Source organism: Meriones unguiculatus, chromosome 18, assembly GCF_030254825.1.
Source record: "Meriones unguiculatus strain TT.TT164.6M chromosome 18, Bangor_MerUng_6.1, whole genome shotgun sequence".
NCBI classification, from domain to species: Eukaryota; Metazoa; Chordata; class Mammalia; order Rodentia; family Muridae; genus Meriones; species Meriones unguiculatus.
Window position 1 is genome coordinate 10,256,512 of NC_083365.1, and position 121,298 is coordinate 10,377,809.

The 121,298-nt window shown below is 45.0% G+C and overlaps 1 protein-coding gene across 8 annotated transcripts; it reads left to right on the forward strand.

The window, feature by feature from the left end:
• Positions 1 to 17,817: 17,817 nt before the first annotated feature.
• On the forward strand, positions 17,818 to 109,521 carry Slc23a2 (solute carrier family 23 member 2). 8 transcript variants are annotated; one of them, XM_060371996.1, is made up of 17 exons: positions 18,634 to 18,725; positions 20,721 to 20,872; positions 61,160 to 61,413; positions 67,511 to 67,609; positions 70,604 to 70,720; positions 72,835 to 72,992; positions 85,372 to 85,460; positions 86,399 to 86,463; positions 87,834 to 88,015; positions 91,230 to 91,350; positions 91,765 to 91,921; positions 95,849 to 95,996; positions 97,199 to 97,304; positions 100,228 to 100,357; positions 101,476 to 101,613; positions 104,208 to 104,303; positions 105,160 to 109,521. In XM_060371996.1, exons 3-17 carry the CDS (start codon positions 61,306 to 61,308, stop codon positions 105,390 to 105,392), a joined length of 1,947 nt encoding a protein of 648 aa, XP_060227979.1. In that variant the 5' UTR covers positions 18,634 to 18,725; positions 20,721 to 20,872; positions 61,160 to 61,305; the 3' UTR covers positions 105,393 to 109,521. The 8 variants fall into 8 exon arrangements, 7 of the variants coding, with proteins under 7 accessions (XP_060227981.1, XP_060227976.1, XP_060227982.1 ...); XM_060371995.1 differs by lacking the exons at positions 18,634 to 18,725; positions 20,721 to 20,872 and adding exons at positions 35,842 to 35,931; positions 37,758 to 37,804; XM_060371998.1 differs by lacking the exons at positions 18,634 to 18,725; positions 20,721 to 20,872 and adding an exon at positions 17,818 to 18,486.
• Positions 109,522 to 121,298: the final 11,777 nt, after the last annotated feature.

Here is a 121,298-nt window from a genome sequence, read left to right on the forward strand (position 1 = left end):
CCCCCTAGAAGCAGTTTTAAAACAGAGTGTGAGTACTCACTTCAGCAGCACACATGCTAACATTCAAACAACACAAAGAAAATTAACATGTCCCCCCCCCCCAACACACACCCGGCTGGACGATGGCTCAGTTGGTAAAGTGCTTGCCTTGTAAGCAGGAGGGCCCATCTAAAAAGCTGTATGTGGTGGCCTTCACCTGTGATCTGAGCCCTGGGGAGGCAGAGAAAGGATCTTTGAAGCGCACTGATTAGCCAGCCCAATCACAAACCCCCAGGTCCTAGATGTGCGCGCACACACAAACACACACACACACACACACATACACACACACACACGTTCATACATGCATGAACACCACAGTGTGGAGGCAGGAGATGTTAGGATGAGGTGAAGCTGGGCTAGGAAAGGAGAGGAGAGATAGTGAATGCGTCCTTGATTAAAATGCTGAAGGTTGGGTGTGGCGGAGGATGGCTTTAATGTTAACACTTGGGAGGTACGAGGAGGTGGATCACTATGAGTTCAAGACTAACCTTGTCCCCTGCTCTACATAGCAAGTTCCAGGCCAGGCAAGTCTGCAGAGTGAGAAACTGTCTTTAAGTGGGGGCGGGGAGAGCACAGAGGTTTGGGGACTGCAGGGGTTTGTAGCAGCGTGACCTTGAAACAGTGACTCCCAGACTCGTAGAATGTGGGAAAGAGTCTCTGATTCTTAGCTAAGTAGTTTTGAATTCCTGTGGGTTGGCCTTGGGATGTGACCATCAGTCAGGAGGGGATGTCAAAGCTTTATTTTCAAAGCCTCCTCCTCAACTTCCGTTAGCATTTGTGTTATATCTGACTTGTGTTCTGTGCACAGGGGTGGGAGTCATGGTTCTGTGTGGGAAGCCAGAAAATGGAGTCCTGCTGAGCCCAGTGCCTGGTGGCCCCATCACTCAGGGCGCCTGGGAAGGCAGACCGAAGGTCCTAGGCGGGCTTGTGCCACATCCATTTCAAAGAGAGGACAAACAAAGCAAAAACAACAAAGAGTGGAAAGTAGCCACCATGGTTAGTCACCAATAATTGTGGTGTTTTAGACTGCAGAACTCATGCTGTGCAGAATGGACTGGGGAACAGGGAGACTGATCCTCAGTCCCAGCTTGTGCTTCCCAGAACACCAACATCACCATTACCTGGAAGGTTAGAGGGAGAAAACATCCCAAACTAGCCTCAGCTCAACTGATTCAGAACCTGGATTCTAACTGTAAGTGACTTGAAAATACTTCAAACCTGTGTCAGAAGATCCAAAGCAAAGCTTTCACATCCAGTCTCCATCTGAGAGATGGAGAAATGAGCAAGGAGGCCTATGTCTGGAGCCTGGAGAGTAGCAGAAGGATGCCCCTCCGCCCCTGGGCTCAGGGTACTTCATCTCAGCCAGAGGCAATGCCAAGACTTTGGATTCCTTTTAAAAGGAGCAAGAAATCCAGATTCCAAAGTGGAATCTTCAGACTTTTAAATCCTGGCCACCAATGTTAAAACTTACATTTTGTTTTGAGAAATTATAAACAGAGAGACACAAAGGCCTAAACATAAGACATTTACAGGCCAGTGAGATGACTCAGTGGGTTAAGGACCCACCAAGGCAGATGTCCTTTGAGTCTGATCCTTGGGATCCACATGGTGGAAGGGAGAGAGCTGATTCCAACATCTCACATGCCATGTGGCGTGTGAGTACCCGGTCCCTCACAAAAACAAGTAAGTAAATAAATAAATAGTAGAAGTTCATACTCATAATCCCAGTAGTCAGGAGGCTGAGGCAGTAGGATTGCTGCAGCTATGAAGCCCTCCTGAACTGCATAGCGAGGTCTGTGCCAGCTTGGAATACAGAGCGAGTTCCAGGACAGCCAAGGCTACGCAGAGAAACCCTGTCCTGAAAAACAAACAAACAAGCCAGGTGGTGGTGCCGCACTCTTTAATCCCAGCACTGGGGAGACAGAGGCAGGTGGATCTCTATGAGGTTGAGGCCAGCCTGGTCTACAGAGCGAGTTCAGGACAGTCAGGGCTACATAGAGAAACCCTGTCTAGAAAACAAACAAACAAGCAAAAATCAAAGAGAGAAAGAGAGAAAGGAAGGAAGGAAGGAAGGAAGGAAGGAAGGAAGGAAGGAAGGAAGAAAGAAAGAAAGAAAGAAAGAAAGAAGAAAGAAAGAAAGAATCCCTTAGTTAAACCTGGTGTGGTAGTGCACATCTTTATGGCAGCATTCCAGAGCCAGCCAGCAGAGCTCAAGGCTAGTCTTCATCTATATATTGAGACCTTGTCTCAAAAAATAAAGCAAAGCAAAAAGGATGGGTAATCTAAATCTCACTACGAAAACACACCCACAAACAGAGGGACTGAGGGACGCTCTGACAAACTGGAGACCTGGACTCTTCCAAGGTGTGAACGTCTCCAAAGGCAAAAGGAGGCAAAAACTGTTCCACAGGAAGAGATTGAGAGGTATGCCATGTGCAAGGAACATAGGAGCGCTGAGTAGATTAGAAGCAACAGAAAAAGTCCATTATTCTTTGGTGCTTCCTGCTGTACCCAAGCACACAGGGCCCCTCCCTACATTTTCCTTTTAAAGGTAAAGTGGTCCAGTCCCATCAGACCCATTCCCCTGGGCTCAGCCAACACAGCAAACCAAGTGGACTGCAAGGGAGGGGACAGTCCCTCAGCTGCCCAGGCTCTTGGCTGGCACCTGGCAGCACGCCTCAGCCAGCCTCAGGCAGCCGGGCCTGGAAGTGGAGTAATCCTCATAGATAAAGCCCAGAGCTGGAGTGTGTGCTAGGATTCCTGGAAGTGGGTCTTTTAGGGTCACTCTGCACTTAAGGGACATTATGTTGCTTCAACTTGAATTCGATCACTCATATTCAACCACCAACTTTAGCTTCCTAGTATTTCTGGAGGTTCAAATGAAAATCGGGTGGGGCGTGGTGAAACCTAGCCTGTTTGCATTGGCCAGGGTGGGAAGAGCTTCAGAGAAAGCCTTGGCAAACTGGAGGTTTTTTTTTTTTTTTTTTTTTTTTTTTTTTTGTGGGGACGCTGGGAAGAGGAAAACAATGCCATATTGTCCTTCTAAGGCAGTGGTCCCCAAACCATGGGTCGAAATCCCTTTGCAGGTTTCACAGGGGTCACTTAAGACCATAGGAAAACACAGCTATTCACATTACATTGTTCATAACAGTAACAAAATTACAGTCATAAGGTAGGAACCAAAATTATTTTATTGTTGGGGTCACCACGGCGAGAGGAACTGTATTAAAGTGTTAGGAAGTTTGAGAACCACTGGTCTAAGGCAGGGCCTGACAGGCCCTACAGGCCACCACCAGTCAGTCTCCTTACAGGGCTAAGTTTAGCTAGGTGTTCCTTCCCACCAAATGTGGTGCCAGGGGAAAGGAAGGCTCCTTGGAGAGGAGATTGGATGATGCAGAACCTCAAATTCTCAGTTTGTCCAAAAACACTCCAAGCAGAGTGGGGCCGGGGCAGACCTGTTCCTCTGAGCCACAGCCTGCCCCCTCAAGGACTAGGCAGAAGGGTTTGCTTTGAACCCTGGGGGGAAACAAGCTGCAAAAGATGTTGTTGGGACAACTGGAGCAAGCTGAGTGTAGACAGAATGTTACTGAGCAGTGTGAACTCACCGGCATTTGTCCCTACTGTGCCGCTGTGGTTTCGTGGGAGGATGCCTTTATTCTTGGGAGTTTCATAGCAAAGTGGCTAGAGGTGAAATGCCATCATGTACGTAATAATTTCCAAACGGCTCAGGAGGAAAGGAAAAGACTTGAGGGTCCTGGTGAAGGATTTGAATAAAGATGTAGAGCCCGACTTCCTTGTGAAACTGAAGCTAAGCACAAGTTCCCGCACTATCGAAATGAACAAGACCAAGTGGGTTCTCTCTGCCTCGCCGACAGTGCCCTAAATGAAACGAGCCAGTCACAAAAGGGCAAACTCTGTGCAGTTCCACTCACACGAAGCACTGGGAACAGTAAAACCATGGAAAGAGGATGCTTCAAGGGCTTGGGGCAGGGTAACTCTCGAGTGAGTGGTTTCCATTTTGCAAAATGAAGGCTTTAGCCGTTTGCTACATAATAGGTGAACACAGGTCACGCTATTGTGCACCCAAAAGAAGGGAGAAAGAAAAAGAATGGAGGAAGAGAAAAGGATGTAGGGAGTGGAGCGCTGAGTGAGGATGGCTCGGTGGGCCAAACTTCGAGGTCCGGCAGCTTCTGTCACGCTAGGCCGTAAGCTGCCGGAGTAGCCAGCCCTGGATTCAGGTCCCCCGCTCGCTGAGCAGGGGGCCTCCTCTGGGCCTTTCCCTGTCCCATCCGCAGGTGCTTCAGCAGAGAGGGAGCTTTCAGCTTTCAGCCTCTGCTGTAGAAGAGGACGCGCTGAAAAGCCAGTGCAGGACGGACCAGGGGTTCCCCCACCATTCTCTTCCTCGTAGGTACATTCCCAGCGCAGAGGTAAATCCCGAGTCCTCTGACGCACGTCCTCCGCCGCGTTGTCCCACAGCGCCCTCCCTACCGTGGCGAACTGAAACCTCCGAAGCCGTGAACAGAAATAGATCTCCCTGCAGGGGCGTGATCGTGCGCCTCCAGTCCAGCCTCACGTACACGCTTCTGTGTGGACTCACATCAAATACGGCACGGCTGTATACACACTCGCTCTCTTGCCCACACACGTACATTCTCACACACACTCACGTACAACACACTTTCATACACTCGCACACATAGGAATTTGTCGTTTGGGGGCCTGTTTAGAGGCTGGTGGTGTAGCTCAGTGGTAGAGCACTCAGATCATCTGCAGCGGCCTCCCTGACTCCTCTGAGTGCTCTGGGCTGACCAGAGGTGCCGCCATTTTTTTTTGAGACGAGATCTCACTATGTGGATGTCGATCAGGCTAGCAAGGATCTCGCAAAGATCTGCCTGCCTCTGCCCCCAGAGGGTTGGAATTAAAGGTAGGTACCACCATGCCCAATTCAGCCTTGTTTTGGACTTAGCTCTTTGAGTACTGTCATGGCACTCTGAATTTCCTTTATCATCAAACAAAAGCCTACCCACTGCTTCAGCTTATAAATATGCAATGTTCACTTTACTTAACCAGGCTCCTTTTTTGGAGTGGAGGAGTCGGGGGGCATGTTGAGATGGGGTTTCACAGTCTAGCTTTGGTTTGGTTGGTTCAGAGTTTCTCTGTGTAGCTCTGGCTGTCCTAGAACTTGCTCTGTGGACCAGGCTGGCCTCAGACTCAGAGATCTGCCTGCCCTTTGTCTCCCCAGTGCCTAAATTAAAGGTGCCTGCCACCAAGCCCAACTTTGGTTCCTATATTTTATAACCAGCCTTTGTTACAACAAAAACCAAGAATTAACAAAAATACAGGTTCTTTTTGTATGGTTTTATAAGACAGGATTTCTCTGTGTAGCCCTGGCTGTCCTGGACTCCCTTTGTAGACCAGGCTGGCCTCAACTCACAGAGATCTGCTGTCTCTGTCTTCCGGAGTGCTGGGATTAAAGGTGTGGGCCACCATACCCAGCAAAACACAGGCTCTTAATGATCTGTGTAATTTTAAAATCTGTATTTAGTTTTTTTCTGCTGTGGATTTGTCTAGTGTATGTTAAAGGCTGAGCTTTTACTTATAGTTTCTGCTTTAATAAATGAAGTAGATCCTGGGGTGGTGGCACAAACCCAGTATTACAAGATGGAAGCAGGTGAGTTTGTATGAGTTTGAGGCCAGCTTGGTCTACGTAACAACAAGTTCTAGGATATTCTGGCTGCATAGCAAGAACTTGCCTCAAAATACATGAAAAATAAGTGGAGGGTGTGACTTGGTGATGGAGCACTTACCTTCTGCTCACAGGACCTTGGGTTCAGTCCCCAGCTAAGGGGAGGTGGCAGAAAAGGGAACAAACAAGGCAGTTAGCAGCTTGGGGACAATGTTTTGAAATGTCAGACTGTGCTGGAAAAACACCAGTGAGGTACCTCAGCAGGTGGAGCCAAGAACACTGGGAGAGGAATAAACCCATTTGGACAATAGACTCTCCGGTGGCTGGCAGCATCGTCTGGCATGGAGTTCCGCTCTCCATATGCTGAACTCAAATTCTGGGATAAACCCATTATTAAAAGAAAGCCAGACTCCAAGCAAATGAAGATATTTACAGAGCCCGTCTGAATGGACAGCCTCGGGCTAAATTCCCAAGCAACTTTTCCAACCCAAAAGGAGCCACAGCCTGTACAGTCAAGAATTATCTTACCATGGCCTGGCATGGTGGTGCCAGTCTATAATCCTAGCACTTGGGATGTAGAGATAGGAGAGCCAGCATGGCCTACATGACCATGTTGGGGCACCAGATCAATTAAGGTCACAGAACCTCAAACAAAACAACTCTCTTCAAATAAAACAACAACAACAAAAAAAAGTGGCTGATTGGTGGTGGTGGTGGTGCACGCCTTTAATTCCAGCACCTGGGAAACAGAGGGAGGCAGAGCTCTGTGAGTTCTGGTCAGCCTGGTCTACAAAGAGAGCCTAGGACAGCCAGGGCGACACAGAGAAACCCTGTCTTGAAAAACCAATAAGAAAGAAAGGAAGAGAGAGAAAGAGAGAGACAGACAGAGAGAATTCAAGGCTGGCCAAGCATGGTGGTGTATACTTTTTAACCCCAGCAGTCAGGAAGCAGAGTTCAATGAGGTCGGAATGGTTTGCCTAGCAAGTTCAAGGCAACCCTGGGTTTTAAGAGCAAGGCTCTCTCTAAAAGAAGAAAAAAATCAAACTGAATCATACTGAACAAATGCAAACTAGCGAAGGGCTGTGGCTATAGCTCGCCAGCAGAGTACTTGACTTGTGCAAACAAAGACAGAGCAAAGGCAACAGCAACAAACCCATCATATCTAAGGACATAGGGTTGTCAGATTTAGCAAAGAAAAACATGGGAAACTCAATTATGTGTGGTGGTGGCACACACCTTTGATCCCTACACTGAGGAGCCAGAGGCAGACAGATATCTGTGAGTTTGAGGTCTCCCTGGTCTACAGTGTGAGTTCCAGGACACCCAGGCTCTGTTACACAGAAAAACCCTGTATTGAAAAACCAATAAATAGGAGCCAGGTGTGGTGGCACATACTTATAATTCCAGCACTCTAGAAGGCAGAGGCAGGCAGTACTCTGTGAGTTCAAGGCCAGCTTGGTCTGAAAAGAGAGTCTGGGAGAACCAAGGCTAAATAGAGAACCCCTTTCTCAAAAACAAACAAAAAAAGAAAGAAAGAAAAAAGAAAAACCAATAAATAAATAAGGAAATAATGAAAAAAAAGTAAATTTTAATTTTGGATAAGTTTTATGTATAACTATATTCTAAACAGACACAGCAACCCTGGCCAGGAACATGTATTCTTACCATCTTCTTGCTGTTTAATAATATTTGTTTGGCTGTTCTTGGACCACATGAAAGTAAGACACAATCCCTTTGCAGATGATTTGTACAAGAAAATCTGTTGCGTGTAATACTCCTCAGCTAGGAGCAAGCGAATATCCACTGAAGAGGATGGGTAAATAAGTGGTTGTCTTTCTGTGTAATGAGACTTTGTGCAGCTGTGCTGTGCAAAACCAGGAACCCAGACCACTTGTAACAATGGAGATAAACACAAACAAAATGCTGGTGGACACAGAAGAACATGGCCGCATGATTTTGCTTAGACAAAGTACAAAAAATGGACAAATCCAACCAGCAGTGACAGACCAATGATGATTCCCTGGGAGAAGTGGGTAATGGCTGGGAGAGTATCCAGGGGAGAATTTTGAGGACTCTGAATATTGTATAACCTGATCTGGGTAGTTGTTCAGAGATGTGCATGTCTGTGAAAGTTCAGACAACCCACTATTCAGTGAACTTTACATATGTTATAGCTAGGCTTAATTATTTTATAAGATTAAAAAAAACCTTTTTATTATCCAGGTGTTGGTGACACACCTTTAATCCCAGCACTTGGGAGGCAGAGGCAGGCAGATCTCCAAGTTTGATACACAGAGAAACCTGGTCTTAGAAAACCAAAAATCCAAAACTGAAACCCAAACCAACCAACCAACCAACCAAACAACCCCCCCCCACCAAACCAAACCAAACCAAACCAAACCAAACCAACCCAAACCAAACCAACTTTTTATCTCTGTGTTTGTATGCATTTCTGAGTGCATGCCAAATGAATTTAGGTTCTCATAAAGGTACCAAAAGCCTTGGAATTACAGATGGTTGTGAAGTACCAGTGTGGGTGCTGGGAACTGAACTTGGGTCTTCTGGAAAAGCCGTCTTTCTAGCCCCTATACCTAAGTTTTAAAAAGGAGAGAAAATCATTTAACTTCTTTCAGACCGTATTCTGTTGCTGGGCAATGGATCCATTTTTGTACGTGATTACTCTTTACTGCCCCTGGGCTGAGCATTAACTTCCACAGTGTGTGTTTGCGACAGAGTCCCCGTCAGTCATGGTAACAAGGATCTGTGGCGTTCCTTGTCTTGCTAGGGCCTTTCCTATTTTCCCTCTTTTCCTACACGAGCCTATTGAATCCTTGGGTGAAATCACACCTCCCTGGTGACTCCTGTGCCTCCCCCCCATCCACACGAATGAGTGCAGAGAGCCAGCTGCTGACCCACCTGATGGTCCCTTTGGGGATTTCGCAGATGGAAGCCTTCTAGCTTGTCCGCCGTCCCACCTCCTACCCCCCTATCTGTCCATGCCCCAAGCCCCAAAGCGACCCTTGCTTCCTAACCTTCTCCTCAGCATTCTGGGAACCTCAGCGTATTTTGCATCTGCCCACTCTCTTCACTGTTACTGCTTTTGGTCCAAGCCCAGCACCGCCTTCCAGAGGAGACAGTGATCTTAACATGTAATATGACCATGCTTGTGTCTTTATTTTTTGGGATTTGTTTACTTTTATTTTTGAGTGCACGAGTGCTTTGCCAACATATATGAATGTGCACCACCACGCCCGTGCCCGGTGCTCTCAGAGGCGAGCAGAGGATGTCAAACTCCCCTGGAACTGGAGTTCCTGGGAATCAAACCCTGGTCCTTTGGAAGAGCAGGCAGTGCTTGACCTAACTGCGGGGCCATCTCCAGCTCCGTGTTTGCTTATTCTATTTCTTGTAACCAGAAGCCAGCCAAGCACGACTTTCTCTTTTCTCAGTGGTGGCTCCCGGGTGCAGGTGAATATCAGGTGTCCGAAAACAGTGCCTGTCAGGCAGCGCGTAGCCAAGGAGGAGCGGGGTTTAGCTCAAGGGTAGACTGCTTAAAATGTACAAGGTCTGCCAGGTGGTGATGGCACGGACCTTTATCCCAGCACTCAGGAGGCAGAGGCAGGTAGATCTCTGAGTTCGAGGCCAGCCTGGTCTACACAGTGAGTTTCAGGACAGCCAAGGCTAGACAGAACAACCTTCCATTTGTAATAACATCTGTTGCCATCTTCTGACATGCAGGCAGAATACTGTATAAATACTAAATAAATACAGCTTGAAAAAAAAAAGTAGCAGGTCTCAGATCTCAGTGCTTTAAAAACAAACACACCTTTTCAGCCTACCTACAGTCTTTTCCTTCCTAAGGCATACATTCCGATAGCTTCACCCCCTTGGGTCTGACCCTCTTTCCGAGGTCTTGTTCTTAGAGGTGGATTATGCTGCTTTACACAGATGTAGATCTGCCAAGAGGAATTCTTCTTGCTAAGTTTAACTGCCATGTTTAATGATTTTTGCAGTATATATGCAGAAGGATGCATGTAATCCTGTGGCATCATGAAATCTCAGTGTCTAGCCCTCAGATCAACACACGGCAAGCTCCTCAGAAGACCCCTACCTGCTTCTGCTTAGTCACTATCAACCACAGAGTGACAACATTTGGAACTCCAACACCTTAGTTCTGCTATTTTCCCCCTTTGTTCTACTGCAAAATTCTAGGTAGAATTTTATACTACTGATGGGATTTTTTTTTTTTTTTTTTAATTTTTAACCCTTCTCAAGGCTGAGTGTGTTAAAGGAGCTCTAGGTTCAAAGAATTCCCCTATGGACTAAAGCCAAGTTTCCCAACCCACATCTGGTTATCAACCTTTGATTTTTGAATGATTCACTGTATGTATTCAATGCTCAGGATACAGTGTCACATAAGGAATGCTGTACACATGTGCCATTACCTCCTACCTGCTTCTTCCTCTCGCTTTCCCTTCCTGATAGTCCCCTTGACAACTTTATAAAGTCTTTCTTTACCTCAGCATTGGAGACATTTTCTGTTTTGCATCTAGCCTGTTTGTTTTTTCTCCCCCAGGCTTCTGTGTGGTTAATTTTATCAACTTGTCTGGGACAAGAGATGGTCAGATAGTATTAAAACCCTATTTCTGGGTGCGGCTAAGTCTGTGAACTTGTTTGCAGAAGAGATTAGAGTTTATATCATTGGCTCAGCCAAGAAACCTGACCTCTGTCAAGTGGGTGGGCACCATCAAATCTACACAGGTAGAAAGAAGAGTCTGAGGCAGAGACTTTGCTTGGGATGGTCATCTGCTGCTGCTCTCAGACATCAGCCTCCCCAGGCTGTTACCCACCAGCTTTTCTGAGCTGGCAGCATGCCCTCTTAGATGTCTGTATCTCTTTGTGTCTTAATGATTCGGTTTCTTTGGTGAACTTGTCCAACACGGTTTCCAGGTCTCCAGGAGCCAAAGAGGTTGACCCCTGTCTTCCTTGTAGCTCACCTTCAGCGGGCTGTTCAAAGAACAGCTCAAGCAAGCACTTGTACACGGGAGTGCTGTGTGGTGGGCTCTGTTTGAAGAATGGGCATGCAGAAGTTTATCTGCCTGGGGGACAGACAAGATCTGTGAGAGAGACATAGAAAATGATGCATTCATTGGTCAGTATGATTTCATTCTAAATGCTAAGTGTAGAGAGAATTCACTTATGTTAACTTGGAGACTTGGCATGTTTCCAGGAGGGGCTAAAGTGAGATGTAATAAAAGAAAACACTCCAGAGAAGTGGGGCCCATCAAGATCTCTTGTAAAAGTATCTTTTATTTGCCTGAAGTAATTGTCCTTGCTTACTGCTAACCTAGGCCTAGCACTGAAAGCTTCTAACTTTCATACAATCCCATCTAGGCCTACAGTGTTTTCAGTCTCTGAGACTTAATGCTGAATAAGCTCACTCTTTCTAGTTCTTTCAGAACTCTGGCTGGCTGGTTCAACTCAGCTGTTCTGGCTCAAATGCCTCTCCAAGCTGATTGATTCAATCTGGCTTCTCTTAGTTTCTCACTGAATAGCTCTGCTTGGCTTCACACTAACTCTAGCAATCTGTTCTAATCTTCTGGCTCCTTCTCATTCTCTGGCTCCTTCAGTCTTTGCCTGTGTCTCGTTTATTTTTTTTGCAACCTGTCTCTGTAAAACTTTCCTGGTAAAAACTACCCCTGAATTCCACCAACAGAACTGCTACCGACTCAACCCCACTGCACTGAATCTCAGCTCTGACTCAGCTCAACTGCCTGAACTGCACTGACTGGACTCAGAGCTCAGCCTGCCCCTGTCTCCTGACTGTTGGGATTAAAGGTGTCTACCACCATACCTGGCCCTAAGCTTTCCTTTACCTGAAACTGGTTCTATACCAGGCTGGCCTTGAGATTTGCTTCGGTCTGTCTCCAAGGATTAAAGCTGTGACTGTATTCCAGCCAGATCACACAGACCTAGAAGGTCTTTGGATGTGGTCTCTTGCCAGAGCAGCCATAGGCCGATCTAAAATTCCTCTACATCCTCCGACCTGAACGAATAAGCCCGTCTTATGTGCCTCCCCACACAATGTTTTTAAAAAAATAAAAAGAGGGGAGTTCAAGTGGGCTGGACAGCAAAGACAAAGAAAACTGACAACAAGTTTTTACTTATTTATTTACTTTTTGTGTGAGGCCAGGTCTCTCTATGTATCCCTGGAATCCCTGTTTGTCCCAGAATGCACCACGCCAGGTTGGCTGTGAGCTCGTCGAGCTCCATCTGCCTCTGCCTCCTGAATGCTGGGATTAAACGAATGTACCTCCATGCTTGGTTAAAAAGGGTTTTGAAGATGGGACCCAGATACAGTTTCTTGGTGTTAGACAGTGCCAGAGGAATAAGAGACTGGGGGAGAAATCCGCAGAAACATGGTGAAGTAGGCGAGGCAGTGGAAGCGCAGCTGCAAAGCCAAATGAGGACGTGAGCTTCCTGACAGGACACAGAGTCCACTGTGCCAAATGCCTCCAGACAGTTCCAGTAAAGAACCCCACATTGTGTAATTTGGGGAACGTGGCTAATTTGCTTGTGCAGTTTCAGAGGAGAAGCAGGGACAGGAGCCAGATTGCCAGTGGGTAATGAGAGGATGGAGCTGCACATGGTGACACGCTCTGGAAGCTGGGCTGAGCAAGGAGTTTATTGCAGGAACTCGGGGTACAGAACTTGGGCTACAAGAGCCTCCTGAGGCAGCTTAGTCAAAGGGACCTTCAGCGGGAAGTGGATTTGTGGGTAAGTGTGTGTATTCAGGTGAGGGAGCACATCTCTTACGATCTATCAGCAGAAAGCCAGAAACACTGTTCCTTGCCTGGAGTAGGAGTGGCGGAGGTGCTTAGGTAGGGAACTGGAAGTCATTTGCAGATAAAAAGGGTCTTTTGTGAAGAAATAAAGGAGCAAGGACTGCAGGATTGATTGGGGAACTCACGAGACACACCTCTTTGCTTTAGCTCAGATCTTTGTGGCTGACTCTGAGCCACAGTGGCCATCACCAGGAAGGAGAGAAGGTGTGGAAGAGACCAAAGGGAAGTAGGCTAGGCCTTAAGCTTTCTGACACAGAAATCCTGTGCCCATTAGTGAGTGCTAGTGTGTGGAAAGAGCCTTAAAACTAATGCTCTGAGTTAGACTTTGATAGACATCGCCAAATCACATTCTAATAAGCGAGTCCATTTCCCTTTTCCTCCACCAGTAATGATGCAATTAATCTCTGTCCATCTGTAGATGAAAATATTAATGACTACATTTTTGTTCCTGCTTGGGGGAGAGGGCCATCAGTCCTCAAAGATCAGTGACCAACTACTGCTCCTCTAGGTCAGCTCTTCTCTGCCTGCCCTGAGGCTGGCTCCTTACCTGCCTAGATAATTTCCCACCTATACATTCATCTCTCTGATCCACATTTTATCTTCTTTGTATGTGCACAGTTGGCTTTCATGCAGATATCTCATCCACTACCCTAGTTACGTCGGGCACTCTGAGGGCATGGGCTTCTGGCACACACAACTGTGTCCTCCTGATGGGCAACCAGGTGTGAGATGCCATTTATTTCATGGCTCACAACAATACAGTGTAATATATATATATTAGTGTAAAAAATATATATATTATATGCTTTAAAACAGAATGAAGGAAAAGGTTGTGTTGGCACATACTTGTTATCCCAGCACTTAGAAGACGGAGGCAAGGGATTGCTCCAAATTCAAGAACAGACAAAACAAAACCAAAAACCAACCTCCCCTGAACTCTCAGCCTTTAAATAAGATTCTGATATATGTTAAAACAGAGATGATTCTTCAAAATATTATCCTAGGTAAAAAAAATGTTAGAAAAGAAAGACCAGAATTATCTGATTCCACTTACAAGACACCTAGAGTAGATAAATTCATGAAGAAAGTAGAACTGTAGTAAACAGGAAATGGGGAAAGGGGGAGAGGCACTTGGCATTTAAATTGTATAGAGTTTCAATCTGTAGATGAAAATCCTGCAGATGGATGGGATGATAGCTGCAAAACAAGAGTGAACTTGAAGATAGTCAGAATTGCTAGCAATGGTCAAAGGGCAAGGCAGGGTTGTGCAAGCTGTAGCCCCCAAAATCAGTAGCAGAAGCAGGTGGATCTCTGACTTCAGAGCCAGCCAATCTAGCAAGTTCCATGCCACTGAGAGCTACGCAGCGAGACCCTGTCTCAAACAAACAACATCAGCCACAACTCCTTTGAACTTAAAACAAATTATATATGATGAGTCTATTCTATGTCTACGATAGACATATCTAAGGAGAGTGTAGATCATGTGACTATCAGGGCTAAAGGATGAGGAGGGGGATGAAACTATAGGCCTCAAAATGCTCCAAAATGAAGTAGTAACTGCTGCATCACTGAATTGTATTTTAGACGGAGAATATTATGCTATGTGAATTGTACACCAACATAAGACAAGAAAGCATGAGATAGGCAGGGAGAGGACTCTGTGACACCCAGAATTCTTACGGGATCACAGTCCTATTGGCCACTTTTCAGCCCAGAGACATGTAGATTGCTATGTAGCCCAGGCTGGGGTCTGACTCTTCATCTTGCCTCAGCCCTCTGAATTTTGAGATTACAGGCTTGTTTTCAACTTTTTACTTTGTTTGTTAATTGAAATTCTGCAACAATGAATAACATTGAACTTGGAAACAAGACAAGACAAGACAAAACAAAACAAAACAAAAAAACCAGTCACTGTCTTCATTTAGAAGGCAAAGACAGTTAATTAGGTCTTTGGGAATTGGAGGCCAGCCTGGTCTACACAGCTCAGTTTAAGCCAGTCGGAGTTATGCAATGAGACCTTGTCTGAAAACAAACAAACAAACAAACAAACAGCAACAACAAAAAGAGACAAAAGTCAGGAAGCAGTCATTTTAGGCAGGGTCTCCCAGAGCTGCCCCAGACTGTTGATGGAGCCTTTCTGGCAGGAAGCCACAGCGAGTGGTGAGCTCTTGGGTCTCTCTCAAGCACTTGCCCAGCTTTAGGTGAAGGGACCTTTCTCCTGTTGCTCACTGTTATCTCTGCAAAATTAAAAACATTGTCCCTGAATTGTCCTGAAGAGATAACTCAAAGTCAGAATTATGGCCGAGATGAGGGCCCAGCAAATGGGGGTGGGGGTGTCAACTGTTTGCTTTTGTATGAGCTAAGAATGTTTTTGAATAGGTGAATCCCAAACTAAAATCTTACCAAAATACTGCACTCTGGAGTTCAGGCTGTACTTCAGCAGTAGAGCACTTACCTAGCATATACATGGACCCGGGTTCCATACCTTGCCTCCCCAAAGAACGAGAATATACTTATTATACTTAATTATTTTGATTGTATTTTGAGTTTCATTAAAAAACAAAACTAACTCCCAAAACTATGATTATTTGTTTTTGGCCCTTGATGCACAAAATATAAAGCAGATATCTTCCTCTTTGGCCTTTTCCAGAAACAGTTTGTTTTATCTAAATGCCAGAGAAATGTTAGAAATAATATTGAAAAGTATGTAGGAAGAAGATGGACTAGCTACAAGCTAAATTACTTCTAAAAAATAACAGCCTGAGCCGGTGGCACACACCTTTAATCCCAGCATTCAGGGAGGCAGAGGTAGGTGGATCTCTGTGAGATCAAGGCCAGCCTGGTCTACAAAGTCCAGGACAGCCAAGGCTACACAGAGAAACCCTCTCTCAAAAAACCAAACCAAACCAACCAACCAACCAACCAAACAAACAAACAAACAAACAAACAAACAGAAAACCCCATGCCTGTGTCTGAGGGAAATTTCAATCAAATTAACCAGGTCTTAAAAACATTCTTCATAGATTCTGTAGATTTGAGTTTGGAGAAGTTAATGAGGTTGGGGTCCAGTATTGCTTGCAATTCTTGTACTAAGAAAGGAAAATAAAAGAGAAAGGAAGTGAAAAGGGAAATCCTAGTATCATTTTTGAATTAATGATGATGATGATAAAAATGCTCATATGTAACCAACCGTGTTGCAGTATTGAGTAAACATTTTGTATTCATTACTGCATTCAGTCCTCATTATAGCTAGGAAAGGCTGAAGTCAGGGTGGCCCTTGACATCAACTCCAGTCTGCTAGCAGTAAAATCCAGAAAGGGGAAAAAAAAAAAAAAAAAAAAGCACGAGATTAGAAAGTCAAGGGTCTTGAATGTTATGCTTTGGGAGGGACTAGATTCTGTTTATTTTTGCTGGGTCATTATTTAGACTAAGGGGCCCTGATGAATTCTCAGAAAGGATGTCAAATGGTCAGCTGTGTTCTGAGATGATAACGAAGATGGCTGTAGGAGGCAACTCTTAGGAGGCTGGAGAGCTAGAGCAAGTGAGAGTCTGTATCTGCTGCCATAGAGTACTTCCCTTGTTCAAGATGACTGCAGGTAACTGAGTGGACACGGAGTCAAAGACAACTTCAGATTTTTTTGATGGCAAAATGAGAACCCAGACAGAAAACACATTTGTGAAAGAATGATGAGTCTAGTAATAGGGATGACTCATACTCATCTCTCTGAACACAGGGGACTGATTAGTCAAGACCCTGAGGTACTAAAAGCCTCAGATACTCAAGTCTTTATGTACAATGTCATACTGTTTGCCTGTAACCTATAGAAACTTCTGTAGTCTATTGTAATTTGCAATGCAAATGCCATGTAAATAATTGTGTACTGTGTAGGAGGGAAAGGGGAAAAAAAGGGAAAGAAAAGTCTGTATATGTTCAGTACAGATGTGCCCTGAATAATCACTTTATTGTCCTGGCACTATCAAATCAGGAATCACTCCAAAGCTTGGGAAGTTTTGTTCCGCAATTGTTTGACTCTGCATACATAGACCCTGTTGTTACAGGCAGTCTATTTATTTATAGTTCTGGAGAACATTTGGGAAGTTGTCTGGTGATGTCAGTCAAAAATGTCTAAAACTTGAGAAATGACTGGCCTGGAAAGAGAGGTAATGGAAGAAGAGGACTGTGAGAAGCAGAGGGCAGGGGGAAAGACTGGGGAGCAAAGGGACATCAAGGGACTCAAGGGCTCTAGAGCCCCATGCCTGAGCATCACTGACTTGGGCAGAGGGGAAGTGTGGGGCAGTTAGAGAGGCTGGGTGGCTTTATCACATAAAAAAACCATTCCAGGAGGCTTTAGTCAATGGAATGTTACTAAGCCAGGGGAAAAAAAAAGGACTGTAAACAGGCAAAAGGATTTGGTACTTAGAAGGTCACAGATGACGTCTGAGAAAGTGGGAGACTGATGGTGCTTAAGTACTGAGTGCTGAGGGTGGGGGAAGAGGCAGGAAGGCAGGCGGGGGCGAGGGGGGGCTGGGGGTGAGGTGTTTTAGGATAGAGGAAAAACTGTAAACGGAGAGTTAGGGAGAGGAGGACAATGAAAATGAAAAAAAAAATCAATGAAATAAAAATGAGAAAAGGGAGAAACGGAAGAGATCAGGGGTTCTGTTCCAGAAGGTTCCACACTGTTTGCTAAGCTGAGCATACAATATCATTATGTTTTAAGGGTGGCTGGAAACTCTGGCATAGAAAGAGTACCTGTGTGTTTCTCTGGTGCTGGTCCCAGAATTATCTTTCATTTTCTTCCGCTTCAGTGAAGATAAAACACTCAATTGGTCTTCCAGAGTTCCTGGATTTACAATTCAACTTACTGCCTTTTAGTTTTTTTTTTAAACAGGGGTCTAAGTAGCCCAGGCTGGCTTCAAATTCCTATTCTTCCTACCTCTGCCTGCAAAATGCTGGGACTACAGGTGCGCACCACCAAGCCTCACTGGTTTTATTTTGGCGTGAGACGATCTAGAGAATTACATATTGATTCTCGAAGACTCGGCTCGTGCGCACTAGCCTACTTTATAAAAATGCCCGTCCTCGCCGGTTCCGGTGTGCCCCCCCCCCCCCATCAGTGTGCCGCCAGTCCTCAAGACTGCCAAGCATAAACAATTCAGGAATAAAATCTGCTCCTTTTTCAGGTGAGGTCAGACCGCGACCCACCGTTCTTTAAGACTCTCAGGAGTTGCCTGGTAAGGGTTTGGTCAGTAAAACAACCGAGACAGTGGCTTCAAGATGGAAGACAGAAGAAAGAGCTGATTATTAGGGGTTTTGTTTGTCTGTTTTGGTGGAGGAAAGGACATAGTTTCTGCAGTGCCTTACAAGTTAGTATCTTTCGATCACCGCCCGCACCATCACCTGGAGACGTACTGGAAACGCAGACTCTGAAGCCACGCTTCCAGTCTCCAGTTTCAGCACCTCTGGGTCTGGTACCCAGTCAGCGAGTCTTCATGACCCTCTGGGCAAGACTGCCCGGCCTACGCGCTACGGGTTTATCGACACGCGGCCTTTGGACTCCACAGCGAGCGCCCATCCAGCAGGCGTCCCCCGGGGGCACTTGAGAGAATCCAGCCTCGCGGGCTGCCCCTCCCACCCCCAGACCCGCTCTCCCGGAACGCAGCCCCAGAGACACGCAGCCCGGCGCCCTCTCCCGCGTCGGCACAGGCTCGGAGGACCTCTCCCCAGTGGGTTCGGGGGCAGACGGCCCAAGCGGACGACCCGCGAACTGCTTTAAAGCGCGTAACCCCGCTGGGCCCAGTGCACCGCACCCCGCTCGCTGTCACCCCGCGGCCGCGGCCGGGCTCGGAGTCCCGCCGGGTGGGAAGGAGGCTGTGCGGGGCAGCGCGGGCCCAGGCCCCCCGGCGGGCCGCGAGCAGGTGTGCGGGGAAGGGTCCGCGGCTCGGCGCCCCGGGGCGCGCGGGCGGAGCCGGGGGTCGGGCGGGGAGGGGCCGGCGCGCGGGGCGGGCGGCTGCGCGGCTCCCGCCCCCGGCCCGCCCCTCCGCGGCGCCATTTTGCAGGCGGCTGCCGCAGGGACCCGAGGCGGCGGCGGGCACTGCGGCGCGAGCGGCGCGAGCGGCGCGATCGGCGGGACGCGAGCCCGGCGAGCTGCAGGCAGGTGAGAGCCGGGCCGCCGCGCCCCACGCCCCGCGCCCCGCGCCGGCCCGGCGGCCGCACCTGCCGGCGGCCCGGGCCGCCCGCCGCGCCCACGAGGCCGGCCCGCGCAGCCCCCGCGCGCTGTCAGCCACCCGCGGCGCGGCCTGCGCCCCACGCCGGCTCGCGCGGCCCGGCCGCCCCGCCGCCCCGCCGCCCCGCCGGCCGCGTCAGGCCGAGCGTCCCCGGCGCTCGCCGGCCGCCGCGCCGGCCGCCCCCGGGACGGCGGCCGTGGGCTCGGGCTGCTGTGTGGCTTGCCGCGCGCCCCTCCCCAGGTGCCGCGTCCCGCATCCCCGCGCCCGGGGACTCGGGGTCATTCCGAGGGGCGGGGGATGGTGGTGCGGTCTCCAGGCTGGCGTCCTTTCCCCTCCGCGGAGGCGACACCGAGTAATTTTAGATGCTGCGGCTCCAGCCCCGCGACCTTTCCCGCTGGCCTGCCCCCCGGGGGGCCCGGGTCGCCCCGTCGCCTTCGCTCTTGACGGAGAAATTGACATTGGAGTGTGATAACTTGAAGGGGAAGAATTGTCTCCGCCGTTTGGCCGGAGACGTCCCGTTAGAGGGTAGCCTGTGGGAACTCGGCCCTCATTCAGGGTTGAGGGTCTTCCAGCGGGTCTGATGGGGAACTGCTGATTGTCAGCGCCAAGGGTAAGTGAGGGCGAGTGCCGCGGGAAGAAAGTTACCTTTTTGAGGCTTCCTGGGGCTGTGGCAGTGGCAGGAGTTGTTAGTCTGATTTTGGCAGCGCTGGGAGACGGGACGAGGAAGATGCTGTCTCTTTTGACGTTTGGGTCCTCTAGGCGAAGGCGGCCAGAGGAGTGTGAGGATCTGTGAGTTGAGTGAGTCCTGAGACAACCTGGCTTGAGCTGTCATTAACTGGCCATGTGACTTCCCTCAGGCAGTTTCCTCCTTTCTAAAGGCTAGACTAGAACCAAGGTGGCTAAAGCCTCTCTCTGTTTTGTATCTGAGTGCTCTTGGGCTCAGGCCTCACCTGTTCCATTTCTGTGCATCTGCCTCTCATCTTAACGTGTGACTTTGCCGGCCTGTTCCTTTAAGGTGTTGACTCAGGTGAAGTTTATGAGAGGCCTTTACCTCTCAGAAGTTCATGATTCTGTACTGGGTTATAGTTGACTTATCAGGGTCACTTTGGAATGCAGAACTCTTTACGCTTAACTCATTCAGAAGTTAATAGCTTTGGGCACTTGAGGCTGAGCGGTGGGTTAGCTCTCAAGACACACCTGCTAGTTATAAGGAGACCCGAGACACTGAGACGTGAGGTGTCTGCCTTCTAGACAGCAGCCTTTGCTTAACTGTTAACTGGTTCTTCCATTTTATACCAGGGCCTTCCAACCCCCACCCCACCCCCTTTTTCTTATTCAGGGAGGTAATTTTTTGTAAGGGAGTAGTTGCTTTCCTGGCGGTGTCTGCACTCTGGAGGCAGAGGCAGGTGGATCTCTTGAGTTCAAGGCCAGCCTGGTATACCAAGTGAGTTCCAGGACAGCCAGAGCTACAGAGAGAAACCCTGTCTTACCACCACCCCCCCCCAAAAAAAAAGAAAGAATGAAAGAAAATGGGTGCTTGTAGTGGCGTTTTTTTTTTTTGTTGTTGTTTTGTTTTTTTTTTTTTCTTTTTGGCCTAGCTGACCTGAAACTTGCTCCAGGCTGGCCTCAAACTCACCTAAGAGCTTCTAAGTCCCAGATTAAAGTTGTGACCCCTCCTTGTTCCAGACAATTGTCTCGTTCTTAGTTTTCTGACCGAGGCACATTCTGCTGAGATTAAACCTCTGCTGAAAACGATTAAGCTGGGTGTGTGATGTAAATGTGTATGTAATCTCAGCAACTCAGCCAAGCTGGTGGAGATGGGAAGCCGACGAGGTCTAAGCCTGCACGGGATGAAAGGCCAGACCCAGCCTTGTAGAACAACACAGAGCATGTAGTTATTTACTTATTTGCTTATTTTGAGACAGGATCTTGCTATGTAGCCTCGGCTGGCCTGGGACTCAGAGATTGCCACATCCCAGCACAGGGACTAAAGGTGTCTTCCACCATGTTCAGCAAGAAAGTAAAAAAAATGCTTATGGAAGTAGTTAACTAGAGGGCCGGAGAGATGGCACAGCAGGTAAGATCACTGCTCTTTTTTACAGGATCTGGGTTTGCGTCCCAGAGCCCACGTGTCTCACAGTCATCTTTAATGCCAGTCCCAGGGGATCTAGTGCCCTCTTCTGGCCTCTGGTATGAACATTGCACACACATGCAAACACGCTCAGAGATATCACCCACATTAAAAAAGTACATGATGGGGTTGGAGAAATGATTTGCTAAGAGGTTAAGAGCACTGGCTGCTCTTCCAGAGGTCCCGAGTTCAATTCCCAATAACCACATGGTGGCTCACAACCATCTATAATGAGCTCTGGTGCCCTCTGCTGGCCTGCAGGCAGACACTATATGTAATAAATAAATAAATCTTTGAAAAAAAGTATTTGAACCAATATGACTGTTCAAGTGTGAGCTGAAAAGGAGGACACCAACGGACACGCCAGAGTGGATGGGGAAAAGCACACAAGGCCTCAACCTACACAATGTACTATAGGCAGTGAGGAAAGCTGGGAGTGGGGGAGGCGGGCTTCCCCAGGGAAGAGTGTACCCGTTGATTGTCTAGGACCAAATGGTCAGACCTGAAAAGACACAAGTAACTGAACAGGTTGCATGTAGGAACGTGCGTGTGCGTGTGCGTGCGCAATAATAACTAGTGAGGAAAGAAGCCATTGATTTGAAGGAAATCAGGGAGGGATATATGGGAGGGCTGGGAGGGAGGAAAGGGAAAGGAGAAATACAATCTCAAAAAGGAAAAAAAAAAAAAACCTTGATTAGTGGATTGTTTAGGTAGTTTTTATGCCATGTTGCCTGCCTCATTTGTATAGCAGTCTAGTAGACTTAATATTTTAGGAATAAGTGCTGGATGATGGTGGTGCACACCTTTAATCCCAGTGCTCAGGGAGGCAGAGGCAGGGGAATCTCCGTGAGTTTGAGGCCAACCTGGTCTACGTGGTAAGTTCCATGAGAAACCCTGTCTCAGAAAAACAAAAATAATCAAACAACAACAACAACAAAACCACAACCAAACATTTTAGGAATAAGCCATATATATATATATATATATATATATATATATATATATATATACACACACATACACATACAGTGTTCTGCCTGCATGTGTACATGCACACCAGAAGAGGGCGCCAGATCTCACTTTAGATGAGTTATAAGCCACTATGTGGTTGCTGGGAATTGAACTCAGGACCTTTCTCCAGCCATTTCTCCAGCCCGGGAATAAACTTTTGTCCCAAGGGTAAGCTTGTGTAGCCTGTCCCCAATCCACTCACCCATACTTCTATTAATTAGGTGCCAGCTGCTACTGAACAAACCATTCTTAAATTAAACTAATGTACACAAGAGGTTTAAGGTTTAGTTTATTGGTTATGGGATGTACCGAGTCAGCTGTTGTCACGCTCTTTTTCTGTGTTTCTAAAGAATCCTGGGCTCCATTTGGGGTTCTGGATTTGATCCCACTGCTGGTTTAAGGAGTTTTCTCATTTTGGTTAAGAAAATTAAGTCACCACTAGTAATTTGTCTTTACACGTCACTTTGAGCATGTAAGTGTAAGCTTTGAAAACCTTATTTTACTTACTTTCATGCTTTATGTTTTTCAAGACAGGGTTTCTCTGTGTATCCTTGGCTGTCCTGGAACTCACTGTGTAGCCCAGGCTGGCCTCTGCCTTGAGTGCTAGGATTAAAGGCAAGTGCCACCACTGCCCGGCTTACTCATTTAAGCCTTCCCCAACTGTTTACAGGTCTTACTTCCCAGAGTTCTTGGTCCCTCATTAATTTTTTTTTCACCCTGCTGCTCTACTGATCTCTGCTCAGAAGGTGTGTGGGAGGGGTGGTGTCTGGGTTTCATTTAATTCTGTCATTCTTGCTCCTGGTTAAGCCTGTATTACTGCCTCTAGGTTTAAAGGAGCCCTTTGTGCACTCTCTGGTATTCTTATCATTGTCCTGGCTTCGCTATTTCCATCCTGTCGCAGGTTCTAGGTTGTTGGCGACTTGATAATTAAGGCCTGCTTTCAGCTTGTACCTTTCAAGGGCCTTCACTATTTATCTTGACGTTGAATCTTGCTGGGTTGCCCAGGCTGGCCTCAAAGTTCTAGGCTTAAAGGACTCTCCCCTCTAAGTTTCCCTTTAGCTGATCCCCAGGTAAATGGGCTTTCAGTCACTTATATTCAATAGGTTATTTGAGGGCAACACTCCCAGTGGTCAGATGCTGTAGATCCATTTTTCTGTCCAAATGGATAGTTTCATGGTACTTGGGTTTCTGAGTATGGCACTCTCTTGTGGGGGAGGCAGAAAATAGGATTTCCAAAGAATCTTACAAGGCGTGGGAAATGTGGCAGTGTGGGGACGGGAGCAGAAAGGACAGGGGGGCTGTGAGCTTGTGCTCACACTACTATCACAAAATGCCTTAGTTTGGAAGGATTTATTTCTCACAGTTCTGGAGTCCAGGAGGTCCAGGGTCAGGGTTGTGGCTAACTGAGTGCTGTCTGTCTGTCTATAGGCAGTCACTTTCTCATTGAGTGCTTACATGACCTTTTCTCAATGTCTTCTCTCTCTTCCTCCCACTCCAATTCTAAGAATTGAACCCAGGCCTGTGTGCACTGTACCTCTAAGTTACACAACAGCCCTTTTCTTATAATCTTATTAGATTAATCTCCTTTATGATAAGACCCCATTTAACCTTAATTATCAACTAAAAGCTTTCCCTCCGAATTTGAGCACATTGTATGTATGGGTTAGGACCTTGGTGTATGGATTTGGTTGGGAGAGTGAAGCAGTTCATTCCACAGAATATGAAGCACAGAATATGGATGGGTTTATCTTTAATTTTCATGCTGGGGATTGAACCTATGGCTTTGGCATGTTAAACACGTGTTCTACTACAGAGCTACCCTCCTAGCCCTGAGTCCACTCGTAACAAGGGCACTTAGTTTAGCCATTGCTGGTTGAGAATGGGTGTGGGTAGGGTAGTGCTGAGGTGCTGGGTAGGTCAAAGCATGGTTATGTACTGTGGGGAGACAGTGAGAAGTGATTGGATTCAGAGAGACGGAGGGCGTATAGGTGGAAGAGTGTCATGGAGGAAGATGGAAAGACCCAGGCTTCTCACCTGACACCTGGAATGAAAGGTGCCCGCCAGGCAGGTGTGGGTTGTGTGAAGCTGTGCACCAACCTGTCACACCCAAGTGGGCTGTGAGGCTGGTGGGATTGCCTCCTTTCTGCAAATGTAAACCTTGGTATCTTCTTAGTGCCCTTAATGTAATTCTCTCTCTCTTAGTCTAGGCAGTCTCTCTCCCTCCTGGGAGGTTGACTCCATGAAGGAGAGTAACTTTTCCTAGTGCCTGGTCAGGAACACGCCCCTCACCCACAGCTTCCTCTCAGAGTCCAGGCTTCTGTCTGTTCTCCCGTGCAGTATGTCCTCTGTGTGCGTGTGTGCATGCACGTCTGCCCATACACAAGTATGAAACAGGACAACCTTGAGTGCTGTTCCTCAGGTATTGCCCACACTTTTTACATAGTTTTTTTGAGATTGTATTTATTTTTGTTTTGGGTGGATAGGGGTCTTGCCAAGATGTATATCTACACATGCAGAGTTCATGGAGGCCAAAAGAAGGCATCAGATTCCCTGGGACTGGAGTTGCCGATGATTGAGAGCTGCCATGTGGGTGCAGGACATTGAACCTGGGTCCTCTGCAAGAACAGCCAGTTCTCTTAAGCACTGAGCCATCTTCCCCCCCACCCCGAGAGTATGTTTTGCTGGCTGAGAGTGGGATAGGAGTGTAAGTTGTTTCTTCCCTGGGTTTGGGCGTGATAGGCACTGTTTTGACCCAAGGTTCTCCTGACCGCTTCTGCTCTTAGAGACATCTCTGCCGGGGAAGGGGTTAGGAGCCATGTGAATGCTGAGAATTGAACCTTTGTCTTCTGGAAGAGCAGACCATGCCCTTAACTACCCCGCCATCTCTTCAGCCCCTATTTATTTCTTACTGGGACCAGGTCACACTGACTTGGAACTGACCTGGTAGGCTAGGATGACTGGCCATCCAGCCCCAGGAAACCACCTGCTTGTGCTGTCTCCCTAGCCTGGCCATTTTTGCTGTTGTTATAATATGCTTGTGAATCTTACATTTTTGATCCTCCCGTTTTTGCAATTGAAAGTGAAAACAGCTAAGTGAGATTCTCCTCTCCGTAGGAACCCATGTAAGCAGTAAAGGGGACCCTGGAAGGCTGAGACAGCCAGCCCATGAAGTGGGGCCAGTGGAATGATGTTCGTGCTAATAGGTGTGGATGGTGTTCTGGGCATTTGAGGTCAGTGGTGCTAGTGTGAAAACCTGCAGAATGAGTCTGATAAAGTTTGATTCATATTGCTAAGGTAACTAATAGGTTGGAATTCTTAGAGGGCCCTTAGAACTCTCGGTACCTAATGATAGAACTTCATTTCCAGATCTTGTTCCTGGTGGTATGAAGAGGGCAGAGAAGCCAGTAGCTAGTGTGTGCTGGGTGCTCTGCCCAACACTAATTGTGCCACTATTGTAATTTAGACACAGCCCGGTGGAGGTAACCTCCCATTTTGAAGTAGGCAATGCCTAGGTTTGGAGGTTTCAGCCACTTGTTCATGGTCATAGTGTCACTAGATAGCTAGTCAGTTGCCAAAAACTCAAAAATTAGACTGTAATCCTGCTGTGCCTTTTTGGTCTCAGATGTTTGTCAAGGGCTTGAGCTTGGAGGTAGGGTTTGGCTGGGGAGGGGGAACAGCACTGATAGAAAACTACCGGTGAGCAGAGAGGAAGGTGAAGAGGACTGAGGTACACAGTACAGAGGAGAGTGGCTAATTGTGTGATACAGGAAGTCAGCGTACCCTTGACTCCATCCTGGTGGAAGGTCACCAGAAGATGCCTGCAAAGGGGGCCTTGTTTAGATGTACATTCTGGAAGACTGAGTGGGCCGGGAGGGTGGAGGGGGGATCTTCTCTTGCCTCTTTAATTCTAAGGTTGCCTGTTATGTACCTCAGCTTGGACTCCTTTTGTTAGTATGGGAATTATCCATGACACTTCCCACACAAAAACCACTCCTGTTTTGTTTTTAAACTGTTTGCTCAAATAAATAATACATGATTTATTGACTTAATTAAAATTGATTAATTATTTTTTTCTTTTCTTTTGTTTTGTGTTTTGAGATAGGGTTTCTTTGTGTAGCACTGGCTGCCCTGGAACTCAGATCTCTGTAGACCAGGCTGGCCTCGAACTCACAGAGATCCACTTTGCCTCTGCTTCTCAAGTGCTGGGATTAAAGGTGTGGGCCATCACCTGGCTTTCGCTCTCTAGCTTTTCTGATATAGCTTCACAGTATATTCCACAAAAAGGTGATGTGGGGGAGTATGAGTGTGCCCAAGTCTGAGACTTTTCCTTCAAGTCTTGTTTTATCTAAAAACCAGCGTGAACTGTTTTCAGATCTTTTGTATAGTTTCTCTGCACCCAGGATCTCATAAATATTACCTCATATTTTCTCTTGGTTTTTGAAGTTTGTAATTAATCAGATATTTGTGTTGGAGTGGAAAGGACTATCTCCCCTCTAGTTTATTTTTTTTCTGTCACCATCCCATGTTCTAAGTACTTGGAGCTGCCATGAATTGCACTGTTCTATCCCTCTTTCTATTCTTTTGCCTAACTGCCTCTGTGCAATGTCTTCCTGTGCCTTCCTCCTCTGTTAAAGTCATTAAGCACTTATTTATTACTGTGTGCATGCACATTTGTCACAGGTGTATGTGTGGCCAGAGGACAGCTTGAAGGAATTGGTGCTTTCCACCATTGGGTCCTAGGGATCAGGTTCAGGTTGGCAGGCTTGCTGGCAAGTGCCTTCACAACATGCTAACCCATCTTACCAGACCTTTTCTTTTCTTCCTATAAGATTTATGTATTTATTATTTATACAGTATTCTGCCTGCATGTGTACCTGTGCACCAGATTTCACTACAGATGGTTATGAGCCACCATATTGTTGCTGGGAATTGAACTTAGGACTGTTGGGAAGAACAGCCAGTGCTCTTAACCTCTAAGCCACCTCTCCAGCCGCAGACCTCTTTTTTTGAGAAAGGGTCTTCTGTAGCCCAAGTTAGCCTGTGACGCTGAGATTGATCTATAACATCTGAGTCTGCTGCTTCTTCAGAGTGCTAGAATTGCAGGCATGGGTACCTTGCACAGGTTTTGTTTGTTTGTTTTTTTATTAATTATTTTTTTAAAAAAATCTTATTTCATGTGTATTAGTATGAAGGTATCAGATCCCTTAGAATTGGGATATTGTGAGCTGCCATGTGGGTGCTGGGAATTGAACCCAGGTCCTTTGGAAGGCAGACAGTACTCTTAACCACTGAGCCATACCTCCAGCCCTGTTTGTATTTTAAATGAGTACTTCATGGTAGGCTGAGCTACATGCCTCAAGTATGTGACTGTCCTTCCTTCCTTCCTTCCTTCCTTCCTTCCTTCCTTCCTTCCTTCCTTCCTTCCTTCCTTCTCTTGCAATCAAGTGTTTTTCAATCTAGGATTTCAAAACAGTTTAAATGTAAGCATTTAAGTTAATTTGGGGAGTTTTTTCAACTCGCGAATGCGCCTGCGTGCGTGTGTGCGTGCATGTCTAGGTATTGAACCCAAGCCTACCCCCAAGCATCTTTAATGTTGACTTCTTTTCCTGAACAGAGCATAGTTTCTTTACTTTTAATGACAAGGTGAGTAGATTACTGTTTATTGTCTTATTTAAATTTTTTTTTTTGGTCTTTTTGTTATTTTGTCTTTTTTTTTTTTTCCAGAGCTGAGGACCGAACCCAGGGCCTTGCGCTTGCTAGGCAAGCGCTCTACCACTGAGCTAAATCCCCAACCCCTATTTAAATTTTTTAAATTTAATTTTATACATATGGGTATTTTCCCTATAGGAATGTGTGCCACATGCATGCAGTACCTGTGGAGGCTGGAAGGGGGTTGTTGGATCCCCTAGAACTGGGGTTACAGTTGGGAACTGCCATGTGGGTGCTGGGAATTGAACCTGGATCCTTTTGAAGACATGCGAGTGCTCTTAGCCATTGAGACATCTCTCTAGCCCCATATTTAAATATTTTTGCTGGGAAGGATAGCCCACGCCTGTAATTCCAGTACTCGGGCGGCCGAGCCTTAGGCCTGATAATATGGTTCAAAGCCAACTTGAATTACATGGTCCTTACCTGAAAACAAAACATAACGGGCGCCTCTGCTGCTCTGCTGTGGAGCTGGCCCTGGCCCTGCAGCCCTGGGCAGAACTGGCTATGTCTGCCAGTTCTCTGCTCTCACATGGTTCTAGGATTGAGCTCAGGTTAGGGAGCTCAGCTGCAAGTGACTTCATCCCTGAGCTCCTAGTGTCTCAAAGAAAGCTGGTAGGATCTGGTCACTACAGTAGTTCTGCAAGTTCACCCTCCCTGTTGGTTTGAGGATGACCTTATATTTCTTCCCAGGAGATATTGGATGAGTTGTATTTCTCTTTCAGGTCCATCCCAGGGCTTTCCATGCCATTATATTGTATATATCTTCTTGCCCTTTTCTGTCATTCTTTGAAAATGTTCTCTTCCTCAGAGAAGTTTTACAGGTTTTGTTTTTTCCCATAAACAAAACAAAACAAAACCCCCAAACCAAAAGTGTGTCATTTCCATGTGGAGATAGACTGAGTCCGTACCCAGCACAGGCTCCCCTCTTCTCCTTTTCAACTAGGTCACCCACCTCGCTGCTGAGGCTCACTGTCCTTTCTGAATCCCTTGTGAGTTACTGCGATGTGTGTGCTCCTTCCCCACTACCTGTATCTAGGGCCCACTGTAGGTGCTCTTGCAGGGCTGCGAGTTGGTTGGGAATAGAAAGCTCTTCTAATTTCTAAGCCCTTTGCTTTTGCCTGGTCAGTGGGCTGGGCAGGGAGTCTGTTATAATAATAGCCGTGACAGTCAAATACAGGTTGAATTTACTTGCTCAGTACTGACTTAGGTGGATGTACCAAATGTTTTCAACTCTTTTTAAAATTTCTTGTCACATTTGAAATCTCACACTTTTATTTCTTTCAGTGTCCATCAACTCCTAAAATACATTTTCCAGATTGGGTTTTGACTGGCCCACTTTTCAACAATATTGTATCATTGTGCATCTCATATGAAAGTCCTACATGAGCTTGGGTTGTCTTATACTCTCTCCCCGATTGAACTATGTTAAGATTTATTTCTGGGGTCTCTTATATTCCATCTGTCTGTCTGTCTGTCTGTCTATCTATCTGTCCCTCCTTATGCTGACAGTGGGTGTGTCCTTATACCACCCTGTCTGAATCACCATTACATTCTGTTCAGTCTCGAGGCTGGAAAAAAGAAGCCTCTGGTTTTGTTCTTTTGCTATTCTTGGACCTGTTTATTTTTATGGGAGTTTTGGGCTCCGTCTGCTAGCTTTTGCCAAAAGGCAGATGGGATTTTGATAGTGATTGCATGGAATTAGTAGATCAGATTTAGTAGTAGTATCAAGAATTACTTAAAAAAATTTATTTTAAAGGGGGCTGGAGAGATGGCTCAGTGGTTAAGTGCACTGGTTGCCCTTGCAGAGGTCCTGAGTTTAATTCCCAGCAACCAGATGACGTTTATGGCAGCCGTTTATGATGTGATCTGATTCCCTTTTCTGGCATGCAATTGTACATGCAGATGGAGCACTCATATACATAAAAGTAAATTACTTTAAAAAATGCTAAACAAAAATAAAAAGTCTGAAAAATTGCTGACTCCTGCCATTGGTGTATCTCTGCCCCCTCCCCCCCCAGTCACCCTATGGATTATTTATTATCTGTTTGAAAAAAGATTCTTGAAACCAGTGGTTTCACCTTAAAAGTAAACTGAAATCACCTGGTCTCACTCTAGAATCTAAGATGTAGTTTCAGCATTCCATAGAGTATTGGAGTTTTAAAGATTTTTTTTTTTTCCAGGCAATTTTATTATGTAGCTACGGTTGAGAACCAGTGCTTTAAAACTCAGACGTGTATCACTTTTATAGCTCTAGCAGAGTTAATTCATCAGGATTGGAGGAAAGCACACGTTACTAACTCTAGAGCCCTCTTTCTTTGTGTGGATTTGATGTCTGCCTTGTTTGCTATTTCTTAATTTAGTGTGGCCCCTAACATTGCAGACTTAATTCTCCTGATAGTTTTGCAAATTGACCTCTCAAGGGTAGGTAGAGTTGTCGTTGTTGGTCTGTGTAGAGAGCAGAGATGGAGCAGCCCCTGGAGGGTATCATTTTTCAGAAATCTGACTGTCTACCTTTCCCCCTTTTTGTAATCAGAAATGGATTGAAAAAATATGCTGGCAGCTTACAGCTATTTTTAGGAATGTCATAGAGAACACTGAAGCCATTCTGGGGTCAGAATTACTGGAGAGCTCTCTGGAAGTGAGATTTTGTCCTGCTTTGTGATAATGCAATGTGAGGCTTCTGGTGAGGAAGCTCACTGCTTTTACTCACTGAATTCTCAGGGTTGTTATATATGAAAGTAAAAATTCTGTGTATGTGTATAAATGCACACATTATGTACAGCTTTCAACACAGATTAGAAGGGCTTTTAAAGCTTCTCTAGGCTCCATGGGTAAAGATGCTCGCCACCAAGCTGATGTCCTGAGTTCCACCTCTGTGGCCCTCAGGATGGAAGGAGAAGTTGTTCCTCACCTCTACATGCATGTCAAGGTGTGGGCCCCCCTCTAATAAAGAAATACAAGTGGAGTAGCAAACCATGTGACGGAGTCACTAAACATTTCTTTTTTTTTTAATAATTTTATTTACTTATTTAATTTTTTTGAGACAAGTTTTTTTTTTAAAGATTTATTTAGTTATTATTTATACAGTATGTAGTACTCTGCCTGCATGTGTGCCTGTAAGCCAGAAAGAGGGCACCAGATCACATTATAGATGGCTGTGAGCCACCATGCGGTTGCTGGGAATTGAACTCAGGACCTTTGGAAGAACAGCAAGTGCTCTTAACCTCTGAGCCATATCTCCAGCCCCCCCACTAAATATTTCTTTAAAACTTGATCTTTGGGAGCTGGAGAGATGGCTCAGAGGTTAAGAGCATTGTCTGCTCTTCCAAAGGACCTGAGTTCAATTCCTAGCACCCTCATGGCAGCTCACAACTGTTTGTAACTCCAGTTCAAAGGGATCTGACACTTTCACACTGATGCACATAAAGTTAAATAAATTATTAAAAAAAAAACTTAATCTTTAACAACTTATTTGTCTGGAATATATCACATTTTACATGAAAAATCCTTCTGTTGAGTCTTCAAGCTTCTGAGCTCCCCTCTCCCCCGCTTTTGTCTTGCTGTGGTGAATACAATGGGGATTAGACCTTTATGTAAATCTTGGTGCATTTTTCTGGTTATTTAAATTTTTGAAAGGGGCATCATTTAATTTGAATATTTATTATCCTTTGCATGTGTATTTATGTGTGCAGTGTATGCATAAATGTTTGTGAATGTACATGCACGTGCTGAGTCTGTGGTTGGATGTCTTCCTCTGTTGCTCTCCACTTCATTTACTGAGGCAGGGTTTCTTGCCAGAAGTCTTGCTACCTGCTTGCCCTAGGGATGGATCCTGTGGTGGGGTTACACTGGACCACGTGCCTGCTAGGCTTTTATGTGGGTGCTGGGAACTGAACCCATGTCCTGTGCAAGGGTAGGAGGTGCTCCAACACGTTGCCCTGTGTCCCTAGTTTCTGATGCACTTTTAATGATTTTGTTTTGCATTTATATTTTGTTTGGCTTATTCTGTTAGTATTTATTTAAAAATGATGCCACACATATACAACAAATACGATATAAAAGTTTATTGGATGGAGATGGGGAGAGGAGAGAGACAGAGAGGTAGAGGTCGGGGGGAGGAGTGCACCGACAGGGGAGAGAGCAAGAGAGAGGTAAGAGGCAGGGGTCTTTTATGCAGGACCCCTGTTGGCTGTGACCAATAATGACATCACAGGTGCCTAAGCAACCTGGGAGTGGGCTACTGCATCAAGACTATGAACTTTCATATTCATTTCCAAGGTTTTTTTTAGTATATTTTTCCTGGTGGTTTTAAAAAATTTTTATGTCAAGCATATTACTATTTTAATAAAATATTGAGTTTCTACATCTTGTAATCCTATTATACATTTGAGAAATAAGTTTTAATTGAAGACTATTTTTCCTGGGTTTAGTTTTCAAATTAGAAATGTCTGTCTTTCCTTCTCCCTCTCTCTCTCCCCCTCTCTCCTTCTTTCTATCCCATCTCCCTCACCTCCAGACAAGGTTTCTTTGTGTAGCCCAGGCTGTGCTGAAACGCTCTGTGGATCAGGCTAGCCTTGAACTCTGCCTGCCTCTTTCTCCTGGGTGCTGAGATTAAAGGCATATGCCACCACTGCCTGGCAGAAATGTTTTTTTTTTTTTTCAAATAGTAAAGTTTAGCAAGGTTTGGTAGCTTTGGGGAGGCAGGTGGATCTTTAATCCTGTTTCAAAACAAACAAACAACTCCTCCCCTCAAAAAACCTTGTTTGTTTTGTTTTGTTTGTTTGTTTTTTGGGACAGGGTTTCTCTGTTTAGCCCTGTCTGTCCTGTACTTGCTTTGTAGATCGACTGGCCTTGAATTCACAGTGATCCACCAACCTCGGCCTCTGAGTGCTGGGACCAAAGGTGTGTGACACCAGGCCAGACTTTTTTGTTTTTGTTTTTTTAAAGGATGAGGAAAACTGTTTCAGACCATGAAAGTACATTTTAGATTTCAAATTAATTGTCTACCAAAATATACATGGAAAAACCAGCTGCCACCTTGAATTTAGAAATGTAAAGACATTTATTTTAGATTTATTTTATTTATGTGTTTGAGTGTTTTGCGTGCATATGTTTATGTATGTGCAGCACAGGCATGTCTGGTGCCTATTGAGGTCAGAAGAGGACATGAGATTACATGGAGCTCTGGAGCATGGCTGTGAGTTACCTGTGGGGTGGGGAGACACCAGGTACCAAACCTGGGTCCTCTGGAAGAGCAGGCAGTGTTCTTAGCTACTGAGCCATGACTCTTCCCCACCCCCAATTTTTTCAGTGTTATTTTTCAGTGAAAGTAAAGTAGACTAGAGGCTGTGTTGTTACCCCCAAAGAGCAAGAGAGGGTGCTAGCTGTGATTTCCAGATTTCAGTTCAAGTTCTAAGTTTGGGTTCCCTTCGGCCCTAAGACATGTAATGTCTGTCTGGGGTTGAATTTTTCTTATTTTTTTAGCTCTAGTAGAATGACAAAATAAAATTTAAGACTGTCCTTATTATGCTTAGATAATAGCCCCAGAAGACTCTGATGCTGTCTTTTGGGTTTTATTTGAACTGAACCTCCTTTCAAATTCATGTTTTCTGGAGCCATGTTTTCTGGAGCCATGTCTTTAACAGGATGAGGACTTGGAGGTCTCCCTGACTCTGAGGCCCTGTTTGTGGTTTTCAGGTGTCCAGCAGGACGCCGTGTCCTGGTGAGGGCCTGCGAGTGCACCTTGGCACTTCTCACGACTGAGGAAGGACACAGACAGGTCTGTTTCTGTTTCCTGAGCAGCTGCTGAGCTGCCGCCAGCAGGGTGAGAGTCCAACCCCTCTGTGTCCTCCTCTGCCCCGTGGAGGGGGTGGGGCTGCAGCAATTTTAAGTGCTCCGTGATTGGTTGCCCTTTCACTTGCCCTGGCGTGGGCAGAACCGTTTCCAGGTCTCTGGTTTTGGGCCCTGATGTCACTGTAATGTGCTTATCACCTAATTGTGATCACTCTAAGACATTTTGGGAAGGCTTTAGGAAATTTTGGTTGGTGCACATACAATGGCCTTTTCAGTGTGATTGAGGGTTTACTGTTCCCATGGAAGGGAGAGCAGGATCACTGTGCTTTCAGCTTTGACTTTGGTAATTGCCATTGGGCTTTTGAACTTTGCCATTTTGCCAAGAATACAAATTGTATTTTTAGTACTTCAATCTTCATAATTAGGATGGTGAAGCCCTAATTTTCTATCTCCATTTTTCTTTAGATGAGAATATATTATTCTTTATGCAATATGAGATTAAACATGCTGTCCTGGCTAATCTTATGTCAGCTTGACACAAGCATCATCTGAGAGGAGGGAACCGCAGTTGAGAAAATGCCTCCACAAGATCTAGCTGTAAGGCATTTGCCTTATTTAGGGTCTTAGTGCTGTGAAGAGACAGGGCGGCCAAGGCAGCTCTTAAATCAGTTAGGTGGGACTGGCTTATGGCTTCAGAGGTTCAGTCCATTATCATCATGGGTAGAAGCAGACATGGTGCTGTAGGAGCCAAGAGTTCTATCTGCATCTTGATCCAAAGTCAGTCAGGAGGAATCTGATTCCGCGTTCCGAGGACCCTGAGCATAGGAGCCCTCAAAGCCCGTCCCCACAGTGACACGCTTCCTCCAACAAGGTCACACCTCCTAATAAATAGTGTCACTCCCTATGGCCAGGCCTTCACACACATGAATCTGTGGTGACCAAGTCTATTCAAACCACCACAGCATTTTCTTAATTAGTGGTTGTTGAGGCCCAGCCAGTGATGGGTGCTGCTTTTCTTGGCCTGGTGAACCTGAGCTCTATAAGAAAGCAGGCTGAGCAAAGCCTTGGAAGCAAGCCAGCTAGCAGCACCTTTCCATGGTCTCTGCCTTGCCTTTAGGTTCCAGACCTGCTTGGGTTTCTGCCTGACTTCCTTCAGTGATGGACATGAAAGCATAAGCCAAGGAAGCCCTTTCCTCCTCAACTCTCTTTTGGTCGTGGTGTTTCCTCACAGCAGTAGTACCGCTAACTACAGATATACACATTAAGAAGAAAAATCTAAAAAAATGAAGCTCAAGCTCGCACATTTCAGGGCTTGTGTGGGGAGCTCCTAAGGCCCTGCCTATAGTTGAACAGCTCTTGCTAATTGTTTGGGGATGTGAAGTTGGGAGGAAGAGGGTTGGTAGGTTCATGGAGGAGTTGGAGATAGGTGGTGTGTGTGTGTATGGATAAGATCAGCATACACTGGATAAAGTGTATAAAGTATACGTTGTATAAAGTATGAAGGTTTCAAAGTAAAATAAAAAAAATGGTTTTTTCCTCTCCTGTTTATCAAGACAGGGTTTCTCTGTGTAAAATAGCCTTGGCTGTCCTGGACTCACTTTGTAGGGTAGCCTGGCCTCGAAGTCACAGAGATCCACCAGCTCCTGCCTCCTGAGAGCTGGGATCAGAGACATGGGACACCACACATGGTTAAAAAGGATTCCTATCACCTGCAGTCTGACATCTTGAGAGTCTCATAGTTTATACTTAGGACAATAGCCTACCATCTGAGGGCTTGCATGAAGGTGATATAGGTTTGGTTTCAGAAATACTTTTAAATGATCTTTACTCCAAGTGTTTGAATAGAGATGCTCAGAGTTAAAAGCAGTGGCTGCTCTGTGGAGGTCCTGAGTTCAATTCCCAGCAACCACATGGTGGCTCACATCATCTATAATGAGATCTGCTGCCCTCTTCTGGTGTTCAGGTGTACATGCAGACAGAACATTGTATACATAATAAATAAATAAATCTTAAAAAAAGAAATAGCAACACAACAGAGCTTACTGTCCTTAAGTTATGAGGAGCTCTTATAAATGAATGAGAAAAACTCTAGCATTTTCTGAAAAGATGGGGAAAAGCACCCACTGTTCTTTAAAGAACTAGATATGTGGACGAAAGGAGTCAAGACTGGATCCAGATGTTCTCAAATCTTGAGAACATCTCTCAAAACTTCTCTCTGGTCTCTCACTTCTTAATGGGAAGGTTGGGAAACAGCCTGTCCCTTTATTTAGTAGGTACCTGCTTTGGGGCAGTTATTTGCTTTTGTCATTTTCTCCATTCACTTAGTTACTTGTTCAGGTTTTCAAAGCAAACAAATAATTATAACAACAACAATTTTCCTGTTTTATTTAGATTTCCAGTTGTAAGGTGTCTTTCTTCTAGTTCTTAAAAGGACAAAGAGTTAATACTGTGCTGAGTTTGCACCACTTTCGGAGGCATAGTTTTAATCCGCAGTAAGTATGTTTTGATTCTTGTTATTTGGATCATGACGTGTTTTCTCAGCTGATTGCTGCGTCATTAGCTGAACTGATCCTGCAGCCTGGCAGCTGAGGGCTACTGACGTGGGCATGGTGTTCCTGACTTCTACTTTACTTGTCTCTTCTTAGAAGAATGATGATGAGAGCTAGAAATCGATGTTAAGCCTCGTAAAATACCAAGATGATAATGCTGTACGATTTCCGCATCAGTTTTTTTTTTTTGATGACTTTTATATATGTATTTTCTGTGAAATCAAAGACTGGCAACTGCAACATACACAGGTTGAATATTCCTTATCTGGAATGGTTAGGACCACAAGTATTTGACCTTTTTTAAAAGTTGAGTTTTACATGAAACTTAATTTGTTTTTTATACTCCTTACACATACAGTTTGAAGGTAACTTTATATAATACTTTAAGGCTGTTTTATGGATTAAACAAAGTTTCATGGTGTGGAGTTGTGCACTTTTGTTATCAGATTTGGGGCTTTTGGTTACAGATGCTTATACTTTGGCTCCTTTACAACCCTGCTGTGAAACAGCAGGGATAAGCAACCCTCTGTGGGAGAAGGCGCTGGACAGTCCCATGCTCACCATGTCCCCCTGGTCCGCTCCAGAGGCCCCCCCTTAGATCTGAGGCCTATGGGCTTGTGGATGGAGGGTGGATTTCCTGCCTGGGGTGAGGAGGGGCTGTAAGCTGAAGGGTCACTCTCCGTCCAGCCTGGTTTGTTTGTGGTGCAGCTTCTTCTGCTTAACTCTTCCTGAAGTGCACTTGTGCAGTATGGGAGCAGGTATGGTTTGCTCTCAGACCCTTGTCTAGTGGATAGGAAGCCACATTTGTCCAAATGCTCGTCTTTCCAATCAGCATTAAAACACTTTCCCCAAATCAATCTTTCTGGTGTGTAGGACTTTGATTTGCACTTTCTGGATTTTTCTGTAATTTTTTTACTAATACTTTTAGCTTTTTGAAAAAAAAATTTTTTAGACAGGATGTCATGTGGTCCTGGTTGACATTGAACTCTTGGTCCTCTAGCTTCTACCTCTCAAGTGTGGGGATTATAACCCTCTATCAGAAGAAGCATATGATGTTAGAAAATAATTTAGATTTTTCAGAATTGTCTAAATTAGGATAGTCTCACAATCATATGCTTCTCCCACTTCAAAGCAGCCTGAGGTATATTCTCATCAGTGTATACAAATATATGTAATTAATATTTCTCAATAAAGGTAAGATCGTGTTGTAGATATTATACAGCCTGTATTTTCCAAAGAACAATACATTTATTTTAAGTGTAACTAAGCCATTCTAGAGGACTTTACTTTTTCATATTCTATCCACTATACTTTTTAGTTTTACTTTAAAAAATATTTTTTATTTATGTGTGTATTTACGTCTGTGTGAGTTATGCTGTGTGTGTTGTGCTTTTGGAGACCGACAGTTACAAGTTGTTGGCAGCTGTTTACAGCAGCTCTGGCAGCAATCACTTAATGGCAGAGACTCTGTGCCCTGTACCCCATTATACCTACTGGTCTTCAGTGTTGCTTGCTACATTGTGTCTCTTTTCTGACAGTTAGGAAGATTTTACTTTAGTAAGTTACATTTTTTGGCTTTGTATTGTTTTAGAAAGAGAAACAAAAACATTCTTCATTCAAATTCTAATCACTTAATTTTTTTCTTTCTTTGTTTCCATCCATCCATCTACCTGTCCATCCAAAGCCTAGTGTTTCTGAAATTAGGGGGAGAGGGGAAAACAGGATCATGATGAATTATTGAAGGTATTTCTCTGCTTATTTACCTCTAGTCCGCTGGTGAATGCTGCTGCTAAACTAAGGCACCCAAGAACAGCTGGTAAGAGCAGAAACTTGTCAGCATGAGAGTTTTCCAATTGGTTTGTCCAGACTGTTGACTGTCTCACGCATCTGTCTTCATTCAGGTGGGCCAGACTCACAGCTAGGTCTGTGCTGGATGTGCATGAGACAGCCCCTGAGTCTGCCTCTAGGTTTTTGTTGTAAATGTGTGTACAGGTGCATATTACTTTTCTGTTGCTGTGATAAAATATCACGACCAATAAGAAGGCTTAGAGTTCCAGAGGGAGAGTCCGTAGTCATGGCAGAAGCATGGCAGCAGGTGGTGGGAACAAGAAGCTGAGAGATCACATCTCCACTTACACAGGAAGCAGAGAGTGGACTGGAGGTGGGCTAGGGCTATAAACTCTCAAAGCCTGTCCCCAGTGATGTGTCCTAAAGATTTCATAACTTTCCTAAACAGTACCACCAGCTGAGGACCAAGTGTTTAAATACATGAGCATATGGGTGACAGTCCTCATTCAAACTATACATCCTATTTAACGGTTATAAAAGGAGTCTGTGTAGCTGCCCCATACCTTAGCTTTGGAAGCAAGTGCGTCCATTTTGAGACTCCCCCGTTGCAGTGTGTCACTAAATCTTGATGGTGGTAGTATTTGGGTAGCACGGAACAGTGGTACATACAGAGGTTTGCTGTCCTGATGGGCTCTCAGAGTGAGCCCACACTTTTATCACTCTATGCTCCAAGACCTGGCAGTAAAGAGAGCCCCTCTCCTTTAGAATGTGGACCAAGTTGGTCCAAGGGTTGTGAATGGGCTCACCGAATGCAGAGTACTGAGCTCTATGTGAGATGTGTTCTTTCTTATATACAGATGCTTAGGATGAAGGTTAGTATATAAACCAGCATAGTAAGTAACAACCCTAACTAAAAATGAAGTAGAACAGTTGTAGAAGTGTACTCTGATAAACTTGCAGGCGCTAATTTAGAAAAGATTTAGCATGTGTGGTTGCCAACCAAAGCCCTGTGCTAAGGACATGAAGTTTAAATCAATGAAGGAAGTCAACTGAGAACAAATTGACTTTACAGTAGTCTTCTAAAGTACTATCTTTGAAAATATTTTGTGTGCTGTGCAGTGGTGGTAGAGGCAGAGGTAGGCAGATCTGAGTTAGAGACCACCCTTGTCTACTGAGTGAGTTTCAAGATAGCTAGGGATACACAGATAAACTCTATCTTGAAAAAATCAAAAGGAGCCCAGTCGTGGTGTACACCTTTAATCCCAGCACTCTGGAGGCAGAGGCAGGGTCTCTGATTTCAAGGCCAGCCTGGTCTCTAAAGTGAGTCCAGGACAGCCAGTGATATATAGAGAAGAGAAACCCTGTCTCGGAAAACCCAAAAACCAACCAACCAAACAACAACAACAACAAAAAAAGGAAAATATTTTGTGCAACAAATAGAGAGTTTTGTTTTGTTGGTCCTGGGGTTTGAACATGCTAGGTAAATATTCTAACCACTGAACAACATCCTAGCCCTTATTGTTTGTTTGTTTGTCTGACAAGATATTAAGCTGTCAAGGTTAACCAACTAGCCTTGAACCTACTACTGTTTATCCCAAGTGGCCTCAAACTCACTCTGTAGTCTAGGCAGACTTTGAACTTGTGAGCCTCTTGCTTCAGTCTTCCAAGTAGTTGTGGTTATAGGCCTGAACCACCACAGGTTGCTTTAAGGAACAGACAGTGCAGTGTGTGACCAAGCTTGGTTTGGGCTGGAGCCTTGAAGATTTTCCATAATAGAGAAGAAGCCATGGGATGAATTTTAGGATTGGGCATGGATAGCTGAGGAGCCTGCATTCCTGCAGAGCACCTTTTGCTAGGTTTAGGATTGCTTTTGATTTTAATTTAACTGCTTGGCTTTTCTCCAGCTAAGATTTGATTCTGCTGCCTGGGTCTCGCTGGGCAGCTTTGATCTGGGGGCTCAGCTGCTAGTGACAGTGCTCAGGCAGGTCTGCAGAGCCTGCACAGTGACAGGGGTGCTTCTAACACACAAGCAGCAGTCTCCATAGATCTCTCAGTCTCTCATAGATGTGTTTCTTCAGAGATCTCTGTCGAGACCCCCGTATCCCGAGAGCCCGTCCGTACTTGACCTCACCCTTGTACATGTTGGAAAGAGCCTGGGAGTGATGAATTGTTAGGTGATGCTAATGATAAGGTGGTGGACTTCTCAAGGTCAAGTTCAGTGTAAGTGAAAAGATCTGCTCCGGCACAGGACACACCAAGACCAAGTTCTCAGAACAAAGCACATGTATTTACCCCAGAGGGACAAAGGGCAAGGAATAAGAGACAGAGACAGGAGGTGAGAGAGAGAGAAAAGAAACGAGGGAGAGTGGGAAGGGATATTTGCCTCAGGGGAGAGATGGGGGTGGCTGGGTGTAGACAAACTGGATTGAAAGGAGACAGACGTGGCCCACAGGCAAGTGGCAGGTGTCATAAAGGGAAAAGAGGAAACACCATGTCAGGATGAGTTGGTTTGTTTTGATTGCCATGTTAATTGGGGCAACCAAAAGAGGGCTTCTGATTGCTGGACTTCAGTACTTTGAAAGCTGGACCTTGGTGGTCAGCCTCAGAAGGAGGAAGTGGCCAAATAAGGGAATAGACCTTGGTGACTAGCTTTAGGAATGTAATCTAACAGTTTAGCAAAACCCGCCAGAGCCATGTTTGCCATGCTGGGGCCTGCTAGAGCCCTCCAGTAAGAAGATTAGAAAATAAACGTGTGCAGTCTTGACACTTATTTTAATTACAAGGTAGGGGGTAAATATTTGTTTTGCTTTTGTCTTTCCTTATTATTAGCAAAGCGCTGTAGAGTGTGCTGCTATTGGCTGACCTAGGGTCACCATGACAGTAGAGTGTTCTCTCACCCCTTCCTAGCACTCTGCAGTAATTACTGGATTAAAGCACTGACACACCACTAAGAAACATTCATTCCTCCTTTTCTATCCCAAAGCTTGGTGGGCAATGCTTTTGTTTTTTTGTTTATTTCAGTACAGGGGATTGAACCCACGGTCTTTTAGATGCTTTACCACCAAGCTATGCCCACAGCATGTCCCCCAACCTTTTTTTTTTTTTTTTTAATGAGGCAAGATCTCTCACCAAGCTGTTCAGGCTGGGTTAATTTCTGTAGCCTAGGTAGTCCCATTCTGTCTTGTTTTCCCAACTATCTGGGCTTACAAACCTGTGCCACCAAACTGAGCGCTGTCCTTAGTTTTGCTGTTACAAATGACACTGCCACAGATTTTCATGGGAGAGAATAACCCAGTGGCAAGATGATTGGACTAGTACATAAAAGTTTGGTAGATATCGTCCTACAGATAAATTATAAGAAAGACATTCCTGTAGCTACTTTCTCTTATCAAAACTAAGTGTATTGCATATGGTGTGAAGTACCGTCACTGTTTATTTTTATTTAGGCTTAATTTACATGTGGTGAGATCTTCTAAATGTACCGTTATAAGACCTGTTATAAATGCATAGAGGTGTAGCAAAGATCTTCAGTTCCCGGCAGAGGCAGCTGGATCACTGTGAGTTTGAAGCTGATTTAGTGTATAGAGTGACTTCCAGGCCAGCCAGAGTTACACGGTGAGATCCTGTCTTAAAAAACAAAACAGGCCGGGCCTGGCGGCCTACACCTGTAATCCCAGCACTCAGGAGGCAGAGGCAGGCAGGTCTCTGAGTTTGAGGCTAACCTGGTCTACAAAGCCAGTCCAGGACAGTCAAGACTATACAGAGAAACCCTGTCTCAAAAGACAAACAACACTCCCCCCCCAAAAAAAAACCCAAAACCCAATCAATCAAAAAGTACAAAGTGCTTTTTTTTTTTTTAATATTTATTTGATCTATATATGCATGAGTCATCTTTGTGCCTTGTGGGTCCCAAGGATTAGTTTGTTTGCTTTTTTTTTCTTCATTCTTTTTAGACAGGGTCTCACCACTTAAATCTGAAACTCATTATGTAGACCAGACTGGCTATGAACAAATAGAGATCTGCCTGTCTCTCTCTCCCTTGTACTGGGATTAAAGCTTGAGCCTTGTAGCCTTTTGATCTTTTTTCTTGAGATGATTGTGTAGTGAACTCTGAAACTCAGATTTTCCAAAGCTGTGTTTCATTTACAGATAGCTGTCAAGGCCTCTGACTTTGTGAAGGAATGTTTTCCTTTACTTTGCTCTCTATGCTGTGGCTAGACAGATGTTTTACATGCTTGAAGACTTTTCATACCCTTGCCAACACACTAGACTTTCATGAGAACTTCTTTCTTAAGATTCTGGTCAACCAATAAGACTGGCTCCAAGTCCCACTGGGGTCTCCCTTATGTGTTTCTCTTCTTCCCTCCAGACTGTCCAGGTTGATGGGGAGCCTGCTTTACCTATGGTCCATTCCCACCTCAGTGCATAGACTACAGTCACAGTCAGAAAACTGTGAATGACTTATTTCATTCCATTTGCTTTGAGACTGTCAGTACTGAACCTGAGATGCCAAGCTCTTCTTAAAGTGAAAACAGGCTTTTTATTTTTATGGCTGAGAGCAAGCAGGTGACAACACAGTACCTGCCTTCCTAGCTGAGAACACCTGCTGTGTTTGGAGGCAGGGGGCCTCGTTCTAGAAGTAGCGAGGACTGCGCAGCTGCAGAGGGATGTGGGTGTCACGTTCCATCAACAGGTTTTCAGCAGTGAGGAGTTCTTGTTCTATTGGTGTCTGTTCCCAAGAGACCTTACTGTGTGTGGAATTTTGTTTTGGATTTGTAGTCTGTGCTACTGATGCCACCCTTTTACTTTCTGACTCTCAAACATGTTATATAGAAATGTATTGTTTATGGCTTGATTCTTAGCAACAAGACAATTAAATATTTACCAAAGAAATTGGGTAGTTTCAGGAGCCTATGTAAATACTGATGGTGATTTGCATAAGAAAGAGAGAAAATAAACATGGCTGGTTATGTAATGGCACCGTGAAGGAACTTTCAGGCAGGTTAGGACTCCAGTCTTTTCAACTGGAGGTCAGTTTTTTTTTTTTTTTTTTAAGTTAGCAAGTTGATGCTGGATCAGATAGCCTGCATATCAGATATTTACATATGACTCATAGTTAGCAAAATTCCAGTTATGAAGTAGCAGTGAAGTAATTTTATGGTTGGGGTCACCACAGCATGTGGTCCTGTCAGTAATATATTGAGAATCCTCAGTACAGAGAGAGGTGGGGGAAGTCTAGAGGCCAGACGAGCCTTCGGTTAGACTAGTAGTCTAAGGCGCACACATGTGGCTGTGTACACATGGATGTACTTGCATATACCTTGGGTGCCTAGGTTTTCAGCATGCTGGCCAGCCCTTTACCACCAACTTTATCCCCAATTCTGAAGCTTCAACTAAGTTGCTACCCTGCCTTGAACTTGGAGTATTCTTTAGAGAGCCTGACCTCCAGCTCATGGCAGCCCTCCTGTGACATGTTAGGGATCTTGAGCTTGCCGGGCCTCCTGTCCTTGGTCACTCTCATTCTTCTGACAGGGGCCCTCTTTCGCATGCTTTTCTTTTTCTTTTTCTTTTCTTCTCTCTGTCTCTTTCTCTGTCTCTCTTTCTTTCTCTTCCACTCCCTCCCCTTTTTTTGAGGCAAGGCTTATTGTTGTAGCCTTGGCCATCCCAGAACTCACTCTGTAGAACATTCTGGCACTGAACTCACAAAGATCCGCCTGCCTCTGCTAGGGTTAAAGGCGTGTACCACCACCACCCAATTTGTATGCTTTTTCTTGTCTGGTCTCTGGTTCTCTTCCTTTTTTTGTGGGCTCCAAGGTGGTCATGTATCTTTGTCTGATCATAAACATACTCTGTTTACTCTCAAGCTCCTCAGTGGGCTAGTCCTCTTATTCCTATATTGATTTACTAATGTGCACATGTATGCGGCTTATATGTAGTGCCTGTGGAGGCCAGATGGAGGGGTCAGATCCTTATGGAGCAGGAGTGTTATAAGCAGGTGTGAGCCATGTGATGTGCGTGCTGGGAACCACTCTCTGCCCCTCTGCAAAGGGCAGCAAGTGCTTTGAATGGCCAAGCAGTCTCTCCAGTCCCAATTTACTTTTTTTTTTGGTGAGGTTTTTTTTTTTTGTTTGTTTGTTTATTGAATTCAACTGGAGATAAACTAGGTAATAAGGTCACATTCTCAATCACACATATACAAGTATAGAATTTAATTAGATCTCGATTTTTTAAAAAGCTATGTTTTTCCTTCCCCCACAGCTGTAACGTTCCGTTAGTGTGCCACCTTATTCAAGCCTGACCTCCACTTTCTAGTTCATTAAGTCATCGGGTACACACTGGCCCGACTTCCTGCCCTCCCACCTGCTGTGTCGATGGACGGTAGACTTGAATACCTCACTGCGCACTCTTCTGTGAGGATCTGAAGCAGCTGCCTCATTTCAACAACACCATGTACTGTGACCCTCTCCCCCCTTACAAGTTTTGAGTACAGTTTAATTTGATGAACCCTGCTTCGTTGCTAAAAGTGAAGTGAGGCGCCTGTAGGGGGAGGCTAGCACAGTTTTTTTTTTCTCTCTGGTTTACCCACAATGTAGTTCCTCGGTACCCACGCTCAGCAGAGAGGGGCTCTGGGCCCCTTGGGAATGCTGGTCCCACTCTCCCTCCTGCCCTGTCTCAACTGGAACACTGGGAGGGGTCTTGAGCGTGGTGAGGCTGTTCCCCTTGGGTGAACTTTATTTCCACCTTACTGCTTGAGTTCTTCCAGTGCCCACAGGCACACATTCACAGTCATGCCTTGAGATTACAGGTCAGTGGCCATCGCTAGGTGAGTGCCAAGGAAGACAGTTGAGGAAGTCTGAGCAAAGGCGAACAGTGAACCCTTCTCCTGCACATACTGCCTCTTCCCTGTGAGCCTTCTGTCTTCCACGCAGAAGGAAAACCTACAGCTTCTCCTTACCACAACCCCAGGTTTGAGGTTATTTTGTCAGTTCTCTGCCCAGCCTTTGTTTCTACATTTATTTTAAATATGCAGCTTCTTTGTTTTTGAAATATGTTGTTATCATTTACTTAAATATTAAAGGTTTGTTAGGCTGGTACATAGCTCAGTAATGTTTGCCTACTATGCTTGAGTCGCTGGCACTTCGGGGCGAGGGGACCATGAGATTTCTTCCTTCTTTTCTTTTATTTATTTCTTATTTATTTATTTTATTTTACTCTCAGCTGTGCTTGGGTCACACCTGAGGCCCCAGGAAGACTAGGCAAGTGCTTTACACTCTGAGCCCTCAGATTGCTTGTGTATAAAACGTTTCTGCACATGTGTGGGTGGGTGTAGTTTGGGTTTTAATATGTCCAAATAATGAGACAGAAACTTCCTTTTCACAGCCTGCCTCCACGCCCTTAAAAACAACACCATGTTTAGCACTAGATGATACCTGCAGTCAGCAGAGCCAGAAAAAGGGAAGCTCTTCTCCCCAGCCCAGCCCACTGGCTGCACTGGCTGTGTCTAGCGTCTTGACATGCTGAAAAGTGTTAGTGGGCTTCCAAGCCCAGGTACTAGTTGAATTGTTAATTGAATGAGAGTTAAGGGTTCGCCCATTAATAAAATAGAACTTGCTACATGAGTCAGCTTCAGAAGTAACTTGAATATAAAATAAATGTATTTTAATCCTGTTGTTCTATTTGTTGAAAATTTTCCAAAATAGTTTTTCTTTTCAGTGCTGGGGCTCATGCTAGGCTAGCACCTTACCACTGAATTGTGTAACTCCAGATCTGTTTAAAAAAAAATGTCAAGCCTTTACCAGTGCCAGTTAATTATCATAGCACTAGAGGGTGCTGTTAGGTAGTGGGTTGGCTTTGCTTCCAGTGCTCACAGTTTCTCCCCCTTTGTTCATTGAGTAGTCAGCATAGGTTGTGTTCATCTGATAATCCTAAATCGCTCATGGTCTCAGGTTAACAGGAGCAGAGCCTGGAGCTGTCAGTATGTAACATATGTTTGGAAAGTTACAATCAAACCAAACAGACTTTATTATTTTTTAAATTTAAAATTTTAATTGACATACAGAATAACACTTTCCCATAGCAATTTCATTCATACTTATCTTTGGTTGGAACCTTGCACCCCAAACGTTCCCCTGTGCTATCCCCCAATCCTTTGCCCTTCTGCCCCAGTATTACCCCTTCAGATTTCAAGTCTTTTTAAAAACTTCCTTTTCCCTCTCATGGGCCCCCTTTTGTTTCATGTCCTGTATACATACTTACAAAATTACTTACATTTAAAATTAGAAGAAATGTACACATGAGAGATAGCCTTATTTGTCTTAACTCATTTGGTGTATTTTCTAGTTTAATTCCTAAAGAAAAAAACAAAAATGTTATTACATTAATAAAATCAGATGTTTTAATGTGCATATTTATTTCTTTTTAAAATACATGTGTGTCTGTGTGTATACACATGTGTGCACGTGGAGGCGGGAGGACAACTTTGGGTGCTATCCCAGTAATGCTCTTTCCTTTGAGGTGGGGTTTCTTTCACTGGCTGAAGCTCACCAGTTAGGCTAAACGAGCTGATCACCAAGTCCTAGGGATCTTCAGGGTCACAGCCATGTATCACCAAGCCTGGCCTTTTCCCTTTGAAGTGGGTTCTGAGGATCCATCTTGAGCTTCATGTTCACAGAGTTAGCTCTTTATTAACAGCCATTTTTGTGGCCTCTCAGATGCTGTTTCTCTCTGTCTCTCTCCTTCCCTCCCCCTTTCCTCCCTCCTCTCTTTCACTCAGCAGGGCTTCTCTGTGTAGCCCTAGCTGTCCTGGAACTAGCTCTGTAAATCCACCTGCCTTTCCAGAGTGCTGCATTTAAAAGGTGTATGCCACCATGCCCAGCTAAATGCTAGTGGTTTCTGAGAAATTAAATTCTTTCATTGTATTTGTCCAAGTTCAGTCTTTTAATGTTTTGTCTTGGATTTAACCCATACATAGTTGCTAAGGACAGAGCTGCTCACGCCAGACTTGAGAGTCATGAATAGAGTGTTAAATACATGTGAACATGCGTAGCACAGGAGTCCCACTGTGGAGATCAACAGGAACACTTGTGCATGCACAGCTTTTCCCCGGACACAGATGCAGTGTGGGTGCAGCTTGTGGGAAATCCCGAGAGTTTATGCCAGTTAGTCTATGGGAGAATTTTGGTTCATTTGCTGTTTCTCAGCTTTTCTGCAGTATTATTCTCGTGTTGTAAATATATAATTTAAAAAATTAAATTTTTACATATGTGTATATTTTATGTATATAATTATGTATGTTGGGAAGATTATGCATTTTTAATTTAAGTTCAGGAGCCCACAGAGATCAAAAGAGGGCATCAGATACTCTGAAACTGGACTTGGAGGTGTCTGTGAACCAGCCCACCTGGGTGCTGGGAACTGAAAAAGGTCCTATGCTTTTCGTCCCTGAGCTAGCTCTCTTAATTTGTTAAATATATGTATTTTCATTTTTACTTGGGTGTCTGTGTGAGTAAATGGCATGTGGATGTAGGTTCTCGTGGAGGCTAGAAGAGGGTGTCAGATCCCCTTGGGGATAGAATTGCAGTGGCAGTGAGCCTCCATGCCTTCATGGGGGTACTGGGAGCACGGTTCTTTTGTGAGCAACAAGCATGCTTTGCTTTTTTTTTTTTTTTGGTTTGGTTTTTCAAGACAGGGTTTCTCTTTGCATAGCTCTGTAGATCAGGCTGGCCTCTAACTCTGAACTCATAGAGATCCACCTGCCTCCTCTCCCAAGTGCTGGGAATAAAGGCAAGCCCCTCCACCACCCAGCTATAACATTTTTAATTGCTGAGGTTTCATATTTTTAAATTGTTAGCCAATTTCTCTATAGTTATTTTGACTCTTTTTTGGCATTATCTTAGTCTTTTCTATTGCTGTGATAAAACACCATGACCAAAAAAAGGCTGCTTGTGGAGGAAAGAGCTTATTTCAATACAGCCCATCACTGAGGGTAGCCAGGTTAGGAGCCCAAAACTGGGCAGGAGCCTGGAGTCAGGAGCTGATGCAGAAGCCATGGAGGAGTGCTGCTTATTGACTTAGTCATCATGAATTGCTCAGTTTGCTTTCTTACAGAATTTAGGACCACATGGCCAGGGGTTGCCCCACCCACAGTAGGTGGAGCTTTCCCACGTTAATCCAGAAAAAAGCAGATTTACATACAGGCCAATCTTATAGAGGCATTTTCTCTTCCTAAATATGCCTAGGTTTGTTGACTAGATCCACTAATTAGAATTAGGTAATGAGAGACATAGATGCTGCCTTTGAGGGCATTCACAAATGTTTGCCGGGACAAGACACACAGTCATTTTTCCAAAAATGCTCCCTGATCACTGGTGATGAAGCTCTCCTTTTTTTTTTTATTGTGCACAGTTCCCTCCTGTTATGTTAGCTGCATTTCCTGTGTTGGCAGGCTACATGACACAAGGCAAGAAACCTCCCTTGCTTATATGTTGTCTTCCCACCTCTTGGAGCTGGACAAAGTTAAGTGTAGGCCATTTCACCTGCATTTGGTAAAGTTATAGGTTTATTTCATTGAAAGAATGTCTCAAATAGAGAGACTAAGAACTTACGATTTTGATATTTTAGCACTGTAATGTGATCTCACATTTAACACTTGCTTTGTTTTGATTCAGAGTCTCTAGTAAGTAGCCCTGGCTATCCTGGGACTTACCATGTAGACTAGGCCGATCTTGAACTCACAAAGATCTGCCTGCCCCTGTGTGGATAACCGTGCTCTTGTTGGGATAAGCATGTCACTGGGGTAGGCTTTGGGGTTCCAAATGCTCTAGCCAGGCCCACGGTCTCTGTTTCTGATGCCTGTGGATTTGGATGTGGAACTCTCAACTCCTTCTCCAGCACCATGCCTGGCTGTGTGCCACCAAGCTTCCTGCCATGATGATAATGGACTAAAACTCTGAACTGGAAGCCAGCCCCAACTAAATGCTTCCCTGTATGAGAGCGGCCATGGATGGTATCTCTTCACAGCAGTTGAGCACCAACTAGGACAAAGGCTGTCCTCTTTTGTTTACTTTTTGCAGCATCTGTTTAGAGAATAATGTGACACGGATTGTGTCCTGGATTGTCTGACTGGCAGCATTCTGGTTGTCTAGACTCCATACTGTGCGCTTGCAGTGCTGCAGTCAGCCTCTTCTCATTCTCACAGCAGCGTGGTCAGTACCTGTTAGCATTATGTCTTAAGTGTACTCTGTTTGTCCCATTTTCATTTCTTCAAGATTTATTCAATTTTAAGCTTAAGAGTGTTTTGCCACCGGGGGCGGTGGTGTCTGCCTGTAATCCCAGCACTCGGGAAGGCAGAGGCAGGCCTCTCTGTGAGTTAGAGGCCGGCCTGGTTTACAAAGTACGTCCAGGAGGAAACCTGTCTTAAATTTTTTTTTTTTTTTTGCCTGCATACATGTGTGCACATCACATGTGTAACGATCACAGAAGCTGAAGGATTGTATTGGGTCCCTCAGAACTGGAATTACAGATGGGTGTGAGCCACCATACGGGTGTTGGGAACTGGACTCTGGTCCTCTGCTAGAATAGGTAGTGCTCTTCACCTTGGCGTCGTCTCTTTTATGGTTTTTGAAGTTTCTTTTGGTCCCTGCAGTGCTTCTCTGGCATCCCCACAACATTCTGAGTAGTGCTTGGCTCCCTGAGTGTATTGACCCTCAGGTGGGTGCCCATGTGGGGACCTGTGTTCTGGCCTTTGGGGAAGTGCTCACCCATTCTGAGCCTTTGCAGTTCTTCTCTATCCTTCTCCCGTATCCAGATGTCTTTCTCCTGTGGTCATGGCCTCTTTTCTTTCCTGCCGATTTCCTCAAGGTTGTGTGACTAAGTGGCGCTCTCAGGGGCTTTCTCCTGGTTCTTCTCTCCTTACCTGAGCCCCCCTCTTCTGAGGTGCAGCGCTGCAGCAGGGCCTTTCCTGCTCTGCTGAGCCTGTGTCTCTGCTCTGGGGAAATGCAGTCTGCTGTAAGAGGTGGACAGATGCTTGAACATCCCCGAAGCAGAGGTGCCTCCTCTCCACTCTGTGCAGTCCCTGGCATAGAGGCAGGACTAGGAGGGACAGCCTGGCTGCCTGTGCGGCCCTGTCCTCTTCAGGGACTGCCGTTAGACCTGCCTACCAGTCTTCAGGGGCTTGGCATTGTGTGGTTTGTCGTCAGTACTCATTTTTGTTGACTTGCGTAGTATTTAATGACGGGGCCCTGCCTTGACATCAGTGCAGTTCTTTGGGTTTCGCAATCTGATGTCTTTGGGCTCCTGATTGGGGAAAAGAAAAACTGTCAGTAAGTAAAATTAATCCCCCTTTCCACTGAGCTGGCAGCAACATGGGCAGACTTGCTCATCTAAACTGTTTGAAAAGATAGGTTTTAATTTCTCTTCTTTGTTTGGGTTTGAGAAATACAATCCCAGCAGCTGCTGGGGCTCTATAATAGAATATCCAGATTGCTGTGAAGAAGCCTGCTGCTGCAGGCCTGCAGTAACTGTCTGTAACCAGGCGGTGGCTGTTGTGTAATGCAAATAGCTTTTCTGATGAGGTGCGGTTAGTTATACAATTTTGGCCAGCTTGTGTGGGATATAAGAGCTGAGATTACTTCAACACCTGAAAGTGGCTCCTGCTGCACCCCAGGACAGTCACAGGGCTGCACAGGCCTGGTGGGTCACACACTGATTGTGGACAGAGCGAGGCTCCATTGAAGGTAAGACCATTGCTTGGCACAAGAGCTCTTCTTGGGATTCTTAGGCTTGCTGGGTTGTGTGTCTGAACATGTCTATGTGTGCCTCTGTGTGAATCTGTCTGTGGCCATTTGCTTGGTTCGTCTTTCCCTTCCTTCCTTCCTTCCTTCCTTCCTTCCTTCCTTCCTTCCTTCCTTCCTTCCTTCCTTCCTTCTTCTCTCTCCCTCTCCCTCTCTTACACACACAGATGCATATACACGAGTGTTTCTGTGTGTGTGAGAGAGAGAAGAGAGAAAGAGAAAGGGAGGGAGGAGACTGTAGCGGGGTGAACAGTTTATAGTTCAAGTTAATCCAGCAGTGTTACTAGAAAATGTCCAGTCTTTCTCAGTGTTGTCAGACATTATTTAAATATTGATGACTGAACATTAGCATTTCTGCAACTCTCAGAAGGCAGCACTCCTAACATACCAGGCTGTCTGCAGCAATGGAGCATCAGTGATTTCCGGAAGCATTTGCTTCCTTCCCAGTCTAGCTTGGGACTGTTCTTGTCTGTTTTCCTTTTTACAGCCTTTCAAGGTTTCGGAGAAAAGCAAGTATATAAACAAAACACGAAAAGTAATGTATGTAACAAATTTCATAAAGAGCTGGGGCTTCTTTATAATGGATCCATTAGTTTTTTGTTTGTTTGTTTGTTTGTTTTTTTAATCCTTATAAGTTTTTTAGATTTTAAGACTATTTGGTTGAGAGTCCAGAGAAAACTAGTTTCTGTGGTACCGGACTCTTAAGTGGTTCTGGCTTCTGTATTAGGTGGATCTTTACTGTTAGTATTAATATAGGAGTTTGAAATGTTACTATGGCTGGCCTAGAATTTGCAGTCCTTTTGCCCTAGGTTCTTGAAAGCTTGGGCTTAGAATTGTATGCTACTAGGGGTGTGGGGGGAATATTTTAAAAGGGATTTCTTAGTAGGAACATTGTCTCTTACAAGGAGGAAAAAAAAATATGGTCACAGGCTACTATTTATAGAAGATAAGAGAAAGCCTTCTTTCTTCTATCACTTTATAGTTGGTTATAACCTGGAGAAGGATTCTGGTCCCTGTCTAGGTAATTGCAGTACAGTTTAGGCAGCCCCATGGCATCCATCCCTGAGGTAAATACTTTACCTTACCTAGGGAGAATCTGCAGGTAGGAGAGTGACTTCTGGTGAAATGCAGTCTGGTTGGGAGGGCAGAAAAAGGATGTGACAAAGACCTGCAGATAGAGGGATATCAAGAGAACTGAACAGGCAGAAGTGGGCAGACGTGAATAACTAGGGTATAAGTATGTGGAGGGGGCTCGCTGGGATTTTGGAGATTTGGCTTTGATTGAGGCACAAGGAAAATATGGGAACATTACAAAGGGTAATGACTAGCTCAGAGAGAGCTCAAGGAAAGAGATGACAGTGTGGGAAATGCTTCTTCCAACAAGCTGGGTCCTCTCAGCAGGGAGCAGAAGTGGAAGGTGACCCAGAGTTCACTTGTGGCCTGCTCCTTAGAGAGGACAGTGGTGCTGCACGGAGAGAATGTCACAGGGACCCAGCACAAGAGGGCAGGGTAGCAGGAATAGCCTCTCCAGGAACTCCTCGTAGCTTCCAGGGTTTCTTTCGTACTCGAAAGAGGATAGACATCAAGCAAGGGCCCTGGAGACCTGGAAAAAGAGAAAGCTGTCTGTGTTTCTTGACGATAAGTCAGGAACTTCAGGCTTTCCTTGGCTTGTTCCAAAGTGGCTATCAGTCTTCAGAGCATTGTTCTTTTTCATTTTTTATTTTTGAAATTATTTCATTTTTATTTTTAAAATTGTATGGAGATTAGAAGAGGACATCTTGGAGGTGGAGGTATAGCATACGGGGGCTAGGAATCCACCTCAGGTCCTCTGCTGGCGAATTTTATGCCAATTTGACATAAGGTAGAATCACTGGACAGGAGACTGAGAAAATGCCTCTGGTCAAAAATTCCTCCATGAGCCTGGACTGCAAGCTGGGCATGGACGCCTTTAATCCCAGCGCTTAGGGAGGCAGAGGCAGACAGATCACTGTGAGTTTGAGTCTAGCCTGGTCTACAAAGTGAGTCCAGAACAGCCAGAGCTCTGTTACACAGAGAAACCCTGTCTTGAAAAATAAAAACAAACAAACAAACAAACAGACTGGATTATAGACAAGCTTGTAGGGCATTTTAAAAATTGCTAATTGATGGCCCATGTGTCTGGGGCCCCTCCTAGGGCAGGTGGTCCTGTGTTTTATAAAAAGCAGGCTGAGCAGGCCATGAGGAGCAGCTAGTAGGCAGCATTCCTCCATGGCCTCCTTGTCACCTCCTTCCTCCAGGTTTCTGTCCTGTTTGAGTTCCTGCCTTGACTTCCTTCAGTGATGAGCAGTGATATGGGAGCATAAGCCAAACAAAACCTTCCTTCCCAACTTGGTTTTGGTTGTGGTGTCTCATCCCAGCAATAGCAACTCTAACTGGGACGGGTCCTCTAGAGGAGAACATGCAGAGCCTTGTTCTGTTGGAAGTCTGCATGGGAGCACAGTGCCTGCTGGGTTCTCAGAATCCTTGCCTAGCCCACTTTTGCTCTTGGCAAGAACACACCAACCTCAGTTGCTCTACTTTGAAATAAAGACAATAACCCTTACCCAAATTTTTAAGAGAGTTAAAGAAAATCTAGAATGTGATCATCTGTTACACATTCATTTTTATCTTATTGTTAAAATTTCATGTCAGATTTGCTTCTCAAAAGCATTGGGAAATGGCTCAGTCAGTTAATTGCTCACCACACAAGCACGAGGAAACCAGTCTGATACTCATGTGAAAAGCTGACCATGTTGGTGCAAGCTTATAATACCACGGCTGGTGAGGTGGAGATGGGGTCCTGGGGGCTGCTAGCTTACTCAGGAGCTCCAGGCTAATTCAGAGACCTTGTTTCGGAAAACGAGGAAGGCGTTTCCTGAGAAATGATACCAAAATTGTCCTCTGGCCTCCACATGCACTTGTATGCACACACTCATGTACACCCCCACACAATTCGTTTTCCTTGGGCTTCTGTGATGGTTGATGATTAACATATTGTCTTCTGTTTGTTTTCGGGTGCTAGAGCTGAAGCCCGGGGCTTGTACATGCAAAGAAGCTACTCCTCCCCGCTGAGTTGATGCAAGCCCTACATTTATATTTTAATTCTGGCCCTGCCTCTCCTCCCCTTTCATAGTCCAGCCACAAGATTTCCCTGAATAAACCAGGAGAACAGCAGCTAAGTGTTGTTTTTCTCCATGTGACTAGAATGCCCTTTAAAAAAAGTTGTTTCCCTAAAAACTGTGAATGCCTTTTATGTACTTGTCACTGTGTCCCTAGCCTGCCTTCTGGGAAAGCTGAACTGATGCCAAGTGCCAGAGAAATGTAAAAGAAGAGGCAATTCAGGAATGCAGGCCCTTGAGTTCAAACCTGGGAACTAGAGATAGCATAGCCAGTGTAGATGGCAACTGGAGCTGGGGAGGGGCATCCAGGGTGAGGAGGTGAGGTGGTTTGATCAGAGTCGTTAGTGTTTGGGGAAGCAGTTTCTGCTGGAAGATTCCAGGTGGACTTGGCAGTAAAGCATCTAATGTGTGTAGGTAAGTTCATAGAATGCTGGCTGTGCAAGCATGAGGGTCTAAGTTTGCTCTCTTAAAACCCAGCTGTGTAAAGAGTTGTGTACAGTAGTGAAATTTGCAATCCCAGCATCCCCTGGTTCAGTGGGAGGCCAGTGTACCTTGAGTTGCCAAGAAAGCCAGGTGGATTGTACTTGAGGAAGACACTCAGTGTCAACCCCTGGCCTGTAAGGCATGTGTACATATATGTGCGCGCGCACACACACACACATACACACACACACATTGCTGGTGGACTTTGTATATAAAGGACTTTGTATGTACAAGCAAACAGAACAATCACTGTGCTGACATTTTGCACACAGAGTCAGAGTCTTCCCCCAGCTGACTGTAAGTGAATGTTTTGACCTGTAGGGTGACCATCACCCTCGCTGTGGCACCTCTAGGCCTTAGGGGGATGGCTTCCGGAGCGACTGTTCTACTGTAGTTCTGCAGACAGAACCTGGCTCAGAGGTGGAACTTGGCATGAAATCTGGATCCCCCATCAGAAACCAGGCTTCATCTGCTTCTCTTGAAATGCTCTTTTTCTTTCTCTTAAATTTTTGGGGGCTGGAGAGATGGCATAGCACTTAAGCTGCTCTTCCAGTGGACTTGGGTTTAATTTGCTATACCCAATGGTAACTCTAGTTTCAGAGGTTCTGATGCCCTCTTCTGGCCTCCATGGTACCACATGGGACATACATGGTGTACAGACATACGTTCACACACATTAAGAAAAATTAAAAAAGTCAAATGATCTTTTTCTAAAGAGAACAGGTTTCTAAGCTAAGACAGGACAAAGGGCTTATCAGCACTTAGGGATATGAAGGCATCCTTTCCATTGCAGTCACTGGAGCGAGCAGTGTGTATGGGATCCAGGCAGATTTAGTTCTGTGGGTGCTTCCCATGCTTGTGGAGGGCCTCTGGTAACTTGTGTCATCATCTTGCTCTGTGCACTCACCCTGTCACCTTGTTGCTCTGAGTGTGTTAGAGTCTATCCAGGCAGCGGACTCCTGCTCTGTCACTACAGAGCTTTACTTAACATCAGTGACTTTCAGACTTGGTTTAACTGACCCACAGTAGAAAGAAAGCATTTTAACTTGAAGCTTGCTGTATAATAAGTTAACTGAAGCTGAGAAATTCATAAAGAAAGGAGGATTTATTTCATAATTTGGGAGACCAGCAGTCTAAACAGAATGGGCTAACATGTGGAAGGCCAGATCCAGAGCTCCAGCAAGGCCAGGGGCTTGCCGGACTGTAATCACTTCATGCCAGATGATATCATGGCTAGGGTTGGAGGAGAGATCACATGTTAAGACTGGAATTCACAATGTGCTGTAGGATTTGACATCCGTGTATAGCATCTCTTTTGCAAGAAACTGGGTTTCCAGAACTGCCACCCTTCAAGGCCAGAGTCCTTAGTGTCTTCTTACTGTCTACTGCGACATCACCACAATGAGGATGAAATCCCCAACACAGTCAGCCATCTAGCCACAGTACTGGGTTGTCCTCACCTTGGGAGTGTCCTCAGAAATTGCTGCTGTTTCTTTTCTGTAGCCCTGGCTAGCTTGGAACTTTCTAAGTAGACCAGGCTGGCCTTGAGTCCAGAGCTCCACCTGCCTCCACCCACTGAGCCCTGGGTTTAGAGGCTTCCCCACCACACCTGGCTAAGACTGAAACCTTACCTGTGTTCTTCGTCCCCTGCCAAGCTGCAGGTAGCCATCATCCTATTGTTTATTTCCAAGTTTGCTTGCCCTAGACCTAGCTAATCTCAAAGGAGAAACAGGAGAGAGTTGCCCTTGCGTGATGGGCTTTTTTTCATTTAGTTTAAGGTTGTACATCACTGTTTTATAATTTTCTTTCTTGTGTGAACGTTTTCTCATGTGAAGGAAGGTTTCTGTGCAGTTTAATTTGTTTCTTCATTTATCTTATGTGTACGGTGTTTGCCTGAATTTACATCTGTGTGTCATGTACATTGCTGCTGCCCGAGGAAACTGGAGGAGAGCATCAGATCCCTTGGGGCTGGAGTTAAGGAAGTGCCATGTGGGTGCTAGGAATGGGGGCCAAATCCTCTGTAAGAGCCGCAGGTGCTCTTCTGAGCCATCTCTCCAGCCTCTACCAAGTGCCTTTGTTTGTTTGTTGAGATAGGGCTTCTCTGTGTAGCTCTAGCCATCCTGGAACTCACTCTGTAGACAAGGCTGACTTCAAACTCACATATATCCCCCTGCCTTTGCTTCTGAGTGCTGGGATTAAAGACAGGCTCCACCACTGTCCATCTAATGCAGTCATTTTTTTAAATTTAATATTTATTTTTTATATTAATTACAGTTTATTCACTTTGTATCCCAGCTGTAGTCCCCCCTCATTTTCTCCCAATCCCACCCTCCCTCTCTCAACTCCTCCCATGCCCCTCTCAAAGTTGGCTGATAGGGGAGGTCCTCCTCCCCTTCCATCTGACACTAGCTTATCAGGTCTCCTCAGGACTGGTTGCATTGTCCTCCTCTGTAGCTTGGCAAGGCTGTTCCTCCCTCAGCGGGAGGTGATCAAAGAGCCAGCCACTGTTCCCCTTATTAGGGCACCCACTTGGATACTGAACTGCCATGGGCTACGTCTGTGCAGGGGTTCTAGGTTATCTCCATGCATGGTCCTTGTTTGGAGTATCAGTCTCAGAAAAGACCCCTGTGCCCAGATTTTTTGGTTTTGTTGCTCTCCTTGTGGAGCTCCTGTCCTCTCCAGGTCTTACTAAGATTCATAAGATTCCCTACACTCTGCCCAAAGTGTGGTTATGAATCTCAGCATCTGCTTTGATATACTTACACAGTCTTTAAATAGCGATATAGCATTGTTTTTTCTGAGTGGACCATTATTTAACCACTAAGTTAAATAACATGTGCAAGGCTGTTAGTTTAGTCCCAAGACTCCATTGTAAGCACAAATATTCGTAACTCTTATGATACACAAAACCAAATCACCTTCTCATGAATTCATTTTTCACTGGAAATGTATGAATATCTGTTCTTCACCATCCTTTCATTGAGAGTGTTAGAATAGATGACATAGGGAAAGGTGGTTCTTCATCATGTTTGGCTTTAAACAGGACTCAGACATTACTGTGCTGTTTGTATTTAGGGGACTGAGGATTGCAAGCACATCCCCCTGCTCATTTGTAGATGAAAGATTATGGTTTCTTTTCATTTGTAAGATTGATAGAAAGTAAAAATATGTATATGCTTTCTTACATGTTACATTTTGCCCCTTAATTTTGTTTGATTTTTCTTTATACAGAAATCTAAAGAACTTTATATTATAAAATTTATCAGTCTTTTTAAAATTCTTAATACCAAGTCAAGAAGAGTTCCTGAGATCTAATATGTAACCACGTAGTAGACTTTTTAAAATCTTAGGTCTTTCCTTGATTTTTGAGTACTGAATCAGCTGTTGTGGCCTAGATTATATCCATACCTGTCCAGTATGTGATGCGCCACCATATCATACATTCATAGCCTGTTCATATTTTTGTTTTTGAGACAGGGTTTCTCTGCCTAGCCCTGGCTGTCTTTGAACTTACTTTGTAGACCAGGGTGGCCTTGAACTCACAGAGATCCACCTGCTTCTGCCTTCTGGGTGCTGAGATTAAAGGTATGTGCCACCACTGCCCGGACAAACCTTCTTTTTAAAATTGCAGCCCTGTAGTAGGGTTTCTAGCTAAGAAAGTACATTCCTTATATAATTATTCAAATATTTGAGACAGACTCCTCCTGTGTAGCTCAGGCTCGCCTCGAACTGAAGATTCCCTGCCTCCACCTCCTGTGTGCTGGGCTTAGAGGCTTGCGCCACCATGTCCAGCGCTGATTACAGCCACTCTTGCTCCTTCTTTCAGGAATTTTTAGGGTTATTGAGATTAAATTTTTATCAGCTTTGCTTATTGGAAAATGAATATTCTTGCAGTAGCTCCAGGAACATTCTGTTTTGGTCTTTCTCAAATTCTTTCATGGAAAATCAAATAAGATTATGATCACAGACCAGAAATAATTGTTACTTGTATGAGAGATACATGATGTGTCTGGCATATGTAGCCACTTAACAAATAGAAAACGGCTATTATTGCTACCATTGTCATCACCACCCCGCAACCACTCCTTCCCCTCTGTATAAGTGATCAGATGGCGCTAGACAGAAGTGGCCCTAGACAGCATGTAGCCTAGCTCATTCTTTGCTCTTTTGCAAGGAGCAGGAAGAGGAGCCTTGGCACCATTAATTAGCAAACTTCCCCTACTGCTAGCATTTCTGGGAGATTTTCTTTTTTATGTTAACACAACACAAGCACACACATACATACACACACAATTATTATTACTTGTAAGATTATTATTACTTGTGTGTATATGTGTGAATCTATGAGAGCATATATGTACCACTTGTGTGTAAAAACTGTAAGAGGAAAAAAAAAGAAAAAAACTGTAAGAGGGTAAAAAAAGGTATTGGATTTCCTAGAATTGGAGTTATAGACAGTTCTGAGCCGTCATGAGTGCTAGAACTGAACCCAGATCCTTGGCCAGAGCAGCAAGTGCTCTTAAATTCTGAGCTATTTTTCTAGCTCCCACCATTTTTAAAATATAGTGTTCCAATTTGGTTTTTTGAGATAGACCTGGCAGTTTCAGAATTCCCTCTGTAGACCAGGCTGGCCTCCAACTCACAGAGATCTGCATGCCTCTGCCTCTGTGTGCTGGGATTACAGGTGTGCACTGCCATACCCAGCCTTATTTTATTTTTAATTATATTTATGTGTGTTTGAGTTTGGGTTTGTGCACTTGAGTGCAATGCTTACAGAGGTCAGAAGAGGGCATTGGAGTCTCTTCAACTGGAGTCACAATTAATTGGGAGCTGGGAATAAAAATCAGGTCTCCAAGCATTGCAGGTGCTATTAACCTAATGGCTGAACCATCTCTCTGGTCATGTGTTACCACAAGTTAAACTTCCCTTCACCTTATCCCTTCCATTTCACCTTTTGCATTTTGTCTCCGCTCCCCACCCTCATGTAAAACTACTTCCTGTGGGGGGGAGGGAGTCACTGATCTCATGTTGGTACACAGTTTCTGAAGATATTCCTCTGCTAGGAATAAACCCCGAGTACTGCCAGAACATTCTCTTCGCAGCCATATCTGCCACTCTTGCATACTTGGATGTGGAAAGCGCAGTGTTTGGGACTTCATTGTCTGCCCTTTCTGTCCACATTCATTTGTTTTTCCTGTCCCCCAAAGCCTTCTTCAGAGTCTAGCCTGTGTATTGGAATTGGAGGGTGTTGGTCAGCACTACTGCCTTCTCCTAACCAGCTCTCTCCCACTTGTGGCCAAATACAAATATTGCCCTTGGAGTGCAAGCTGGTCCTGTTGAGAACCACTGTTTTAAGTAGATGTGGATGTGATAAGGATGTAAATGAGTAGCTGATTCAGGAAATTTGATGAATGTCTTGGATTCTCTATGTTCAAGAATGCAGTTTGGGGCCTGGGCGATAGCACAGTGGTTAAGAGCACTGGCTCCTCTCCCAGCAGCTGCATGGAGGCTAACAAACATTTATAACTCCCATCACAGGGGTTCCGATGCCCTCTTCTGGCCTCCAGGTACCAGGCATGCACAGCGTACAGATATGAGGGCAGAACACCCATACACATAAAATTAAAACTTAATTTAAAAATAAGAATGTGGCGTAGTGTGCTGGCTGCTGTGTTTTTCCTTTCTGCTCTCAGGGCTGCCAAGTACTCAACTTTCACATGTCTTTTCTTCTCAGCCACCTTCATCCCCACTCCGCCCCAACTGAAATGGAGAAATCTTTGAGAAAAAGTCTCCTGCTTGCTTTAGTTTAGGTCCAGCTTTCCTTCGTGCAGGGGAGCCCTGACCATTCTGATAATCAGACCACTGTGCGCGTGCTCTGCCCTCCCGCCCTGCCTGCCTGCATTACTCTTCTTTATGAAAGGCTAGGCATCCCCGGGCATGTTTTACACATGCCAGCCCTGGTGTCCTTTGTTTTCTCATCTTTGAAGACAAGTTTTCCAAGTGTTTTTAAATCCAGGGTGGATTAGCTGTATTGTCCAGCTTATGCTTCGCGGTTTGAAATTGTTTTAATTTTTTTCTCTTTTGAAACTTGTTTGGATAATTGTTGCAGGATCTTCCTGCTTTTGAATTTTTCTTAGTTTTATTTTAGTTTGGAATATTGGGTGTTTCTTTGTTGAATACTGCCATCTCTTACATTCTTCAGGCTTGTCATATCCATTTTGGATTTAGTAGTGGTGATCTCTTCCCACCTCTTAGTTTTACAAAAACTCCACATTGGGGAGGAAGTGGGAGGCTTTTTCCCTTTTTAAACTATATTATCAGGTTGAGTGCATGCTTTGACTCTTTTTTTGTGTGTGTGGTATTCTAATCAGTTGAGAACACAAGCTGTTGTTGCCTTGCTTTAATTTCTGCACAGGCACTTAATCCAAGGGTATTTTTTGATCTTTCATTGGATGTTGAATACCTTTTGCCTTCCATAGGACATAGGTAGGGAACTTAGAATTATTTAAGTTGCCATCCAATTGTGATAAGTTGGCCATATCTGCATTGTCTTAAATGTAAATTAAAATTCACTTCTGCATTGGCACAAGACACTTCTTAAGTACCAGGTGACAACTCACATCAGCTGAACAGGGCAGGTAGAGAACATTTTCATCACTGGAGAATGTTCTGGCAGTACTCGGGGTTTATTCCTAGCAGAGGAATATCTTCAGCTGTTTTTTTTTTTTTTTTTTCTTTTTCTTTTTTTTCTTCCTAGTATTTTCTTTCTAGTATTCCTGGTACACACCATTTTCGTGCTTCTTTTTCCAGGAGTGTGGTGGTTGACTGTGAGTGAAGAGGGGGGGTTCTTGAAAAGCATTGGTGCTATCTTTTCAGCTATTTGGGTGCAACTTGGATTGTTTTTGTGCCTGAGCTTGATGACTCTGCACCCCATGTTTGTTTTCTCTGACTTGTCCACACTATCTTTTGCAGGTGATAAAAGATGACAGAAGTCCCCATTTGAGAATCCGGTGTCCTATTGCCGAAGAGCTACCTCTGATCTTGAGCTACTGGCTTGAACAAGCCTCCGCTGGAGCCAGTCCAGGCCAACAGCTGTATAGGTTGCTCAGCCTTCCTTAATGATGGGTATCGGCAAGAACACAACATCCAAATCAGTGGAGGCTGGGGGATCCACAGAAGGCAAATATGAAGAGGAAGCGAAGCACCCCAACTTCTTTACTCTCCCGGTAAGAGTGTCTCCTGCTTTCTAGTTCCTTTCTGGAGTAGTTGTAGGACAGACGACTTTCACAACTTGTGTTTGCAGGGAACGTCATGGCATTGACTATCTGTTGCCTCATATGACGTTGTCTTTGAGCCAACCCAGTAGCAGCTATACTCTCAGCCAGCCTCAGGGCGCCTGTTTGGGTTAAGTACACATGGCTCTTAATGTTTTAAAGCCATTCCAGTGCTGACTGTATTTTGGAGAGAGTCTTCATTTTTTTCTCCAAAACTGTACTTTTAGAAAGTAACATGTAATACAACTTCTCAATTGCAACTTAACTTCTCAATTGGGAGGGATGAATGACATTATTGGAATCCTGTATTATATGTTAAAAGATGTCGTTCAGACCCAACACACCATTAGCTTCCCTGAAGCTGGCTGATACAGCAAAACTTCTATTTTCTTTTATTTATTTTTGTTTTTTTGAGAATTCATACAATGTAATTTGAATATATTTATTCCCTTTCCCCTAAGTCCTCTCATCCCTTCTTATCCAACTCTGAGATTTCTGTTGTTTTCTTTTCCCACCGAGTTCTGTTTGTGTTGTCCAGCTTGTCTTGGGGGTTGAGACTGCCCTGCTCCCCAGGTTGACCCACCTGGGCTCATGTCATTAAAGAAAACTGCCTCTCCCCCTCCCTGCAGCTATCAAGTGCCAATAGCTCCTTGGCTTCCTCATTCTCTGCTGGGAAGTTTGTCTTAAAGCCTCTGTTCTTACAGTCCTGTATGGCCCTCTGTGACATTCTGGTGGCCACATTCATACAAAACCATCTGGAGTAGCTGATACTACAGCATAAGTTCACTGGGAATTATCAGCTCCTGCACCATTCAGCCTCGTCTCCTCAGACTGCTCCGGTGGCTGTGTTGGGTGTATTTCACCTGGTCCTTTAACATTATGACATGGCTGTTCCTGGCCCATAGTGAAACTGTAGATTGTGTCCTAGCCCTCACATAGAGAGGGGTGGATGACAGTAAGGATGCCTAATGTCTGGCTGGCACATACCAAGCCCTTGAGTCAGGCATTGTCACATTTCTCCATAGTGAGGCTTACCAATACTGGCTTAGAGCAGCCTGTTGTGGTTTCAGTGTAGCCTATTTCCTCCAAATCGCTCATCTTGGAATTTAATCTCTGTTAGGAAATGTGAAGAGATGGCACCAGGTAGGGCCTTTAAGAGGAGGCTAGAGCTCTGCCCTTTTTAATGGATAATTTGTTCATGCATGCAGTTAATAGATTAATGAGTGGGCCGGCTGCAAGTGCCAGCTTAGCTAGGTCTCTGGTACATTCCCGTCTCTCATCATGAGCTGTTCTTCACAGTTCCCAGACTCTGTAGGCAAAACAGCTGTTACTAGACACAGTCCCTTGAAACTGAGATCAGAACCACAACCAGCTATTTTTTTTTCTTCTTGTTTTGTTAAACTTCTATTTTATGTGTATGCATGCTTTGCCTGCATGTATGTCTATGTACCACATACATGCAGTGCCTGGATTTCCTGGGACAGGAGTTACAGGGGATTTTAAGCCACCATGTGGGTGCTGGGAATTGAACCTATGTTTTATGTTTCTTATCTCTGTGATGTGGAACCAATAGGCTCAGATACCCAACCCTACCCCTGCAAGTCATTCCTGACCTGGCTGTACTTCACTGCCCACATCTAGCTCAAAATCAACGCTACGCAGAGCCACTTCATCCTACATGCCTCATTAATAGTGCAGATCAAAACCAAATCCTACAGGGTTTACAAAGCATTCCAAGACGGTGCAGAAGATCACAAAGTGAAAATAGTATGCCATCACCAATGCTCTTTATCTTTGTTCCTTAACACACACACACACACACACACACACACACACACTCTCACTCACTACTTCTCTTGAAAAATTGATTTTTTTTTTCTCCTTTTTTGGGGTGCTAGTTATTTTATCTAGAGCCTTGTACATTCTGAGACATCTTCTGCCCCAGCATCTGGCCCCTGGCTAGCTGCTGCCCATTATATTCATCTCAAAGCCTCCATTTACTTTGGTGCATCTGCCTATGCCCTTATGTTTGAATGGGACTGTCCTGTCCAGACCACTGTTAATCCCGCATCCGCCACTGCCTGTCAGGCTCTGAAGGGTTTGCCTACCTCAGTTCCTAATGCTGCCTTTTGACTTCAGCCTCCCTGTCCACCTTCTGCTGTGGCCAGAGTGGCTGTGCTTGGCCTCCCCTCCTGGTTTCCCAAAGCTTCCTGAATTGGGCTAGAATTCCCTAGCTGGACTCTTGATGGTCTTTCTGTAGAGTATAAGGATTGAGTCTTGTTTGCCTGGGACATAGTTAGGGTCTTTTAAATAAGTATCTGAGCTTTTGTTTAGTCCAAAGACCGTCTGTCATGTGTACATGAATAGAAAGAATCAGGAGAGTAGTTGTAATTGTGAACTTATGCTAAAATCTGTTGGTTTTGGTACCATGTAAAAATTAAGATTTATTGAGGTTGGCTATAGTGGTGCTACTCTCTTGCAATCCCAGCACTCAGGAGGCCAAGGCTAGAGAGAGTCAGGAGTGTAAGGCTAGCCTAGGCTACATTTTGAGACCCTGTCTCAAAAAAAAAAAACTTTTTTTGAGGTAGAGTTTGTATAACATAAAATTTGAAATAGAGTTGTCAGAGACATATAATCACAGTGTTGTGTAACTACCACCTCCTTACTTGTTCCAAAACATCCTTGTCCCCCAAGAGGCATGGTGGCCTCAGCTCACAAGCCACTGCAGTTGCTTTGTGTTATGTTAGGAAGGTTCACCTTGTCCGTGTGTCCTCCTTGGCTTCTCGGTGGCTTGAATGGTGCAGAGTGGAATGCTGCAGCTTCAAGTGTGGACTTGAATTTGGCTGGGAACATGGATCTTCCTGCAGCCAGTACAGGCAACCAGTGTCACAAACCAAGTTGTTCAAGTAAGCAGCCTGGGACAGTGGTCTACACCTATAATCTTGGCTCTCAGAAGGCTGAGGCAGGAGGAGGATTATGGATCTGGGGGCAACCTGGACAAGAGCAAAGCCCTATTCCAAAAACAAAACAAGCAGACAGACAGACAGACACAATTCTAAATCACACTACAACTGCTTAAAGTAATGTAAGAAAATTCTTCCCCAATTAGAGTATGTTAACTGAGATTTCTGGCATATTTTAAAAACTTGGGGCTTGCTTTCAAATGAGAAATTTAATTTTTTGCTGGCTCAATTTTCTCAAAAATTGAGCTACAAAAGTAAGTGGATTGGAAATCTCTCTGGAATTCCTCAGTCCAAGGAACTTTATTCCCACTATGTTGCTTAGCTCTTTAGTCTTTTTAGTGACTCTCTCGTGGAGAAAGAACTTGTGTTCATCATAGAATTACCAGCATTCATAAAAAGAAGGTAAAATGTCCCTTTGATTAACAAAACCACTGTTAATACAGGAGAGTATGTTGTTATTTTCTTCTGTTTTAAAAAGCAGTGTGCGGATGGTGCATGGGCACAGACTGATGATAACAGAGCTGAATATCCAGGTAGTGTGAGAGGTGAAGATTAAAAGTTCTGCTGTTGCTGTCCTTGACCTAAAGCTTACTGTTTCTGGATCTTTGGCCCAAGCATATGGACACTTGGGGAGGCCCGTGGCTTGTTGCCAATGCCATTATTATAATTTTTAAAAAAAGTATTGCTTCGACTTTTTTCCTTGTCAGTATGTCAACTTCAAAGTTTATTTCCTGTCCTCCCTCCTTCCTCTCCTCCTCTTCTTCCCTGTTCTTGAGACAGCTTCCTGCTATGAGGCCCAGACTAGTTTTGAACTCAGCAGTATGCTTATTTTTATTTATATATTTTTTGAGAATTTTGTACAGGTATACAGTGTATTTTGTTTTGTTTGTATTCAACTTTCTGACCTCATCTTACTTCTCCCAAAACCTTTCTATACTTCCTCCCAATTTCATCCCGTCCTCTTCTTTATAATGTACAGAGTCCAGTGAGTGCTGTGATATACATGTACATGGCAGTAGAGCAATGGTTCTCAACCTTCCTAATGCTGAGACCCTTTAATACACTTCTTCATGTTGTGGTGACCCCCAACCATAAAATTATTTTCTTGCTACTTCATAACTGTAACTTTGCTACTGTTAGGAATCGTAATGTAAATATCTGATATGCAGGATACCTGATATGTGACCCCTGTGAAAGGATCGTTCTTCCAAAGGGGTCTCGGCCCATCCACTAGAGCCTAGGCAACCTACAAGAGGCTGTACCCCTAAAGAAAACCGACTCCCTGTCTCAGCAGCCATCAACTGCCAGTTTTTCTCACCTAGGTGCAGGACCTTGTAAGCCGTTGCTCCATTTATGCTTGATCTTGTACAGCTCTCTCTCCCTTTCTCTCCTCCCTTTCTCCCTCCCTCCCTCTCTCTCCCTTTCCTCTGTTGATTTGGGGTACTCTTTATGAGTTGTTGATTCAGTCCCTTTTTCTCTATATTGCGTTATATAGAGTCTTAGATCATCATCATGGTTTTCTTTTCTTGTGTATTATTTCACAGTGCTGGAATTCAAACTGTATACTTGTCTTTTGCTAATCTATGCTTTGTTGTTGAGGTTGTGGTTTTTGAGATAGGGTCTCATTCTGTAAACCTTCTAGAACTGGAGTTATATGTATAAGATGGCTGTGAGTTCCCATTTGTGTGCTGGGAATTGAACCTTGGTCCTCTGAAAGAGTAGCCAGTGCTCTTAACCACTAAGGCATCCCTCTAATTCTTATATATGGAATTTTTATTACAATAATATTCTTCTAACCAGTACAGTTTGTACGATTGATTTATGAACACACAAACACATGTATACATATACTTCCTAAACAGGATCTCACTATGTGGTTCTGGTACTTGCTCTATAAACCTGTCAAAACCAGAGATCCTCTTGCCTCTGCCTTCTGACCTCTAAGCTTTGTTTTTAAAAAGTATTTGGAGCCATATGCAGTGGCCTTGTCCCACGGGGCCAGCCATTGGGAGGCTAAAGCAGGAGCATCATGAGCGTCAGGACCGTTTGGGCGTAGAACAAGTAATTCTGCTGTTACCACTTACAGCTAAGTTACATGTGGTTTTCTTTGATGTACAGATTCCATTTAAGAATTACTGTCCTGGGACTAGAAAGATTGGCTTAGTAGATAAGAGCACTTGCTTCTTAGAGGTCCTGGTTTCAGTTCTCAGTACCCAAGCTGGCTTAGGTAGTCATAACTGCCTGCAATTCGAGCTTCAGGGGATCTGATGTCCTCTTTTGGCCTCCTCAGGCACCCACAAACTTAAACACATAAATGTCCATTTTCTTGATAGTATCTGGGGATAACTAGTTTATGACCAGTTATTGTTATACCTAAGCAGTGATTGCTTTCTTGGGCTTAACACCCTTTTTTCCCTTCAGTATTACATCTTTAGAAGAGATCCCTAGGAATGGAACCATTTGATTAAGGAACGAAAACACTTTGTTTCTAACCAGATAAATAATGCTGTTCCCCACTAAAGAATGCATAACACAGGGCTAGATCTCCTTTGAATCCATTCCAAGATGAGTTAATCCTCCTGCTTCCCAGTGACTTAAGCAGCTAAACATAACAGGCTGCCTAGTAAAAGTACTCTGACTGCAACACTTCCTCTTTCTAGAGCAGACAAGCAGTTGCCTGAGGAAGTGATCTTAACCAAAGCAGCTTAGACATCGCCACCACTCAGCAGCAACCTGGTCACCTGCATTGTAACACTGTCTTACACACACACAGACACATACACACACACAGCTGGATGGTGTTGGGGATCCTATGTCTAGAGATTTCTTTGGAATGTTCCATTTCTGTCTTCCCTGATGGGCTCTGGCTCACCCAGCTCCCCCCTTTGGGGCACCCGATGGGCAGCTCCACACTTCCCCATTTCAAATAGGGCATGCGCAACAGGTTCATTTAGGAAAACAAACTTTGCTGCCATGATAAGCTAAGTGCAGTTCAGGGCTCTCAGAAGAATTTTAGAAAAACCACATTTCTCTACGGCAGAGTGGCAAGTGCTGAAACAGCCTCTCAGTGTAGCCTTTCTCCTCAGGTGGTGATCAATGGTGGGGCCACGTCCAGTGGAGAGCAGGACAACGAAGACACTGAGCTCATGGCAATCTACACCACAGAGAATGGCATCGCAGAAAAGGTAGCCTTGCTCACCCCTTCCCACTGCCCAACCCTGTGTTTCTGGAGGGTCAAGAATGTCTCTGGTTGGGGACATCATATCTTCCTAGGGGTGGGAGAGTGTTTGTATGTTTGTTTTGTAATGAAAGAGTCATAATTACTTGGCTTTAATTGTCTTAGAAGCAATTAAGGTTAAAAGCTCTTAAGAGTCATTATCTAGGTATTTGTAAAAAGCCAGAATGCCTGAGAACAGCGGCTAAGAGCTTGAGGACGGAAAGTCAAGTCTGATTACAGAGGTGATTCAGACTCTAAGGAAATTACCATGACGTTGTGGGTATCAGCTTTCATTTCTAAATAGGAATAAAAGTACAAGGTAAGTGTACCTAAAATGGATATCTTGAAATCTAAAATGTTCAACTACCAATGTGGCATTCAAAAGCATGTATGTATTTTTACATACATGTATGTGTATATATATATATATATATATATATATATATATATGATTGTAGATTTGTATTTGTATATACACACATATATGCTGTGCTTGTTCATTTTTGTTTTTTAAACAAAATTTGAGTGTCTATGTTTGTATACTTTGGTATTTTGCATCACTGTAATGAAATAGAGAGTTGTGTTCTGGCTTAAGAGGTCTGGAAGTAGAAGTCGCCCCAGTGGGCCCTGAGTGCACAGAAGAGCAGGTGCTCACATTCTGATCCAGGAAGCAGAAGAGGGACAGGGCAAGCAGGGCTCCACAGTACACTTCAAGAACGCAGATTTTTGTGTCTGTGCTTTGCTTTTTTTTTTTTTTTTTTTTGTCCTAAACTGCCCTTTGTTTGTAGTCCTCTACCCCAGCTTCCAGAATACTTAAGAAGTCTCCCTTAAATTTAAGAATGTTGCCACCTTTGAGAAATCCTTTAACACATGGAACTTCGGGGGCATTGATCAGGCAAACTACCTCACATACTTTGGAAGGAGTTTATTTTTCTCTTAGGTTTTATTACTTGTATAAGATATCTGACAGTGTTGAATTTACCGTGTGTGGTCAGCCCAATATGTCCTTAGTCCTGTCAGTGTAGACAAGTGTTTCAGGAAGTGCTGTTGGGTCCAGTCGTTTCTTAACGATGCATAGACTCCATTCAGCTCTCATCCTCACAGTTGTGTTTAGAGAGAAGCTGCAGATTAAAGCCCTGGTTGGAAAAAGACAAATAGCCGAGTTAGAGAGACACTCTGCATAACCTCTCCTCCAGGGTAGGCAGGCAGGTGGGTAGTGTTGTAATTCTCCCACAGTGTAGGGTAGCTGTCATAATGTTGCCACCTACGGAGGCTCACCTGAGCTTTGGCACGAAAAGTTTGATCAGGAACCAGCTCCTAGGTATTGATAGCCATGGTGGAGCTGAGCTTAGATTTTAGCTTCTTAGAGAACACGCTGATGAAAACAGGTGACCCAAGGACCCTGCCATAGATTACATTTTTGTGTAAACTGTTACCTTTCCCAAGGCTTTAGAGGGGGAAAAGGAAATATTAACATTCTTTTTAAGACCTAAGAACAAAAGCAAATCAGCTAGGAGTTGGTGTCAGGTAAGACCAGACCTTCTTTTGAAAGAGTGAGGTTTGAGCAGCCCAGGCCCCCTGAGACAATCTTTCCAGTCCTGTGCATGTTGCACTTTCTCTGTCATTTCAAAAGACACAGTGCCTTTGTAGCGTGTTCAGCAGTTCAGCAGTGCAAGCCTGCCCATATCTGCTGCTGGACCAGAGGCCAATGCTTGTTCTGTGACATTTGAGTCAAGTGTTAGCTTCGATAGATTGTACCTGTAAACTGTAGACAGTGAGGCAGAGCTCCAGCACGTTTGTGGAAATGGATTCAACCCCTAAGACAATGCCCCTACCCCCTTTGAAGAGATACTGGGTGAGGAGCGCAGATACTGAGTCAGTAGCTCACTGTGGGCTAGATCCATCAGACAGAGGCTCCAGGGTCACAATGTTACCTCTGTCCTTTTTTTGTGGAACATTTTTGTTTCCTGTTACTTTGATTGCTAGCTAACAGTAATTCTTAAAAATATATTGTGTTAGTTACTTTTTAATTGCTGTGATAGAATACCACGATCAAGGTTTATTTGGAACATATGACCATTACTAGGACCATTGCCGCAGGGAGCATGGCAGCAGGCAGGCAGCAGAGAGCTCAACTCTAGAACCACAAACAGGAAGCAGAGAAGTTGGTCCCCAGTGCCGTACTTCCTTCTGCAAAGCCATGCCTCCTAATCCTCCCTCAACAGCCACTAATTGGGGACCAAGTATTCAAAAATCTGAGATTATGGGGGACATCTCATTCCAACCACCAGAGATCTGCATCTCAGATTTTAAGAAATGCAATTAATCTTTTTCAGAGTCTTAGAAACCAGAGCAGTTTTAAGACTCCTTGGAAAGAAAGACAGGGTTTCCTTGAGCCTTGTGGTCAGCTGATGTCAAGGCTGACTAAATGGCTAGGTTGAGTTAGTTGTCTTCAGAAGCATGCAATACTTAATATTTTAAAAATCCTTATTGTTGCTGGGCATGGTGGCTCATGTCTTTAATCCCAGAATTTGGAGGCAGAGGCAGGTGGATCTCCATGAGTTCGAGGCCAGCCAGGACAGAGAAGAGAAATCCTGTCTTGAAAAAACAAAAACAAAAACAAACAAGCAAAAAAAAAAAAAAAAAAAAAAAAAAAAAAAAAAAACCAGAACAAAACAAAATCTTTATTGTCATATAAAGTATTAGAAATATTTTAGTGTCTTTTTTTTTTTAATAAAGTCAAACTTTGAGTCATTAAGCTTTCAGTGTTAGTGTTCTTGGGATGAGGTGATGTCATGGGTGACAGAGCCCTCATTCTGAGAATTATTCCTCTGAGGTGCTCAGATGACAGAAGGGCTGCATCAGCAGAAGGTAGTTCTGGGCAGTTGAGGGCTGTGTTGAATTAAAGAGGGCCAACATCATTCTAGGAGTGACTAAGCCCCTCTTTTCCACTTGACTCTAGAGCTCTCTTGCAGAGACTCTGGACAGCACTGGAAGTCTGGATCCCCAGAGGTCGGACATGATCTACACTATAGAAGATGTTCCTCCCTGGTACTTGTGCATATTCCTGGGTTTGCAGGTAAGAAGGCTCTTCCGGGTGTGTGTCCTCTGGGCTAATGTTATACTATCTGTCTGCCAGCTAGGTTTTCAAGATAGTCCTTTATTTTTAAACTTTATCTTACTATTTTAAGTCTGTGTATTTTGTGTTGGTATGCCTGTGACTACAGGTGGCTGTGGAGGCCATAGGCATTGGATTCCCACTGCATGATAAGGGTTTTGGGACCAAACTCCAGTTTTCTTAAGGACAGCACATATTTTTAAACTACTGAGCCATCTCTCTCATCCCCAAGTTTTATTTTAACTAAGATTTATTATAAATTATTTTGCAAGAATGGTGAATGAGAGTTTTCAACATTAATTTCAGAATAGTAGGAAGGAGAAATGAACTGGGAAGTAAATATTGAGGGGACAAAGAAATGAGGCAACACAAAGGAAAAAAGGTAGTTAACAGGGAAGGCAGAATAGAAGAAGGAAGAAAGCAGAAAATAGAGAAAGCAGTAATTAGCTTTGACCTCCCACTCCTGACCTTAGCATTCGGTGTTCATGGCAAGTGCCTGTGGGTCAGGACATGAGGACATTTGATTATCTTTTAAAGGAAGGGAGTTTGTTGCCTTCCAGCTGTGGTCTGCTGCAGCTTCCATCAGGGCAGGGAAGCTGCAAATAGACAGGCCTACTGCAGACTTGGTGCTTGCCCGCAGTGCCCTTGTCCTGTTTCCAGGATTAAGGTGACTTTTTGAGAAGAGGGGCGGGCTCTGGGGGTGGGGAAGGGGACGGCACACACAACTCTTCTCACTGGCCTCACCACCTGGCTTCTGACCATCTGAACTTCCACACTTCCTGGTCAAGTTTGTGTGGACAGTTCCCCGAAGCTCTCTCGGGTGCTGGGAAAGTCAGCCTTGTTGCTCAGAGCCCCACACTTACCTGGAGCTGGACTGGGCCCGGCCCCTGGCGCCTGGTTGGGTTTTCCTCCCCACGCAGCAGCTGGAGGGCTGAGTGGGCTTGGTGAATAACGACTCGGGTAAGGTGCCCTGGACCTAATGTAAGAGGCACAACTTTCAGATCTTTCTGTTCTAGATGTTTCCAGGATAGGAGACGGGAGTAACAACTCCTTTGCCCCTACTCTTAACAGTACAGGGCACATTGCGCACTGCTGTGGCAGTTTTCAGCAGGGCGCGCCTGTGCACTGGAACCGCAGTCCGTGAGCTTCTCTGACGGGCAGAAATGGGAAGCTGAGGGGAAGAAAAAGAGAAACGGAATACAGAACAGGAAATTAGGGAGAGAAGAGGAAATGAGTTATGAGTGCTGGGGCTATCTTCAAGGGGCACAGGAGTGAGGATGGGGTCCTTAAAGGAAGAGTAGTGTGGGGTTCCTTCTGAAGGATTCCTGTAGCCACTGCTCCCTTGAACCCTGCTCTAACTAGAACAGGGGACTATTTGGCCAGAGGTGCCAGACCACAGACCACAGAACAAGGTAGAAAATGTCTTCTGCTGTGAAATTATGGTGGTCTACTCCCCAGACCTGAGAGGGCTAAACACGAATCAAAGAACCACACAGACTAATATCTTAGGAATGCAGACGTAAAATATGAGCTTATCAGCCTGGCTGGGTGCATTCCTGTTATCGCCGGATAACAGGAGGCTGAAACAGGAAGATTATGAGCTTGAGATCAGCTTGGACCATACAGTGAGTTTTGGTATACTCTAGATTCCAAAAGTGAGATCCTGACTCCATAAAACACGAACAAAACAAGATCTTATAGATCAAGTCCTATAGTAGGCCTAACTAGGGTCTCTCTCAAGACTGCAAGTGTGGTTCAGCACAGTGTAGTTAGCAGGCTAGAGAAGTGTTGATGAGGACAAAAAGTAAGTATTTCTGATAAGAAATATCTAAACTTCCGTTGAACTTCCTTTGTGCTGATGTGATTTCATGCCAGCGATTTCGTAATACAGATGGGCAATAGGGAAAGGAAAGTGACAAACTCTGATTGGATGTGTGACCAGAATGTATAACTTGCTTAACTAGAGATTCTTCCTATGGCCTGTATGTCTTGAACACACCAGGATAGCAACCTTAGGAACAAATCAAGCAAAAGCAAGGGCAGGTTTACCTTTTCCCTTGTCTCTCCTCGAGCAGCACTACCTGACGTGTTTCAGTGGCACAATCGCAGTGCCCTTTTTGCTGGCTGATGCCATGTGCGTGGGGGATGACCAGTGGGCCACTAGCCAGCTCATCGGGACCATTTTCTTCTGCGTGGGAATCACTACATTGTTGCAGACAACATTTGGATGCAGGTGAGGAAGGGGTAATGTGGGATGTACTGCGGGATGATGGCACTGAGCAGGGGCCCTTGCTTAGGGCTGCTGGACAGATCAGTTGGTGTTACAGCACTTCCAGTGGCCATTGGTCTCCAGCCTGCCTTTACGAGGTGTCCCTGACTCATGTTTCTTCTCATTATGACGGGAACTACCACATTGTACAAGCTGGAACATAGCCTTTTTATTCCCGTTGCTGGCTGGCAGACATGCCTTCCAGGCCTCTCCTACAATCCCGACGCAGGCTCTTGGACTAAGTTTGCGTCTGTTTCTTGCAGAGACTGCTGTCTGTGCGCTCCCAGCCCCTGCCATCTTTCTACCACACCCGTCCGTGGGCTGCCCGGGCTGCATTCTTCTTGTGTACTGCTTGTCCCTGCCTTTCCCAGGTTTCCAGCTGAGCCTCTGAGCCCCGCCCTCCTGCATGTCTCAGTGGCCCACCCACACAGCACACCTGTAATCCTCCATTCTACCTTTTTTCTTCCCAAAATTCCTGAAATCCTCTATTCTTCCCTGAATTTCTACATGTGTTTTATGTTCTTTGGATTCATTCTTCTGATGTGGCTTGTTCTTCTGTCTTTGCCCCACTTTCTCACACTGCCCTTTTTGGTACCTTTGTATCCATAACCCCAGTAACTGGGTATGGAGCTGAGCCAGGACTCACAGGAAGCAATCTTTCCTAGCTTCTCCTGTAAGCTGGCCTTTTCCTGCTTTCCATATTCAGCCCTGTTCACAGCACAGCCTCCTACTTACCCAGGCTCTGCTGATAGTCCTCAGAGCAAAGTCTGTGGCTCGCTCTCTTTATCCATTGGAGATAGTGTAAATACGGCTTGCTTTTCCCTGCTAGGAAGTGGCTGCAAGAGGAACAGTGAGGAACAGTGAATAGCAGGCTTCTGTGACTTGTATTCTGATTTGCAGCAATCCGCAGGGCTCTTAAGGGCTATTCTTATCAGGGGACGGTGAGAAGCTGGGTTGCCTGGTTTGCAGTATAGGCGGAATGGGAAAGCGAATGGCACTTTCCTTGCATTCTGCTAGTGGAGAGAAGCTGTTTGCACTGGAGGCCATGGGGCTGGCAAGCTGTTGGTTCTTAGATCCTGTTAGACAATTTGCAGCCACTGTACTGAGCAGAAGAGTCGGGATGTTCTTATCAGGAGCCCAGAAGAGAGGAACAGGAGTATCATTGATGTTCTAGGGAAGACGATGAACCCAGGCAATTCACAAAGCGTTCAAGCCAGGTAGTTAAATGTGGCAGCAATGATGTTTGTATTTGTTGATATTCAAGGCTCTGGATCACAGGTCTGGATTGGGTGGGAACAGCTTTTGTTGGTTTCACATTGTACACAGGGCATGGCACTCTGGGGGAAATATTTTTCCTAAACAGCTGACTTAACCTATAGTTGTTAGAGTTGGCTGAAACAGAGAGGTGATGGCCCTTTCTTATGGCTGCGTCTGCCTGTGTAAGCTGCACCCCATGTTATGCCAAAGGCCGGGCTAGCTGACTGCTGAAGCCGGTGGGCAGATTTGCATAAGATGGCATAGCAACTAGACCTCAAGGACTTCAGCCAAGTACTTTTGGTCTTGTGGGTACCCTTTTGAAAGCCTACTTTTCAGACTTCAGCCCACGGAGAACAGTGTTGGTCAGTGCAGTGCACTTCTCTTTTCCCCTGAAAGAGCAGTCAGCCAAGAAAGAGTAAGAAAGCGTATTGCCACCTGCCCTCTTAGCAACTGGAAATATGGAGCTGTGCAGTGTGTCTGTGCAGTGTGCTCATGAGGCTTTGTGTGGCCGGTGGGGGAGGGGGTTGAAGAGCAGCAAGTTCCTTTCTGCCTTGTGTGGCCACAATGCTTGATGCTTGGTTGTTTATCAGGAGGCCAAGTATCCCATCTGGCCAGAACCAGGCAATGAGTGCACACTGTCTGAGAGCCGGTGCGATGGTATCATGCTGGGCCAGGGATGTGGGATTCTGTAGCCGTTGAGGCATGGGTATTCTGTCCACTTGACCTTTGAAAAATGGAAAATGTACTGACAGCCCCACAGACACCTAGTGACTTATGTGTGGAAGGTGGGAGTGATCCTAGGTTGCAAGCAGACAGGATCATGCATGTGATGTCCATAAGAGAGGTGAGGACATTATTATGCCTAGGACCTAAGGGGGTGAGTGGTAGAGATAGGTCCCAGAGACAAGTGGGTTTTGGCTTGTCTCTGGAAGACGGATGACGGAGGATGACAGAGTATCTTTTACCTTGGCAGAGGTGGAAGCAAAATCAGTAACTTATGACCTAGCATAGGATCCCCTCACCTGACACAAGCCAGGACTCAGCACTTGTGGGACTTGTACCTTGAAGGCCTTAGCTTACAGCACGTGATCAGTGAAAGGCAGTGGGACATACCTTCTTAGTCTCCGGGTGTTAGGGACATACCTTCTTAGTCTCCGGGTATTAGGCAGCTGTCTCCTTGGGAGGATGGGGAAACTGCCGCCAGTATCCCGGGATGACAGTTTTTGCTTTCATTTTAATCATCTTTGTATTTTTGCAGATTATTTTGGGCAGTTGTAGAATGTAACTAATTTGGACATTCCTTGGTCCTGCTAGATAGTAGTGTGGACCATCACCAGATGCTGAAAATTATCATCTCCATAGGTATTTAAAAATATCCTGTTTAAAACAAGATCAAATAAAGCAGTTCACACAAAGAAGAAGGAAGAGTGGACAGTCAGGAGGGAGTCGGGTGTGGAGATGCAGGGATGGAGGCCAGGGCTGGGCTGATCCATTCACTGTGTCTAGAGGGTTGCAGGGTTGCAGGTGGTCTGTGCTTTGGTTTACTAATAATTTTTTCAGGCTTCCCCTTACTGAAGTTTTTTTCATGTTAAGCTTTTGTGGTTTCTTGACAGATTCTCAGAATTTCCCAACTCTGTGGTGGTTATCTGTGTTTTGTCATAATAAGTTCTGTATTGTGTGTGTTTTCCTGCCATTTCTTCCACCTATGCTTCATTCACACTGGGCAGCTAAGGCATACAGGCCCTGCCTCTGAGGGGTGGACCTTTTATTCTGAGAAAGCTAGAGAGCAAGGGAAGGAGGGATGGTCTGTGGTTAGATCCTCCTGCCTTCCTTATCTGCCTTGAAAACCTGTCTTGTTCCATAAAAAGAGAATTCAGGAAAGTTGTTGGACACAGGTGTTGGAGGCAGAGGCAGGTGGATCACTTTGAGTTTGAGGTCGTCCTGGTCGATATAGAGTTCCAGGGCAGCCAGTGCTGCAGAGTGAGGCCTTGTCTCCAAAGAAAGAAAGCCAAAATTGATCTTTGAGAAACACAGATGATGAAACAGGTAGTTCCCTTCACAGGCCTAAAGCTGAGCCCAGAGTGTCACCCTCCTTGGGATGCGAGCTGTCCATGGTGACGTACCCTCCAGTGCTGGCTATAGGTCCTTCTTCCCTGTGCTGCCTGAGAGTGTCTTCCTTGTCTTTGGGGAGCACTGTCTTTTCCAGTGGGTGTTGTGAGACTCAGCCTCACCCGTGGGACTTCAGTGGCCATTTTGCTCCCTAGAACATCTGTCTGTTGGGTGAGGTGATTTTCAGGATGCCGCTTCCTTCCTCTTCTCCCTCCCTCACTGGCTTTTCCCTTGTACTTGCTTTTACCATATTCATTGCTTGGCTCCTTTGATGGAGACTGAACAGTTCTCGTTCTTGTTACCTGTCAGTTTTAGTTACCCCTTGAGCTTGTTCTAAGAGCTGGTACTAAACCTTTGAAATCTCCCTCCTGTAGGGATACAGTTATTCAGTCTCCCGGACCCACAGCCAGCCAGCCTGCAATAGTCATGGCTAGAGGCCCCACCTCTGCACAAATACCCTTGACTCAGTGTGGAGGAAGGTTCTCTGAAACCCAGGCCCTCCTGCCTCACTTGATTTTTCTCGAAGATGTGGCAAGAGGAGAACCCCACTGCTTTTAGAGGACCCCTCAAGCCTGCTCCAAGAACCTCACTCACTGTCATCCCTATAGAGTAAGAGTGCAGGTAGGGTTCCCAGAGGAGCCCTTGTGCTCAGCCACAACCCTGCCTCAGCACACAGCAGATTCCTGTGCGGAGAGTCTCTGATGCGAACTTAAGCGTCTGGTTTCTGATTAGCCGCTGGCCATAGACTAAAGTCCCCTGCCTTCTTGTGGCCATGGAGTGTATGTGTGTGTGGGGGGGGGGGGGGCGGAGCTAGGGCTTGCTCAACTGGTGGTCTTACATCTGGGGACTTTGAACCCATATTTTTGGAGTGTATAATGGTTAGTCTAGGGATGTTAAAAATCCCCATGTTTTTTCACCCCTGAGGAATTCTTGTGTTTTAGTTTTTGTGAACCAATTGAAAATAAATTTGCAGATAGCATGCTGTTCCACCTTAAACTTTCCTAGGGATATAGTCTCTGAGTAACCACAATGCCATTTATCAGCTTGAGAAAATAATTACCCCGTCATATCATCTAATATGCATCCACATTTAATTTCCCCAGTTGCCCCTAAAATATGTGCTATAGCTGCCCCACAAGCCTCTCCAAGCTGTGGGCTAATTAAACTCATATGGTGCTTTTGCTCTCAAAGTCTCTCATCTTCACATATCTTCTTTTTAGAGTCCAAGCCAGGTCTCGTTGCCTCAATATCCCAGTTTATCTGCTGTGTCCTTGTGGTGCTGTTTAATTTGCTGCACAGTCTCTTACTTGTTGTGATATGGAAGATGGGGCCATGGACATGGGTGATTCAGGGTGAATGCTTCCCCAAAATTAGCAAGTCGGTGATATCAGGCCCTTTATTCTGCCTTGACAAACAGCGCATAAGAGCTGGTTGTAGAGTTTTCCCACAAATAAAAAGTTTACTGCCTACTTCACCAAGAAAGCATTTTAAATACTACGGTGAAAGGAGAGCCACTGCAAACCTGGAGGGAAATGACCTTGAAAGACCGTATTTCTAATCAGCCTCACTATAGACTTAGTGGCCTGGGTTCCTCTGTGCCACTTTCCAGCCATGAGACTGAGGCCAGGCTGCCCAGCTTCTCAAAGACTGTTCCCTCGGCTGGAAACTAAGAAGCATGTTAATGAGTATCATGTGAGGTAGTGCCTCCCCCTGCCACTGCTGTGAGCTGTTATTACCTGGACTCTGAGGAAGGGTCGGAATCTGGTGGAGGATCATGTTCCTGATGGGTCAGGAGTAGGGTGTGCAGTACCCTGACTCCTGAATGACAGAAGCCATTAGAAAACAGCATCAGAAATTTGACCCAGTTCCTCCTCAGCCTGAACTTCTCCTGCCTCAGTTTTCTGTGGCAGGGATGTTGGCCACTGTACCTGAGATTACTCTTTGCAATCTTCAAGGTGCCAGGGATTAAGAGATTGCCTGACTCTTTCCTATATGTAGGTTTAATAAATTTTGTTCCCACTATATTATTATTATTATTATTATTTTATTTTAGTTTTTCAAAATGGGATTTCTCTCTGTGGCCCTGGCTGTCCTAGAACTAGCTTTGTAGACCAGTCTGGTCTTGAACTCACAGAGATCTACCTGTCTCTGCCTCCCAAGCACTGAGATTAAAGATGTCACACCTTTAATCTTTACACCTTTTTTTATTCAACTGTGAGATCCTGCTAGCCTGGCGTATTTCCCATGCCACAGATTGCCCATTCTCTTTCTTTTCCTCCATGCTTCTCTTGTCTATGCTGGTGACTGACAAGAGTAAAAGGAAAAAGGTTCTCACCAAATGTTATGAAGGAAGGAAACCCCAAAGAATTTATAGGTGTGCTTTTTCAAAAGTCCTCTCTGCTAAGTGTAATGGTATATACCTTTAAGGCAGATCTCCGTGAGTTCTGGTTTACATGGTGAGTTGCAGCCAGACAGGGCTACACAGTGAGACCTTCTCTCAAAAACAGATAAAATAAATATATAGCCATTATCTAATGAGTGATTCTATTAGTATCTACTGTGTTAACATACAGTAAGATTCACCTTTTCTAAAATGTGTGTTCAGGTGCGTTTTCCCATGTGTATAGTCGTGCAGCCACCATTGCAATCAGCAGATAGAGGACAGTGCCACATCTTGCTGCACTGTATTTGGCTTCATTTTATGCTAACAGACTCTTGATTTAGAATGGTTGATACTATCATGTGTTGGCATACTTTTTTTTTTAGACTCTTTTATTTACATTTCTTATGTCTTCTCCGTACTCCACCCCAATCCCTTCCAACACCCCAACACCAGGTAGGAGAGAGAGAAAGCGTTAGTGGGAGAGGGGCGTGGAGGGGAGAGCTACTGATGTTAATCTCTTAACTTGAGGCTGCTCCTCGGGCAGCTCAGTTTGGGTAAGATTGACCTGTGTTCTTAGAGCAGGCTTTTCGCCTTTAACCTTTTTGGCCTGTACAGCTGTCCGTGCCTCTTGGCTCCCTAGCCTGCCCAGAGGCTATGAAAACTTGACACTGAAAGTGCAAGGAGCAGGGCTGGGTGGCAGTTGTGGAGAATTGTGGAGAAACTCTCAGCTTAGTTACCAGGTGTTCTTCCTTTACCAATGATGCTTTTTGCTTTCCAAGCATTTCAACTTCTACCCACTAATTTTCTAGTTGCATTGCCAATCCTGCAATGAAACAAAACCAGAGAATCCTTTCTGGGAGTAAATCGGGAATGAAACCAATGGTGGCAGCCACAGTAAACCTTATGCTCGTATTGGGAAATGGTATACTCTCTGTGCCCTACCGTCTCCTGTATGCCATTAGTTATTATTTTAAGCCTGATGTCTGGGCTCCATTTGTTGGCATTAATTTTTTACAGCTCTTTTTTTTTTTTCTTTTTCTTTTTTTTTTTTTTTACGTCTCTTATCTTTCTCTCTCCTACCTGGTATTGGAGTGTTGGAAGGGATTGAGGTGGAATAGGGAGAAAAAGATAAGAAACATAAATAAAAGAGTTTTTTTTTTAAACCTTCATGCCAACAATCATGCTTGAAAAGGAGATTATCTGAAGTAAAGGAATGATCTGATATGATTTAAAAAAAAGTCTCAAAGGTACTGGTTGGATGGGGCTATTACCCTCCTTGATGCTCTCTTACTCTGTGAAATCTCACTCCTGGTTACTGTACCTAGAAACGGTGACACCTCAGCACTAGGGAGCCCGCTTAGTGTTCAGCTCTCGGATCCTTATTGCCATTCTTTAGTATAATGGACTAGTGTTCTCTGAGCAAATGGGTGGCTTAGAGTGGGGACCAGGAGGACAAGTTGAACCTGGAATGTCTCACACCAGAAAGCTAGTGTGTTTTCAAAGAATGATAGAACATGGGGAGGGCCCTTCAGAAGAACAGGAACCAACTTAAACAGGCTGTTCTGGGCAGGTCTGGGCAATTTAATTATTAAGAACATCCATAGTAGTAAGTTATAAAACTATAAATGAAAAAAAAAAAGGCTTCATGTGCTTGCAGTGTTCAGGAAAGAGAAAGGGAAGACGGAAACACAATGGACAAGGAGACTCTTTTCTATGGAGGATGTCAATTATAAACATAGATGGAAAACCAGGAGGCCAGCCTGGGCAACATAGCAAGATTGTGATTCAAAATGTTAATTAAATTAGTGATTGATTAGATACCAGAGAGTTATAATTACTAAACCTCATGCTGAAATTTAAAGTTAGTGGTAATGTCACACAGAATCACTGTAGAGGAATTTTAATCCAGCAACATGGCTGCTCTGGCAAGGGATCACATCCAAAGACTTCTAGGTCTATGTGATCTGGCTGGAATACAGTTATGCCCTTTGTATACACCTTTAATCCCAAACAATTAATGTAAACAATTAGCTTATAGGAGGAAGCAGTCATGTTTGAAAGTGACCTCTAATTGAGGGGCAGACAAAGTGAGAAACGAGGGAAAGATTTGGCAGAGTGAGTAAGAGATAAAATATACCCAACTCTGATGAGATCAGGACAGAAAGAGGATACTTAAGAGAGCAGCTCAGGGAGAGAGAGGAGAAATTGTTTGATTTTAACCTGGAGGTTTTTGGTTTTTTTTTTTTTTTTTTTTTTTTTTTTTTTTTTTTTTTTTTTTATTGGGATACTTTAATAGAGAGAACAAGCTAGACACAGGTGAAGAAAGAACGAGCCAGAGGACGAGAAGGAGCCAGAAAATTAAAACATATTCCCAGAATTAGTTTGCTGCCAGGCAGAACAATTCAATTAGAAGCCAAGAGTTTGAAAGTCAGCTTGGAGAGGAGTCTGGGCCAGAACAGCCAAGTTGAACCAGCCAGTGAAGAGTTCAGAAAGAGCTAGAAAGGCTTGGGAATGGCTCTCATCTCATCTCCTCATACTGAGGGAATAAACACAGCAGTTACACATCACCTCAGAGATTATTTATTATTCATGGGGAAACATGTGAGTGGAGAGTCACCATTTAAATAAGCACCTTCATCTAGTGGGACACGGTGACTGATGGGTTCCAGTGTGACTCAGTTACAAGTAGTACTGAGTGCTCTCCTTGCTAGGATGCTCAGCGGTACACAGGCTTGGATTGTGCTGGGTATGGAAACTAAATACTTCAGAAACAGTTAGAGATAATTGCCTGAATACTAGAATACTGAATACTAGATTACGTCATTGTTTTAGTTTTTATTTTTCTTGGGAGATCTAGATGGTTCTAAATGCTGCCTGCTCAAGTCTCTGAGTGAAGTGTTTTAGTAATCTGTTTGCCAACAGCTGAGTGATTGATGAGTAAATAACAGCAAAATGTTATATTAATTTACAAAAAGTTTTCTTTGGCACATGGCTTTGCTTTTCTTCACAGGCATCTAATCCATATTCGTGGTGGTTGGTTGACTCAGTGATGGAACTTGGTTCCTTAGAACTACATCTGTTTGAGTCTCTTAAGGATTATTATTTTTAAGTTATCTTGCAGTCCAGATTCAAGTCGGCGTTCACTTGGGAGTGAAAAGCTTTACGCCAGGTTTGGTTGTTGTGTGTGTGGAGGGAGCATGTACCACACTCTGCAGTGATGAACTTTGCGCCTTCATGGTGCTTCTGCGGGGCCCTTTGAACCGTCAGAGACCGCTCTCTGATGGCGTTATGGGGAAGTGAATTTCATTCTCCTTCCGTGGTGATTGCAGAACTCTTGAACTTTATGCACATTTTCTCTCTGCTCTGTTCTCAACCTAAACAATGTCCTTCTAGTTTCGAATTTTAAACCAATATGTTAGGAAAGCCTGACTTCTTAAATTCTAATCTAACAAAATGCCTTTCCAAGCATGTTTGTAAACAGCTCCTTAAATTCATTTCTGTTGGTCCTGGAAATAAGATTGTGGATGAAAAGGCTTTGCCTTTCTGTCAGGAAGTGTAACTTCAGGCCAGGATGGGTAGATCAGTATAGAAGGGAGTCTTAGAGGCTAAATGGCTAGCAGGCCCTGGCCCTAGCCAGCTAGTCACCTGAGTCATCACCAAAGGACCATACCTAGAGCTATGCCACAGCCCATTCAAGTCTGAGAATAGCTTCCAGGTGACAGTCACCTATCCCGTTTCTCCCAGAGTGATCCTTTTAGAGCTCAGTCCCCTGAGCGTCTGACTTTTTCTACAGCTGCCACCTGTCCCTCTTTAATTTCATTCTCTCTGTCTCTGGGCCTTCCCTAAGATGTCTTGGTTTTGAGGATCCTGTGCCCATCTGATATATCTGATATATCTGATACATCCTGGCCCCATTTTGCACCTCTTTTCTCTTTGTCTGGATTCCTCCTAGCCCCTCAGCATATGGCTCAGTGCTCCTGAGTCTTTAGGACAATCTTATGTGGCAAGTGACACAGCCCCACAGTGTCTCACACTATTCTCATTTGTAATCTTCCCAGGCAACCATGATTGTTGCCCCCTTCACAGAGCAGAAGCTCCTCTGTATCCAGGAAGCTTTTCATTGTTTCTGCTTTTAGTTGTGCTTGCATCAGGCTGGCGCTAAAGCCTTCTTTATCAAGTGACAGAATCATTGGTCTCTTTTATATACTAATGCTTCTCAACCTTCCTGATGCTATTGCTCTTTAACACAGTTCCTCGTGCTGTGGAGACCCCAACCATAAAATTATTTCATTGCTACTTCATGACTGTAATTTTGCTACTGTTATGAATCATAATGTAAATATCTGCTATTTCTCATGGTCTTAGGTGACCCCTGTGAAAAGGTTACTTGTCTCTCCTCTCATACACACAAAGGGGTTGAGGCCCACGGGTTGAGAGCTGCTGATCCAGCACAGGGTTTTGGGGGCTTAAGGGGATTTGACAAGCTCAGCTGTACTTTGAAGTGATGATTCCAAAATGCAGATTCCAGGCAGTTAATAGTTCGTGCTGCTCTTACAAAGGACCCAGGTTCAGCTCCTGCCCCATGTTAGGTGGCTCACAACCACCTGTAACTACAGCTCCAGGGGATCCCGTGCCCTCTTCTGGCTTACATACACAGACACATACATAGAAACAAAATACTGTGCTGAGTTGGTCCTACCATGCCAGAAATCAGAAGCTGTGCTGTGGACACAGGTGGACAGAGCATTGACTGACCTCATGTTCTCGTGTCAAGTGCAGTGTCTTCCGCTCTACCTCCTGACCTAGGGATGCTTATGTGCTTCTGTAGTGGTTCCTGAGAGCTTAGTCGTGCTTCTGATTTGAAACAGTGAGACCATGAGGCCAACACGAGCAGCTCTTACAGCCCATCTTAGAAGACTTTATTCTAGTGTCACTTGCTTAGGCTCCTGGAGTCCCAGATGGTGGGCAAGGTTCTCTGTAGCCTCATTTTTAGGACCTTTTGTCTTAAATAAAATGCTTACCTTGGATGTGAAGATAGGTTCATATTGAGGTTTGATGCAAGAGTGGAGCTCAGAGTTAGCCTGGACCTCTCCAAAATAGCCAGTGGGTATGATGATCAGGACTTATAAGTGCAGTTCAGCTGGGCCTGGCACATCCTTTAACCCCAGCACTCAGAGAGGCAGCCAGGTCTCAATGTGAGGCCTCCCTCCTTCACATAGTGCTGCATCAGAAGGACAGCGCCCCCTCCAAGTATATGAATATGAATAGATAGATATATATTCAACTCAATATTCATGTGATGTTACCCTGGGATGCCCTGCTTGAAGTCTGAAACTATGATAAAATAGGTGTATCCTATTGGCATACTGTATCCTAATGTATACCAATGGCATACTGACATCCTTTTATTCTTGCAATGTACTCCTGAAATTTTGTATAAGGCATTTCCATAAGTCAATGGCTATTTTCCCTTTGATGTACATTTCCACTAAAGGGGACCATCACATTTAGTAACACTTTGCTCCAGACCCCTCTAGCCTAGTCCTTATAACGACATGGCCAGTGGAGGGTATGCAGCCAGCAGCAAGGCCTCTGGCTGTACTGTGAGGCTTCATCTTGCAGTCCACATCCTACCTGCTCTTACTAAAGTCACGGTGGCTAAAATGGCCAGGGGAGCAGTTTTGACGACAGAGTGTGTCAGGAAGGAGCAGACCAGCTTCTGGGCTTGCCCAGCAGCCAGCTCTTCTTCGGCCAAGGCTACTTCTATTTCTTTGCAGTCTTCGTGTCTGGCTGCTGGATCCCTACCTCATGAGTAAGGCCACTGGCAAGGCTGGCTGGGCCATCTGAGGATGTATGTCTGGCCTCACAGTCCTGCAGACAGCAGGAGAAGGAGTTATATTTTACCCCCAAATACTGTGAAAAATAGTGATTAAGTTCTTATGCTTACTGTTAACTTAGCTGACATCCTCTACTTTTCCTGTAAAAATAACAAAATTTTGTGATTTGATTAGTTGCATTCAATTTGAGAATATGGACAGGCAATTTAATGGGGAGTTTACCATGTTTCTGAGCCCTTTAAAATGTGCTAGAATACTTGAAACATTTTATATATTAATCAGAACATTTATTATATATACTCTCTTTCTGGATACATATAGATCATTAATGACTATATATTCGTGATTAGGGCAGAATTTAGCTCACAGAATGAAGCAATGGGATGATGAATAAGAATTTGAAATGGAGGAGGAGGGATATACAGTAAGGTCTTTTAGCAGGAAAGAGGGAAGCTCAAATTCCCAGTCACCAACCCCCAGGGGGAGAGGAAGCAGTAGCAGGAATTGGTGTTGGGGTGTCAGCACTGACCACAGGGATCCCCTGGAACTGCCTGCGGCCAGAGCAGCAGGAGGTGGGGGGAAGAGAAACTAGTGGCCCCAGCCCTGCGCTGGAGATCCTTCTAGAGATTCTTTACAGGTGTGCCTGTGTTACTCGTGTGCACTGCGGGTCTGTGGAAAAGACTGTTAAGCTGTCAAATAGTGAACTACCTCGGTAGTTCCGATGCCGTGATCATGGTTTTGGTCTCGTTTCTTTTAGGTTACCCCTGTTTCAGGCCAGTGCTTTTGCATTTTTGGCCCCTGCTCGAGCCATCCTGTCTTTAGATAAATGGAAATGTAACACCACAGGTAATTGCAGTTATTTCCACATATGTCATTGGGGTCTTTTAAAGCAGGTGGAAAGGGGGCCTGGACACCCTGCCAATCACAGTGTTCCTTCCTGTATTGAGTACTGAATGTACCGGCCCGTAAGCAGCTTAGACCCCTCCAGTCTGTGGACCATGCCTGTTTCTGTCTTTACATCTCCTCTTCGTCCCTAGCCCTAGGGCAAGCAAGGGCCAGAAATGACTTCATTTCTGTTTGCCAATGAACCTGATAAATATGGGGATAGGATTGAAAAATATTTGTGCTATTTTCCTGCCTCTCTCTTCCAGTGGAATTTATGACCTGCCATAATCACTTTCTTGCTGCATCAGCATCCCTTCTCTGAAACATCTTTGCTTTTTAAGGATCTGGCTACTGTGGTTTTCTGCAAGTGACTTTCATTCCCCTTCCTTAGTGATTGCAAAGATCCTTATGGAACCTCATAAGCTCAAGGAGATGAAATCAGACCTTTGTACTCTCAGAATAGTTCACACTTTGAGATTCTAGGAGCCAAGCTTTCCTGATTTCCTTGCCTTCCCTGCTCCTAGGCATTAGTTACTTTGTGACCACTGATTTTGATTTAGGAACTGGAAAAGGCCCTGCTTTATCTAGGTTTTAAAAACCTCAGCCCAGCAGCCTTGGGCATTTCAGGTAGCCGCTTGCAAAGAAAGAGTGGTTTCTGTGAAGCTGGCACTGGCTGGTAGGCACCACCTCAGTCAGCTTACACACTGAGAAGCTGTGTCAACGACTACATTGCTTACTTAGTTTTGGGAGTCATCTCCAAGCATAAGCCCTACTGTCGCAGGCTGAGTTTTAGGAATTGATACATAGAAAAATGAAAAAATTATTAGTGATTATAATAATTATATGCTGTGAAACGTTAGTGTCACTCCAAGAAAAACTCTTTGCTTTTTGTTTTCAAGAGATTACAGTTGCCAATGGAACAGCAGAGATGTTGGAGCACATCTGGCACCCCCGGATCCAAGAGGTAACGGATGAGCATTGGCCACCGTGGCTGCCTCGTGTGTCTTCTTACCTCTATTCTGATGCAGTTGCTTTTACTAAGTCCCCTTTGTTGTCAACTACTGGAATGTTTGCTTATTTCCACTATTCCTGAGCTTCGTGTCATCAGTCGCCAGGCCTGCCTGCCCGTGTCCCCAGTGTGATGGCTGAGGCTGGTGCCCATGCCCCAGTGTGACATCTGAGGTTCATGTCCGTGTCTCCAGTGTGATGGCTGAGGCTAGTGCCCGTGTCCCCAGTATGATGGTTGAGGCTGGTGCCCGTGTCTTCAGCTTGGTGCCCGTGTCCCCAGTGTGATGACTGAGGCTGGTGCCTGTGTCCCCAGTATGATGGTTGAAGCTGATGCCCGTGTTCCAGTGTGATGACTGAAGCTTGTGTCTGTGTCCCCAGTGTGATGGCTGAGACTTATTGGCTGTCAGCAGAAAAGGTCTGGCTGCTTTGAGTCTGCGTGTTGTTTGAGCTGTCTTGTTGCTGTGTTGGAATGCTGAAAACAGCTTGAGTGGAGAAAGCTCCGTGTTGGAGGCTTTGTCTGTCTTGGTTGGGAGGTCATGGAACAGTTTGTTTAGCTCATGGCAGCCAGGAAGGGAGCAGGGATACAAGAAGGGGCCAGGGCAAGGTAGATTTCTGAAGGACACGTCTCTGTCCACTTCTCCAGCTGGGTCCCATCTCTTAATAATGTCCTCTTACATGAGCCATCCCTTGAGTATTTGTCTCTGGAAGCACCATGGTGGACACGCCCAGAAGTGGGCATCTCAGCACAAGCAAGTTGATAGCCACACCTGTCTGTTGAAAGAACTAAAGATAATTTTTTTGGGCCAAAATATATTTGAGCAGAGCTGATAGAAGTTGTCCCAAGGTACAGAAAACTAGCTGATGACTTTGTGTGTATATATTCATAGTGTTACCATGGAATCTTTAGACTTAGTACAAATGTCATTTTATGTGACAAAGACATTCTTTTAGAATTTTTGTGAGCAACTGTGTCTTTTGGATGTCTTCCAGGGACTTGGTCTTTTAAAGATGGCTGCACTGAAATATCTTGCAGGGCTGGTTTGAAAATGTCCTGTCTGAGAGCTGACAGATTTTTCCATCTCACCCTGCAGTGGAGAAGGCAGGCAGATTTGTCGTCAGTACCCATTTCTGCAGCTAACCTTACAGCAGCGATTCCTTGCTAGACCTCAGTTTCCTCCCCAGAAACCTTCTCTGTAGGGCCCTGGGGAATGTTCCAGCCTTCATACTTCATGCTGCTCTATGAAATATGACTTGCTGCCATGCACAAATGTCGCAGTGACATTCTGAATGTCTGAGTGCCTCTCAAACTGCCCCTTTCTGTTCCAGATCCAGGGGGCTATCATCATGTCCTCATTGATAGAAGTGGTCATCGGCCTTCTTGGCCTGCCTGGAGCTCTGCTGAGGTATATCGGACCCCTGACCATCACACCCACTGTGGCCCTCATTGGCCTCTCTGGTTTCCAGGCTGCAGGAGAGAGAGCAGGGAAGCACTGGGGCATTGCCATGCTGTAAGTGTTCTGAGAGAACTCTAGGGTGGGGACACTCTTACCACGGTGTGGGACAGCCTTGTGGGATACTTAGAAAAGTCGCACTAACTCGAGAAAAAAGAGATCTGCTAAGACAAGAAAGTTCTGACACTTTAAATTGTATTAGATACATGCGAGGGCTAGTTAAGTGATTATTTTAGATCAGAGTCTGAGGAATGATTATAATCATGGTGTTCCAAAGGCAGACATCGGAGTCTGTGGAGCGGGGAGGAGAATTGTCAGGCTTGGTCATGGTGGTACTGTGAGGTCATGCTGAGCCTTAGCACAGCAAGTGAGTTGTGCTGGAAGCTACATTGTTTAGAGGAGGCTGGCAGCAGAGAGATGTTATGCAGGGACCTTTGGGCTTTCACCTGATCTCAACAGAGATCAACTCTGATGACAAGGCTATAGTTTCTCTCGGCCAGTGTGGCCAGTGTTGGTCTTTCTGTATAGAACATCAAGTACATTAAAGTTATCAGTCAAGGGCTGGAGAGATAGCTCGGCGGTTAAGAGCACTGGCTGTTCTTCCAAAGGTCTTGAGTTCAATTCCCAGCAACCACATGGTGGCTCACAACCATCTATAATAAGATCCCATGCCCTCTTCTGGTGTGCAGGCACACGTGCAGGCAGAATGCTGTATAAATAATAAATAAATAAATAATCTTTTAAAAAAGATATCAGTCAAGATTATATATTAATGAAGATTATATGACTTTATATGTGTGTATATATAATTATATAACAGTCACAAGATTGAAAATTCGAATTTACTTTTTGTATGTATAGAACATATGTAAGGATTATTTCATAGGTAAATGCTTCCTATGGGGTCTATAATTTTACCAAGTAATAAAAGCTTTAAAAGAAGCTAAAAATATTTCTGGTTTTTTTGTTTTGTCTTGGGAAATGACAGAGAGCAGTTACTAATATTTTCACTATGCCACTGTGCTTTGTTTAGTGGTCACACAGTACGTCAAGGCTGGTGTTCTACACGTTTAACAGCTAAAGAGACAGAGCACAGAGAGGCAGTGTGTCTTGTCAGAGTCACACAGCTAGTCAGTGCCCAAGACTATTTTCAGAGCCCATGTCATCAGAGTGGAAGTCAGCTCATACTCACTCCTGCCTTTGTGATGTGCAAAGGCATATGAAAATATCCATGAATTCTTTTATTTTCTCACCTTACCAAAGTTGGTCAAAACACTCTATATAAGCATGTGTGTGTAGATGCCATTAAGGGGTTTTAACCCAGTGAAATACAGTAAGTACTAGAAAGATGACATTGTATTTATAAAACATTAAAATATAAGACCAATAACAAAATGATATGGAGGGAAAACACATAGAAGCTTAAAAAAACATTAAAACTTATATATAAATAACTCCTAGTCACCAGAGAGATTAGAGCAATTGCTGATGATTTAGCAGGTGACAGTAGCAGCATTACTAACCATGGAATGCTCAGAGCTGTCCTGGAGAATTCATAAGCTTTGCATGAATGCCAGTGAAAAGTATGTGTAATGTCTTCTCTCCTGTAGCTGGCAAACTATGTGACCAAATTGAGGGACATTAATAAAAGCAGAGAAAGCAAATAGAATACCCAGAGCTATCTAAGAGCTCCATGAACGCTTTCAACCTTGACCTAGGCTGTCAAACTTGGATGGGTTTCTAGTTCATCCAAGTGCCTTGGCAGGCAGCCTGTGCTCAGCCAGGCTTTATACTACAGCTCATTAGGAGTGCAACAAGGAGCTGAATTTTCTTAGCTAGCAATTCTAGCTTAGCAATTGGAATAATTAAACTTGGAGGACACATGCTTCTGTCAGTGTTCCCGTAGGTGGCAAGTGAAAAAAGTCACTCCAGATAGGGGATCAGACACCTTGTTAGGTGACTAGGCCCAGTCCTGTGTTGTTTTCATGATACAGTCTACCTGGGAGGATGAGAAATGGCCTCCTACTTGCCAGCCATTTGGGCCTTTAGGTTTGTGAGGAAGTGTCGGGGTCCTGCTCCTGGAAGTTCTGGGGTTAGGAACTTCTGTAGTCAACCCAGACAGTCTTGCCCCTAGGATAGGTGTAGAAGGAGAAGTAATTAAAGCTCAGGCTGCAGATGTAGACCTTACCACTGAGTAGATCTACCTGTGTGAGCCTGCATGGCTGACGTGGTGCCTGTGGAAAGAGCTCGGTCACACGCTGCCATACAAGAGGCCATGCCCTTTGCTTTGCTTTGTTTTTCCTTCCTTTCTCCCTTCCTTCCTCTCTCCCTCTATCCTTCCCTCCCTCCTTCCCTCCTTCCCTCCCTCCCTCCCTCCCTCCCTCCCTCCCTCCCCCCCCTCCCTCTCTCCCTCCCTCCCTCCCTCCCTCCTTCATTGTTCAAGGCAGGATTTCTCTGTGTAGCCCTGGCTGTCCTGGAACTCACTTTGTAGACCAGGCTGGCCTCAAACTCAGAGATCTGCTACCTCTGCCTCCCAAATGCTGGGATCAAATGCATGTGGCACTGCTTCCTGACCTGTGCACTTTTCTTGAATACTGAAGTTTCATCTTTTTTTTTTCAAAAGTAATTTATACTCAGCATGAATAAATCAGAAAATAAAGGAAAGTGGGAAAATAGTCACCAACCATTTCAAAATGTGAAACTGACAGCGGTGACATTTGGGTCATGTCCTTCTCCTCCTGTTGGTTTGTGTGTGCGCCCATGTGTGCATATCTCCCTCCTGTTGGTGTGTGTGTGCATATGTGCACACTGCCCTCGTGTTTGTGTGAGGCATGTGTACACACTGCTCTCCTGTTGGTGTGTGGGGGCGTGTGTACACACTGCCCTCGTGTTGGTGTAGGGCGTGTGTGCACACTGCCCTCGTGTTGGTGTAGGGCGTGTGTGCACACTGCCCTCGTGTTGGTGTGCACACTAGTCTGGTTGCTTTGAGCTGACTTTTAGTTGGAAATACACTCTCTGGAATTGTTTATCTGGAATCCTTCTCCTTCCACGTGGTGACCTTTCCCATTCTTTGGGTTTTCTTACTATAGCCAGTGTCAAGAAATGCTAGGCCAGCTGCTCACAGCGGTTTTCTCCAGACAGTAAGGTAACATTTCCAAATTATGGTGAGAAGGGCTAGCACAAATGCAGGTGAATGAACTGAACACATGTAGTCAATTAAAACTTTAGATGTATCAGCCTGTAAGCTTACATATTTTCTTTCTCTTTTCAGGACGATTTTCCTGGTATTACTATTCTCACAATATGCCAGAAATGTTAAATTTCCTCTCCCAATTTATAAATCCAAGAAAGGATGGACTGCATACAAGTTACAACTTTTCAAAATGTTTCCGGTGAGTAGCCAGCCAGCCCCCTACCCCCACCATGTCTTTGTTGACATGTAAGATGCTAGGTAAAGGAAGGTACAGGGGATCCCTCCTACATCTCTGTGGGGAGGACATTGGAGGACTTAGTCCCCCAGTCAGCAGAGCCCAGTCCCAGTTCTAAGACTGTTTTCATATCATCCTGAGAAGGACTCTTGTCAGTGGCTCTGAGGTGTGACCACGTGGTCTCTGTGGGCATATCACCTGTTCTTTTACTAACTAAACTTTGGAAGGGTAAAGTGAGTTTGCCTGCATAAACCTCTCAGTGCAGTTTCATTGTAGTGGTTGTTCTCTGTGGTACTGACGATGGTGGGCTTGGGGTGATGGTTACCCAGTAGGAAGGGACGTATTACCCAACAAAGATTCTGCCCTTGACCACTCTAGATAATCCTGGCTATCCTCGTGTCCTGGCTGCTGTGCTTCATCTTCACGGTGACTGATGTCTTCCCTTCCAACAGCACTGACTATGGCTACTATGCCCGCACAGATGCCAGGAAGGGTGTACTTCTGGTAGCCCCATGGTTTAAGGTTCCGTACCCATGTAAGTATCAGGAGGGCCCAACTGAGAGGGGTTGGAAGTAGGCAAAAGGTTCTACAGAATGAAAAGCATTTTTGGAATGTCTCTTTACTGGGACTTTTTTCTAATTGTTATGTGTAAGTACATGTATGTGTGTGAGTGTGGGGCACAGGGGACAGGTACGTAGGCCAGAGGAAGATCTCAGGTATGACTCTCACCTTCTGTTTGTTGGAAGTGGTCTTTTGTTGTTGGCCGCCGTGCACACCAGGCTGTGGTGGGAGCTGCAGGGCTCTCCCTTTTCACCTTCCATCTCTGGAGAAGCACTGCTGTTACAGTCGTGCGCTGCTCTTGGGGCTCTGGGCAGCTCAGCCGTGTCCTCATACTTCATGGCAAGCACTTTACACACTGAGTCTTGCCCGAACCCTAAAGCCTGAGCATCTCAATGACCACTTTGGGAGTTTGTCCTCAGAGGTCAACTGTCCACACACAGTTACTGACTAACCCCTTTCAGGTTAACTACTTGGCCTCTGAGCCCTATCAAGCGCTGAAGTCCTGGGCAAGTGCTCTGGCCAAAACGTGAGCTGTCATGGCAAGGATTTGAGGGCTGCTGCTGAGAAAGACAAGCACAAAGCTCTTGGTACCAGAGCTGCCAGAATGAAAAGACCTGGAGATTAGGCTGCTCCAGCCTGGCAGAGTTTATATAACCAGTTTACTTTGGTCACAGCTGTGGCGGTGACCTGATACTTACAGGCAGCCGGAAGACAGAGCTTAGGTCTCAGTGTTAGGTAACTCACGGGACAGAGCATGGATCTCCACCCAGAGGATCACCTGAGTCACGTGCAGTGCTCTCCAAATCCCAGCTCTGAAAGTACTCACATGCACCAGTAGTTACAATATGGTTCCTGACATGTTGGGGTTTTGTAGAGCTGAGTCATGAGCTTAGCCAGGCTGAGCCAGTTGCCACAGTGAGCGTCTTATTTTCTTACTTTACAGCATGAAAGCTAAAAAGCAGGAAAAGCCAAGAATATTAAGTTTGGGTCAAAGATGTCTCCTCCAAGCGTGCTGAGTGGTGATAATGTTGGCAGCTCTCCCCTTTGTTCTTGATACTTTACAAAAGCTTTAACAGGCTTAGCCTTCTAAAATAACATTCGCATCACATGGTGTCTCAGTGTGTATTTATATATACCTATCCTGTTTCTAGAAAAATATGCTCAGTTCATAAACATGCCTATAATCCAAGATAAAGTGAGACTACAGTTCACTTTATAAGCATCATGGGAAGACAGAGCAGAGAAAGAGCCTCAACATATCCACATGGTCTGCCCATGTATATGGCTTTCCATCTGACAGCCAGTGAGAATACAGGCAACTAGCTAGCTGTTCCTGTGAGGAAGTCTCCAGGGGCCTGACGGGAGATGAGACGCTGTCACTTAGACAGGGTGCATGGCATCACCATGAGAGTGATTTGAGCTCATAGGGTCTTCAGGACAAGCCTTCCTTCAGCTGCCAAGAGCTAGTGAACTGTCTCAGTTCCTCTGAATAAAATGCCACCTCCCGTCCTATGTACTTTACAGCTATTCGGATCAATCTAGATGAAGCCATGTTTTCAACCTTCAGTATGGAGGATTACCTAGATAATATTCAGATGCCTAGATAATATAACAGACTCTGGTCCATGATGTCAGCAATGCCAAGTTTGAAAATCTGTTGTGACACACTGAAAAAATTGTACTTAAGCCAGGCACAGCACCTCCCTATACCAGCACTGGGAGACTGAGGAAGAGAATTAGGAATTTGAGACCACAAACAAACTAATTCAGAACTAATCAGCAAACAGAAAGTTCTAGTTAGAAGGAGAAATAAAGGCCAAAGTAAAAAAGGTATATGTATGTATGTGCGTGTGCATGTGCGTGCGTGTGTGTGTGTACAGAATGAATAAAAAAGGTATGTGTGTGTGCGTACAGAATGAAAACAGACAATGGATTAAAAGTTTAAGAAGGAGCTGGAGAGATGGCTCAGTGGTTAAGAACTCTTCCAGAACCCTTGGCAGCACCCACTTGGTGTTTCATAAACCATCTGTAACTGCAGTTCCAGGGGATCTAATGCCCTCTTCTGGGCACTTGTGGGCACCTCACACACATGATGTATACTCATACATGTAGGCAAAACACTCACATACATAAAAATAAATCTTTAAAAACCTAAAAATATTCCAAATTTAAATGCTAATGCAAAAGATTTTTAGAAGTCAGATTTAAAGACTTCATGTAAAAAAGGCAAAAATAAAAATAAAATAAAAACAGAGACTAAGAAAAACTTAAAATGTACTTCATGAAAAATGGTGCAGGTCGAGTTTGCCTTTTTCCAAAATGACTGGTACCGTAGGTGTCTTAAAATTCAGATAGTTCTGGGTTGGGAGTGTACATACTATGTCCCCAGTACAGTGAGGGTGGGTCTAAGCGTGAAAGTCACCTACATTTCACCCACTTTACACAGTCTGATGGTAATTTACACACCTTAGTATAGCTGCATCTATTTTATTTTTAATAAATATGAATAAGTGTATCTGTGCATTGATTTCCTTACTGGACCAGAAGAGGGTGGTCTAGCCTCTGTAACAGGAGCTATACATGGTTGTGAGCTACCATCTGGGTGCTTAGAATCAAACCCAGGGCCAAACCCTGTGCTCTTAACCTCTGAGCTGACTCTCTAGTTCCCCGTGTTCTTGCATTTTGGCTGTAATCTAGCACAGAAGGTTACATTCGGAATTTTCAACTTGTGAGGTCATGTTAGTTCTAAAAAAATTATCAGATTTTGGAACATTTCCTATTTTTTAGTTAGGAATGTTCAACTGAAAATGGTAGAATATAATAGAAGTCTTCTTTCTTAACATTGTAACAGCAGAAAACTTATTTTAAAACCTGAAGTGGAACTTGACAAAGAAGGTCCCTAAACCGACCCTGAGAGAAAGTTGAGGCCACCGATATAGCTCCTCTGAATGCTCCCACCAAGTAGGGCAGCCCCAGGCAAGAGCATGTCCCTCACGTTCTCGCCTGTTCTGTACATCCCATTTTGAATGCCATCTCTCTCTTCCCTGTGGTTACTTGAACTTGAACCATTACACTTCTGGTCCTCTCAGAGTGCCCTGAGCCATGGGGTTGGCTCCTGCCCAGAACTGTGTTTCAGGTTTTCTCACTGTGTCATCTGGGTTCAAGGAAGAAGGGCAAGTGACTTTTTCAAGGAGTCTGTTCCTACTGGAAATAAAAGATAGATACACTTTTTAAAGAAAAAGCAAAGAAGCAAATACAGATACTGAAATGACATTACAGTGGGAGTATTTGTTTGCTTTCTGATATCAAAGCTAACTTTCCCTAACTGTGTTGATAGTTTCCTCTGACAGCACAAGGTTGGACTATGCTGTACTTGACTGTTGGACTAGAGCAGCTGTGACTTCTCACTGGATGATACTTTGTACCATGGTTTTTGCAGCTGTGATGTGAATCCCTGAAACAAAGTTCTATTCCAAGCCAGCAATGTAATCCTAGCCTTGTAATCCCAGCACTCTGGAAGCTGAGGCTTGCCTACACAGTGTATACCAGGCTACCCAGGGACACTATTTCAAAAAAAGAAAGCAAAACGGATTTCTGTTCTAGCATAGCAGGCAATATTAAACTACACTTTAGCGGACACTAGGAGTATGACTGAGGAACCCACCTCTTCCAGACAAGTGACTGCTTTCTTAAATAAAGATGAGGTCAGCCCTCATCAAGACCCCAACTCAGTAACCTTCCCAGACATATAGTGTGTTAATGAGTTAAGATTTAAAAGCAAACAGTTTCTAAGAGCTTCAGAATCCTATAGAAATCTTGCAGTGTTCCCTGCGGTTCTTGTAACCTTTGCGTGTCCCTAGAGGTCATTGACACATATTTCGTGGTTGTCTTCCCTCCTCAGTTCAGTGGGGAATGCCCACCGTCTCTGCAGCCGGAGTCATTGGCATGCTCAGTGCCGTCGTAGCCAGTATCATTGAGTCCATCGGTGACTACTATGCCTGCGCCAGGCTCTCCTGTGCCCCACCACCTCCTATCCATGCAATAAACAGGTATGTCTCAAGAAGACCTGCTTATCTAGCCTTGGGAAGGAAGCTGAGAGCTTTAGATGACAGCAGCCAGACTGTACTTGGCCACTTGTCTTTGGCCAAGTCACTGACCTTGGTACCCCAGTTGTCTCATCCGTGGCACAGAGCAGCATCCTACCTTTCCTTCCTCCCAGTCTCTCAAACTGAATGGAGAGGTGGGTGCATCTCTTGTTAGTGTGCATCCACTTTGCACCCAAAGCTCAGCCAAAAAGATGCCGCACGCTGCCGTTATTCTTTGCTTGGTCTACTTTGATTGTCTGTTGTCTGGTTTTCCCAAGTGCACCTCCCCCACCCCCACCCCCAAAACCTAAATTGTAGGTGATTGTAGTGAGACAGCATCTTCATGGTTTACAGGGGTGTTTCTGAGTTGAAATTCTGGTTTTTCTCACTTAGTCCCGGCTGCCGTAGTCAGACAGACGACAGGACATTTCTCTTGCATGAGACAGTAACTGTTGTAGGTGTCTGTGCGTGTGTTTCAGTTGCCCTTCAGGGCAGCCATAGTCATGATTCACAGAATCAGACAAGAACAGGGAGAGGTGAAACCCTTGGGATCAAGAGTCTTACAAGCTGTGGGGTTTGCACTTCTTTGCTTTTGGAGGTCATTAGGGAATCCATCCTAAGGAAAACACAGAGTAAGGAGCACAGGTCACCCCTCCTGTGTTGTTGCCCCTCCAACACGAGTCAGTATGATTTAGCATGACTTGTCTGTGGATTCTGTAAGGTTGTCCATAGTGTTCTCTTATACGTAGAGTTGTTAGACAGGATGCGACTACTCATTTTAAATTAAAAAAAAAAAAAAAAAAAAGATTCAGTAGTTACAAGCTTACAAAGCATTTCTTCCTAATGAAACTCTTAATAGCAAAGAATCAAATTGATGTGTTTAACTTCAAAGTACAGCTAATGCTTCTTTTAGATTCAGTAGTTCTTTGATTTCATTTAAAGTTATTTTAAAGTACTTGTATCTGATGGGCAGTGTGAAGTTGCTGAGCATATGGGGCGTTGTCCTCAGCTGGTCAGAGAAGGGACCCAAGATTCTGCACACTTCCACCAATTAACACCCCCACCTCTCCCATGGGCATCATTCTTATAGGTTTCAAATGTTAAGAGCTGGTTCCAGTGTTTCCTATGGATGATTGTTTCTCTTTCTCCCATTTCTTTACTTTTAGGGGTATTTTTGTGGAGGGTCTTTCATGTGTTCTCGATGGCATATTTGGTACTGGGAATGGCTCTACCTCCTCCAGTCCCAATATTGGAGTTTTGGGAATTACAAAGGTATGCATGTTTTCCTAATTAAAAGGCTAAGCATCTGTCCTTTTCAGTGATGGTCTGACCTGTGACCCTTCAGTCTGATTATCTTCCTGCCCCATTTCCTTTTCCCCTTGGATGAGTTTGGAGTGTCTGCCCGGAGACCTCTCCTCGCTTGGCCACGCTGGGTAGGAAGCATCTGGTGTAGTTATGGCTTCCTGCAGTCTCTAGAAATTGATTAAGCATTTGCATACCAGGCCTCTGTTCTAAGCACTGTATGTGTGTGTGTGGGGGGGGTGCATAATGAAGAAGAAAACTGAGTTTATGAGAGAAGACTCCCAGAATTCAGCAGAGCCTGTTGGATGGGAGATGATGCCGTCACTACAGAAGGCCACTGTCACATTAATTAATGGAACAGCGTCCCTTTTCAATGAAATCTGTGGAGTCAGGATGAAGCAGAGCCTGGGTCTAGGTCCTATCCACTTGACCCTAAACACTCTACCTGAGCCTAGATACTGACATGTAAACCTGCAGCTGCCTCACCGCAAACCCAGCTTCTGTAAGGATGAGTCTGCTCTAGACCTGTCAGCTTTATTACAGGCAATTAAACTTATGTCCCTGTTGCCGTCAGCCAAATGGTGCTGCGTGCCAGGATGTTGAGGAGTGCTGGTAGGCCCAGCGGCCATTGGGTGTTGTAGAACTGAAGACTGTTAAGACTGGTTCCCCTTTCTTTATGGCCTGTGTGAGTCATAGGTCTCCTTACTGAGAAGCCAATCTGGAAGCCTTCTAGACCTGTTTCACCTCTAGCCCCATGCAGATTCTATAACCAGATAAAAAGAAACCAGTACTAAGTTTGATTCCGCCTGATTACAAATCCGGGTGAGAGGGAGCAGCGCCCAGATGCCAGGAGCTCACCTGACTTGTTTGTCTATTTTTCCCTAAGAAGCAGGGCTGGTCTAAGCTCAACTTGAGGTATGCCAATAGCACCACCTGCTGCCTAGTGCTCTCAGTGCCTGGCATGGAGGGAGGGAGACTTTATGGGTACTTCTTTCAGTGCCATACCTGGAGTCCAGTGCTGCCTACAAAAGGCAGCAGATGTGGAGCCCAGGAAGCTTAAGGAAGCATCTGATGGACACAGTGTATATTAACCAGCCACTCCTGAACCTCTGTTCTCCCATGAGTCTGTGGGCACATAACTAGTTCCAAATAGGCTGGTTGTAAACTTACTGGGAGGACCTCTTGTTTAACAAGCACCCTCCTGTACCTTACAGATGTCACAGAACAGCTAAGGTCGTTGAAGGAAACAAGTACCCTTTACAGCACGAGCATGGTGGCTCGGGATAATGATCCTTGAATGTACCAGCTTTTCTGAAGTGCCACCCCAACAGCATTTATTTATTTTAGTTGTGCAGGGGGAGAATACATATGAATGCAGTTCCCACAGGCCAGAAGATAGCATCAGATCCCTGTGGTACTGAACTATAGGCAGTTATGAGCTTTTAAACGTGGACACTGGAAGAACAGTATGAGCTCTTAACCACTGAGCTATCTCTTCAACCCATTGACACTAAGGAATGAGCTCATTTATGATGCTCTGAATCCCTTTGTTCCCAGCCTTTGAAGTCACTTCTCCAGGCAAAAGCTATATCCATTCAAGGCACTCGCTGTCAGAGACCTAGTCTACATCTGCCTTAGAGCAGGGAGTGGGGCTGGAGCAGAAATGTCTGTGTGACCCTAGCCATGGCCAACTAGGAAGACTGCTTGGAGCAAAGGGATATCACTGTGTTAGACCCCTCATCCTGCTGAATGACTGGACAAGCTCCCTTTATGGGTAGAACACAGCCCCTATGCCCTGCAGCTCAGGTCTAGATCCACGCTGCCTAACATGGCAGTCAGGAGCTGTGTAGACGTAAGTTAACGTTAAGATCTCACTCAGTCACACTGACCATACTTCAAGGCACAGGCAGTGCACATGGCTCAGTGGCTGGCAGAGGACAGCACATTCAGAAGACACCTCCACTGTAGCAGTCTCTAGACAGACAGGGCTGAGCCACCGAACCAGACTTGGTGTGAAAGGAGGGTGGTCTCTACCCCACTGGTCTGCATGCATTTTCTGGCGACTCTGATTGCAGCTTTTATCCAGTTACTGTGTTCCTTGGACTTGGAATTAACCTTCTCACCAGAGATGCATTACCTACCCTGCCTCTGCTAAGTGTGCTCCACCTGTCCCACAGAGAGGGCAGCAGGATGCAGGTGGGGATGGGCTGCCCATGCTGCATGGTCACAGATTACCTCTTTGATCTCTGGGCCCTGGTCTGCAAAGGTCGCTTCCAAGATGTTGAAGTTATCACTTGATACCAGTTTAGCATGGCTTTCTGCCATGTGCCAAGTACCAGCTATGTTCCAGATATTCTATCAGAGGCACAGTGGACAAGCAAACCAGCGGACAGGCTCCAGAAGTTTGCATTCTTAGGCCTCTTCACTATACCACCCGTTATGGCAAGACACCACGAGGGGATGTGCTGCCATAAATTGTTGTAGGGTGCTCTTTATCTGACTTCAGGGAGAAGTCAGATAAGGACTTCTGGTGGTTTTGATGAAAAGTCATATGAAAAAAGTGGGAGAGAAGCAGTAACAGTATGTATACCTGACCCAGGAGGTCATTTCAGCCAATGGCCCCAAGTGCACACTCAACTAAAGTAACTGCATGTAGGGCATGGGTAAACAAAGTCTTATGTGTAGCTCCTGAGGTGGAGAGCAGCATGGAGCAAGGACCTGGGGGTCTTGTGTTTCTCTGTAGTAATTAGGTTTTGAGGACTAAACCCTCTTAATTGAAAGTTTAAAGTAATGTAGGTTCTGCCCTAGACACTGTCACACTTGCCCTGGGCTCTGGGAGTCTGGATTGGAGAATGGCAGGTAAAGCCTGTGTCTGCGGCTGGTGTGTCCACAGGTTGGCAGCCGCCGGGTGATCCAGTATGGTGCAGCACTCATGCTGGCCTTGGGCATGATTGGCAAGTTCAGTGCCCTCTTCGCATCCCTGCCGGACCCTGTGCTCGGAGCCCTCTTCTGCACACTCTTCGGTAAGAGTTCACCTCCTTGGCAGCAGGCTCAGTAGCCTCACCTGCCATTCCTCATGTTGGCTGATTAATTTTAAAATCATTCTGTTTATTTATTTGCACACAGGCTTTTCTATACAGGTGTCAATCTTTAAAATACCCTAGGTTCACCAGAAGTTTTGTACAAGAGAAACTCAGCACTCAAAATTTGGATGGTAAAAATACATGCAAAACATACTTGTCGGAAACTCTTAACTTTGAGCAAAGGTACACAAATGCAGGGTGAAACCATTATTTCAACTCCAAAACCAGTCATCATACAAGGTGTAAAAATCATCTAATACACAATGCTGATTCTTAATGGGGATCCTGATGTTCTAGTCAATAAGATCTAACAAATCTAATAGTATCCACTTGAAACTGTAAAGGTGATGCTTCAGAAACATAAAGACTTGCATCAGTGTCCAGGCTAAATGGCTGTTAAAGATAGAAGTAATGACTAGGAAAATTATAATGAAAATTAAGATAAAATCTAGTTTCTTTAATTAGAATTTCTGATTGAGTTAACTTGGACTTATTCCCACTATAACTGAGCCTTTTCTACCTGAGCACTTTGACAATGGACTCTAGATTCAATCTGTACCTTTCAGACACAGTCAGTGTGGACATGCACCGGATTTCTGGCATACGTTTTAATCAAAATGCTTAAAGAAAGAGTGAGAAATGACTCAGAAGTTAGAGCAATAGCTGCTTTGAGAGGACCTAGGTTTAATTCCCAGCCCTCACATGGTGACTCACAATTCCAGTTACAGGGCACCCAACAATGACTTCTGGCCTCCCTGGGCACCAGGCACACACTTGGTGCATACACTTGGTGCCAGCAAAATACTTATATACATAAAGTTAAAAAATTAAACTGAACCACTGTTTGCCGGCTTGATTTAAAGAACGTGTAGCGTGATGCTGATGTGTGATGTGTCAGATAAGTGTCAGAATCTAGCCCCGAACCTTTTCCTCTAGCCGCTGCCCTGGTCTCCAGGTTGCTTTCTGAGGAGCAGGGAAAGGACCCACCCTCAGCCTTCAGGACAGCCTCAGTGTGCTGTGAACTCAGTGCCACTGTGTTCTGATATTTTTCTCTCTAGGAATGATCACAGCTGTTGGCCTCTCTAACCTGCAGTTCATTGACTTGAATTCTTCCCGGAACTTATTTGTGCTTGGATTTTCCATCTTCTTCGGGCTTGTTCTTCCAAGTTACCTCAGACAAAACCCTCTGGTCACAGGTAGGAGAAAGAGGTCTTGTATCTTGGGTAGGGCAGTTGGGATTTCAACCATAAATTTACAGATAGCTCTCGCAGTGGGAAGGGATCTTGGAACCTCAGGTGTGTGTTGCTGAACATTTTGTATCTGCCTTCCTTTTGAACCTTTTGAATCTCACTCTGATTATTTTTCTGGAAGCCGCTGGAGCCTCCTACGCATATTAGCATGTGGTTCCATATTTGCCTTCAAGTTGGTGGACATTTGATATAGGTGCTAAGGTCTCACTTTTTTTGTATTTTTGTTTGGTTTTGTTTTTTCCAGACAGGGTTTCTCTATATCACCTTGGCCATCCTGGAACTCCCTCTGTAGACCAGGCTGGCTTTGAACTTATACAGATCTACCTCCCTCTGCCTCTGCCTCCCTGAGTGCTGGGATTATTGCCGCCACCACCTGGCTTGATTTTTTTTTTTCCACTTTTTTGTTTTTATGTGTTTGAATGTTTTCCCTGCATGTGTGTACATGTTCGTCATGCAGAGCCAGAAGAGGGCACCAGCTCTTTTTGTAACTGGAGAAACAAGATTGTGTGGCAGAGTGCTGGGAAGCAAGCAAACCTGCCTCTGCAAGAGCATAGGCGCCCTTATCCAGTGACTTGTCACCTCACTGCCCCAGCTCTCGTTTTTAATGGGTGCCTCCCATCTGGCCCCATGAAACTTGATTTATCAGACTCTTGCTGTATTAAGTTGCATAATTCCTTAGAACTCAACTTCACAGATTTTTATATAAGTTTGTCTGTTTTCAATTTAAGAGTACCTATTTAGGACCTAGAGAGATGGCTCAGTGGTTATGAGCTCCCTTTTTAAATTTTTTTTTTTTTTACATTTTATTATTTTGTGTTTATGAATATTTTGCCTGCATGTAGATAATGCATCATGTGTGTGCCTTGTGCCTGAGAAGGTCAGATGAGGGCTCTAGATCTCCTGGGACTTGGAGTTACAAACAGTTGTAAGCTATTTGTAGGTTCTGGGAATTGAACCTAGGCCTTCCACAAGAGCAACAGAGGTTTCTAACCACTGAGCAAACTCTCCATCCAGCCCTGGTTGTGAGCACCTGTTGCTGTTGTAGAGGACTGGGTCCATTTCCCAGCATCCATATGGAAGCTTGCAATTGCCTGAACCCCAGTTCCAGGAAATCTAAAGCTGTCTTATGATCTCTGCAAACATTACATGAGATGGTGTATAGACATACATGCAGGTAGGTACACATACACAAATAAACAAATCTTTAAATTAAGAATATATATTTAGCTCCTACTTTTTATTTTAATAAAACTGCTGTCATGCAGCATGAACAAAGGAACTTTCTCAAGAAATATCTGTTGCTACTAATGCATTATTTTTACAATTGAGTAACTTAGGACCATTTGTTCAAATGTTTTTTTCTACTTAGGCTCTCATGTGTAGTCTAGATTGTCACTGAACTTAGTAGGTAAGGCTGACCTTGAACCTTAATCCTCTGCCTTCACCTCCCAAGTACTGGGGTGACAGGCATACACTACCATACCCGGCTCAAAATAAGGAGGCAGGCAGTCTAAATTGAGGCCAGCCTGCTCTACATAGCGAGCTTAAGGATAGCCAGGGTTACATAGAAAGACCCTGTCTCAAAAAAGCAAAACAGTAACAATAAAAAAAGAAAGCTATTGTTAAAGTGACGTGAACATCTAGGCCTGGTGGCTCTTTAGTAATCCCAGCACTCAGGAGGCTGACACAGGAAGATTGCCATGAGTTTGATACCAGCCCTAGAAATATAGTGAGTTCCTGGCCAGCCTGAGCCATGGAGTGAGATTTTGTCATCCCACCTTGCAAATACTGCTATTGTTTTATTATTCACCTTGCACTTATTTATTTATTTATTTATTTATTTATTTATTTATTTCTGAGACAGGGTTTCTCTGGGTAGTCTTGACTGTCCTGGAACTCACTCTGTAGATAGACCAGGCTGGCCTTGAACTCACAAAGATCTACCTACCTCTGCCTCCCAAGTACTGAGATTAAAGGCGTGTACCACCGTTGCCCAGCTCATCTTGTAAATTTTTTTGCAATTTGTTGTAACAATCGTTTATTTTAAAAATATGGGTGGTTTTGCCTGCGTGTATATCTGCATCACATGTGTGCAGTACCCATGGAGAAGACATTGGGTCCCGTGGAACTGGAGTTACAGATGTTATGGGGTACCATGTGGGTTCTGGGAACTGAACCCGGGTCCTCTGGAAAAGCATCCAGTGCTCTTAACTGGGGAGCCATCTACACCAAGCTCCACAATAGCCATTTTTGATTCTGAATCTTTTATAAGTCTATAGACCACACCTCAGTACCCCCACAGTTTATTGTAGTGTAATTTTATTTGGTTTGTCTATTATGCACTACTGTTAGTACCATGGAATTATTGTTGGAAGTTTGCATATAGCTTTAAATGTTACTGGAAGAGAATGTATATGTACAGCTGTGAGCTTTATATGCTCAAGTCGGAAGTGTCCAGAATGCTGCCCCTTTCTGAGTCAAGGACAGACCTGCCCTGGCTACAGTGATGACCCTTAATGGTGGTTCTGTTCTGTGTCCAGGTATAACAGGAATTGATCAAGTACTGAATGTTCTTCTCACAACTGCAATGTTCGTAGGAGGCTGTGTGGCCTTTATTTTGGACAACACCATCCCAGGTATGTGCTGTATGTTAGCTTGCACAAGCAAGCTCTGCAGGAAGAGCAAGGCCTCGATGTAGCCCAGGTCTTGAGCCCTTTGCCATTCAGAAATAAGAACCACAGATTGTACTCAGTGACATTTGCCTGTGAGTGCCAGCTACCCAGGGAGACTCCCTGGGTAGTAGCTGAGGCAAGAGGATCCCTCAAGCCCAGGAGGCCAACCTGGTAACATAGTGAGACTGTGTCTTGGGAGTTGGGGTAGGAAGAAATCAGTTTATAGGTGTCACTGGTAGAAACTTCTAAAGTGGTTGAGACGCCACTCCATCCAGATGACTATTGTGAGATAGCCCAGCATCCTGTGTGTGCAGAGAAGGCAGAGGGGTGCGCAAGCACACTCTAGGTTCCTGTCTCCCTTCTCAGACTGAGCCTGGCACTCTGCATGTGCACAGTCCTGAGCCACTGGTAAATCCCTTAGATATGGCTGCTGTGCTAGTGTTAGATGCTGCCTTTAAGGACAGATGACATCTGTCTGGTGCGCTTTCCATGGCCTCCCCAGTAGTTTTGTGAATGAGACATTGTAGTGGTGGATTGTTTTAAGGAGAGATCTTAAAACCTTCAATCCCAAGAACGAGACCAGTACAACTCCCATCCCCCACATCGAACTGTAGCAGAACAGTAAAAGCCGAGGGGAGGACAGTGGCTCTATGATGAAGGCATTGCGTGTTTTACATTGGCATTTTATGTAGACAGGTAGTTTTTATACTATGTTTCATAATAAATCTTGAAGAGGGCATGGTGAGGTGACTAGACAGCCATTTAGGAGACTGGGTCAGTAATTAAGTATTCTTTTTGTATTTCTGTGTGTGTGGAGCAGGTACCCCAGAGGAAAGAGGAATCAAGAAATGGAAGAAGGGTGTGAGCAAAGGAAATAAGTCTCTCGATGGCATGGAGTCCTACAACTTGCCGTTTGGCATGAACATTATTAAAAAATACAGATGCTTCAGCTACCTGCCTATCAGCCCAACCTTTGCAGGCTACACATGGAAGGGCTTTGGGAAGGGTGAGAACAGCCGGAGTTCAGACAAAGACTCCCAGGCCACAGTATAGCCTTTGCTGTGCCCTGTGGTCCGGCCACAGTGAGGCATGTAGCTGTAGTTCCTTGCTCAGTAACAAGAAGATATATGTTTGTATATCTACATTGGCATCCTGCCCCTCAGAGCTAAGACAGGTTGCACATCACTCTTCTGTTGTGGGTAGTGATTGTGTCCAATATGGTGTCTCGCTTGTCTCCTTATTGGTCCCTTACCCTTGTTGTGTCCATTGCTGGCCATGGTCACTGAACTTGAGATCACAGTCATGCCATTGGCGTGGGCATTTGGGATCCACAGTAGTCCTGCTTTCAGCCCCCTCTGCCTTCCTGTGCTCTCTTTCCTACAAGCTGCTTTGAGGTCCAGGAGTTTCTGCTTCTTAAACACTATGTCCCATTCTTTTTACTTGACCTCAACCTGAGCCCTGCAGAGACCTCCTCTGTCCAAGAGGCCACCGGTGTCCTTACTTTGTCATATTTGCCTGGTCAATGTGATTTTGTTGTCCTTGATACCCAAGAGCCTATTGACCTTGCTGAAAATAGTGTCATGGCTGCCCTGTGACCAGATGTGAGCATGTATAAGGTCTGTATAGCTGTGGAAGATGGAACTATGTTTAGGAGATTGACAAGGAATGGAAAGGTCCCAAGACAATGGGATTCTAAACTGCTCTTCCTCCTTGCTACCCTGGCCCCATGCAAGTCAGCACAGTGCATACTAACGTGTTTTACTGGCTGAGAGACCCTATTTGGCGTTTTCACTGCTGGCTGGTTTGACGGGTATAGAGTGCCCACAGATAAATCTATGGGCGTCTTGGCTCTGCTGTCCTGTCCTGTTTGTGTGTTTTATTACTATTTAATGTTATTGACTGTAGCAGATTTTTGAAATCAGTGTTTTTCCATGTAAACTTCTAACCTTGCATCTTATTCCTTGTCCTCTACTCCCTACCCCATTAAAAAAAGAACCAGCGTCTGTAAAGCTGTGGGTGCCATCAGGGAAGCTTTTTGTATCGGATGTTGAAGGCCAGTGACCATTGTCATGGGTGTGTTTTGTACTGCTCTATACCATGAAAGTGTATATACTGTAATGTCTAATCTATTTATCACAACTGACTACTGGACCAGGGCCCGGAAACGTGGGTCAAGTTACATGTGAATTTGTTTGGTGAAGAAGGGACAGTAACACAGAGTCACCACATGGATCGTGCCATTATCTGGCCAATGTCATTCCTTCATTCTGTTGCTGGCAGATCTGGCTTAATAATAAGACTGTGGGTTGTCAGGTCACATAGCCACTGGATCTTGATTCTTGTAGAAGGGAAGCTTTGACCCCTTAGCCAGATAGCCTGTGAAATTCGTTACAGAAGATAGTAAGAAAAGCATCTCTCAGGTCCTCTCTGTGAAGAGTTCTAACTTGGAACACAAATCCTTGCTGACAAATGACTTGCTCTGAGTTTGGCTTTCAAGCCAAGGGGAAGGCCTAAGACAGAGTAATGATCTTGCTTCATGAGACTCTACCACTTAAGTAGCTGTGGACTTGGCTGAACTGTGGGTGGCAGTGGCCATTCCTGTCCCCCTTAGCAAGGTGTGACTCTCAGTAACCTTCTGTCCACAGTATGTTTCTGTGCCCCAGCTCCCAGGCTGGGTCAGTGTCACCATGTTACCGCGTCTTTGTGTCTCTGTAGCCCTCATGACCCATGAGAGTTTTGGGTTTCAGTAACACCTCAGAGCTACCACATTGTTTTGCCAAAATCTTACTCCAGATTAAGTATAGGATTTGGTTTCTGTGTTTTGTATGTATATTCAGAGCAATTAGTACTTTGGAAGCACATTGCTGAGTGGCTTCTTGCCCCTCCTTTCTTAGCAAGCCTGTGTGGCTGACAGCTTTCCTGCTCTGCATTCACTCTTTTGCCTCAATTTGCATCTCAGATCTGCGGAATTGTGGTGCTGCAGTGAGCATGAGTCCACACAGAAGCGTGAGAACGGCCCATACTGTAGGCCCAGTGTCCTGCCAGCTCTACCTGTCCTGCTGAGTACCACCCAGTGTTCTTACTGGGCTGTGTTTTGCTTTGAGGCTTTCATTGTTAGCCTAAGGCATGGGCCCAGCAAGTGTCTATGGCCAAGGAAGTGCGATGCCAACATCTCTCATTGGAAGCAGGGTTTCCCGTTCTTGCTTTGTCAGAGCCAACTTTTGATTTTCTTAGCAGGAAGGGGACAGGAGGTGGGAGGGAAGAGGCGCCTTACCAGGTGCCTGGTAGAGTCGGGTACTTCGTGATTGTCACCCTGTAACCATTACTAAGGCTTGTCCATGTAGGATGTATTCCCCACACACATAGGGAACGTGTATTTATGTGCCAGAAGGGGAGTTTTAGGGGGGACATGGTGGCCGCATGTGATTTGTTGGTGCATTTGTGTCTGGTTCGTTGGCCTGCATTGCTGGGACTTGGAGCTCTGTTTGTTTCCCAGTGGACCGTTAGGAAGTGTTTAAGATGTGAGCATTCTACAGGGCATCCTGTCTCTAGTTCTCACAGCGAACACCTGAGAGCAAGCATTTAGGTCAGCCACAGAAGGCAGAAGTGTTAAGGGCAGGAAATGCTGTCAGGCTCCCTGTGGGGGAGACTCAGGTTGGAAAGAAATGGGGAATAGCACTGGTCTTTGTAAGTGACTTCATTCTCATGTCTGAGTTAAACTTTGATTTGGAACATTTATGCTCAGAATCTTATCTTTCTTAAGAGGGTTTCCAGTGTTAATTTTTATTGGGATTGATCCAGGCCAGCAGGAGTGAAGTGTTGTGGGTCCCACTAGTGTCCCATTTTCACAGTAACAAATTCACATGCAGGATTTACTTTATACTGTAGAATACTGACCTTCATGATGACAACCTGATTTATGCATGAATATCACAGTATTTCCATATAGTAAAATAACATTTCTGCCCAGGATAATAGTCACAGTTTTCCAGGGAGGGAATGATATAATTTTCATGACAATGTCATGTGCTGATAGAATTTCTCCATTGATGAACCTCTAGTATGTGTGTATACTTTATTTACCCATGTGTATATTTTATGATCATGATCTAAGCTGTTAATTCTTTCACTCATATCCCTGCTGAGACACTGATATTAGCAACTTAGACTTAACGTTGGTAAATTTAATCTGCAGTCATGCGTGTGCCCCAGAGGCGCGTCCTCAGTTTAGAACCCACCTGGTTGGACAAGAGGCACCATCCTCCACTGCCTGTGCTTGGGGTAGACGTTTGGCTGCCAGTGCCAGGCTTGGCATGGCCTGGAGTGAGGGGCCTAACTACCCGGCTATTGCTGACCACCAGCTGTGCATTCCCAAGCATGCCCAGTGCATATCGCGTTGGTGCACAGCTCCTGGACCCAAGCTCTCACAGGGAGCTCTGGCCTCCAGGGAACTGTCTCTCGGATCAGGGTTTCACATACTGTACTTTGTTCTCCGTTTCCTTGTGGCTTAGACACAGAATAAGACATCTTCCACCTTCTGTTTTTCCTATAGTCAGAGCCCCAGCAGTGCTAGATGGTCCCTCATGTGCCAGCATTCGGCTTTCATGGAACCCCAAAGCACGGTAGTGCTGGGGATCCTTTTTCAGCAGCTCACAGACCTCCCCATCCTTCCAGGATGTTGACTGCCTTGTCACCACTCTGATACTCAGCATTCTCAGGTTGCTGTGTGTGTTTCCTGGTGTTTAGAACACTCATAACCAGCGTTGCTGTTGAGGCCATCTGACAGTTCAGTCAATCCTTTTCTGTCCGTTCCTAACAACTTTAATTTGACACATTAATAAAATTCTGACTGTTCTTAAAACAGTAGAGATGCCTCTATTTTATTTGAGTTTTGTGACTGACATTGCCTGTGTATCTTTCTGGGGTTTTGTTTGTTTTTAATTTTTATTTTACATACTTGAGGGTATTTGGGGTGGGGTTGTTTTTTGAGATGTGTAATTCTTTTATGGAGTTTTTAAAAAGAATTTTCATATTGTTTTTCTAACATGGCTTCATTAAACGTTTAAGTATTTTAAAAATATGTAATATTTGGACCAGATGTTGTGAATAATAGTAGAGATAAAGCTATTTTATTCTGTATTTTTAAAACTGTTCCGGACAAATAAAAGCTCTCCTGGATGTAGTTCTGCTGTCTTGTGCCTCTTTCTGTTGCTCGAATTCAGTTAAAAGCCATATGTATTAAGGTTCTTACGAAGCAGAACCAATGGGATTGAAATTATGTGTGTGTGCGTGCATACATATATACATGCAGTACATATGTGAGACTTTATTATATATAATAGTTCATATACATATAAGCTATATTAGATGTGTTTATTAAGTCAGCTGATAATAGCTGAATCTCACCCAAGAGGCAGAACCAGGTAGTTGCTCTGCCCTTGTGGCTGGGTGCCTCAGAGTCCTGCCCTTGCTGCCTTTCACTGGAGTGGCCAACAACTTAGTAGTTTCTCTGTCCACAAGGTGTGTTCCCTCAGCAGTCCCAATCTGGTGCCATAAATCTGGACGCTTCCTTGAAGGATGCTGCTACTTAGTCTGTGAATTGGTGGCAGCAGCAGCTGCCTTGAGAGAAGGTGGTCCAGGCCAAGCAAGCAATCATTTTTTGTTTGTTTTAAGGTTTATTTATTTTATGTTGAGTGCTCTATCTGCATGTACCTCTGCATGCCAGAAGAGGGCACCAGATCCCGTTATAGATGGTTGTGAGCCACCATGTGGGTGCTGGGAATTGAACTCAGAACCTCTGGAAGAGCAGACAGTGCTCTTCTTAACCACTGAGCCATCTCTTTGTACACACAGAGTGGCATTGAACTTAGAATCCTTCTGGCTTCATATCCCAAGTGGGAAGATGAGGAGTACCACTATATGGGCCAAGAAGATTTAACATTTATATGCTTTGAATAAGTACTTCCATGGGAAGAGACACAACCTCAGAAATACTGTATGTGATAACTGAGGGATGGATGGGTCAGCAATAAGAAGCTGGGTGAATCTCTCAATCAAAAACAATCACCCAAAGGAGGGAAATTATATGATATTATATGATACCTAGTGGGGAGAAGACTGAAGATGTGAAAGAAACAGGCCCAAATGGACCAATAGTGACACATAACTGTACTGCCAGTCAAATGATTATCTGACTTTGTAACAACAAAATCCCAACACATGCTCCGAAGGCACTGGTGTTAGGAAACATGGCCTGTGATTGTTAGAGACCAAGATTGTGTATTCTGAAATTGATAGTGTCTTAGCAATCAATATAAAGAAAAATTTTGATCAGTTTTGTTGAATCAAAAACAGCTGGGCTTATGTCTTGCATGCATTTCATTTTGTTGTTTTCAGGCTGCTGTAGGTTGGTTTGGAGGGGACTGACTAAGCTTAAATGATGTCTTCCACCATAGACATGTTGAGAAGCGCTGCTTACAGTATGGTTCTGGTTTATATAGCTATGCACAACTGCAAGTTAAACGTTGAGATGAAGATCACCTTGGGCAATTACTCTTCAGCTACAGTATCATCAAAACTGTCCCTGGCCGGAGAGACCACCGCGGCCACACCTTTCTGGACAGAGGAGCATTTCTTTCTGACTACATTTATTGAAAGAGGTCTGTGAATGTGCATTTAATAAGTTACTTCAGAATCTTAGGGAAGTAGGGGAATGGGTTACTTTTAAAACTTTGTATTTCTTAACTAACTTTTTTCTACTTACAAGTTGTATGCTTTGTTGTGTTTTTTTGTTGTTGTTGTTTTTCTTTTTAAGAAAGAAAAAATTCTCAACTTTGTTTTTTCTTTCTAAGTAATACAGAAAGGCAACAGAAAGTATGACAAATGTTTGATAATATCATACATTAAGAACAGAAGAGCCCCTGTGTGCCTTCCATACTGCTAACCTAAAGCTTTCTACTGCCAGTTGTACCTGACATTAAAATGACAGCTTGTAGGCAAAAACTTTCCCAGCTGAAGTCACTGGGCTTAGAGGTACAGGCATGCCATTCCAGCCACAGAGCTGGAATCAAGAGGAGCAAAAGTTCAAAACCTGCCTCTGCTACGGAGCCACTTCAAGGCCAGATGAGATAATTTAATGAGAAACTGGGCTCAAAGCAAGCAGTACAAAAAGGGCTGGGATACAGCTCTGCCCAGGAGGGACCTGGGTTCAATCCCGAGTACCATACAGAAAAGAAAAAACAAACAAAAAACCTTTACCAACCTACCCCTGTTGACACTTGTTCCTGTATTAGTTCTCATTGCTATGAGAAAACACCTGACAGGGACACACCTAAGGGAGGAAGGGCTTCTCTTGCCTAAGGGTTGGAAGGGATTCCTTCCAAGGAAAGCCTCCAGTCGGGAAGCAGAGTGGACAGGAAGTAGAGCTGGGCAATACTGCCCCAACCCCACCCCCAGTGACCCACTTCCTCCAGCAAAGCCACATCTCCCCAAAATTCCACAGCTTTCCCAAACGTGAGCCAAGGGAGGGTGTCACACACTCAAACTGCAACACCCCCTTTTGCCAGGGAACTGGCTTCGTTTGCTGGATACAGACTTCTCGACCGTGCCATCCTTACGAGGGAGTAAGCACACTCAAACTAGAGGAATGATTCTCCGGTGGTTGCACCTGATCACTAGTCCCAGGCTTGTCCAGAAGTATGTAGCTACCACCCTGGCATGCCCCCCTCCCACCACACGTATTCCAGGATGGGGCTTGCCTTAATGTCTGAGGACACCCTTCTAGGAAGAGCAAAGAGAAAACTCTCCAGTCAAAGCTCCAGACTTCAGCCACCCAGGACACAGTGAGCCTCAAACTCCCGGCCTGCTGTGCTGAGGAGGAAACTGGCAACAAAGATGCCTGTGGACTGTGTGAGCGCCTTGGCTAGACTCACAGAGCACGCTTTCCAGAGACCAGAGGCTTGCCCCAGTCGCTGTAAAAAGCAGGGGTAGTAGCCAACCAGTGGGACATCACCAGAGGGGCAGAACATTATGAAAGACTTTGAGATGACGCTTCTGGTGGTCTTGTCATGAGAGAGAAATCTTAGAAGCCTTTCTAGTTTCTGTTGGCGCAACTGAAGTTGTGCCCTAAATACAGAGAATTTTTAGGTTAAAAAGTATCTAAAATTATACTAGCAATTCATGGGGTTCAGTGAACAACTGAGCAGCTAAGGTTTTTCGCTCAGGTTAACTTCCATTCTAGTCCGCTGCGTGCTCGACAGCGGGGAGTGACACCTGGTTGTGGAAAGGATTTGAGGAGTTAAGACTGGTTAGATCCAGGGCTGGAGAGATGGCTCAGAGGTCGAGAGCACGGGCTGCTCTCCTAGAGTGTACGGCTTGATGCCCAGCGCTCACAGGGCTGCTTACGGTCATCTGTAACTCCAGTGCCAGGAGATCTTCTTCCGGCCCTGTTAGGCACCGGGTCCATGGTACACAGATACACATGTGGGAGAACATTCATATACATGTAAATATATGCCTGGTCACAGAAAGAAAGAAAGAGAAAGAAAGAAAGAAAGAAAGAAAGAAAGAAAGAAAGAAAGAAAGAAAGAAAGAGAAAGAAAGAAAGGGAGAGAGAGAGAGAAAGAGAGAGAGAGGAAAGAAAGAAAAAGAAAGAGAAAGAAAGAAAGAAAGAAAGAAAGAAAGAAAAGAAAGAAAGAAAGAAAGAGAGAGAGAGAGAGAGAAAGAAAAAGAGAAGGAAGGAAGGAAGGACTGAATTGATCCATTTGTCTTCAGTTCCTTCCCAGGTCTGAGAGGCACATAACAGCTATTTACAGCCTCAGTTGTTGTATATGTGTTTGTACGAATTGGCCAGGCTAGAACTCAGACCTGGGTATACTGGTCTAGAACTGTAGGGCCCATTTCTACTTCATCTGCATTTTCCAGGCCAACCAAATCCTTTATCAAGTGGCTAGAACTGTGAGACAGAGCCCCAGACTTTGAGTCGCCCTGGGGCTCTCTGTGAGCTGTGTCTACAGCCTCCTCCACAGGAGAGGCTTCCATGTCTGCACACGTGGAAGAGTTACCGTGGGTCAAGTGGGGCGACTCTCAGTTACAGACACCCCAGAGGAGCAAAGAGAGAGCGGGACAGGGGCTACCTCAGGATCTTATCAATGTCTCAAGACAGTTTAGGTGTATGGGGTGTTCTGCCTGCATGTCTCTCTCTGTGTAGCATGTGCATGCAATGGTGCCCGCAGGCCAGAAGAAGGATCTTCTAGACCTGGAATTAGAGACAGTTGTGAACTCTCCTGTGGGTGCTGAGAATTGGACCTGGGTTCTTTGGAAGAGCCAGTGCTATTAAGCATTGAGCCACTTCTCTAGTTCCTTGTTTTGTTTTGAAATGGTCCCAGGTCACCCAGGCTGGCCTGGAACTTGATATGTAACAACGTCTTGTTTTCCTGCCGCCTCCTCTTCTAGAAGTGGGTTCAAACTTGCTGCCCTGACCCAACCCTGCACTGATTTTTTTTTCCAAGACAGAGTCCCTCTGTGTGGCCTTGGCTGTCCTGGACTTGCTTTGTAGTCCAGGCTGGCCTCGAACTCACAGAGATCTGCCTGCCTCTGCCTGCCTCTGCCTCCCTGAGCACTGGGATTACAGGAGAGCATTACTATGCCCGGCACTGACTTTTTTTCTTAATGAAGTTTTCCCCATCTTTTCTCTGTCTATGCTTCTCCGCTTTGATATTTCTCTCTCTCTCTCTGCCTTGTGTTCTGTTGCCAAGTAATCTGCGAACAAACTCTGTTTCATTCATCTATTCCTCCACATTCATGTAAATAGTAAACACCTTGCTAGCTATGCTTCTTGTCTACACACACCTGTGCTTATATATCTACTCATGGTTAGTTGGGTTTTTATTTTGCTTCGAGACAGGGTTTCTCTATGTAACAGCCTTGGTTGCCCTGGACCTCGCTCTGCAGACCAGGCTTATAGAGATCTGCCTGCCTCTGCCTCCTAAGTAATGAGATTAAAGTCATGAGCCACCATCACCCAGTGGTTAGCTGGTTTTGTTTGTTTTGTTTTGTTTTTTTTTTTCAGTGAGTTTTGTGCATGCTTCTGCAACTTGCATATATAATCACTATGGTGAAGTTGGCATTATTTGAATTCACTTTTTCATGGTGGTTTTATACCATTCTCTGCTATGGACTCACTATTCTTTATTTGAAGTTGTATAATATTTGTATTTGGGTTTTGGTCATAACACATAACTACAATAAACACTGTTGAAAAGAGATTTAAACAAATGCTAAAAATACGTTCCCAGGAATAGGACTGCTGATCCAACAAGTATGCAGATTTTACATTTTAAGTTATGTTGCTAGATTGTGGGTTTTTTTTTTTTTTGTTGTTGCTGTTGTTGTTGTTTTTGTTGTTGTTGTTTTTAATTTAAGGTTTCACTCTGATACCCCTTGAATTTACTCTGTAGCCAGGCTGGCCTCAAACTTGTAGCAATTCTCCTGCCTCTCCATACCCTGTCCTGGGATTACAGGTGTGTACCACCATACCTGGCTTCTAAGATTAGACTCTTGACATGGAAATGAAATGACAAAGGAATGAAATGATCCTGGCCAGTTGGTGCAATGGGAAATATTGATTGTCAACTTGACTGGGATTAAAAGCTTAGGACACAAGTCTGACTCCCTTTTGATTCCTGCCTGTGGATACAGTGTAACCAGCTTGCCCAAACTCCTGCCCCCGTGATCTTCCCGTCATGGTGGCATGTACCTTGGAACTCTGGGCTAAAACAAACCCTCCCTTCTTTCAGTTGCTTTCACCAGGGTACTTTACTACATCGGAGAGTGCTAACTAACACGGTAACTTCAGTCAAACCCAACCTATGTGACCTTGTACCACATCACGGGGTTAGGAAAAAGCCTGGGAAGGTTGACTGGGAAACCTGTTCCCCCTCCTGAGTGTGGCCTTTGCTCTGTAATGAAACTTTGTCCTAATTCCTAACTCTGTCTCTGAGCCTTTGGTCACAGGGCAGCAAGAACCTAGAAACCCTGAGTACAGGTGAGAATTCCCCAGCCTTCATCACTAGCAGCACTCTCAATTTTTCTTTGCGACTCTTACACTTTAGTTACATATTCATGTAAGGCTTGATCAATGCCTGCCTTTCCTAGTGGACTTATAAGCTTCAGCACCAGGTAGGTGCCCTGCATGCACGCAGCAATGAAAAATGTTTGTAGAAGTGAGGCCTGGTAGCCCTGGCCTAGAGTCCTGGCTACTCTAGAGGCTGAAGCAGGAGGACAGAGAACTCAAGGCCTGCTGGGGCTATAGAATGAGGTCAAGGCCAGCATGGGCAGTTTGCCTAGCAGGTGCCAGGCCCTGGCTTCCCAGTACTGCAGAGAACATCTGTGGAGATGCAAAGACAAAGAGATGGGTGAAGGGCAGACAATGGCTCAGCAGATAAAGGTGCTGCTACCAAACCTAATAATTTGAGATTGATCCTCAGAACCCACGTGATGAAAGGAGAGAAACTCCTGCAAGTTGTTCTATGGCCTCCACATGCGTGACTCGGCACCCCTCCAGAAGTAAGTACACCGATGTTGCGCACAGGGAAAGGCAGAATGAACAGTCGCCCTGGCTTGTGGCGAGGGTTGTTGTGAACTTAAGTTCCAAGAGAAACAGAAGAGCCACAGCTATCATTAACATTCACAAGGCTGACTCTCTAGGAAGAGACGGGGTGCTGCAGAGCCAGCAATTTCCGTATTTTCATTTTATGCGCATTGGTGTTTTGCCTGCATGTATATCTGTGAGTGTCAGATCTAGGAGTTCCAGACAGCTGTGAGCTGTGGTGTGGGTGCTGGGAATTGCACCTGGTTCTTCTGGAAGAGCGGCCAGCGCTCTTAACCGCTGACCCATCTCAACAGCCTCCGACGCTACAGGTCTAGAGCCACATCTTTTGGACTGTCTTAGCCCCTAAATAGCCAGTTCTCCTCTCCTGTGCGAGGCAACACCCGGACTGTTAGGTCGTTCCTCTCGCTATAGACTGACTCCTAGCTTTCACTAACCTGAAAGCCAAGAATGGCATCAGATGACAGCTGAGGCCTGCAGCAGACGTAGCCAGGGTTTGTTTGAAGCCTCTTGTCTGAGTTTGCTCTTGTTGCTATGCTATCGTGACAAGTCTGCTCCACTCATATTCTCCATCAATATTTTCAATTCTCTCTTTGATTTTGTGAAATATCTTCTGTGTATTGTATATATTTAAGTCACTCTGTTCTGAAATCCCTCCAGTTATGAAACTATTGCTATTTCTTCCCAAGAAATAACCAACAAAGTAAATAAAGTTCTGGACAATTTCAGAGAGAGTTAAACACTCTTAATCTATAGAGTTCTTTTATATTTATTTTTATATTTATTTATTTATTTGAGACAGGGTTTCTCTGTGTAGCCTTGGCTGTCCTGGAACTCACTCTGTAGACCCGAATGGCCTTGAGTTCATAGAGATCCACCTGCCTCTGCCTCCTGAGTGCTGGGATTGAAGGCATGTGCCACCGCTGCTCAGCTGCATAGAAGTCTTTTAAGCACTTGCATAGCTAACTGTGCGGCTGAGTCCACAGCAAGTGAGGTTCCTGTTTCAGTAAAGACCACATCTCCACCCCAGCTTGGATGGGTGCATGTCAAATGATAACCTCAGAGCACCCAAATGTATGTGTCAAACTAAGGAAAAAAAATTCAAAATCGCTTCCCCTTAGAGCAGTTTAATGAAGAGCAAGCCCAGATTTGAATTCTTTACTCTGTCTGTATCTTCTGTCATTTCCTGTATATATGTTGTGTGAGTCTAAATCCCTGCCTGCCTGAATGCTGCCTGGTGAATGGGTTTTTGTTTCTCTGTCTGTCTGTTCTATGTGTGTGTCATAACAAAGGACTTTTGCTCTGTGCTTTTTGAACAACACAGAGAGCATCACGTGGGGGAGGAACAAGGAAGGAAGTCACTGACTCCAACTGACCCATACAAAAAACAAATGCATGCAATCAAGCAATATCCATGTATGGTCTTCAACATTTATGACATATTCATCTTATAAGGTTGCTTTCCACCTATTTCCTGTTTCCAGTATTTATTACCAACACACACACACACACACACACACACACACACACACACACACACGCACACACTTGTCCTTGTCCTGGGTCAAGGACATGGAAGAAAATATGACTTAGGAGTTCAGCTACGCATTTGCTTAGGCTGTAGAAGTTGATCGCATGGGAAACCCCAGGCAAGGAAAGTTGGTTGTTACCTTGTTCTCTTAAAAGCAGGTTAAACCAACAGGCTGAGCACACAGTAGGACAGCAGTCTTAAGTCTTCAGGGACCTCAAGGTGTATTATTAGCTCTGGCTGTGAGGTCCAGTAAAAGTTCCAGTCTCTTAGGATGTGAGAGATGTTGCACAAATATTGCAACACCGCATCTGTAGTCTATGATTTCATTCTTGATTTTCACTGTGTAATTCATTCAAAAATAGTTTAGCTTTGTTTTATGTGTGCCAGTATTTTGTGCATATATGTGTGTGTCCCATGTGATGAGCCTGGTACCTAGAAGAGGGAGTCAGATACCCTACAGTGGTTGTTAACTGCCTGCCGTGCATGTTCTGGGAACTGAACCTGGGATCCTCTGCAAGAGCAGCCAGTGCTTTAACGGCTGAGCCGTCTCTCCAGACCCTGACTTTAATTAAGGGCAGTTATTGACCTTTGAGCAGATGTCCTTTTAGCACTAAACATTTTTATTGTATAGTTTTGAGGTTTTTTTTTTCCCCATGGTACTTACACTTTATTCTTTTTTTAATTTTTCATCAATTACACTTTATTCATTCTGCATCCCCCCATAAGCCCCTCCCTCCTCCCCTCCTAATCCCACCCTCCCTCCTTCCTCTGCATGCATGCCCCTCCCCAAGTCCACTGATAGGGGAGGTTCTCCTCTCCTTTCTGATCTTAGTCTATCAGTTCACATCAAAAGTGGCTGCATTGTCCTCTACTATGGCCTGGTAAGGCTGCTCCCCCCTAGGGGGAGGTGATCAAAGAGCAGGCCAGTCAGATTATGTCAGAGGTAGTCCCTCTTCCCATTACTATGTAACCCAATTGGACTCTGAACTGCCCTGGGCTACATTTAATTTATTGTAATGAATTAAGAATTCTGTGACAGTTTCTGGTTTTGAACCGGAATTTTTGTTGTTGTTGTTGTTTTGTTTTTCGAGATGGGGTTTCTCTGCGTAGCTCTGATTGTCCTGGAACTCTGTGGATCAGGCTGGCCTCCAACTCACAGAGATCTGCCTACCTCTACCTCCTGAGTGCTAGGATCAACGCTGTGCGCCTCCACTGCCCAGGCCCAAACAGACTGTTGTCATTAAAATACAGTGAACACCTCAGTGTCCTGGTCTTAGCACATGGCTGTGTCTGTTGGCTAACACTCAGTGAGGAATTCCACAGCTGTTTTCCTAAATGCAGCTGTTTATAACCTCCTGGTTTCATTTTCTGTATTCAGTGTGAGGATTCACTAGTGCAGTTTCATAGATCAGTTAGGAAGCGTTTAGTCACCTACGATCTGAAATGTCTCAGTCAGCATGGTTTCTTCAGAGGGGATTCCCCAGGCTCCAGAGGCCCATGCTGCAATGTTCCTTGGCTTGATCTTGTGCAGGTTTCGTGCAGGTAGCCAGCACTGCTCTCAGGTCATGAGTGCAGTGGTCTTGTACGTTCAGAAGACACTGTTTCTCTACAGCCCTCCCTGACCTCTGGCTCTTACAATCTTTCCATCCGGTCTTCTTCACTGCTCTCTGAGCCTGCAGGCTCGGCCTGTGGCTGAACACTCCATGGATGCTGCTAACCACAGCAGTCCGCTAACTGCTGTCCACAACTCAGAAACATTCTCTCAGCTGAGGACTGAGAGCTGCACTAATCGGGTGCAGAGATACACATTTAGGAGGTAATAGGTTCTGTGTCCTGGAGCAAAACAATGGTGACAAGTTCACCACTGGGGCCTACGAGCTCCCCAGACATGGGCTCTTGGCCAGATTTGCAGTGCCGGGCTTGAGTTTCCTCCAGCGACGCTGGTGTTAAACCAGCCAGAAAGTGGGTGGTCCTCCCCAGAACATTTGAAACACTTTAATGATGCAGATTAAAGGATTTAAGTATGTAGATCCGAACATGAAGAAACAGAGGGCAAATACACTCATCCTGTAAAAGAGCCAGCGAAGAGAAATGGAAACAAAGTGCCTCTGCTGCCTTTCCTCAGGAGCACTGGGAGGCCTATCTAAGAGCCTCGGCCATGGTAAACACAACCAGAACCACAGAACGTGCTCAACTCCTGCTCAACTCAGTTCTCAGCTTCCTACTCTGTGGGGCTCTTACTGCGCCAGCTAATCCACTCTACACATTTCCCAGCACAGACTCAGGTCCAGGCTACCTGAGAGAAAAGCGTTCGTGCTCCGGAAAGAAGCCCAAGATGACAGCAGCTGCGCTGATTATGTTTGGGACTTAATATGTTTGCTGTACCCTCACCTGCTACATGGCATCGCTGGTGTGTGGCCGGGCTGCAGCTCACCCTCCTCCCTGGGTCTCTGTGCAGCTCTGATACCCATCTCTGCTGTCTTCTTCAGGCCATGCCCTGACATGTGGAAAGTGCCAGTGACTCTTTGGGTTCAAGTTTATCTTTATGGGGCTCATCTGTTTTTGTTTGTTTGCTTGTTTGTATTGTGTGTGTGTGTGTTTAAAGATTTATTTATTTATTATTTATACAATGTTCTGCCTGCAGGCCAGAAGGGAGCACCAGATCTCATTATGGATGGTTATGAGTCACCGTGTGGGTGCTGGGAATTGAACTCAGGACCTTTGTAAGAGCAGCCAGTGCTCTTAACCTCTGAGCATCTCTCCAGCCCTGGGCCTCACCTTTTCTTGAACATGTAGCTCTAGCTGCCCTGGGTTTAGCGCTGCACACAGAGACTACAGCCTTCCCTCACACAGTTCTTCCTCAGCTCCCTGCAGAGTTTCCTGAGCTCTCACTGGTCTTCTTAAAGATGTCATCCAGGGGCCAGGGACATGGCTTAGCCGATAAAGCGCTTGCCACACAGGCAGAAGGACCTAAGTTCAGATCCCCAGTGCCTGTATGAACAGCTGGGCACAGCAGCACACGCCCACAAGCCCAGAGCTAGACAGGCTCTCTGGGACTTGACAGCCAGCCCGTCTAGCTGAATCAGCGAGCTTCAGGTTTAGAGAGAGACCTTATCTCAAAAAAAAAAGATATAAATTGAATGAAGAGTCTACTTGTGAACACACACGTGCATGCGTGCTTACACACATCTATTAACACACACATAACATGTACACACACAAAGGGTGCTACACAGCAGCTTCTGCTTCAAAGATATGCACTCTTACCAGAGGGTAGGTACTACCATAGGCAGCACATAGGTACTAAAGGGTATCCCATGCATTATGAAGACAATCCCAAACTCCTCACCATGGCCCATGATACAAGAGCGACCTGACCTCCTCCTCTTCCTCCTGTGTCCTTCTTCTCTGCCCCAACCCTCTCCCTGCATTCCTGAGCACTAGCTTATCTTTCCTGCAGAACCTGGCCAACAGACTGGACGCTGGCAATTACATTCTCCGTGGAGAGTAGATGCTTCAGAAGCCTCCTTCCCCGGCAGCTGGGGTCTGGGGAGGAATTGGTTAAGCTTGTTAGCAGGGCTGGACAGCCCAGGCCTGTTCTCAATCAGGGCACAGTAGGAAGACTTCGGGATGTCTCCACAGCGAAGTGATTGGGTGGAGCATGGGAGAGAACATGCTGATATTTCATCTCCGTGTATGGAGGAGGGTGGAGGGCCAGGACAGGGAGGAGAGCAATCAAGGTCTCACAGAGCTAAAACCTTGAGAATTGGCTTTGCGACTGCAGAGATCAGGCCGGCTCTGGCAGAGCCTCAGTGTCTCA

Excerpts from the sequence above, each read along its gene's own strand:
- Slc23a2 (XM_060371998.1), top strand. The coding sequence starts at position 61,306 with ATGATGGGTATCGGCAAGAACACAACATCCAAATCAGTGGAGGCTGGG. Across the intron at positions 95,997-97,198 it reads CCTATCCATGCAATAAACAG|GGGTATTTTTGTGGAGGGTC; the intron begins GTATGTCTCAAG and ends CTTTACTTTTAG. Across the intron at positions 97,305-100,227 it reads GAGTTTTGGGAATTACAAAG|GTTGGCAGCCGCCGGGTGAT; the intron begins GTATGCATGTTT and ends GTGTGTCCACAG.